The sequence below is a fragment of the Myiozetetes cayanensis genome, unplaced genomic scaffold (assembly GCF_022539395.1).
Source record: "Myiozetetes cayanensis isolate MyiCay16 unplaced genomic scaffold, myiCay2020 scf38, whole genome shotgun sequence".
In the NCBI taxonomy this organism is placed as follows: Eukaryota; Metazoa; Chordata; class Aves; order Passeriformes; family Tyrannidae; genus Myiozetetes; species Myiozetetes cayanensis.
This window is the reverse complement of record NW_026087609.1, coordinates 459,275-603,453: the sequence shown is the minus strand read 5'-3', so window position 1 is coordinate 603,453 and position 144,179 is coordinate 459,275. Positions and strand designations below refer to the sequence as shown.

At 41.2% G+C, this 144,179-nt stretch overlaps 1 protein-coding gene across 4 annotated transcripts; it reads left to right on the top strand.

Moving 5' to 3' along the window:
* Window positions 1-32,410: 32,410 nt before the first annotated feature.
* On the top strand, window positions 32,411-113,910 carry CDH11 (cadherin 11). 4 transcript variants are annotated; one of them, XM_050328195.1, is made up of 13 exons: window positions 32,411-32,743; window positions 72,999-73,128; window positions 94,009-94,404; window positions 96,278-96,572; window positions 97,360-97,479; window positions 97,819-97,986; window positions 101,039-101,226; window positions 102,653-102,906; window positions 104,069-104,205; window positions 104,400-104,521; window positions 105,384-105,501; window positions 111,035-111,286; window positions 112,600-113,910. In XM_050328195.1, the coding sequence occupies exons 3-13, from the start codon at window positions 94,177-94,179 to the stop codon at window positions 113,094-113,096; spliced, it is 2,379 nt and encodes a 792-aa protein (XP_050184152.1). In that variant the 5' UTR covers window positions 32,411-32,743; window positions 72,999-73,128; window positions 94,009-94,176; the 3' UTR covers window positions 113,097-113,910. The 4 variants fall into 4 exon arrangements, with proteins under 4 accessions (XP_050184152.1, XP_050184155.1, XP_050184153.1 ...); XM_050328196.1 differs by lacking the exon at window positions 32,411-32,743 and adding an exon at window positions 43,922-44,142; XM_050328197.1 differs by lacking the exon at window positions 32,411-32,743 and adding an exon at window positions 52,244-52,304.
* Window positions 113,911-144,179: the final 30,269 nt, after the last annotated feature.

Here is a 144,179-nt window from a genome sequence, read left to right as displayed (position 1 = left end):
CTCCCTCCCTTCCATGTTGTGAAATCATAAGGGAGTTCTGCTGCATCCCAAATGAGTGCTAATGAAACCTTTATTCCAGGCACCATCATGTATTCTGCATATGCTACATATGACGTGGGAAAAACTCAAACTAAAATTGAGGGAGAGGGGGAATATGCCATAGAGTGGCATAAAGGTTTTATCAGCATGAAGCTGGGAGGGGGTGCCTTACTCAAAAGCAAAGCTGAATTTATTAGTTCCCATTTTTTCCTCTCCCTCTGAGCCCTCAGTCTTGGCACTCACTGTGGAACAGGGGCTTATGGGCACAGGCTGCAAAAATAGTCTCAATAATCTATTTTAAAACTCCTTTTCATCTTTCAATAAATACTTTTTTTTGACAGAATATATGAGATGGTTCAGGATACAAAAGTCTTACCAGCACTTCTTTGGAATGTTCTGCATTTTGCAGTCTTTTGAGTGCTTTCAAACTCTCCTGTCTGAGCTTCAGCCTTTGATCTGGCCAACGGAAACAAAAACTTCCTTCTAAGGAATATTGCTTCCTCCTTGGCCACAAAATGCTATTTTCTTCCTCCCCAGGTGGATCAGATGCTCATCCCTTCCAAACCCTGAGTGTCTGGACTCTTCTGGAATAGCGAGTTTGCTGCTGTGTCTCAAGGGTGACCAAAGGCTGGGCTGTGAGTGGCCTTTCCAAGTGTCTCATCTCAGGGATGTGATGCTCCTGGAGCTGTTGGAGCTCATTTGGTAAAAATGTGAAGAATTCTGCCTTCTCAGCCTTTCCAAGGTCAGCACAATTTCGAGTCATGCTGCCTTTACAAATCAATAAACATTTAAAATACCTTAAAAAATGACTGAGGTCTGTAATTATGAATCATTTGGCTTGTAGTAATGATAGAGTTGTATGTGCTGGGAAGGGTTTGTGCCATCATGAAGCACCTTCCTGTCCTCACCTTTGGGTTCTGAGATATTATCTCTCACCTCTCTCTCTCCCCATGTCATTTTGTTTGACCTGTCTGTAACAGCACAATCAGTAGCAGGAGGATTTTTTAATGTGGTGGCTGAATTCCGATTTTCAAACTCGAAATAGGCAGAAACAGTCTTTAATAAAGGTGACCTTTCGTTACACTGCAAGATAAGCAGTGGGAGAAGGAGGGAAAGTACCAAAGCAGGAGGATTTTGTGGTACAGATTAGTGATAGGGAAAATAGCCCAGGTATTTCATTTCTCATTAAGGTCCATGTGGTCATTCTGTTCTTGAATTTCTTGACTTCGAGTCATGGAAGATGAAAACCTTTCAGCTTTTAGAAGAGCTAAGGTAACATGTAGGAGAATTTTTTCTTGTCCTCTTTCTGACCTGATGCTTTCTCTCAGCAGGAGAAATTCCTCACCCCACTTTTTCCTGTTTGCCCAAAACATGTGCTCTAATTACACCCTCCTGTCCCTCCCAAAGTTATAATTTTTCTACGAAAAAAAAAAAAAAAAGAAAAAGAAAAAGCAGATAGTAGGCCCAGGAGATTTGTTCCTACATCCGATAAAGGTTCACCTCTCTTTTTTTTTTTTTTATTATTATGGTTGCTTTACTTGAATATATTCTCTCTGATATGTGGATAACAGGGAGAAAAAAAATCAAATCATGGAGAAAGAAATGGAAACTATTCTTGCCATAAATCTTCCCTTTTCCTCTATTACTGGAACAGAAAATTGGCTGGGAGTTTAAATGCAGTGTGTATATGTGTGTGAGAGCCTCTGGACCCCTGTTACAATGTAAAAAGTGACATTTTCCTAATTTCAGTTTATATAAAAAAGGCTTTGCATGACTTTGATTTTCATAACATGAAGGTCAACCAATTCAGAATAGAAACAATAATATTCTTCAGAAATTGACCCATGAAAATGTATTTTAAGTTGTTTCTGGAAAACTGCCCTTCAAAGCTCCTTCCCAAGTAAACTTGCAATGACATTTCCAAACCAGAACGTGGGGGCCAGTGACTATGGGGAATTTTTAGATTGTTTCTGCTAATTTGGTAACCACACACAAAATACCTGTTACACAAATCAAACTGCAGTAATTTACTGTCCAGGTGCCTGAGCTTGTAACAGCCAACCTGCTGAGAAAACATTTGGGGATATTCAGCTCAGTTTTATAGACATTCTGTATTGCTTTTTCTATTACTTTGATTGCCCATCTCACTTCCCAAGGCCTTTAACATTGAGAGAGATAAAGCTGCTGCCCTGTTAAGGCACAAGGAATTGAAATATCACAGTAATTTGATGTCAAAGGGATCATTCAGTTAAGAATTAAGGTTTCATCATGGGTTTATATTTATTTTTTTTGTTTGTTCTTTTTCATAAAGAAACAAACTGTGGTGTTGCCTGGCTGGGCTGTGTTTGGGTAAGATAAATGTACTGACTGTGTAGATATAACAGCCCCATGCCTTTAGTAATAACACGGACAGGAAGGACTGTAGAAGTGGAAAATCACGGGGCTGGAGTGTCCAGGGATCTGCTTTGTCTTTCCATCTCTGTCAGACCTCATAAATGAAGCTTTGCAAGGACTGTGAGGCAAGGGCAGCTCATCCCCCTGCTCAGGAGGGGAGGCTGAGCAGCAGAGGGATGGCAGGAGCTTGCAGGCTCTGCATCCCACCTGCACACACTGACACAGCCTGGCAGGGGGGGCAGCTGGCTCAGGAACCCTCCTGAGGTTTGGTACAGAGCACTTGTGTGGCAAGTTCACCCTCAGCTTTCTTTGAATGTAGGAGTCAAGTGAGGAGGCTCTGCTTTTATCAGAGTCATTGCAAACGGCTGAGGGGGAAGGGGTTTGACAGAAAATGAGCAAGAAATAAGTCTTTTTTTGAACTTCTGTGGATGTTCTCTGACCTTTGTCTTGAGTTTGCTCTCCTTTGCTGCAGAATGTTTTCTGATACTTAAGTTCTATATGAATATAAATAATATTTATGAATATGTTGAATAATGTATTGGAAAACATGTAAGTCACCACAGTGATGAATATGTGGTGAGGGATAAAAACCCCCATCTCTGACAAACTCTTCATGGTTGTGGAGGAGTTCACAGCCACAGAAAGCTCTGCCTGGGTCCCCTGCCTTGAGCTGAGAGCACAAAAGGCTGATTCCTGGGGGAGATTGCTCTTCATGGTAAAGTGGCTTTGCCTTCCTGCGTGTAGGACGGTACTGGCCTAGTGATTCTGCTCCTGTAACACCTGAATCCTGGAAAGGAATTACTTTCATTAGTATTAATCTTCCTACTGTATGGTGGGTAAAAGAAGCTCTACAGAATATCTGCAGCATTGTTACTTAAAAAGATATATCTTTTTAAAGGCTACGTGTAGCTGTGGATGAATCTGAGTCCACTGGCCCTACAAAGACATACCCATGTCCATGACATATCACAGTTTTCCATGTTTCATTTTTATCATTTTGGTAGTGATTTCACCATGAATCTCTTCTTTTTGTTGCCTTCTGGTTTGGATTTTTTAAATGTAGACCTGACAAAGTTTTCTTTGTTTTTTCATTTTTTCCTCTGCATCTTTAAACGAGCAAAAAATATTTTCAGACTGAAAACCTTATGACATGACTTCTAAAGGAAATACCATGTATTGATCCATAGTCATGTGGTCTCTTGTGGTTGACATTGTTTTATTGCCTGGGTTTAATGGTTTTTATTGGTTAAAGCTTTTAGTCTCAAGTCACAGCAGCTGCAAGGGAGCAGTGTGAGTGTCTTGTGGATGTAAGTAGGGTATTAACCTGTCTGGTTTAACTGCAAACTCATTCCTCTGGAGGCATCATGTTTGTCAGATCATTTTTCAACTGTGCCACACAGGCCTGTGTGTGATATCTATTCTCTCTGTAACAAGTTCTTTAATTAATTTGTAGATGGGACACTGAGGAGTTCCATGTTGTTACTTACTATCATTACTTTGAAAATGATTGTTGGATAAGTCGTCATTTTACCAGGGTTTGGTTTTTGATTAAAGGGTTCATTCTGCTGGGTAATCTTCTTGTGATTGTGCACAGAGAGTCGTGTGGTTCTGCTCTGGCTTGGGTATGAGCCCAGCAGGACCACATGGATGGTGTAATTTCAGTGTAATTTCTTTTATTGCTACTGACTTTCAGCTCAGCTTCCTGTAGAACTCCAGGTACTTTCCAAAGCTCCTTGGAGTGGTTGGAATCCCAGGGTCATCCCATGGCTCGTGTGAAGCTGGACTGTGAGATTGCTCAAACCTTCCAAGTTCCAAAGTTCCAAGTTCCCCAAGAGAGCTGGGGCTGTCCAGCCTGGAGGAGAGAAGCTGTGTGGAGACCTCACAGCACCTTCCAGAACGGATCCGCAAGGAAGCTGGGGAAGGACTGTTCATCAGGAACTGGAGTGACAGGACAGGGGGAATGGCTTCACATTGACAGAAGGTGGGTTTAGATCCAATATGGGAAGGAATTGTTCCCTCTGAGGGTGGGCAGGCCCTGGCACAGGGTGCCCAGAGAAGCTGTGGTTGCCCCATCCCTGGAAGTGTCCAAGGCCAGGTTGGACGGGGTTTGGAGCAACCTGGGCTGGTGGAAGGTGTCCCTGCCCATGGCAGGGGGTGGAATGAGATGAGCTTTAAGATCCTTCCAACGCAAAGCAGTCGATGATTCAGTTAATTTTACATCTCCAGGTGAAGTTGCTGATTCTTGGCCCGACCTCGGAGCCGTGTCCCATTCACAGACACGGACAGTGGGAACCCCGCCGTGTCAGAGTGTGGTGAACAGGCCCCAGGGCAGGCTCTGTGTCTGAAAAGCACAGTTCTCAGCTGGAGAACAGGAAAAGCTTTTTTCATCTTGAAGTCGTTTTCTGCTTCCCGTTTGCTCCTGTCCCCTTTATCAACAGCGGTTGCTCCACAGGTCCCGATCGCTCTGGGACTGGAATGACACGGCCCCCTGTGCAAGAGTTCAGATAAAACAACTCTGTGCTGTCACTGACACACTGCAGAGTGTCTTCAGGTGGGGACTCACTTGGGAGGGCGAGTACATCCCACAGCGTTTAACTACTAATACATAAACTCCATTGTAAATATTTATACTCTACAGCACAGCACAGGGCTTTGGCACGCTGTCCATAAAATCTTGATATTTTGAGACTAGCAGAATTTAATTTTCATATATTTCATGCAGCTATATTTTTAATCAGTTTTCCACAGAACTGTGTGCTGAACTGCAGCAGGAGTAAAGTAAATATTAATGGAAATACATTTGAAAAAGTATTTTAATAATTAAGATATGCTGGGTAACACCAGAATATTATATATACAGAAATATTCATGGCTAAATGTTGAAGTAATACTGCAAGAGGAGTTTCCAGAGCCCCAATTAGGAGATGAGCAAGGGAGGACTGATAGGTTTAGGGCAGTAAATGTTTTCTTATCGGTATGAAGGATGATTGGTAGAAGCATTTTGCAGAATGTTGCTTGGGTATCCCTAAAATGTTACTTTCTGTAGCAGTAAAATTCAGCATTAGAATTCCGTTTTCCTTTTGTACTTAGCTTGAATTACAGGGAGAAGTATTTCAGTTTACTTCTAATTAAATACCTGAAAATCATTTTACTGGAAATCAGAACTATTCAGAAAACAGAGGTTGCTTTAAGAGGAATACAGTATGGGCAGGAAGGAGTAAATTAAAGAACTCTTAACACATTCTTTAAAACCATCTAAATGTGTGTGTTTGAACAAGAGGATCTGGCTCACAGCCCTCAATTGTACTCAAAACTATTGTTCCCAGAGATGTTGAACTCTGGATTGATGTATCTGTATTGAATATAAATTAAAAGCTAGATGCAATTTACTTAGTTAAAATCTAGGAATTAAGGAAAGGGAAAACAAGTCAGAAATTACCTGGGTTTGCTGTTATTAGGAAAGAAAAAGTTGTGGAGCTGGGGGGAGGTTTTTTGTTGTTTACACTGAGTCCATTTAGATGTTCAGGTGTTCTGCAGGGAAAAACACTACGAATCTCTGAGAGAGTTTCCATTTATCCCATCTCATGAGCTTTAAATCTGAAAAGGTGACAAAAATGGCTCTTTCAATGAGTTCTTTCACAGTGTCATGCCAGACCTGAAACCTAGAGTATGTGCACTGTGCTTCAAGCAAGTAGGAACCCTGTTCTGTTTCTAAAAAAAGTTCAATATTTTTCATCTGGAGTTGGTTTTCTGCTGTCAGTAAAAAAAAAAAAAAAAAAAGACCATGGATGCAGTTGTGTATTTATGAGCAAGTTTTATCTCTAAACAGATTTGTAACTAAAAACAGAAATATCTTTTTATGGGAGACAGCTGGTTGGGAGATTAAAGAAACACAGCAAGGGAGGGGAGTTCAAATTAACAAACATTCCTAGACAAGGAATGCCTGTAAGCATTAGCAAGCTTTTAGCTTGCGACCTAAAAACATATCTAATCTCATCCATGGTCTGCACTGATGGGTTTCACTTGGTTATTTGCTGACAAAGAAATCTTTGAAAAGCCCAGAGTGGAGCTGGAACTCTGGGATGTCTCTGAGCATCAGACAGACCTTATAAATCTGGCTTGGCCTCAAAATTTCCAGTTATGCCACGGGTGTTTAAACAGTTAAATCTAAGAGGCCTTGTGCTGGTAGAGCTTTTTGGGACACAGTGTTCTGAGTCTTCAGCAGCTTCCCAGGAAGCTTCAGGATCCTGGATGATCTTGTGGAGAGTTTTCACCACAGCAGATGTTTTGTTCTAGAGAAAGTAAAATTTGCTCCCTGATGAGCAAAATATCTGACAGTGGGCAGGCAGGAACCAGCTTGTCCACAGCCTGTGGAAAGTCATAGTGTTACATCAGCCATCTAAGCCCCTTTTTGTCCCAAGAACTGTGCAGGCAAACGTGTGTGATGTTCTGCTGGTACCAAGATGGGAGCCCTCAGACTGGAGCTTCTCAGCACACTCCAATGAAACACAGAGAGTGAGCTCTCAAAAAACCAGTCAATTGTTCTGTGCACTGAGGATTTGAATAGCCAGACCTTGAGTTATTTGACAAATCTCGTTGAACTTTTCTCATAAACTGTACAGTTATATGTCAGTTAAAAATACTTGGACTATGCCTGTGCATATTGTATTCTGTCTTTGCTTCTTTAAATATTATTATTGGGAATGCTGCCAATTTCTAACAGAACTATTGTTTGTTTTCGAGTCAGTATAGTTACATTTGGAATTGTGTTCATCCCTCAGACTGTGTTCATTTTTATATGATTTTTCAAGTTTGTCTTATAAGGGCACATCTTCTGCTGGAGGAAGCCAGCTCAGATTTACTGTCTTTCAATTGCCCCAGAACAGAATCTTATCTATGCTAGAAAATTCCCAGAAATATTTAGGCCAAAGAGAGAAAAGAAAAAATAACAGCATTCTTAATATCAATTGCTTTGAAGCCACTTTTTTCTTCTTTTTAAGCTCTACCCAATGCATGATTGTGTTTTTGTGCCGTGTCTCACACATATCCCCTAAAAAATTGAAGGGTGGAAAATCCTGTCCTCAGTGGAGTTACTTAAATCCAAGTTTCCCAGTATCCATATTTTCACCACTTCTGCTTTACTTGTTTAATAACCCCAGCTTTGCTCTGAAAGAAGGAAGGGAATAAGGGAGACTAAAATTATTTGTTCTGATAATTAATATATGTGTGAAAGGAGAAGAATGGCGAGGATGTGAATTTCTTTATGTCACGGGGGAGAACTTGGAGCAAGATTTGGAAGAATTTTGCCTGGTAGAAAGCAAGTGCTTGCACAGCTTTGTTTTTGACCCCACCAGCCCCAAGGAGCTCCTGAGTGCTGATATTTGGCCATAAGTTATGGCTTAAAGGAGAGGATGTAAGTGGATGTAAACTCGAGATACTTTGGTTCCCTGATTTCTTGCCTCCATTTCACTGCTGTGACATTGTTTGTCCTGTTCCGCTCAAGATTCCAGGTACTACTGCAAGATAATTTATCCCACCTGTGTCTGACATTGAGATTTCTTGGAAAACTTGCAAAATGAAACTTCCCAAAAAATATCAGAGCTAATCTGGATGTTGTACCCACCACAAACAGGCTCTGGGACATTTCTGGTTACTGAGTTTTACATAGAAAAACAAAGTACCTCACTGGTGAAAAGCATGCAAATTAAATTTTTAAAGGGAAGAATTATAAAATCCTTAAACTGTGTTTCATAGTATCAGAGATCCAGTGGAGATTTATTTTATGTGTTTGGCTTTTGGTTTTTTACATTCTTTCTTAAGCAAGATATTAAAAATTATTTAGCTGCTTAGATATATTTTAAGGATATTTTTTTTTTCCTGAAGGGAACTTAAACATTCTAGGGGTTAAATATGGAATTTTAGATCTGTTCTATTTGCTTTTTAAAGTGGATTGAGTGCAGGTGCCTGTAGCAATTTATGCTTTCACCTTCAGAGTTGCAATTATGTACATATATTACAAAATCAGAACCCAGCCTCTGAAAAATCTGCTTCTTTCACTACTCTGTGAGAGCATCATCAGTTCAGATCTTTCTCACACATGTTCTTGATTATGTTCTAACAAGGAAACATTTTTCAAATTCATAAGTTTAAAAAAAAGAGAAACTGTATCTGATTCCTCAACCCAAGAACATAACGTGAGATTGGCTTTATTTTGATTGGAATTCTTTCTCCATTATGTGCAACTCTAATCTAGAACACATTTTTATTGCCCTCAAACTGACATTCTTTCAGTGTGTGCTTGGATGGAGAGCTACAAAAAGGCTGAAATACATCGTGGAAGCACAAGTTATTGAATATAAAAATAGTATTGGTGATTGTCTATTCAGTGCATTTATGCTGGGAATATTGTCCACCTCCTGCTCCTTTCTGTCAGTTTTGCAGTCATAAAAATTGGGGTGGAAGGGTCCACATATTGGTGTATTTGTCTGCTTTGCCAAGATATTCACTAGATACTTCAAAATGAGATTTATTGTTTGGTGGTGGTTTGTTGGTTTGGTTTTTGGTTTTGGTTTGGTGGGTGGGGTTTTTTTCAAAATCAATCAATTAATTAATTTCTCTCTTCTATTTTCATTTATGCCACATTAACTAATCTTGATAAGTCACATCTTAGAGATTTCTGTAGATAGCACTTAAATCTTAGTTTTACTAATTCTAAGAACTTACCCTGAATGCATCCTGTTAGATTCTCTTGTTCAGAAATAAATACGATTTGGATGCAAAAAAGTCAAAATGGGGTATCTTCCATAAAAAAGTACAAACTAGATTTTTCATTTGACTAGTGATCCATTTTTCAGTGTGAATAACCTTTTAGTCCTGTAGAACATTCCCACCCTTTGTTGGTGAGGAATACTAATATTAAAAATTTCAGCCATAAAACCATAAGGGAACTAATTCTATAACCTGCATTCAAATAAATAATTTTTTTAAAAAGCGAATAGTCCTTTTACTGCCCTTTTTCTTCTCCATAAAAAAAAAAAAAAAAAGAAAACAATGTGGAGAAAAATAACAAAAATAACAACAGCAATTAAAGGAGCACATGAAGGAAATTCCTCTATAAAGATGTGCATATGTATAGAGCTTAGAGAACAAGTAATCAAAAAATGGTTTTCATTTCAGGATTGAATGGAACCATTAGATTATCTGGTTTGACCTTTTTGTGCAATAAATCTTGCCCTTTTACTTCACTGTTCTGGGCCCCTCGATACAAATGAGGCAACAGCATTTGAGCAAGGGCAGCTCCTGGATTGGAAAAGATGAAAGAGCCATTCCTTAATTATTACTGAGTTCAATTGTCCATCACAGACCTATGCTCAGTTTGGATTTGTCTGATTTCAACATGGCTTATGCCAGGTATGGTCAGGATTTCCCCAGGTAAGTTTTATGTCTGTTAAAGTCACTGTAATTCATCAGAGAATTTAATACTATTCCCCTGTAAAAAACCAGCTTTTGGTCTGGCACATCCCCCATTTGTCACTGGAAGTTCCCATTGTCACTGTGACATTACTGAGACAAAGTAACAGTTTGTTGGTGCAGTTCAAGCTACAAATCAAGCCCTTAAATTCTGGTCTTGCTTGTGTGTTTCCCTGTCTTTGATGTGGTGAGAATAAAGTTTCCTAAGTCACCTCTTTGTGCTGTCTCCTCTTCTGGAGCACACACCATTTTCAGCATGCACAGTCAGCTGAAATTAATTTCCTAATAGCATTTCTGTGACAGAAATTCATGTATTTCCTTAAAATGAAGAGCCAGCAGAAAGATTCTTATTTAATTTCGCAGTTTCATTTATATGCAGCTTGTTTTAAATGCTAATGTTAATATCTTTAATGCTTTACAGCATTTTTGCAAGTACTTTCTTCGCAGCCATAATACTTATTAATTCCTTTAAGATGATGTTTATACTCTGCAGAACTGAAATCATAAAAGTCCCTGGTAATAGGTAATATAATAGGATATCCAGAGGTACAACAAAACTGAAAATAGGTGTGTTACTTTTTAATTTAAGCTTGTACTTGTTCCCCTGTTGTCAGAGCTGCATCAGCAACAGAACCTTCCTGTCACCTTATCTGTGAGAAGTCCAAGGACTTTTAAGCAATTTTTATTTATATGTTGAAGGATACAATGAACTGAAGAGCTGCTGTCATGTAACCAGGTCCAGAGTTCTGCACAGATCCAAAATAAGTCATTGGTAGGAAGATGGGATTAAGCTGAGGGTCTTAGTGCCTGGCAATGAAGTAGTTTTTCAAATTTTGGGAAATAATAAGTACAGTTGCAGTAACAATTGAAAGCACTGCAAGTAGCAGAAAAAACATTCTTATCATACTGGAGGCATTAAAAAGAGTGATGTTAAAAAAAAGAAAACCTCCTGGCATCAATGCAAAAAGCAAGATTATAGACCACACTATAAAATTATTACTGCTGCTCAATGGTTACTTTAATGGTTGGCTGAAGGTCAAATAAGAGTAGTAATACAGTAGAAAGAAAGAAGGAAAAGAAGTAGAGGCAGAGAAAAAAAGACAGAGTGGAATTACTGATGGCATGGATCAATTATTTTTTTCCCAGGAGACTTTATGTGATGTCCTGTCATTGTCCATAATTATCTCCTGCTACTGCAAGAGCTTTTTCTCTCCTCTCACAGCCAGGCAGTTCTGCATCTACAACGTAGAATCCAATTTATTTCTATGTTGTACTCTTCATTCAAGGCATAAAGCAATGCTTTTCAACTAGAGGAAGTGTGATATTCGTTGATAGCATTTCCCCTGCTGCTTCCCCAGTGAGTTTTCCCAGGTGGAAGCACCGTTGGCCCAGCAGTGTCCAAGGTGTGGAACCTGCAGGTGGGTTTGGGTTGGATTAGTCAATACTTCTATATTGCAGTGAGCAAGTCAATACCAACAGGTCACAGATGGAGTTCAGACTATCAGGAGATTTTTGTCTAAACCAAACATTTCTTCACTGGATGTTTAATATGTTCTAGTGGATATTTTTGTCCATATAAATCCCTTAGTGCTGTCAAAGTTTGAGGATTTCTTTGGCTTCTTCTAGGGAATCTGTAAGTGCTAAGATTTTTATGACTACCAATCCTCAAGATGATATAGAAGGCTTCAATCATGACTTGTGGGGCATGTGGGGCTGTTTTATTCTCACACTAATAAATGAGAGATTTTATGCAAGAGAATTCAGAGGAATAACTTGGCCCTGGCACAGCTTTTCTAGTTCCACAGGTTGCGTAAAACTCAGGTCCTGGCATGACCTGTACCAAAAGGACTGATGGAAAATGGAGTTCAGTAACCCTGGATAAATGACTAAAGCTGAAATAAATATTTCAGGTGAAATGGATTGAGATTTCAAGGTGAAGACAAGTTCCTTCAGTATCCCTGAAACAGGAAGAATTCACGTAGATCATGCAATTGTGTAGGTCATGAAAGCAAGACAGAATCAGCTTTCCAATACATTTTTTTTTTTTGCAACAGAGAGCACAGTGAAGGTTGGAAACAGGAGGAGTAATGGCTCTGTAAGAATTTATCCCAAAATCCTGTGAAACACAAACCAACAAAATGTGATAGAAGGTGATGGTGTTTATTTCTGCATTCCATGCCATTCCATACCACATTCTTTTTATTGTCTTCATAGAGGGAAAAAAAGCACAGACGTGATTCTGTGATTTACTGCTGTAGATCATTAATTCTACTGCCCTTGATCTATTGGAATGTTTTACTTTAAACATTACCTTAACAGATGTGTTTCCACGTTCAAAGTGCTGAAAAACAGAGACAGTTCTGCTGTCAGACACTGGAGTGTATGAACACCCTGAAGAGTGTGGTGGGTTGAAGGCCCTCCCCAGTGTAGAGTCTGAGTGCCTCCCAAAAACTTCCCCAAGCAACCACCAAGAAAGAGTCTAGGTAGTGTTTTCTGAGACTAAGAAGTAATTTCAGCCACTCAGTGAGGGCTCGAGGGGTGTAGAAAGAGCTCTAAGGCTTCCTATGCTCCATATTTCCATGACTGGAACCTGTAGAGCTGGCAGTATATTTTCCTGCAAATTTCTGCTAAGTGAGAATGATATCTAAAAATCAAGAAGAAAGTGCATTCTTATGTATTCACTTAACAGCAAATACAAAAAGTGGTTTAAAAGCAAACTTTTCTGTTTTAAAGGGAGAGCTTAAGCTGAACTGTGACAGGCATCATAACAGAACAGGCCCAAGGACTTCTAAAATAATTCTTTGTGTACCTCCAAATGGTTATGCTAATGATACAAATAGTCTCTTTAACCTACTTGCTAAGTCCTGATTAAAGACTGAACAAAGTTCTTGTGGTTTGCTTTCACAAACCCAATGAGTTTTAGTGCAATTTGCTTTGAATATTCTGGGGTGATTATTTTCCTACTTGAGATGTGGGGAGCTTTTTTCCCTTTGTATTTGAAGTGTTCTCTACCTGAAATATTATTCTTCCATACTAACAGGAAGACTATGGCTGGTTACAGTGCCTTGGAAAATTGCCTACTTTTAAGATGAATGGCAATTAGCACCTTTTTATTTTAGGATTTTTGTAATATCTCTCTTCTTTCACCTTTGTGCATTGCCTTGTAGCTATTATCCTCTACTGTTTTCTACTGTATTTGATGTCTTACCTAGTTTTTTTCTCTGTCTTCTGATTCAAAACATCAAGTGTTTATGATTTCTGTAGGTCACTTCAATGTTATATTCACACTGGATTCTTTCAGGCAGCCTGTGCTTTGAACAGAAGCTGCAGTTTCCTTTTATACCTTTCCCTTCACTTTATATTGTTTTCTTGGGCTTCCTGAACAGAGTTTCAGATGTGTCTAAGTTTTATTGGAGGATCAGCACTCAACATTTTATAATCATGTTGTGAACTGGAGAGGGACAAGGATCAACATTGCAAAGAAACAGAATATTACTCTTTGCCAGTGGCAAAAAATGTAAATGAGTTGAGTGGTGACTTGAAGAACAGCAGCATGAGAAGAGAAATTGTGTTCTGGATTAGAGGAATGATAGAAATAAGTAGTCAGGGAGTGCAAATGGTGCTTTAGCAACCTTATTTTTCCCTGTGTCCCCTGTGGCCTTTCCACAGAGATCTTCTGGTCTGTAGGCCAAGAGCCAGAGGACTTCTTGGATCTTGTAGTCTGCCCAAGGGTTGGGAACTACAAGCAGTTGTCGAGTGGACACTTCAGTCAGAGCTTCCCAAAAGTGGTGTTTTGGTCTCCTCTGACTCCTGAGCTGTTGAGTATGTCCCAGTGCTGTGCACTGCTCTTGTGGATGGGCAGTAGGGTTTGTATGGCTGCAGGGTTGGGGGATTTGTTCCCTTCTTTGTCCTGATTTGAGGAAGGCAGAGAATAGATCGATTTGACAAGTTTTTAGATTTTTGAGTTGTCTTTGGAAATCACATTTTGCAAAGCATCAGTCTAGTGTTTTTCTGTACTTCAGGAAGCAAACAGGTCTGGCCAGGTTGTGGCAGACAGACAGATGCATGTCTGTGGGGTGGAGATGTGATACTGGACGACCCCTGGAACAAATCCTTGATTTCCTCAGTCTGCAGGATTTAGCACTGTGATCACCACTTAGCAGACAAGATTAGCACTATGCTAATCATTCCTCTGAACCCTGAGCATCTCTGTCCAGTTTGCTCTGGTGGCTGGGCAGGGTCAGGATGAACAGCAGTGTCATCTGCCATCACCCTTTGTGCAGGGCTTATGTGCCCCTTAATTACCCCAAACTGTTCTGTCCCAAGAGCTCAAAACCCTGATAATTATTTTCCAAGACAACAGAAAAAAGCAAAAGTAAAAGAAACTGCTCCTAAACTAATCTATTATTCTATTAAAAGCAGCAAACATGTTAGTTCCCAGTGCACTTGAATCGAAACCTTCTCTGTATATCTGATATGTTGTTTCCAAAAGGAATTACTGCCACCTTGAACATTATCAAGGCAAAATGAACCCATCATTCCTTAGACGAATTTGCATAAAAATAAAGCTATTCCACCCCCATATTGTAAGTAATACAGTAATCTCCTCTTTATACTCCCTTCACTTTTTAAGTCTTTTCTAAAGTGTTGCAAAATACAATCCACTTGATTTAAATAAACTGTTTCTTGATAAAAACAAGGAGACTGGTAGAGCTCTTCTGTAATTGTATGATGTCAGAAATAACGGGCAGGATATTCTGTACATGAAAACTGGCACAGCTCCATTGACTTCAAAAGAGTTTTGTGAATTAACACCAGAATTTAAGAGCTGCAGGTGTAAGTTGGGTCAGGCCCAGTATGTGACTGGTCAGCACTGTTGAAATTCAGACTAGTTTAGGTTTAACTGGAGACAGACAACAAGAGCTTGATCCTCCCCAAGCTGGAACAAATTACCGCAAGTGCAATCAATAAAAGTTACTTTTTCCCAGGAGAGGATGTCCAAAATCTTTAATAGACATACTTCTCTGTGCTCCAGAACTGTAACAAGCTAATGCAAAACAATTCAAGAGAGAAACTAAACAGAAAGGAGTAGTTAATTATGATTTATAAATGTATTCACTTGCTGAATATTCTAATGAACCAAAGCAGGAATTTAATTTCAGTGCTCCTCAGCTGAGGTGTGTTGCCAAAAACAGCACCTATGGAAAGCAAGTAACACCTGTCAGATCATGGTTTAAGATCAATAAAAAATGTAACCTTTTAAACATTGATTCCATTTGTTTACTTATGGATAAATGAGTAAAAGTGACATATCAGCAGCATGGAATAGCTGAGCTTTGTACAGAATCATTGATACTTACTAGGAAACAAAAGGCACAAGTTTTGTGGCACAAGGGTTTTATCAGAGCTCTGGGGCTGCTGGGGGCACTTGCAAGGCCTCCCCCAGAATTCCTCTGCATATGCAGATGCTGACTGTAGCAATTCTGCTGCTGTAGCACGGTGGATGAGATGGTGTTGACATTTGGAATCAGAATCTCTCCTTCAATAATGACACAGCCCTGTTGTTTTAACGACAGATCTCAAATCCAGTCTGTGTTGCTCCCTAGAATAGCAAAAAACTTCTCAATTTTCAGCTGATACTGTTGAAATTTTGGAGTTATTCAGTGTATCTGGGAAGTTGAACTACTTGCTGTATTTAAGGGGATGTAAACATACAGAGGACAAGACTAATTTCTAAAAAACTGTATTTTCCCCTTTTTTGTTATGTGCATCCACATATACTTTTGTTTTGGCACTCTCTGTGTAATATTCTTTAGAACAGCAGTTGCAGGAGCTCAAAAGAGACAATCTACCCCGAGTCCTGGGAAAGAGAAGCTCTGGAGCTGCCTCTGCTGCCCGTGGAGGGGGAAGCTGAACTGGCAAACACGGGCTCGGTGTCCCTGCACCATCCTCAGCTGCAATTCAGATGCAATTCTCTGCATGGCAATGACATCTTGGGCTGGAAGTGCAAGAATATAGTTATATATCCTGGTAGTCTCACTGCCTGGATCCAGGTTGGGATCTGATAGTAACAGAAGTTGGAATAAGTGAGCTATTAAAATCACAAATGAATTCCTGTGGAAAAATGCCCTTTCCTAAGGCACTGTGTTTGATGACAATGATAACACCACTTTGTATTGTGATGGTAATACTTTGCATGCCTTTGCCATCTTTCATCTCAGGATTTCAAAGCTCTTTACAAAGGTAATGAGTCATTCCTCAGACACCCCGGTGAAGGGGATGAGTGACAGGTCTCGTTATAATTACCTTGTTATGGAGGCAGATTTTTAGCATTTATGTTTGTGGAGTTATGGTATTTTGTTTGTTGAGGAGGAAGTGCATAGATTTTAAATATATTTGAAAGTCTGTAAATTGATTAGACAAAATTCAATTTAAATCAGCTATTCTTCCCTTTCCTTGATGTTCATCTTTCTGTAGATTAACATGATTGGGAATCTGATTAGATTTGCAAGATTTCTTTCCACCTACCATTGCTAATATTTCAAAATATTTCAGAAAATGCATAGGAAGGTCTTCATCTTTGGAAAAAGGCACGTGACTCTTGGAATCACAGAATGCTTTGAGTTGGAAGGGACCTTAAAGCTCAACTCCTTCCAACCCCCTGCCATGGGCAGGGACACCTTCCACCAGCCCAGGATGCTCCAAGCCCCGTCCAATCTGGTCTTGGACACTTCCAGGGATCCAGGGGCAGCCACAGCTTCTCTGGGCAACCTGTGCCAGGGCCTCACCTCCCTCCCAGGGAAGGATTTTTTTCTGTACATCTCACCTAAATTTTCCCTCTTTCCGTTTCTCTTCTATGCCCTGAGATGAAGCCTCTTGCCAGATCTCAGCCCCACCAGCCAGCACCACTCATCAGTGTATTCCATGGCTTTCCTGGGCTTTTCCCAGGCAAGTGTTGTCAGGGCAAAGGCCTATTTTTCACATAGGGATCAAATATTTATTTTTTCTGCATACATCTCATCAATATTACAACCCAATACGATGCTTTTATTTTCCTTGCAAGAACTACAACACCTAAGACACAAATTTTTCTCTTATTTTTATACATTTCTATAATTTTCTTGCTACATAGCAGTTAATAAAAATGGATTATCTAATCCTCTCTCTTTGCCCTTTTGATACACAGGTTCTCAAATATGTGCTTTCAAAGCCTTTGACTGCAATACAATATTTTGACCATCAATGGGGCTTTGCTGTTAATTCCTTCCAGAAAGTGCCTAATGGTGTGATAACCTTGTTATCTGGAACATGACACTGCTTTTAATAGAACCTCACCACCTTTATCAATTACGAGATGTCGTGGAACTGCACCATGAGGAGGTTGACATTTGTGCTCAGATGAGATTATATCATTATAAATGGTTGGGTTTGCACATTTTTACTGCTGCCTTCTCACATTTCATTGCCTTTTACTTATATAATATGTATGGAGATTGGTAAAAATTGGCTATTTTTTTTTCTGGGAATGTTTAAATTATAAAAACACATTTATACTGGGTGCATCACTATGAGAACCCAGGGAACAAGGTCATTGCAGTACTTTATTATCAAACCAGTGAACTTCATACATTGAAAGTTCAGCAGAAGGTTTCTGTGCATGTCCTTATCATAACACTTGATACAAACACTCAGAGGTGTTCTCATAAACTTTATTTAAACTGAGAATTGATTGTTTCCATTTTTTTAGCTGAATGAAACAATTTAAACACCTTTTTCTGCTTGAAATGAAATTCACAAAATATATCAACAATTGAACAAATACTCTACTCTGATCAAGAATTTAGATTTGAAAAAAATAATTTTAGCTACGTTTCATTTGTGTTTACATTTATAACATTTTACATTTTACATAATACATTTATTAACACTTTCACATGTTTTATTTAAAATACATGAAAACAATGTATTGCTTCTACAACATTTCTAAAATGTTTCACATCTCCATTCCTCTCAGTCAAATCTGCACTCTGGATTTAATGTCAATTTACCAATAGTTTGTTGTTAAAACTTCAGTTTAATATTTTGACTAGTAACAAATAAAGCTTCAAGTAAATCTGTTATGGAGATGAACATTCTAAATGGTAGCTGTTAAAAAGACATGCAAATTCAGGCCCAAATTACACAAGGCACTGAATCTTTTGTGCTGAAAAGAAATATTCTTGTTGTTAATTGGGTTTTTAATTGGAAAAGCTGAAGTGCCAAACGCTTTGAAAGGTGAGGAATTGAGTGCCACGAGGGCTCTTTGATTTAGGACAGGGAGGTGAAATGCTTGGAGGCCATGGATGGAACTACAAGTAACGCAGAAATTATCTTATTTAATGAACTACTCAGGAGTGTCTTGTGGGACATTATGCTTCAGTACCTGGTATACACCTGGTGGGATTTTTATTATTATTATTATTAAAAAATACCCGTTTGTCTTTCCTATGGCAGATTTGTTTCTAGAGAATGAAGTTGTATTGACATTTGAATATTTTATTTGCTCTTTTATAACAAGCTCTGGAGCCTTTATGTCTGATTTCAGGCTGTGGTTGCTCTGGGCAATAAAATTAAACTGTTTTACTTGTATGTGCATTTTGGTTCCATTTTATTTTAAAAAGTGCTACATAATTGTATAAAATGTGAACTAGATCATCGTTTCATCAAATCACCCAAACAATAAAAAAATCACTTTGAATTAGAGAAGTGATTTCCTTAAGGATTTTCCTCAGCCAGATTTAAGGGCAGTAGAATTTGGAGCCTTCTTCAAATTAGCCCATTATATAATGCTTCATGTTTAATGTATAAAGTCTGTATGTCGTTTAGATTATTTAAAATTATTCTCTTGGTATCTTTAAAATCTGCATACTTTAGTTACTACAGCACATCCCTGAAGAGGATGATTTACAGTGCTTGATTTTCAGGGTTAAAGGTACAAAAAAAATTGTATGTCTGCTTTGTGTGTGTTTTGTTCAATTCTTTGGTGTACAGAAGAATGTTGGTTGTGCTCAAAACACAGCTGTAGGTCTGCCCAACTTCAGGGCTACTCAGTTTGGTCCTCTGTGAAAAAGCAAATTGAAAGGACACAATACTCAAAATTGCACATGTGGTTTGCAGCACTAATCTCTTCTCAGTATCTCTTACCCATAGATCAGCACCAAACCAGAATTCCCTGTTTGTTCAGCGCTTTGGAATTCTCATTTATTCCGGAAAATTCATCAACTGAGCCTATGACTTTCCGAGCACCAGAAGATGGATATTGTGTCCTCTTATGCCAGATGAGAAATTAATTTGAGTGAAATGCAATGAAAGTCATCCTCTGTTTCAAGAATTACAGAACAGATCGTTGCGCTCACCTCGCTGGTGCTCTGAGAGTGTCCTGCAAACAGAAGCTGCAGGGATCCAAGAGCACAGGCCTCCAGAAAAAACAAGATTTTCCATTATATTCAGTAGAAATACTGTTTAATGAATGAAGGACAGCGAGATGAGGCATTAGAATCAATATTAAATGTGAAAATGTTGAATATTAGTCTTGTGCCTGGGAAAAAGCAAAATAAATCAGACTGTCGTGGTTTTGCCCTGGCTCAATTTACTTTTATACCCCCCATACAATTACTATCAGTTGAGAGAAGGTTTATGCAGACAAAAAGAGACTGAATTAAAAAAAAGTATGAGTATTTATTATTAACAAACTAAAACTAAAGAATTATATTTACTTAAGTAAAAGGTATTATGTATTTACAAAAGATACTTCTCCCCCCCACTTCCCTTTATATCAGTCCAAGGAGGAGAAGCAGTCCTTTTCTGTTCTCAGAATTCCAGCTCTCTCTCTCTCCAGTAACTCTGCAGCACTTTCGTCGCAGTTGGAACTTCTTTATCTCTCTCTTATTCTGTGTTGGCCTCCAGGGCTGGGCCTACCCCCCTCCTGGGTTAAAACCGAAGGCTGAGGGTTACCCAGGTCCTGAAGGGTTTCCTTCCATAGGCTTGCAAGGGGACACTTGCTTACTATGGATCTTCTTCCACAGGGTTACAGGGGATGATGGTTTAAGAGTTCACCCCTGTTTCCCTATGGAGGTCCCTCCCCATGGGAGAACAGTCCTTGATTGACTTCTCGGCATGGGTCTAGTCTGGATCCCTTACTTGGATCCCAATATCCCACCTGAGCCATTTTCTGCTCCAGCGTAGGTTCTCTCTAGCACCAGCAGCACGGATCCCACACATGGATCCCAACATCCCTACCTGAACCGTTTTGTGTTCCAGCGTAGGTTCTAATACCCGTCAGGGTCATAAATCTTCAACAGCAGCAGCATGGATCTTTCACTGAGATCCCAAGCTTATCTGAGCCGTCTCGCTCCAGCATAAGCATCGATCCCTTCGAGGGTCACAAAGTCTTTAACAGGACTCTGCCTCATCTGAGCCGCTTTTACTCCAGCATAAGGCTTTCTCTCTGTTAAAATCACAAATCTCTGGTGCATCCACAAGCTCCTCTGTGAGCCGCATGGGGGTCTCTTCACTCCAGTAAACTTTTACAGGTGGCAGGGATTTTATTTTTCAGTCTTTATCCTGCTGAAGGGAGGGAGAGCGGAAGGGAGAAAAAGCAGCTCTCCCCCCTTCGAACTTTTCTTCTTTCTCTTCTGCGACTGCAGCTTTGACCTTGAAAATCCTGTTATCTCATGGCTGGAATTCTTCGGTAGCAGTTTCTCGTCTAAGCAGTTTGTCTTTTAAACTTTTTTTCTTCACTCTCTCACAAGAGAGAAGGGAGGCTTCAGTACTACACCTGCCCCCCCCCCGGCCCAAGCCGGGGAGGAGGGGGCCTTGGCCCTCCTCGGACCCGTTACCCTTCTACATGGCTGCTGCTCCTAATTTCAACTGCGCCACAACCTTCTCTTCCGTTTTCTTAAAGATGTAATTAGCAAAGGCGTCACTGAACTTTTTGATTGGTTTTTTGTCCGGAAATCACCTGGACAAAACCATCCTCAGCCCCAGGGACGGGCTGGTGGGCAAAACCACGACACAGACCAAGATATTGAAAAGTCTTCTGAGTTGATCTGACTGTGAGTCTACCGTGAACTGGAGTTTGATAGCCAAATGTGGACCTTGATATCAAAATATATCTATGCTTTAAGCCCAGGCTGAAAGTTTCACTGAATGAGTGACCAGAAGGAATATCATAAACCTATCCAATATCTGAAATGAGAGCAGTAATGCCCCTGTGCTCCCAGAAATGCTCTCAGAGCTCCTGCCAGTTGCTCACTGCCTGTTCTGTGACACTATTCTGTGATGTTCCATTTCTCTGCCAGCTTCAGGTCCTTAAAACAGGTTCTTTTGGCAGCTGCAAATGCTCTTACCAGACCTTGCATTTGAAATTTATCCAGCTCTCAGACAGTTGTAAAATCTTGCAAATTGAAAATCCTTGGATCTCCTGGGAAATTGCTGTTTAAGATCATGTTTAATCTGCTTTTAATATCCTCTCAGCAGTTTGATCCTGATCCTACAGTGATGTAAATTCAAAGTAACTCTCCTGAAGTCGATGTAAAATCTAAGTAAGCTAATGGTGTTATTTGGATTTATGGCATGAGAACAGAATCTGGCATGGCATCCTCATGTTTTAGCTCATTGAAATAGCAAGTGTGACAGTTTCTGAATCATGGCTCTTTCTTCTTCCTCCTTACTAACCAAAAGGTTTGTTTGCTTTCTTTGAGCTTGATCTGAAGACTCATGACATTAATAATTAATTAATTATGTTCTGTAACTTCTTTACCTCCTTTATTTGCCTCTTCATTTTGCAATTCTCCTGTAGAGCCTTTGGCAGCTAACTTTTGAACAGAAGAGGTACTGACATGGTACTCCAGGAACAATATTAATTTAATTGCCTGAATCACTACAATGAATGGAAAAACCCTCTCATTTCTCTGTGTGATAAGGAGCTTCAAACATTTGGACTTATTTTTTAAATCTTGGTTTTGTTGGACTCTTGTGACCATCACTATTATTAATTTTAATATTACAATTAGAAGTCTAAAAGGTCCATGTATCCAGTCTTTAAATGTATAAGCATGTGTAACTCTTGAGGGCATGAGGGTGTTGTCTACAAATATAATTACTAAATTCTCTGTTTCTGATGTTCTTGAATAAAAGTTTTCAAACACTATAATCTACCACAAGCAAACTAAAATTTCAAAATAATGCCAAGCTGCATTATCAATCCAAACCAAGAAAACATCTAGACCTATAATAGACTATCTTGTATTTTACAAAAATAGGGCACCATAAAAAGGATAGAATCACAGAATGATTTGGATTGGAAAGGACTGGAAGACACCTTAAAGACCATCCTGTTCAAACACTCTGCCATGGGCAGGGACACCTTCCACCAGCCCAGGTTGCTCCAAGCCCCGTCCAACCCAGCCTTGGACACTTCCAGGGATCCAGGGGCAGCCACAGCTTCTCTGGGCAACCTGTGCCAGGGCCTCACCTCCCTCACAGCCAGGAATTCCTTCCCAACATCCCACCTACCCCTACCCTCTGTCAATGGGAAGCCATTCCCCCTGTCCTGTCACTCCATCCCTTGTCAATGGTCTCTCTCCATCTTTCTTGCAGGCCCCTTCAGGCTCTGCAAGGCCACAGTCAGGTCACCCCAAAGCTTCTCCTCTCCAGGCTGAACAATCCCAGCTCTCTCCCCTTTCCTCCCAGCAGAGCTGCTCCATCCTCTGATCCCCTTGGTGCCTCCTCTGGACTCTCTGCAGCAGCTCCATGTCCTTGCTGGGCTGTTCCCAGGGCTGGGGGCAGCTCTGCAGGGGGGTCTGCTCCTGAGAGGCAGAGGGGCAGAATCCCCCCTGTCCTGCTGCCCACGCTGGGGGATCAGCCCAGGGCACACTGCCAGACCCATGGCTGTATTTGCAGAGGTCTAGATGAGACTCCACTGAAATAACTGATTTTAAAATCTGAGGAAATGATGAGCTGGCTCGCTGTAACATGTTGTGGGTGTGCTCTTGGAAGTGACACCAGTGCTTTGGTCCTTTTGGGTCAGGTCTCAGTGCCCGGAGTGGAAACCAGGGCAGGTAGAAGGGGAAAGGGAGTATCCACTTTATTCTGAAATCCTGCAGAAGACAACCCCTTTCCAAGAAGATGCTTAGAAAAACTAAGGAGAGTCAGAACAATAAATACATCCCTAAAAGCAGAAAGCAACTACAGAGAACCTCTCAGAGGTTACTACACCAGAGAGCATTGCAGGTACTGCTTTTCATGGAAATGAGTTCATCTAGATGCTAAACAGTTTAGTGAGGGCTCCTTGCACATTCCTACACTGCAGTAGTGGAAAATGGAGAAAGATGAGGCTTTCTCTGAGTAGGTCTTATGGAAATGAAAGCATTTTCCATGGATTAAGGGCTCTGCAGATCCAGAACATATGTAATTTTCTCCAATGCTCCCAGGAAAGAGCCATTCAGCTGTGTTAAATTGTATGAAATGCCTCTGTGAAGCACTGCTTTGTGTTGTATAACCTGAGCAGAGGCTGAGGAGGCCCAGTCCATGTGGAAACTCACATTCCATTCTTTTTTAAACACGTGTGTTTTCTTCCTTTGTTGATTGAATTAAGGGGAATGGTGCATTGGATTTGCAGATGGAATATGTTTTCCTCCTGGTTGTATTTGACAGTGTGGCAGCACAGTTTGAGCGTGTTTTTCATGATTTTTTAGCACCCACAATATTTCACTGGGAAAAAAACCTGACATGGTTTGATGCATTAAGCATCTGTGGTAATCTACCTCCTGATTCTGAGAAATGGAAGGCAAACAGTAACACAGCTCCTCTATGGAATCAACACAAGATTTGTGTGTGGGGGGGGTTGTCTAAAAACTAAAAAACATCACCAAATATAAGAACAAATAACCAAAACCACCAAATGACCAAGCAACAGAAATGAATTTTAAAAAGCTGCATTTCTCACCAGTGTCATATAATACAGTAGGGACAGAAATTGTGGTTTTTAAAAAGGGAAATATAAAAAATTAAACAGGCATCCAAAATATAAGTCAAAATAAGAATTGTTTGCATAGTTTCCATGATTGTTGCTGTGACATTATGCTTGTAACAGTGGTAGTGTTTTTAGCTTGTTAGATCATTTAACTAGAAGCAAATTAAAGATAAATATACACCTGATCTTCCTGAGGTAAAGCCTATCATTTTCAGGCATCACTTATCTGAGTGGGATTCATAACCCTTGGCCTGATTGTATGTCAATACAAGAAATTCTCAAATACAGAGAGAAATATCACCAGACTCTTCAAATAATTATCTGGACTAAACCAAAATGATACCATATTATACACAGGATTTTAAAGAAACTGTACATAGTGATCAATGACATTTTAAACCCTGTGGCAGATTTACAGTAAAGAGGTGCCATTTCATTTTTTTCAACAAGTTTAATAACTGAGATTGTTTTGGTGCTTTGTGATTGATTATTGTGTGAATCATCTAATGTTTTTGTTGTGACTCATCTGACAGACTCTAAAGTCTGTTATATTTTTATCTTCTGATAAAAGCAAAAGAATGGACTTGAAATAGTGAACGTATTTCTTTTCATAACTTTTTTACTCCAGTTCATTAGAGTCACTTAGTGGTTTTTTTCAGTAGCAGATGGATGTGAATGCAGCAATATAATATCACTTGATTCAGTGTTATGTAATTTATGCCTAAAGATTTATAATTTGATCATTATTTTGCTAGTCTATCTACAACAGCTCAATTTATTACTGCTTAGCAAACTTGTGGAATCGTGATAGTGGTGGATGTCCTGGATGGGTGTGTCTCCATATCCTGATGTAAAAATGCCTTTGATTACTGCCTTGTATGGATAGATAAGTAGCTACCAACTCCTAGTAGCTGGAATAGCAGAGGGACACACGCTACAATCACAAATAACAATCTGAAATACTTGAGGCACATGCTGGGCAAGATTGACTATCTCAAGCTGTGGGCATTAAATGAAGAAAGATCTTTGTGCTAGATAAGCATGACTGCCTGGTGTTCATCAGCACAGGAGGGTTAGCAGCTGAGATTGCAGGAACATCATTCTCCTTTAAATCTTCTTGGGCACAGTCAGGGCTATTCGCAGGCTGATGGGATAGGTACCCAACATACACGTCAAGAATATTCCTGCAGAAGGACAGCCTAACAAATCAGATGTGATTTCTTTAAACAAAACATGGGACAACGGAATAAAAAATGAAAAATTGTTAAGACAATGCAGTTTTTCTTAGATTTTGGAAGAAGTACAATCGTTAATTGTACAGCATATCCTGTACAAGAGAACTGGCATTCAGAAATGCAATTAAAGACATAATTATTACCAGCTCTTTAGCTCTGCTATATCTTACTGTCAAATAGTGTGTACAAGCTGTGCATGATCTTTAGTAAGATGCAGTGATTCTTTTTGAACTTGTTTTCTAATCAAATAAATTAATAAGCTATCAGTGGAATACATTAGAGGAATATGTTTGGAGGTGCCATCCTGCCTGGCAGCCTATGCAGACAGTGCCCTACACTGTTAGATCACGGAATCACAGAATATCCACAGTTGGAAGGGACCCACAAGGATCATCCAGTCCAACTCCTGGCCCTGCACAGGCCCATCCCCAAGAGTCACCCCCTGTGCCCCAGAGCATCATCCCAACCCTCCTGCAGCTCTGGCAGCCTTGGGGCTGTGCCCACTGCCCTGGGGAGCCTGTTCAGTGCCAACCACCCTCTGGGGGAAGAACCTTTCCCTGAGATCCACCCTGAGCCTGCCCTGACACAGCTCCAGCCATTCCCTGGGGGCTGTCCCTGGTCCCCCCAGAGCAGAGCTCAGTCCTGCCCCTCCTCTGCCCCTGCCCAGGCAGTTGGAGCTGCAGGGAGGTCTCCCCTCAGTCTCCTCTGCTCCAGCTGAACACACCAAGTGCCCTCAGTGTCCTCCCACGGCTCCAAATCCAGGCCCTCCCCCATCTTTGTTGCCTCCTTTGGACATTCTCTAATGACTTCATACCTTTTTTATATTGTGGTGCCCAAAAGTGCCCCAATATTGCGGGAGAGGTGGCCCCAGGTCAGAGCAGAGCAGGACAATCCCCTCCCTGCCCTGACCTGGTCCCCCAGGGCCCCCTCCGTGGTGCTGCTCTCAGCCCCTCAGTCCCAGTGTGCCCATTGCTGCCTGCCCATGCACATATGTACAAACATGCATTTCTTTCTTTTAATGCACAGCGTCAGAAATAAATGAGCCTCAAGTTCCAAACTAAATAATACCTTGTCTGGATAAAAAATTTAATTTTCTGATCTGCATTTCTAAAAAACCCATTAGTAAAAGACGTTGATACATTATAAAGTTTATGGGGTCTGTCTAACTCACCTATTTAGACCTTTTTTTTTCCTCTGAATCCTTCATACTGTCATTTTTGGATACTAGGTTGAAGCTATAAATAGAGAAGTCTATAGCTGTGAATCTACATTGGTCAGCAGACCCTATGTATACAGTATTTTTCAATCAATGTCCTTATGAATAATGTTCTCTGGGATAATCTACTTCAGTGTTCTAAAAACCTCCCAGCTGGGGCTTGATCCCTGATTGGGCCAAGTGAGTAGCTTGAGGCAACCAAAAGTCTGTCTCAGTGCTTCTGGAGGCTTCCCAGGCTTGAGAGAACCCTTCAGGACATAAAATCTGCCTAGTCCAGCCCTGCCTGCTCTTCAGTGCATCACAGTTGAGCTGTGGAAATGGGATGATGACCAGGATGCTGCTGCATCCCAACAGTTTTTAAAACTGAATAAAATAGACCCAAAATATTCTGAGAACTGTATGGTCTCAAAGCTCAGTGTCAGAAATGCCTAAATGTCCACATTCAATACATGCTAAACATCCTTAGATTTTATAACACAGGGTGACGAGAGAAGCTCCCTCATCAAAGTCTGAATGAAAACAGCCCTAACTTTAAAAGACCTCTGAAAATTGGAGAAAAATAGGCTTCCCTTCTACTGTAACCTAAATGAAATTGGACTACATTCTGCTATGTTTTATGGGAAGGAAGGTGCTTTTTCTGTGGCCTGAGTCTGGACACCTGGGTTTGACTGAAGATGAGGATTTTCATCTTCCTCACAAAATCGAGTTAAAATATGAAATGTCCTCGTGGCCAGGGTCCCTCAGCAGGTGAATGAACAGGGAAAAGACAAAACCAAGCCCAAAACATTTGTTCCTCCTTGATATATCAGGCATATCTGCCCTGTACTGAAAGTACCACCCTGGGCACCACTTGGAACAGGTGATTCAAGCTGATGATTTATCAGTGCAGTTACTGCCCTTACAAAAAGCTCCATTTGCACACCTGAAATTTAAAACCCAACCCCCCCAAGCCACTCCAAACCCCTGTCTACAATTGCAGTACTTCCATAGTTCAGTTTGTTTTTTACTGTAAATCCTCTTCCTGCTTCAAAATTTCCTCTTCTCTCCAGGTTTCAATGTATAACTCCAGGAAAATTTTTGCATCGATACCTTTGTGGGAATAGCTTCTGTATCAGTTGTTTTGTGTATATTTTCTGACCTTTGTGTTTTTGCCTTTGTTTTAACCTTTCTCAAGTAAACACAGGTTGTTATGTTCTTGTATTTCTACAAGGAAGACATTTGTTATTTGAAGAAATGGTTTAGGTACTAGCTGCTTTGAGCTGTTCATTCTTTACTGTGCAAAAGCCTGGCTTCCTTGCCACAAGATAAACACTTTTGTTAGTTATACTCTTCTGACACACTTGTCTCCTCACTGTGCTGGCATTGTGGCTTTAATTAGTTTGGTTTTTTTTTAAATCATTAAGAACAAAGTTTTTTCTCTCCTTCAATCCTACTCACGCTTTATGTGTTTACACTGGAATCAAATTTTACTTTGATTCATCAGCAAAATAACACTGAAATTAAAGGGTGTTTGGGACAAAAAATGTTGTTCTGACTATGTGGAATATCCTTTACTATAAATCTCTGCTTCTCTTTCACTCTTTGCTTCTTCCTGAACTCCCAGCTCCTGCAGACAGCAATATGCTATTCATGTGCCTTTTAAATCTCTAATATTTTCCAGGTGAGAAGAAAAGTGCAGGAAATTGCAGGTCTGTTAAGGGTATCTGAGAGGGGAGGTGTCTGTGTGAAAAGGACTGGTGGGGCCTGCAGAAAACACGGTCAAAAGATGGAAAGGAGTTTCTTCTATCATACTGATTGTGCAGATGTTCCCAAGCTGCTGAGTAAATGGGATATTGATAAACCCTTTTGAATTCCTAAAGACTTTCTGGAGTTCAGTTTCTGAAGTTCTCAGTTCAAGGTTTTTCATGCACCTTACAACAAAGGTCCAATTTCAACTCGTAATGTACTTTCTTACCCTGACTTCATGAACTCAGACGCAATGTTTCCTAGAACAATGATTCAGTTCAGTGCATGTACCTCTTCAGATGCTTAGAAAACAAATCAGCCAGTTGATTTTCAAATGACAAATGGGTTAACTTACCCAGCAATGAGCAGAATTTTTAAAAACTTCAGACTCTGTTAAACCCACAGTAGAAAAGAAACCTTTTTTTAGGTTTCACAGATTTGTTATCACAGATGTTCTTAACCTAAATATATGGGTATGCAAAAACAAATACAAAATATGTATAAACTTCCTTTATTTATGTCTGACACTGATTTCATTCTGAGTCCAGGTTTCAAGCAGCTGTAAATGATAAATCCAGAGCTCAATGTCCTCCCCTGCTGCTCTTCATGGCAGCAGAATAATGAGGGCCTGGTTTTTCAGTGTGCATCTAACACTGGCAACTGTATTTAGGAAGATTTCCCACTAGTGAACCTGACACTGTTTGAATTTACGTCGGCTTCAACCATTCCTAAAGCCACCGCCAGCTCAAGGCTTCAGAGGGGAAGAATCACCAACCAGTAGACAAAGGCAGAAATTCAGTAGCATTTCCTCTTCTCCTTGTCTTTGTGTGTGGTGGGAATATCCAGCTCTGGTGTGGGCAAGCAGTGCAAGTGTCCCTGCGTTGTGCTGTGAACTGTGCTGTGAGCACTGGGTGAGTCAGGGGAGCAGCTCTGCAGCCAGCCCAGGGTCCCCTCCTCCCTGCCCACTCCATTTCCCATGCCAGGGCTGTGCAAGAGCCCTCCTGAGATGATGGAGGATGGTTGGGAACTGCTGGAATGTGAACTGCAATGGCTAAAGGGAATGTAGCAAATGTCGTCATTTATCAGCATCACACACTGGGGTTGGTTTGACCACTTCTTTTTTCCTGTATCTAACGTAAAAAATAGGTCTTGTCTCATCTCATCTGATGTGCAGATGATTGTGGTAGATTTCTACTGTGAGCAAATTGTCTTTGGGATATAGAGAGGCATTTCCAGCTAGTGGACTGTCCCATTTAGAGTGACTTTTTTAATGACATTAAATAAAGTTTTACCATAGACAGCCTGTTAGATACTCAATTTTAAAATGGCTTAAGGTAGGTGAAATTAATTCTATGGTGGTTATTAAAGTAATCAGACTTGAGACTTAGCCAGAGGTGCAAACACAGGGATTCCAGCAGGAGTTTTGCTTCAATTTTGTTTTCAGATAAGGACCTTCTATCTGTAGATTCTATGGAAAGATGAACAAATGAGAGAAAAAGAATAGCAGAATCTGATTAGTTTACACTGAGATTTCAATGCAGAAGGAAGGGAGGAAACAAGGCACTCACCAGATCAGATGTTACTGCACCCATTTGTTAATGTGCGTCCTTGAATGGAATTAATGAAACCTTTCATTATAGATCAATATGCTCTTTGACTAGAGAATATTATGGGTACCTATTGTATATGCTTAATTAGATTGAAATTGCTTTCACATTTCCTTTATATTCAAAAATATCTGATCTCAGCAGTTTAAAAAAGGGAATTACAAAAGTCAACCTCTCCACTGTGCTGCTAAAGTCAGCAAGAGAAGGGAAAAGGGGAACAAATCCTCAGCCACTGCCCAGCTCTGGGTCTCAGCTCGGTGGCAGTTTTGGCAGAGCTGCACTAGCAGTCACTGCAGTGTATCCAGAACAAAGAGAAATGGTGAATCTTCTACTATTGTCACAGGAGACTGACAGGTATCCATTAAGGGCAATAGGTCTGGGTCCATGTGAACTATCTTGAGGCATATTTATCTTTCTTATTTTCTGCCAAAACCCGATTTCTTGACAAAAGTGTTCCAAATTAATGTGCATCACCCTCCTTCCTCATCTTTGTCTCCCCAAAAAACATTTTCAAACGACATGTTTGATTTCTTGGTGGCCTTTATCACTCCTTGAATTCCCTATCAAAAACCACACCTCAGCACCACAGCCCTATTCCTATGAAAATAAAGCCCCTAGTGCTTAAATCAATCAGTGAGTTGCCTTGTGGCCTCATGCTTGCAGCTCAGTCCCCGGGTGGCGCTGGGTTTGTTCCCCTGTCTGTCCCACGGCTGCTCCCCTTGCCTGTCACCTGCACCATGTTGAGACCCCTGGGTCCCCAGGTGAGGCCCTGGGTGCTGTGTCTGTGCTCAGGCAGCCTCAAACCCTCCCTCCTGGTACACACAGAGCTGTTCCCGGTGTGTTTCTGAACAAAATGTGAACTCTCAACACCTCTCTGAAACAATTTTTATCCTCCAAGCCCCAGCTCTGCAGCCAGGAGGCTCCTGCTCTTTCCCTGTGGCTGACATAGGGCAGGATTGGGGTTGTTTAGCCTGGAGAAAAGGAGGCTCAGGGGGAGCAAATCGTTCTTTACAATTATCTGGAAGGAGGGGTATCCAGGAGAGGGTCAGTCTCTTCTCCCAAGTAACAAGCGACAGGACAAGGGAAGATGGCGCAGGTTGCACCAGGGGAGGTTTATATTGGATACGTGAGAAAATTTCTTCACTGAAAGGCTTGTCAAGGGCTTGTCCAGGGAAGTGGTGACTTAATCACTTAAAGACATGTGGATGTGGCACTTGGGGACATGGGCTGGTGGTGGACTTGGCAGTGCTGGAGAAATGATAGGACTTGATGATCTTAGAGGGCTTTTCCAACCTAAACAATTCCATGGCTTGCTGCTCCACTGTGCTGTGTTCAGTGTCCCTCAGCCTCCTTAGGATGCATTGTTTATCAGCTTTCTTCCTTCCAAATTCTTTGTTTGTACAGTGGCAGCTTTAGTGCCAACTTTTTTCCTTTGCCTGGAGTTATTGGCAGAGCTAATTAAGCACAGAATATAAAGGCCTTGTTCTCCAGGGCTGGGTGGGGTGGTCAGGGCAGTGAGTGCAGCCTGGGGGGCTGGGGATTGGGCCCTCCGGGTGGGTTGCCCAGAGATGGGCAGATTATCTTCACAAAGAGGTACCAGGGTATTTCCAACAGCGAATGCAATCCTTATTCTGGAGGGGCCACGTGTTCTGTCCTTCCTTGCCCTGCTTTGTGCTGCTCCAGGGCCGCACAGATGGCACTGGGTGTGCTCAGAGCCCTCCGGGAGCACGCAGGTCCTGGGCACTGATGGGTGAGAGGGGGTTTGCAGGCTCCCCTGTGCCTGTGCGGGATGGCAGGAGGGACTGCGTGCTGCCTCTGGGTTTGAATGGGTGCATCAGCTCGGGGTGCTTCCCCCGGGCTCCCAGAGCTCATCTCCACCTGGGAACCGTGCCTGGGGGTTTCACTGTAGGTAAGAAAAACAGAAAGGGTGAGGGGGTAGCTCCTGGGTCAGGCGTGTTTGAGAAGGAAAGTGCCCCCTCCGCCTCCAGCGGGAGAGCAGAGGCCTGACCTCACCTCTGGCTGTGAGCTGTGACAGACCGAGACTCTTCCACAGCCAGAAACGCTCGGGGAACTTTGTCTTTTTTTTTTCCCTTTCTTTTTTTTTTTTTTTTTTTCCTCCCCCTTTTTTTATTCCTGGACAAATGTCTGATCCTGACAGGAAACATGACTGGATTCCATATAAAACGCTCCTGCTGTCTGTCCAGCCCGGACGACTCCTCTCTGGGTGCCATGAGTCGGGGGTAGCCCCCCCGCAGGTATTTCCACGGGGCTCTGCCGGGGGTCTCAGCCCACCGGCGGCGCCGCCGCTGCCCTGGGGGGGTCCTGGGCATCTGCAGAGAGGCGGCGGGGCAGGGACAGGGCAGGGATAGGGCAGGGACAGGGCAGGGACAGGGCAGGGATAGGGCAGGGATAGGGCAGGGACAGCGCAGGGACAGCGCAGGGACAGCGCATCCCTCCCGGTGCCCGCTGGCACAGGATGGGGGTCCGCGGCCCCCCCGCAGCCGTGCCCGTGGGTGTCTGGGTGACTGAGAGGGTGCAGAACAGACGCGTGGGGAGCCTGCCCCTGACTGAGCACAGGGAGAGGGTGCCCTGGGCTCCTTCCGCCTCTCGCTTTGCCCCTTCAACCCCAACTTCTCCCCGTGGGCATCAGAGGAGCCCCAGGAGCGGGGCCCGGGGAGGGCAGGGCCGGGGGCTGCGCTCCCCCCGGGCTGGGGGGAAGGGAGAGGGAAATCGAGACGAAGCAACAGCCTCCAGCTTTTCTCTTCCTCTAATCTCGCTTCACTCCCCTTGCTCCCTCTCCCTCCCTCTCCCCTTTCCCCTCCCTCCCTCTTTCTAATTCCTGCCGCTAGCTCGGAGCCTCATTCAGCCGCCGCTGCCGCTGGAGTGTTACAGGCTGAAGATGCCGCCGTGCCCGCTCCGCGGCGAGTTGTGAATGGGACCTGCTCCTCTCCCTGCTCGGAGAGGCCAAGGGACGCCGTCAGCCCCGCTGGACCCGCGGGCGAGCGGGGGGAGCCCGGGGGGAGCCGCGGGAGGACCACTCCGGGTGAGCGGGGAGCGCTGCGGGCGCGGGCACAGGAGCGGGGAAGGGAAGGGAAGGGAAGGAGCGGGGGATGAGCCGCTCCGGCAGCTCGGGAAGCGAGGATGCGACGGGGGATGCGAGCGGAGACACCCGAAACTTGCCAGTGGCGGGGCCAGGCAGGTGTGCGGGGTGCGGGATGAGGGGAGCGGGATGCGGGGCCGTGCGGTGCGGGCTCTGCGGCGGCGGCCGCGGGTCCCCGAGGGCTCGATCGTCTCTCCAAAGGGAGAAAGGAAACGCTGTGGCAGACGGTGGTTTTTATTTTTTTCCCCTCAGTTCTTGCCCGGGGGCGGGGAGGGGGAGGGCGAGCGTTTGGCCGATTTGAAATGTTCCTCCGAAGAAGCAGATGCCGAAAGCCCCGAACTGAAAATCTTTTAGTTGCGCTGTAGCTCCCAGGCACGAAATGGATATGCAGAAATTGGGAGTGCATGAAATGAAGGATACTCTATCCAGAATGAAAAAAAGGAAGGCTTTGATTTACATCCTTCCTTTCCTCCTTTTTTTTTTTTTTTTTTTTTTTTTTTATTTTTGCTGGCTTTCAAAGGCATTACTATTCACAAGGTACCAAAATGGTATCTGTCTCTAACACGGGCTAGTCCAACAAGCATTAGGCTCCTGGGTGATGCATACATAAGCACATCCCCAAGACAGGTAAAATAGATCAGCTTGTGGGTGCCCATAAATACCATTAACTTTTATTCTAAAAGTGCTTCCTGTGCAACCCTTTGGGAGCACATATAGCAGTCTGACATCATGATACAAATGCCTTTACCTTCTATAGAAGTCCCCCTTTATTGTCTACTCTTTTAAATATTCATTTGGTGAGGAGAGAACCAGTATATGCTGGGAGACCTTCTTTGTACCATTGCTACAAAGGACAGAGTGGCTGTGTAACACAGTATTTACCTACCAAGATATCTGTGACAAAGGAACCTCTTTAGCAAATGAGGTCACTAATTCAGAAATTGGCCCTTTATAAGGAGAATGCTCATTTCTTTTTCACGTTCCAGTTACCAGGAACTCCCTGGGAAAGACTTTCTTCCCGTTGATTTGTGATACGATAAGATTTTCACAGACTCCGTGCCCCTCTATTAAGGAATTAAATGTTTTTAATTATTTAATAATGGAACAGTTGAATGGAAGCTCTAACAGACTCAGGATCAGGGAAGCACGAACCCAGGCACTGCTGAATGTCTGTCCCTTTTCCCCCTCCCTTGCTCTTCCATTGCTTCAATGTTTCCGAAGTCGGGTTATCCTCCAGGTAAATACTTTGTTCTCTTTCTCTGCACTGGCTAAAGGATACCCGTAAATAAATAGGCTTTCAGTGTAGAAGTTCTGCAATAATTAATCTGACATGTGCCTCAGCCAGGTCTGTCTGCTGAGATTTGGAACACAAATCGATGCCTGTGCTCAGTCCTTTGGATGATTTTATAAGGAGAGATATTACAAGTCTGTGGAAGTGGAATTGCAGATGTTTGCTCATGAGCAGCAGTTTCATGGCAGAGCAGCTCAGTTCGTGTCTGGGAGATGGGCAGCAAGAACAGGGGGGAAATTGGGAGCAGAAGGTCTGGTTTGAGCTTCATACTTTAACACACAAGGCATTCTTTCAACACATTTCTCAGTCTACTACGCTCTAGAAACAGAAGTTTCACTCTGTACTTCAAAGGCAGTTCTCCTTCCTCTTACAGGAGAACAAAATAAAGTTGCAGAACTAAGAACAAGAGCTTCAATAAAAGAATTGGCAATTCTTTAGGAAAATTTTACCTAAAGGATGTCTTTCTTCTGCTGTTCTTAGGCCCTGGAATAGAATATTTATATTTTATTTTTTTTTTCCATCTCAGCCTTTCACTAGAGCATCAGAAAATGAGCATGGGCAGAGAATGCTATTTATAGGTTTCTCTACATCAGCTTTAACTTTGTTACAATTGTAAGTGTTGCCTGTCCAAAAAAATCAGTAGGAACTAGATTACTTCATTACCAGAAACGCTCCTGCAATAGGACATGTCAGGAGATAAGTCATTGAGATTTAGCAACAGCAGTTTCAGAAGAAAATCTGTATGGAAATGGTTGATTGAGAGATAGGGCAACTAAATTAATTTTTCTTTTGCATAACAATATGGGGAAACTACAGAGATTGGAATGATTTCAGTGATTTAACAGATAAAATGCTTTAAAGTATATGATGTGATTTCAGCTTCAATTAATAAGCTATTCTGACAACATCTGATGTATTTAATTTAGTGTGAGAAACATATGTGAAGTTCAGAGTTACAATAGACTGAGACTAACATTTTTGTTTTCTGCAAATGCCACAATCCAACAAAGCATAACTTGACAAACAAATGTTTTATTGCTGGAATTCCACAATAGAAACTATTTCTAGCTCAGACATCATAGAAATTTAAAAGTAATTTCAAACTTAAAAGAAATGTCTCTTCTTTTTGGTGAACTCCCTAAACCAATCTTGAATCCATTTTGTGAGCTGGATGTTTAGTGAAATATCTTCAGTGCATGAGGAACAGAGGTCTCATCTGGAATCAGTTAATGTGGAACAGCTTAACAACATTCTTCCTAGACTTTTGTGTGTGTGTGTGTGTGTGTCTGAGTTTTCCTAGCAGCATTTTAAGCTAAAAATCTGTGTATAATTTCCTATGCCATACCCATTTTTATTTTTTTAATGGCACTTCAGTTTTAATTGTTTCTTTGTTGGGGCCAACCTAAAGCTTAGGGAAAGAAATTACAAGATGGCCATTGATTTAAAAGGAGGTTGGATCGGGCGCTTTGTCTGTGTGAATCAGGAGGACTTTACACTTCACCGTGGTCATTTCATGCAATAAATATATTTTTGTCATATATATCAGTTAAGGAACGTTGTAGTCATATGCTTTGGTATATACTAAAGACTAAAACTCCTACAGTATTTTGGGAGAAATGCAGCAGAGCTGTGTTTGGGTTTTGATGCTGAAGGCTCTTAGACTGGGGAATTATCGATCCCTCCGAGTGCAGGCGGCGAATAATCAACCCCCTTCGTCTGGGGGAGGAGGGACTTGGGGTCGCTCCGTTACTGCGGGAGGGGAGCGGAGCTGCCCGCGGGGCGATGCGGGACGGGGGCGATGCGGGCCCTGGAGACGGGTGGACCTGTGGGGATGCGGACCTGGGGCGATGCGGGACGGGGGCGATGCGGGACGGGGGCGATGCGGGACGGGGGCGATGCGGAGCGCTGCGGGACGGTGCGGGGCGGTGCGGGCCTGCGGGGCACCGTGCGGGCACTAGAGGGCAGCGCTGCTCCGCGCAGCCCGCCCCGTGAATGCCGTTTTGTTCCTGGCGGAGCATCCCGGGGGATGCGGGAGAGGCCCCGCCGCGCACCGGGCTGGTGCTCCGGCACTCGGCCGGGATTAGCGGCTCCCGAGCCGCTGGATCGCGTTACCGCCTGGCGAAGTTTTGGGATCCTTGTCTGGAGACAGGCTGACTCCACAGCTGGAGCGTGGGTGTAAAATAGCAGCTCTTTGAGGGGTTGGCTCTCCCTTTCTTCCCTTTTCTAAGGCAGTGTCACGTTTCCTGCAACGCCAAGTGTTTAAAGACGAAAAAAAATAATACAGCGAAACAAAATATATCCCTTTCAAATATGTTATCATGTTTGAGAGATCTTATAAAGACATCCTTGATAGAAAAAGAAAGAAGATAAATTAGGTCATATTGGTCTAGTTTTATCTGTACACAACCAGGTCAGTGGAGCTTACAGCTGAAGAACTGAGAAAAGGACACTGGGCCAAATCATTTCAGTATATCCTGCAGCACCTTGGGATACAAAAGATGTTACAACTCATGATTGCAAATCATAGTATCACAGAATTGTTTGGGTTGAAGGTTCCAACTTCTGCCTGGTCTTCTTCCGCTAGACCACGTTGCTCCAAACCCTGTCCAGCCTGGCCTGGATCCTGACCAGTAAGGACAGACAGGATAATTTAGATTTGGAGTGGTTACAGGCATGGAAGGAGGTTCATTCAACCTGCCCTCTTCTGATGTTCTTCCCTTGAAATCACTTTGAGTGTTGCTAAAGGCAGGATTTTGGGCTGCACAGATCTTTGATTTGACTCACAGACCAACCAAACTCCTGTGCATAAGAATTCTATACCATGACTAATGAGTGCAGAACTCTATAAATTGCATTATTATATGGCTAATTTTGCCTGACAAAGGCACAAGGGCTCCTTCCACAGCTGCTGTGGTGCCATGGTGGCTCTCAAGGATCCCGGTCCCACCGAGCTCTGCTGGCTCTGGGAGCCATAATTTAGCTCCTCAATTTTAAAGTGCTGCCTTAGGCAAATTCTAAGGGGTTTTTGTGTGGCTTTTTTTTTTCCTCCAAAGTCTGGCAATGAGTAAGAGCCCTCTCCCTTCTGAATCAGCAAGAGTTCATCAGAATTCTTAATTGTAATGCAATGGCAGGCAGAGTTGGAGTAGCAGAAATCAATGTAAATGGATTAAAAGAAAAAGACCAAGTAACTGAATGTAAAAGAGGAGCCAGGATTTTCTGGAGTGATTGGTGAACAGTGTAGCAAGAGGTTTCCAAATATAATTCATTATTATAATGACCATTTAATAGTTCATCAAGAGGTAAACTGTAGCCCCATTACAGATACACTGACACCAAACACAGTTGTGGGTCCTGGAGTTTTATAAAGCAGACAAAACTGAACAGAGCTTTGGTACATGACTGCCAGCTGTAGGAAATGCCCATCTAGACAGCAATTACAATTAAGGTTTCATTTGATGGTGTTGATACAGCCTGACACTGTTCCAGCGAGACCCCACAGGTTGAAACTGGAGTGATGAGCAGAAGGAATTATATTCCACAATCCTTTAGGAATTCTATTCAATAACCCTTTAAAACACCTTATACACACAGTCTCTCTGTTTGGGAGCTGCACATTTAGCTTCTTACCTTTGCATGATGCACTAGACATCAAATTCCTGGTGTGCCCTCTTGCACTCACCATCCCTTTCCGTGTGAGCTCCTACTCACACTGTCTGTGCCAGCTCAGGGAGCCAAAAAGTGCCTTAACTTGATGCCAACCCCACAAGAGCTGCTTCTTCTGCCCCACATTTTAGTGCTCTTTATTTTACACAGTGCAATCATCAGACAGTCCAAGGGAAAGAGTTACATTCAAAGTTAAACTGCTGCCATATAAACTCTGGTTCAACATAATTTTCATCCCAGCGAGGCTGCTGATATATATTTTTAAATAAAATAAAACTTCAGAAACATATTAATTGGTCTCAGTGGTTAAGTTAAATAGTTAAATACATGCATACATATCATTCTGCCAAGGATAAGTCATTAGTTCAGTATAAAGCAGAAATGATGGCTCTATTTGAGTCAGGAGACCAAAGCCTATTTCCATTAATGCTAACTGTTTCATTAATACATGCATGTGTCGGCATTAAGTCATAAATTTAACCGGTCTGTCCCTTCTTGATTTAAAGTAATTATCTCAAAGATCTCAGCTGCTGAGTGAATGACTGTGTTACTCCTTTCATCTTTTATCAACTAAGTTTTTATTATTTTTTTTGCATGTAGACATTGTAAGGCAAACAAAAGAAACAGAGTTTGTGTAGACTTGGCTGGCATTTGAACCAAAAATGAATGTATTTTCAAAAATACCTGTAACTATACCAGCCCTTAGATGAGGATTCTCAGACATTTTTAGATACAACATTATGTACCTGCCTAAAACTTATGTGTACTATGTGAACATTTATGTATATTTTCATTCAAATAGATTGTGGAAAAATTTTAGTTGAAGCAACATTGCAATCTTTAAACTGTTGGGGAAAAAAAATGGCATTACAAAATTTATCCCTGATTTTTGGGAATAATTTAATTTTATCTGAGAGAAATCCTGAGGTAGATACAGGACTTCGAATAGCATTTACAAAACAAAAGACTGGTCTCACTGGAAGTAGAAAACACACCTGAAGTTTTAGGATCCAGTTTTAGGTGCAATATTGTGCTTTTCAGAGCAGGGCCCCTGACAGTCTGTCCTCTCCTGCAGCAGACCTGGCATTTAAGTGCTGCCAGGATAATTCAGTTTGTACAGAGCAGTGACACCCCCCCCCCCCCATTTCACTTTGCATGAACCCCAGAGATCACCAGGCTGGTGGAACTGAGATCACTCAAACATTTATCCCCTGCACACACTGCACAGCTATTTTTCATTTTAACATCCCCTTCCCATGCTCTTTCAGTATATTTTTCTTGCAATTGAAATTCCAGTGAAGATCTTCAATATTTCACATTAGTGAAAGTCACTGTTCATTCACAGTTTCAAACCCAATTTCTCCAGACACAGGGAGCTCCAAAATTTTGAAAAGCAATTGAGTAAGAATGTTACTTGGGGCTCTGATTCAAATAGAAAATTTTGTCCGGTGCTGATTGTTGCCTTTTTATTTGTTACTGTTCCAAATATAGCTGGTATAGCTGGGAGAATATGACTGATTAGTATGCATTTCAATTCTTTTAGCACGGTGGCAATTTCCATAGCATTCCTTTTTTCTACAGCAAGAAGAAAACATAGCAGGCAGGAGCATTTGAATGTAAACAATTTATCATTTACATGCAAAAGGGCTGATTAGGTACCAACACATGTGACTGTGGGTCAGACAGAGAGGTCATAACAGTTCTTTCTGTCCTTAAAATTGTGAATTTTGTAATATTTGTATGAAAAAAATTATGTTCATAGATTAATTATGCTCGTTTCAAGCACCAAGTTTACAAATTCTCTAAGAAATCTCAGTAAGTGGTTTTCTTTGGTGCTCTAGTTATATTTGTGCAAGTGAAACTAGTTTGAGATGATCCCTTCCTCAATGATTCCCAATCCTGCATTGCACTTCACAGCCCACTGCCCTGTACAAACAAGGCTGATTTGGAAACTTCTGAGCTAATTGGGGAATCTGCATGATGTGGGTTAGAATAACCCACGTGCAATAGTTAAGGTCTGTCTCTGTGCCCTTGAGCCTTTCCTGTGCTCCAAACTTGGTCCTTGGCCTCTCAGGTTCCTGCCTCATCTCTTGGGGTTCACTGCACTTGCCTGTGTGTGATGAGCTTTCCTGCCCCTCAGTTCACCGGATCCTGCTCTCCCTCTACAGCACAAAATCTAATATTTAATGAATGTTTCCCCTCCTAAGTCTCCCACTTTTCAAAGTAAACTCTGACCTGTCCTCCCATAACCTCACCTTTATAAGGTACAGTGGATCTTGTGGCCTCCCTTTTTGTTTTCGTATTTCTGCTTTACTCAGCCATCACCACCCACCCTCCACTGTGAGACATTTGTCTGGGATTCATTGGGTCAGGCTGATCCAACACTTGCCTTCTCCTTTGACCTGAATTAAACAAGGCTTTCCCATTCCCAGCCTGCAGCGTAATCACACCCCTAACTACAAGCTTGTAGCTGATGCCCAGTGACCTTCTACACACGTTAATTAATTTTCTGGATTAGCAAAAGCCTTATTTTCTGTGTATTTGTCTCAGTATATGTCAAAGTGCTGGGAGCAGTTAAATATGATAAAATTAATTCTCAGTATGTTCAATGACTTCAATAATTCTTCACTTCCCAACAAAGAAAACTCCACATTTATACAAGGCAACAGTGGTGTGATCTGAGAAATACTTGAGCCCTCTCCTGAAAGGGGAAATGCAAACCAGCCCTACAGCCTCACCAGACTATTTACATACAATATGCACATGTCATATGGAACTGGGACATGCTGAACTCCATAGAAAAAGGCAGCACAAGGATTTACCCTATGCTGCAGTGACGTGCTGTCATTCTAGAGCATCACAGATTAGTGAGTGGTCTCTGATTTGGGCTTTAAAGGAGCAGTCAGAACACATGAGGAAAATCAAAAGTCAAAAGTCAAATTGTTAATTTGTTTTGCCTGGCAGGGACTTGACATTGAATTCCACCTTACTGTGCCCTTCAGTGTGTGTTTGTACTTTTGGAAGGCCAGGGCAATGTCCACTTTATTTAATATAAGCTCTGAACGTTATTATTGTCATTAGCAGTCTTTTTCAATGAGTTCTGTGAGCAGGAGAGTTTTAACTATTTCTCTGATGTTTGCACTTTACTGGGTAAAATTCAGACTGGTGAACCTGATATAAACCAGAGAAAGTGTATTGGAGTGCAGGGGGTTGTTCACTGACACTGGGATTTTTGATCAGCACCCCTGATGTGGGAATTTCCAGTGGTGTTGGTGGTTCCGTCAATGCCTGTGTGCAGCTGCAGTGTAGATGGAGCTGTGTATTCCAGGGCTAAGCCAGGGTTTGGTCCTGCCACAGTCAGGAATGCTCTCAATGCACCATCATATGTACGAAATTGCACTAATATTTGTTTAATTATCCAGTCAAATTGAACAAGAAATGAGCTGGGCTGAAATAATGAAGTCTGGAGAGAAAGTGCCAGCTCTGATCGTACCAGGATCTGACAGTTGCTCATTGCTGTGACCTTGGCTTTTTTCTGATCAGCTGCAGGTCAGGAAGTGAGCTCCTGTAATTGCTGCCGTCATGAGGTTCTGAGGGCCATCCTCTGCAGCAGACTTGGACCAGACTGTCCACATGTAGCAGATTACTGATGGACTGGGGGCAGTTCTGCATTTCAGTCACGTAGCTGTAAAATCCTGCTCCTTCCTTTATGATATTTCCCTCCAAAAACAAAGGACCAGCAAGTTATCTCTTGAAAGTCATACACAATGTGAGAGCTACCAAACATGGCACTTTTAACTTCTATTTAGTTTTTTCTTTGTAAAAAAATTACAGAAGGTCTTTAATACTTTATTAAGAAAATAATGTAAATTAAATTAATAATGTGTACAAAAGACTTTTCCGTTGGTATTAAATCATTTTGCCCACTGGAGAAGACTGTTTTGCCTAGAGGTGTACCCCATCTGGAAATGGAAATTACATCTATTTTTACTAGAAATGAAATCATTCAAAATAACTGCAGAAAAGCTTGTGTTTTAACTGTTTCTCTGTGCTTTAAAGTAGACTGTTTAACCCATCAATGCCTTGGGCAGCTTATTGCTTTGAGTTAATGAATGCTAATTGCCTCTTGAATTTGAGATCAGCAGTTCCTCCTCTAACACTTTTCAGGAATGTTTCAAGGAGTGTTTACTCAAATGTGAAGGTTTCTTGGTTCACATGTTATATGTGCAGCTCCTGTGACTTAACAGAAAAAGCATACAATAGTATACACACTAACTTAATTTCTCATTCTTACTGATTCATTATACACATTTCCCCTTTGGACTTCATAAAAGGCCCCAAGTTTTATTTTCCAATGGAACAGAAACAAACCAACTTTTTAATAACATATCAAGCATTTAAAATAAATACATGGATTTCTCTCTACATCCTCATGTCCCCAAATAATTCCTCTGTTATCCAGGGGAATCCAGGCATATTCGTTGTGCTTTTTCAAGCCTGCATCCATGTGAATTGAGATGTCAGTGCACGACAGGAATCCTTTGCACAGCTGTGCCTTGAAGGACAGATGCCTTTCTGCCATGAAGGATACCAGAAAAAGTCCTGTTGCAAAACTGCCTTTCCCACTTCTCAGCAGTCTGGTGAGGTCATTTCCATAACCCAGGGAACTGCTAAAATTAGGGGTACGTGTATGGCTGTGTTGTTGGAGCTGTGTAGGGAACTAAGAGATTGCTATATATTAATTATGTGTTCTAATTATGTCCTTTTAGTAACCTCCTCATGTCCCAAAAGAATCACGGAATGAATGAAGAGGAGCATAATTCCTCATTTATGGAGAGGAATTCTTTCAGTAATCACATTCAGAATGGCAAATCAGTTGAGAGTAGAGAGTCTATGTTGAATCCTGGTTTGTGTACTGTCCTGCAGGCTTTGGCTGGTCATGGCAAGGATGACTTCACCAGGTGCTTGCATTTGATGGGAGAGGAAAGGTTTTAATCAATTTATTCTTCCTATTTTAAGGGTGTTCTTTCAGCTGACTAGAGGAGAATGTGCCCACTCACATTTCTTTGGGGGAAATAGTTGGAAAGCACAGACGTGATGAAAATTCTTGTATTGTGAGGACAAAACCCCTTACTTCTCAGAAGTGTTTTTAACACGTTTCAGAGTCATGTCATCTAAAGAGCAGCTTCCAAAGCATGGCTTTAAAACCAGTTAAATTGACCGGAAAATTATTTCCCTTTGTTTGGGAGGGGGAGTTTCAGCCTTGCAATAAACACCCCATCAAGTCTGTGGTGTAGGGATCCTATTGGATCTAAGACACCTACTGTGCTCCTACTGGAGCAGCATCCCCAAAGGATTGCTGTGGTGCTCCCTTTGGAATGCCAGAACGTGCCATGAAATCCGCTCCTGGTGACAGAAGGGTTAAAGCCCATATGGGCTGGTTATCTCTCTGGAGCTTCAAACAGCCACGTTCGACATCAAAAAGGGACTGCAGCGACTCCCTGATCAAAGCTCAGGTAATTTAATTATTTGCCTTCGTGAATCAAGGGGTCCTTGAGCAAGCTCGGGATGGCTGGATATTAGAATATGGGAAATTCATTGTTTCACTCCTTCTGCTATTCCAACATCAAAGAGAGCCTTTTCCTATAAACAAAGCAGTCTGAAGCCAAAGAATTCAAGCAAAAGGTAGTGTGGAGAGATTCAGTTTTGTAGGAGTTTTGTGAGCTGGAAATTAAGCTGACTCCTGTGGGGTGAGATATTTACCTCTGTGATTCTTTGTGTCTATTCTATGTAAGAAAACATCTGTACCAAATCCTGCAAACTGAAATGCTTAACTCCTACTCTTTGACGTTCTCTTAGTTAACTTTGGTTTTCCTGTTTCTCAGTTTTAGGTGATGTTTCCTATTTTGGTTTGCAAATCTCTTGTTTGCCAAGCCCTAAGTGGCTCTTTGACCACGTCACGCTTTGAGATTCTAATTAGGGTGGTGCAATTAGGCTATGCCCCCCTGGCGAGGGAGGGAGCCCAGCGCTCGTTCCTCCAGCAGCCCCAGCCATAAATAATTTCGGGCAGCGAGGGCAGCCCGTGGTCAGTCCCGCTCTGTGCCATCGGCAGCAGCTCCGTTAGCTCAGAATTAATGACCCAAAAACGGATTGGCATTTTTCAAACCATAGCAGAGGAGAGTGTGCTGATACCAGAATGCATCCTCAGCCTGCAAAATACATGTTGCTCCATTTCTAGGAAAGATTAATTCCTTTGCATCTTTCCCTTTTAGTTTTATTCTTGCATTCTTCTTTTTTCGGGCTGCCAAATTTTCTCTCACAGCTGGGGCCTGGACCCTTCTTTTTTCCCTGTTCATGGATCAAACATAATATACTAGGATTTCCTGTGGTAAGTGCCAGTCTCGATGTGTGTGTTGTGCGTTTATCTGCGACGTCATTTCTGCAGAAAAGCTCTCATTGCCTGTGCTGTGCTGATTTTGTGTGTTGTGTTCACAACCTGCACCAGTCCCGGGTGTGAAGCTGCTGCTGAAGGCAGTGAGATGTCTCTATGCCGAGTGCTTCCTCACATTTGGCAGGAACCAAAAAAAATCGGTGGGAGACAAGTCAGGAGAGAGAGGAAACAAATGCAGTCACTGCATGTGGCGACAAATGTTTCCGAGAACGATTTAAAAGTTATGTAAATAGAAAGAAAATAAAGCAGGTTGGCTCATCCCACCTGCTCAGATTTGCCTGGGAAATAAGTGTCACAAATTTCTGATGCTGCAGATCCTTTCGCAAGTGAAAATTTTTGTTTAAAAAGGGGATGGAAATTCTTAGAGAATAAATGGGCTGCAAAATGCAAAGTTGGGACAAAAAATCATTTTACATAGCAGTAAATAGTTAAGATTGCAGGTTTTTGCAACTCACTGGTGGGGAGCTCTACAAAGTATTGTGTTTCAAATGGTGGTAGGATGCTTGGAGAGACATGTTCCTCTGTTCATAAAGAAGGTATAATGTTCATGTATTAACTGACTGTAGAACTCTATCAGCTCTGTGCACTGAAGTTCTTACGGAAAGGTTACAGAATTAAATCAACTAAACTCAGTTTTAAAGACATTCCAAATTCCTACCATAAAAGCCAGGTAACTGTTACTGAAGAACACGCTGTTCATGTGAAACTTTTGAAACCACTGAGTCTGATTTTTCAGTTTCTTTAATTTGAGCTTGAAACTTTTAAGCTCGAGAGACCTTGCTTTTAATATCAATGAACTAAACACGATCACTTCATTACCGTGAGATAAACTCATTCTGGATTGTCCAAGAAGTCAGCCAGCACAAAGGGGATTATTTAACTCAAAGGGAAGTTTCTTGGTATTTACAGCAGCATTCAAGGCAGACAGGCAGTGTTGCTGAAAGGTTTTCTAGATGTGTGTGTGTGTTTATTTCTATATCTGTATATATACATAAGGACACACGTATTGTCTGTGTGTGTATAGAGAGATTAGATATGTGGAAGAAATCCTTCCCTGTGAGGGTGGGGAGGCCCTGGCACAGGTTGTCCGGAGAAGCTGTGTCTGCCCCATCCCTGGAAGTGTCCAAGGCCAGGTTGGATGGGCTTGGAGCAGCCTGGGCTGGTGGAAGGTGTCCCTGCCCATGGCAGGGGGTGGCACTGGATGGGCTTTAAGGTCCCTTCCAACCCAACCCATTCTGTCATTCTGTGGTTCTATATGAGATATGATTCCATATGAATCCTTCCCTCCTGAATGTGTGTTCCAGTTTCCCTGTGAGTTCTCTGATGTGAAGGGGAGTTTCTGGAGCCATCCCAGCTCTGAGGCTGTGAAGGTTCATGGGCAGTGGGTGATGCAGTGACAGTGCCCCTGCCATTACCAGAGGAGGAGGAATTGATTAGCAATAACACACTTCATTAACATTGCACTTTTTCAATCATTGTAATTGTGGCTCTTCCCCTAAAACATTAAGTGGAACAGGTTTTGTTTCAACCAAATCAATCTAATGTGTTAAAATTTACATAATTTCCTCTCATTTCGTTTATAAAGCAGCAGGAATTTTAATTTGCATTGTCTGTATAGTCTATAATCAAAGTGTTAAGAACACAAGGTTTATTCATTATGTATGGCATGTGGTGACAAATTTACATAATGGGCTGCATCTTGCTGAAATATTCCTTCTTTCCCCACGCCCACCTTTGCAACTTTGGCTATAACTGATTTTCTATAAACCTGTTAATTCAGATACTCAAGCCTTTGGGTTCCATAGAATATTTACCAGGAGAACTATCTTCATAAAAATTAAAAAGTGGATAAAATGTCATACTGAAAGACGAGAAGGGCTGAGGGAAGACACTGATAACTGGACTATGTTTCCTGATTTCAGGAGTAAACCCACTGAGGTATGTGCTGTTGCTGTATAGGGAGAGATTGGATGAAAAGGTGCCTTATATTTGTTTAGTGGCAATTAATATATGGAGCCTATTCTATTAAAAATTTCAGAACTAATTTAGAGATTGAAAAGCCATTAAGCAGTGGGGATGCTGTAAATGCAAACCTCCATCATTCACTGTTGTCAGCCAAGGCCAGCCTTTTCTTTATGAAAATAAAGTGCTTAGCATGATTCTTTTTTAATAGAAAATTATTATATTTTAGTAAATAGAGAAAAAAACCCGAGAATTTTGATAACATTCATAGCAGATAAAATTCTATCTAAGTGAGGAATGTAAAGCATCCACTAGTTTAGATACACAAGTCATATGGAGCATTCCCTGAACATCAGATTTATCATCTAGATCTTTGATTGCTGAATTTCAGATATGGCACCTAACAGTTTCCCTCTCCCTTTTGCTGCCCAAGTAAGGATATTCGGACTAAAATGTAGGAATGTACATGTACTTTTGTTATATCAAACTGTCTTGTAATCCAGCTGTATAAACAACTATATTCCATGTGCTGGCATGTACAGAAATCCAGGTAGTGCAAGATTTATTTACCTTTGATCAAAGAGAAGCTCGTGACAGAAGTACCGAATATATTTAGGTGTTGACAGTAACACTCTTTGTGAGAGATTATGTGGACAGGGATTTCTACAGAAACGTTCCAGTGAATAAATTTATTATTTACATACTTTAATCCCTAATCTGATGTTAAGAGTTTAAAACTGTCAAAGTGTATTGTATTTAAATTGTCTTTTAGCCCCTGCTAAGAGAAGGGGGCGTGGGTGTATTACAGGCATGATGACTTCTGTTTTCAAGTTATATAAGTACAAGAGCAGACACAAATCTGCCATTTGTGAACATTTCAATCTCTACAGAATTGAAATGAAACCTTGGTTCATACAGTAACTGTCGACATCCAGTGTGTGCCAAAAGGCTTTTAAATGTGTTACATCTGTGTAGATGCAACAACTGCACCTCAAAAATGAGACTGAACACTATGATTGAGTTCACATCGCCAAAGTTTAAAGATTAATACCGAGAGAGAAGGATGCTCAGTTGGTTTACAGGTGCAAAAGACAAATGTAAAGCCACTTAATCTTTGAGAGAGAGAAAATCCAAGGAACGGGGATACTCATTTGAGCCCACCACTAAAGGGGCCTATTAAAGTGATAATGAAGCTCTAACACTGCCACTTCTTTCCCCAGCTTTTCAGAGCAGTTACTGTATGAGTTGCACAGTCCTTGGAAATGCCGCCTCATTCTGCTCTTCAGCTCCCCTGGCAAGGAGTGTCCTGCCTGCCTTCCCTCTCTTCTCTCCCTTATCTATTTTCCCATCATTGCTCCACATCCATTAAACCTTGGTTGAAAATCTGCAAGGAACTGCCAAGGTTTACAGAGAAGCGACCCACAGCAAGGGCAGGTCATGTAATCCTGGCTGTCTGTTTGCCCAGCCAGAGATAAACAACGGGTGTGCTCTCTGTTCATGCTCTTAGAGTGGTCCCATTCCAGCTGTAGGAGCTGTGGAGCAGGGGGTGAAGGAAGGTGCTCCAGTTTCTAAATTACTTCCCTTCTATACACAGCTGTATGAACCCCAAACTGATCTTGTGAGCTTTGCAGGATATTCTTGGTAAATTGAAATCTCACTTGAACCGCACCTGGGTTTGGATTCTGATCAAGCAGCAGCAGATCTTGATGTTGATTAAGCATCAGCTGAACAAATGCCAGTTGGAAATGTCCCCACAGCTCTTTGTAGAGCTCCCCCTGGCCATCTGCAGGGAGCCAGGAGGCTGTGAGGGGAGAATGGCTGCTCCCAAAAACCCCAGAAGAAACAGGGAAAGGTGAAAATATATAAAGATATATCAGGTGCAGTGCCAGTTTGTACTGTCTGAGGATGTGCCCTCTCTGGGGAATTGCACCTGGAGGTTGGGTGGATCACAAAAAGCTCTGTATTTTCTTCTAACACGGGTGAATTAAACCAGCGAGTTGAGTTTGGGAGATCTCTCTTTCTGCAGCAGCACCTCAGAGTGGCTTTGTCCTGCTGCTCTGAGCTGTCGAGGGGAATAAGACCTGCTGGATCCAAACAGTCCACTCAATCTGCTATTGCCATGAGAATAAAATCCAAGAGTCAGGGCAATATATCTTCACCAGAGTGGCTGAGCAGTGCCCTGACTGCTGCAGGTGCCATCGCTCATATCCCGCTCCGTGCAGGCTGAGATACAGCCTTTCTTGTCCCTGGCTTCAGCAGCTGTCATGTAGATCAGGCTTCAGCCCAAATCTGTGTTTGTGGCACTCTCTGTGAATAAGAAAAATGTGGTTTACAACTCAGTGTGAGAGATGAAAGAGAAATCAGATAAAGTTAGAATGTTTTACAAGTTTAGCAAGTTGTCTCTTGAAATGGCTACAGAACTTGGACAGCCAGGAAAAATGAAATGTACATTAATCAGTTGAAATGGCAGATATTTATTGTAAATGCTATTATGTACAATTAAACAGGAACACTTTTATTCTTGTGAAAGGCTAGAGCTAATCCAATTAGAGAACTGCCTAAGATTACAGTAATTAAAAGACCAACCACACCTCCTTTGCAACCTCCAGAGGGATAGCTTGGCATCCAGGCAGGAGGACGAGGGAATGGTTTGTCTTTGTCTCAGATGTTGTCATTGGGCTGGCTTGGGTCACTCACTGGGATTGCTTTTTAATTTTACTTCTGTAACGTGGAATGTGATTTTTAATTTTTTTTTTCTAATATCATCTGGGGCTTTTCTGTTGCAAACGTGTTCCTCTGCCACGACCTGGCTTGATTTCTCAAGCTCTCTTCTTACTGCACCTCACAGCTCTAGGGTTCTTGTCTTGTATTGCATATCCAAAGTTCCTATAGCATGCACTCAACCCTGAGTGCTGCATTCATGTGATGGTGCTTTAGTGGCTGCACCTTTCTAATGTGCTTCTACTTTGCCTGCCTGAGGTCCTGGGGTTGGAACATAAAAGTTGGTGCTCATTTATCTAACACTACAACACCAGGTGAAGAGATTATCTTTGATAATTTGCATGATAACACAGAAGTGAGAGCAGATACCCCTCTTTTAAAACACTAATATTTACAAGGTGCTTTAAAAGTGTTAAAAATGTTGACAGCTTTCAAAGGGAATAGATCTGCTGCAAATAGACAAAATATTCCACTAATTTAGTTGCTCTTTCTCTCCTTGATCCTGTTTCAGTTCAAGGACTACACAAAAATTCTGTAGATTTAGACCTATTAAAACCTATTTAATAGCTTTTTGGGAAACTTCATTTTAAATCAGGGAAAGATCAGCAATATGACATTGCTGGCTGGAGAGGAAAAATGAAATGTCACATCACTGAAAGAAGTGGTACAACTGCTGGTGAGGCAATGGCCGTAGGTTTTTTCCCTGCATGATTAGATTTTATAAATACCCTGTCGTGTACAGGTATGTTCTCATCTGCCCATCCACCAGCGAGGCTGACGGGCTCGTCCTCACTCGGGGTGATGAGCAGCAGTTAATGACAGCACCGGGATTTTTGGCACCTTTTCTCCACTGCACTGCCTCGGTGCTCACAGGATAATTATCTCTCAGCTCTGCTCCGTGGCTCGGAGTACAGGATGTGCATCACTGCTCCTTTCCCAGCAATCCATCAGTGAAACTATGATTTTTAAGTTATTGTGGGGAATAGTACCCTTGAGTCCAAAACTGATTCCTGCAGGGGAATCACCAGCACCAGCTTCTTGTTTCTCTTTTCTGATGTGCTTTCAGTGAATTCTGGGCACATTAGAGCCTTGTGAGAGGGGAAGATAAGCAACTTCATATGTTCTTGGATAGAGAAGGAATCCTGGTGCACATTTGTGTAGAAGGCATCAGAGCTTTTGAGGTTGGGTTAATAATCCTGGAGGTGCTGTATTTATAATCCTTGTTCCCTGTTAAGTTTTATGCTGCAGGAAGCTGTTTGTGGGCTCCATCAGGAGAACTGAAATAAAAGATGGAATAAGCAGTGCCAGAGATGGAAAGAACACAGATCTTCTTTGCTCCATATGCACTCTGTGGAATAAAATTTCTTCTCATTCCTCTTGTGTTAAAGAAGAAAAATATAAAATTAGTTCTTATTCAGGAATTTTCACCCTAATATTGCTTGGTGTTTCATCTCCTTAGTGCCTGGATCCCTCTTTTCACCTGTGTCTCTATTGCCTATTTTGTAATATTCTAATAGCCCAGGTTACTCTTCCACATTCTTCATCTCCTTCAGCTCCATGAGATTTTACTGCTGAGCTTTAATGGGTCAGGCCTAAGGGTTCAGAGTGGATTCCCAAACTCAGTTCAAGTTTTCCAGACACTTACTACAGGAATCTACAGGATCCCCCTTTTTCTCTCCTTTTATTATTAATTTTGGATTTGTTTTTCTTTTTTCTCCCCCCCCCCTCCGTTTTTTAAAACTGTAATTATAATTATTTCAAGCATAATTACATACTTGAAAATTTTGAGAGCACTAAATGTTGTGTAAAACACTAAACCAGGCAGCTAATATGCATCTTCTCCTCCTCAGAAGCAAACAGTGTTGGAAGGCTTTTGAAGAGGCCATAGATTGCTGCAAGGCAGCTGAGTGAAGAGGATTGGATTACTTATGCCACAATATTCACGTGGCACTGAGCCTAAATGGCTGTCAGAAGAGTTTGTCCTGTTGAATGATCAAGATAAAGCTGCTGCAGCCCTTCCAGCTCTTCAGCTGCACCAGCTTTAATTACCCAAACCTGGACTAACCCTCTAACTCAGTCTGGCTCTCCTGAGCTGCAGTCCTGAAACGCCTCACCCCAAATAACATCCTGGTGTGAATGGTTACTTCCAAAGGCATTTGGAAGAAACACTATTGAAATAGGGATCTCTGAGCAAGGGAATACCAATGCTTTTCTTAAATGATTCTGATAATAAGAAAGTAAAGAGTGGAATTTGTTACAATTACCTTTTTCACATTTATTTGCCGTCTTTTGGCTCAGAGAAGACAAACTCTATTTTCAGTGGGTTTTCTGTATAAAATATCTCTTGTAATCTTTCAAATGAAATATTATGTGTTTGTTGTATTCTCATAGAGCCTGAGAAAACCAAGGGGTTTAATGGGCCTCCACTGAAATCCATACTTTTATCCTTACTACTGAAAAATAAATTTCGTGAAAATTTCCTAAAGTGTATCGAATCACAAGATGTTCACTGATTTCATGTGCTCTTTTCCAACTAGTTCAGTACAACTATTTCAGTTCAAATTATTTGTTTCCTTAGGTTTAAAACTGAGGAAACGTAAATATTCTATTTCTGTAGCAAACTGTTCCTCGAGGAGGTGTGAGAGTACCTCAGAATTAGACAAAATTCAGATAAAACTGGCTGTAATATTATCCCAAGGAACTGTTAAGGTTTTCAAAAGAAAGAACATTAAATTAATACAGGATAGTAATTCCTTTCAAGTATTTTCTCCAGATACTATTGGTCAGAATTTTAATTTTTTTTTCTTATTCTTGAACTGTTATTATTTTCTCCAGCTTCTTTTAGAATAATGTTGCTCAGTATCTATTTCACTCCTAAATCAAATTGTTGCAATTCTTTATGTAGAAAAGAAAGTGCATTTTCTACCTTGAAGTTATGGTTTCTCAGCTGCTAAAATAGGCAAAAATCATAAAGCGACAGACTTGCTGTAATTTTAGACACTTATTTCCTGGAAGAAAAAAATCCTGAATTTTTAATTCAGAAGAAAATTAATTCCATCCCTTAGTATTCTTAGGAAATGACTCATGGAACAGTTTTCACTCACCAGCAAATCTTTCTTCGGGTGAGATGTGAGACTGAACTGAGGAGGAACTGCTCCCGCCCACATCGTGTCAGTTGGACTCGACTGACTCTGCTTTCCAAATTTATTTCTTTGTCTGCCTCTTCTTTCACTATAGGACAGAACATAGGGATGCATTGGAAGGCATGTGGGAACATGGAAATGTAGGTACAGTTGGTGGGAGGTTTTCATTTTCTGTAGCATCAGTAGTGGCTGTTTCTGTTCAGCGTGATGGGAACAGGGAAGACCCACTAGAGTAGACTCGGAGAGCTGCGGGATATAGAGGGAACCTTTCAGGTAAGGGGGCTGAAATTACCCCTGTTTTCATTAAACTTTATTCAGATTTGTGATTAGTTGTAAGTCAGGATAGTAGCAGAAAACAAAATTTGCTTCAGAATAGATATTACCTCTTAAAGAAATGTGTTCTCTCCAAACCTTCTGCTCCAAGTTTGAAGGTGTGTGTTTTTTTGGTTTTTTTTTTATGGTTCAAAATTTAAAAAGGAAAAAGAAAAGTCTTGTGAAGGAGATGATTTTGGTCTTGTTCTGCAGTAGAAAGTGTCTGCTAATATAGTTATGCCAGGATATCTGTATCAGCAAGGATCCTTATTTTAAGCACAGTATGTGTTGGCAAAGGAATGCTTTTATCAGTTCGTGGATAAAACCCATAGAGCAGAAATGACTTGTTTTTTGCCAGCTGAAAAACTTGTCATGTTTTTGTCTTACTCCGTTTTCAATGAGGAGGGGCTGAAACTTCTCTGATGTGGGCTGGACCCATATTTTCAGGGAGCCAAAGGGAGAAAGTGAGACATTGCTAATTTAGACAACTCTGAAGTTTCCGCTATTCTTCTAAAAATAATTTCTGCAATCAAAATTTTAAAGAAACACTGATACCACCAGCAGAAAATGTTTCAGTGAAAAGAGATTTAAGGTCTTGTAAAAACTGACAGAAATGATTGATTGAGTCTATGGGTTAATGTCACATTTTCTAATCTAGAGAGATCTTATTAAAAAGGTGAGTTCTCCTGCCATTGTGGATTTTTTTAATAACTTGTTTTATGGTCTTAACCAGGTCATTCATCTCTTTACACCTTCCCAAATAACTGTGCCCATCTCTTATAATGTTTGCACATGGTTTTAGAAATCAGGAGCCTGTAGGAAAACAGGTCCTACTGTCAAACCAGGAATAGTTTCCAATGTAAGTAATCTAAAATGGATGAGGACTTTTCTTACATAAAACCCTCGTGCAGGAAACTAAAAACCCATGGATGTAAGAGTCACCAACAGCGACCTTTAGTTCAGAACCTGCAGGAGTTACAGTTCACTATGTGCATCAACATTAAATTAGCAAAGCAAAACACTTCTTAGCTTGGAAATGTCACTGCCAGATCACTGGTGGAACAATGTGTCATCCATAGGCAGCACGATAAAATCCTCAGTGCAGAGCATTTGTCTCTGTATAAACTTGTAAGTGCAAAATGTATTTACTCCAGCCTGGGGTGTTTTCTGTGTCTGAAGGTAGGATTGTTTAAGGAGAGGTAGCACAAAAAATAAATAAAAAAACTCTCAAATGCCTGTCACAGATCAGTTCTTGGATATGCCAAGAGCAGTTACAGGGGGATAAAACTACAGCTCTTTTGCTTCTTGCCCGCCAAGAAATATTAGTGCAGCACTCGGGGCTCTCCAGCTTTCTTCAGCTGCGTAAGAAGCACTTCATTATTGCTGGTAATTGAGAAACTGCCAGTGCCAAGTTCTTGTTCTTCCAGAATCAGCTGCCTGGGGTGTCCTTAGGGCAGGGCTGTGATGGGTGTCTTGGGCTGAGATGGGCTCGAACTGCTGAGCAGAGATGAGACACTGAGGGACATATTCAAGTAGAGAAAAGGTGCAAGTGATGGGAGATACAGATGGCAGGAGCATTCCTTTGCATGGAAGCCTTTCTGGGGTTATTTCCTCCTCAGCATTATTGGTTTGTGTGCAATGCTTCTGTGAGTTTATCCCGTGGGGATGTAGTACCAATACAGACTGAGAATGAGCTGGCATTGGATCTGTTTGTTATTGGTAGGTTGAAAAAAGTGCTTAATAAACATATACTTTTTTGGTAGTATTGTCCTGTACCATTATTCTCTGTTCTGTTTGTCTGTTTTTCTTTCTCTAAAAATTAGATCTATTGAGAATGGCATGCAGTTTTGGTTTCTTCTTTGTGAGAAAGGATAGAGAACTCTCAAATGAGAGTTCTGACAATGTTTTAGGTTCCATAATTATTTACTGCTCTGTATTTCATAGACTGCTTTGCATTTTATTAGTCTCTTCATTTTTTCTACATACAAAAATCATCTAAATGAGGAAAACATGTGTTCTTTGCTTTAGAGATTCGGGAATAAGAAGTGGAGTTAGGCCAAAAAAGGAAAAGAGTTACCAATGCAGATGCCAGAAAGATACTTCAGGCTGCTAAAATGACAAATTAAAAGAACATGCAAATTCTAAGGCATATAAAACTTGCTCTGCTTGGGGTGAAAGGCAGGTGACATACTGTCACAGCAGCTAGACTGTAGAGATCCCGGCAATGACATTTTGGCTGTCCAGAAAAAGCTGTGCTGTTCCTGAAGACACTGTCAGCTTCATCTTGCCTTCCTCCTAGCTGGAGCTGCTGAATTCTTAACAGTTACAAGATGTTTTGTCTCCAGCTAAAAACTACCTGAGAAAAATCTGACCTGAAACTGGTACTGAAAACATGTGAGTATATAATGCAAGATAGTAACAAGGTTAATATGGGTTTATTGAATTGGAGTTCTTCCTTCCCAAGAACAGGAAGAATTTACTCTCAAACTGTAGCAGTTTATTTAGGGTGGTACTGAAGAATAATGAAGGAGGATGAAGTGTCTGCTAAACACAGCAGAGATGCTCCAAGTGTTTGCTTCTGCTCAGATCTTACCAGGGTTATGGAGTAATAATACACGAGGATGGCTTATCTCTTAAGAACTCTACTAATCAGCTGAACCTGCGCTTGGCTTATCTCTTTTTTTTCTAATCTGCAGGACTACAACCTGAGTATAAATCACATGTCACCTGATTCAGTCATCATGTTTGTTGTCAGTGCAGCAAAATCATTTATATCACTGGTAATAAAAATAGCAGTTTGAGCTGATACATTTTATTAGGCTTCCTATCAATGGAAATTATCTTGACCAAATCTGTATTTCAGCCCAAGTGGTAGGAAGTACAAAACCTCACTGTGATGTTTTTGATTGAAGGAGCCATCAAGTTTGACAATTGTAGCTAATTATTGCTGAAAATTGGCCTGCAGTTTGTTTGGATTTGGGCATTCCACTGGACGTAGCTAATGAGAAATTCTAACTGTGATTATGAGGGTTTATCCGAACAGGTGCTTGCCATTAAGTCATGGTCTTGTATTTTCCTTTCCTCAGAATTTATGTTAAAATTAAACAAGTGAATGTAACATTTGACCTCACATGAAATGGCACTTTATGTTTTGGGGGAGTTTTGATGATGACATTTCTCAGTAGCTGCATATCTGCACAGTGCCTGGCTCTGAGCGTGTATCAGCCAAGGAATGAAAGGCTGAAAGAAGTAAGAACATCTTGTGCCACCAAGAGTCTGCCTTAAAAAAGCTCTTGGGACATTTATTACAAATAGTTGAAATGAAACCCATCAGCTAAGGAGGCTTTACAAAGTCTCAGACCAGCCAGGTCTGTGTAATCTCAGCAGGTTTAACAGAGCCAAGTGCTGGTGCTGCCCCTGGGTCAGGGCAGCCCCCAGGATCAATCCAGGCTGGGGATGAGCAGTTGGAGCAGCCCTGGGAGAAGGACCTGGGGGGCTGGTGGGGGAGAGGTTGGACATGGCCCAGCCCAGAACCCCCCGTGCCCTGGGCTGATCCCCCAGCGTGGGCAGCAGGGCAGGGGGGATTCTGCCCCTCTGCCCCTCAGGGGAGACCCCCCTGCAGAGCTGCCCCCAGCCCTGGGAACAGCACAGCAAGGACATGGAGCTGCTGCAGAGAGTCCAGAGGAGGCACCAAGAGGATCAGAGGATGGAGCAGCTCTGCTGGGAGAAAAGGGGAGAGAGCTGGGATTGTTCAGCCTGGAGAGGAGAAGCTTTGGGGTGACCTGACTGTGGCCTTGCAGAGCCTGAAGGGACCTGCAAGAAAGATGGAGAGAGACCATTGACAAGGGATGGAGTGACAGGACAGGGGGAATGGCTTCCCACTGACAGAGGGCAGGGTTGGGTGGGATATTGGGAAGGAATTGTTCCCTGTGAGGGTGGGCAGGCCCTGGCACAGGTAACCCAGAGAAGCTGTGGCTGCCCCATCCCTGGAAGTGTCCAAGGCCAGGTTGGACGGGGCTTGGAGCAATCTGGGCTGGTGGAAAATGACCTCTAAGGTCCCTTCCAACCCAAACCATCTTATGATTCTAACAAAATGTGTTGATTTGTTGCAATTAAGAACTTACAGTCAATTTTTTCCTGCCTCTGTGTTTGTGCAGAAGACAGTATACATTTCATGACTTTCAGACACAGCTACAGTGTTTTAAAAGTGAAAAAAAAAATCATTACTAAACATTGATTTCATCAAAAGAATGGCTAATATGTAAGGCACAAACAAGTAGCTGCCAACAGAATTTATTCAACAGTCTTGCATTGATTTCAGCTGGAGGTACATCAGGTCTATATTAAACCACATCAACTTAATTTTCAGTAATTTATTCTGGAATTGTATCTTTTAATAATGCACTATGGATATGTTTAATATAAAAGTATTTTTGTATATATGTATAGTTGATTTTTTAAGGTATTTTTTAATAGGATTAGTTAACTTTTTTACAAGGATTCATTCAATGAGGGTCATCCTGATTTGGCATTTGCAGTTATGTTCATGTGATAGTTAAACACCAATATATTAATTGAAAATTAGTTAATTTTGCCAAAATACTCGCTAAACACCTGTGTATGTTGTCAGCTTTCCTCACTTCAGTAGCTTGCACAAGGTCACTAACATGCATTGTTAGTGCAATTGTATTTATTCTGGGATTTTCTGAGAGCTGTTCAATGCATTTTGAGCTGTGTTAATCTGATGTACAAGTAATGTGATAACCTTCAGTTTCCTAAATGGATGTGCAATTCTTTGAGGAGCTTTCTGACAGGAATATTAACAATGATAAGTCTGCTGTGAATAGTTATACAAAATATGCTGTTTCAGCAAATGCACTTGATAATCTGAATTCAAGGAAATATTTGCAGATATAGTATCTGAAAAGTGCATGAATGTGATCAAAATGTTTTAATATGAAATGAATGTTTAAAGATACACTGGCAATATTTGCAAAGCTTTTATAATTGCTCACGGGTGTATCAGGCTATCTTCAATTTCTTGTCATGTGAAAGAGGAATGAATTAGTTAGGAAGAAGAAGATGAATGCAGAAACAAATCAGAGGATTGGAGTTAAGTTCCCCTCGATGAAACCAATTGCTGGAGTTGTATCCAAGAGTCCAAAGCACAACTGCTCATCTCTGTGAGACAGGCATGGAGCAGTGAAATCCTCGATTCTGCAGCACAATCACAGGGTCATTAAGGGTGGAAAAGATCCCTGAGACAGTCCTGTCCAACCCTCACCCCAGCACCACCATCATGTTCATCAGTTTCCCACCTGGCACACTCTGAGCTGAGACCCTTCAGAAAACCCTCAGCATCCAACAAGGATTCCCCCACAAACAGAGCCTTGCTGTTCCACACTCAGACTGTTATCTTTCCACTTGTTTATACTCTCTCCAGATGCAGAACTGAATTCATTTTTTTCGTTCTACTTGAGAAATCGATTTGTCAACTCAAGAGTTTAATAGGTCTGTTTTATTCACACCGGGGTACTTGAAATATTTGCATTGTTTGCCCTACTCAGAGATAAAAATGGACTCGTGTGTCTTGCCCCCTATCAAGATGTGAATTTCATTATAAAATTTCTTTGCAGTTCCCAGCTTTAATCCCTGTCCACCCTTGCCACTGAAGGCACCAGAAAGTTTGCAGCTGAGTCTTCCTGACGCTCTTTGAATATATAAAACTTATCTTAACCTTTTAGTTATTGTTACAAGCTGATGGCTTCAGCTCTCTAATTGCATTTTCTTACTGACATCTGGATGAGTCACACAGTCCCTTTTATTCACTGTTTTGTTATTTTTCCTGTGCTACTGATATATCTTTTGATCCACCTGGTTCACATATTCTTGAGCTCAGAATTCAGCTTCAAAGTTGGGCACTACTGCATTAGACTGTTTGTTTTCAGCTTCTAATTTCTATTTACTGCATCATATGAGCATCTGACTAATATCTTTGCAGCTATTTCCATCAAGGACACAAGATTCTTTATACTGAGCAATGTGTCTTCCATAGTCAGGACCTTTCATCATTGTCCAATTCAGCTTTTAAGCACGATTCTTCCCATCCCTAAGTGCTAAGATTTGTTATGTGGAGACTGAAAGTCAGTGTGGTTTTTGATTAGGTTTTCTCTGAAGTCACAGGCACTTTCTCATAGTGATCTGTGTTTGCCTGGCTGTGATCGTTGCTGAGAACTGGATTCTGAAATTCAGATTTTACCTGCCCTGAATGCCTCGTGCATTTTATTAGCAAAGAGTTCAGAATAAAAGGTAATTTTGGATAAAGGTTAAACATAAGTGGGCAACTTTCAGGAAATGTCAACTTAATTTTAGTAAAATTATAGAAACTTTTTTTACAAAGCTTTATGGGATGGAACGTGCTCTGTTTCTTAAGGGCTACACAGTTTGCAACATCTGGTTAGAGAGTGACCTCTGTAACCAGACTTGGATGTCATTTTGGTTGAGAGTATGAAAGTTGGATAAAAGTGACTTGACCTTGAAGTTTTAGTCACGTCATTTATATGTCCACAAAATTCATAATGACAAAAGTTTGACTCTTTTTAAATTTCAGAATGTTTGATGCTTTTCCAGACTATAATTGGGTTAAAATAAACTTTTATTCATCTGGTTTAGGTCACAGGTAATGACCTAACCTTGCCTTCTGCCAGCTGATGAATCCCTAAGGAAGTTCATATCAAAGTGTGCTGCCTCTGTCTTTTAAACTTCCTCATCCAGATGTTGTGTTTATTTGTGCCACACACTTGTTAAATTTAGATGGTTTTGTTTTTTCCTCAGATTTTCTATAAAATTCCTCTATCCATCTCAGTCATTCATGCATGAATTTCTTACAGTTATTTTCAGTAAAATAATCTTGGGTTCCCTCCAAGGCTTCACAATGTTGTTTAAAAGCAGAGGGATAGCTTGTTTGACCACTCCTGGTTCATATTGGTTCATGTGTTGGATTAGATATTAGTTAACAAAATATCTAGGAATGGCATAATTTCTGGATTAGGTCTTACTTTTAAAAACATGTCTACTCTGTAGTTTGAGGAAAAAATATTTTTTAACAAAGAAGGGCTCTTGTATCTTTGTTTTCTGTGCAAGATCTTCTATTTCAGCTGCTTAAATTACTCATTTTAAATGCTCTGCTATACAATGAATAGACAAGATTGTGATGTATTTAATAGCATGGAAGGGGAAAGAGAGGCAGGAGCTCCTTTGTTTGTGGGCTGTAATCAGAATCACAGAATGGTTTGGGTTGGGACCTTAAAGCCCATCCAGCTCCACCCCCTGCCATGGGCAGGGACACCTTCCACCAGCCCAGGTTGCTCCAAACCCAGTCCAACCTGGTCTTGGACACTTCCAAGGATGGGGCAGCCACAGCTTCTCTGGGCACCCTGAGCCAGGGCCTGCCCACCCTCCCAGGGAAGGATTCCTTCCTTATATCTCACCTAAACCTTCTCTCCTTTAGTTGATGTTGGAGGAAACAAGCAGTGAAGGAAAAGGGGCTGCCCAGGCCTTTCCTCCCTTTGGTCCATCCCTGCTGCTGCAGCTCAGTCCAGCTGTTCCCAGAGAGGTTTTGGGGAAGTTTAACATTGTGCTGCCCTTTGTTCATGGCTTGAGACAAACCTCAGCTCACCTCTCGGTGTGCAGTGTATTTTTTTCAACAGAGAGACATAAGGAGGGGCAGTAAGTGAGGCACTGAGCCTTTGCTGGGAGCTGACTAGAACAGTGTTAGCTGAATAACAAGGAAAAGCCTTGGAAATCCCATTTTTCTGCTTTGCAAATGCACACATGCTGCTATTGAAACATGTGAGAACCCAATTAATTTAATCTCGTGGCTCAAAATGCCAAAGGTTCTGTGTCCTTTAGCAAGTTTGAGAAATAACCTTCATTTCACTACTCAAATGATATCTTCTGTTTCGTCCCTTTTTCAAATCTGAACAGGCATCAAATCTGTTGGATCTGCAACCCCAGATCAGGATATTATTTGTGTGGAGGACAGTAGAAAATATTGTGAAGTATTTCCCACAAACCAGCTCGGTGGATAAGCTGCTGTTGCCTTAAAAATATAATGTGAAAACTATAATGAGAAAAGTTTGGACTTGGGCCAAAAAATTTAAAACCTTTATGGTGGATTAAACTGTTTTGCAACTAAATATCACTTTTCTCTGAAACAACCCATTCCCTCATGCAACTAAATACTGCCATATGCTTAAATTCTTGCAGGCCTCCTAAGGCTGACCCAGAAGAAATGTCAACAAATGTTTGCGAGTCCTTGTGGCCTTGTAACATTTTCTTTAAAAAGCGAAGAATGGAACAGCAGGAGCTGTAACACTCCCACAGAACAGACATATGAAGGCATATGGCTAACATGGGAGCCTGCTGGCTCTTCAAAGCTTCCTGGCTTCATTCTTAAGGCTCCTTTTTCTTTCTTTTTTCTTTTCTTTTCCTCAAGACAGCTAACCTTGTATTTCTGTTTCACAAGTTGCTCTGTTCTACTCAGAGCTGAGTTAGGAAGCCCGGGGTCCCACTCATCCCCCGCTGGGCCACGGGAGAGGTGGCAGAGGGTTCCCAAAGGTGGCAGGGGGGACACCTGGGTGGCCCCTGGGACTGCTCCTGAGTGGGGCATGTCCCTACAGCATCTTTAGGCAGCCATTCACCCGAGCTGGGCAGGCCCCTGGAGGGTGTGCAGACAGCCCTTCACCCCAGACACTCAGGAGGATGGAGAGCAGCCTCCTCCCGACCTGCAGAGCTCTGGGAAACTTTTCCTTATAGCATAAATCTAATGCTGGCTCTCATTTTGGAAGTTACAATAAATTATATTTGCTGAAACGAACCAAGCAGTTGCAATTAAGTTTCAATGCAGATAGGAATTTATTGCATTTAACTATGAGGTTTGAGTTTGCTGTTATGGGGGAAGGTCAAATGCACAGGATCACAAGTTTTTTCAAAGTCAATGTGATTTAATCACAAACACTTCAGAATTCTGATAGAATTTATGCTCCAAAATACCTTGGATGTTTTGGATTATTTTTCATCCCCCCTGTAAGTGTCCTCTCCATCCATGATTATTTTTAATTGACTCAGTCACTCAGTGCTCACGTACGATGGAGAGACATCTCACAGCGCCTGCTTTGCCCTGATGCTGTGCAGATGTCTGGGCTTCTCTGCTCCCATCTAGATTTATTCCTTTGATGCAGCTCCAGATTTTGCTCTGAAACTTGTGACTCTTGTTCATTTTTGTTTCAGTCCATTGTACAGTGCTTTAAAGCACGAAATCTTGACCTCTTGAGTTACAGCCATGTGTATTTCTCAATACCACAAGATATTTCTCCACAAAGTATTTGGAAGATAATTTATGTAACTGCTCATAAAATTATACTGTCTTGATGTGGGGGATTGTTGAGGTTTATTTTCCCATATGTGGCTGGGGAAGATCCTGTGCCTTGAAAAATAGAAGCATAAAACTAGGATTTGAATAAAATACAAAATACAAAAGGAAAAATCCAACATTTAGTGTGGTTTCTGTGGTTTATTCCTCATGCTCTTTCTCTGGGCACTGTAGTTACAGTAAAAAGAAAACAATAATGTAAAAACAATGAACATTTGCATGAGATTGACAGAATGAATAATTAGATTTCTTTTTTTAAAAGGGAGTGGGGAAGCTTATTATTGCCATTTGAAATGTCTCAAATGAATTTTCTGAAGTGTTCAGCCATAATTTAGCATGCAGAATGCTGTCTGTTAGAAAGGGCTGCATTGTAATTACCATTGTTGTGAATACCGACTGGAGAATCAGCAAGGTGTTGAAGCCAAGTTGTCCACACTCTCAGGTAAACTCATCAGGTGGTTTGTTTCCATACAGCTCAGGCTGACACTTTCTGAAAACAAAATAACAGGTTTGTTTAGGTATGTTGAGTTGTCAAGTGCTCACAAGTCTCATGAACTTGAAGATGAATCCACAGACATGAGTATCTGTTTATGTTGTACAAAGCGAGAGCTCAGCAATTGCACATTGAATGTGTAACAGCCTTACTGTGGCTCAGTTCCTTGGCATACAAATGGAAAAGGGCTGTTCTCTGAAGTAACAACTGTATGGCTACATCATTCCAGTGTCAGGGTGTCCAAAGATGGGGAAGGGCCTGGATTTGGAGCCGTGTGAGGACACTGAGGGCACTTGGTGTGTTCAGCTGGAGCAGAGGAGACTGAGGGGAGACCTCCCTGCAGCTCCAACTGCCTGGGCAGGGGCAGAGGAGGGGCAGGACTGAGCTCTGCTCTGGGGGGACCAGGGACAGCCCCCAGGGAATGGCTGGAGCTGTGTCAGGGCAGGCTCAGGGTGGATCTCAGGAAAGGTTCTTCCCCCAGAGGGTGGTTGGCACTGAACAGGCTCCCCAGGGCAGTGGGCACAGCCCCAAGGCTGCCAGAGCTGCAGGAGGGTTGGGATGATGCTCTGGGGCACAGGGGGTGACTCTTGGGGATGGGGCTGTGCAGGGCTAAGGGTTGGACTGGATGATCCTGGTGGGTCCCTTCCAGCTCAGCATATTCTGGGATTCTGTGATTGTGAGAGTAAATTACTTACCTTCCCAGTGCCATTTTCAGATGCAGGCGTTAATTATTCTCTCCAGCTCAGTGGTGGAGCTGAGAGCACAGGGCATGTCCACAAAGCCTATTGTTGGCAGATGGAATCTCAGCCCACCGGAGCTCCACAAACATGTTTATCACGGTGCCAAATCTGAATTAGCAGCTCTGATCACAAGCTCCTGTGCCTCTGCTCACAGTAGGACGTGGTGGGTTGGGCAGAGTGTGCTGTTCTAACCACATTTATTCAGATTCAACTCAGCTTGGAACTTGGGCGGAAAAGGCTCACATCTGCCAGCAATACACTGTGTAGATACTCCCAGCAAATCTGCCCAAGGCCACCCAGGAGGCCTAAGTTATGGCCTAGAATATTCTTCCATCCCTGTCCAACTCAGCTGAAAAGGAAAAATGTTACTGCTGTGTGAAAATTATTCCCCTTATATTTTTTAGATAAGTTCTTGGCAAACAGACCTGTCCATGCTTCTGTGGAGAGTCACAATCCTGCACAATCGGCAGAGTGGCTCCTTTCATGATTATAAAGTTATCTTTGATTTTTATTAGGCCTTTTTTTTATTAGAATCATGGAATCATAGAATCATTACTGTTGGAAAAGCCCTCCCAGCCCATGGATCCCCCTGTCCCCAGCCCCACCCTGTCCCCAGCCCAGAGCACTGAGTGCCACGGCCAGGCCTGCCTTGGGCACCTCCAGGGCTGGGCACTCCAAACCTCCCTGAGCAGCCCCTGCCAAGGCCTGACCACCCTTGCCAGGGAGAAATTCCTCCTGATGTCCCACCTGCCCCTCCCCTGGCACAGCCTGAGGCCGTTCCCTCTCCTCCTGTCCCTGTTCCCTGGGAGCAGAGCCCGACCCCCCCTGGCTCCCCCCTCCTGTCAGGGATTGCAGAGCCAGAAGGTCCCCCCTGAGCCTCCTTTTCTCCAGGCTGAGCCCCCCCAGCTCCCAGTGAGGTTATTGCCATGTGCAATCTTCCTTTTTGACTGGATATGTTAACACTGGGCATTCCTGGCTGAGTCAAAAAAGAAAAACACTGAAACTTAGGGAGTAGCTGCATTTTTGAAATCATTTTAAATGGTGGAGAGAGGTTCTCAGCTTTCAGCCAATGTGGGCTTGTTTGTTTATTTGTGGTGGTTTTTTTTTTACTTTTATATCATCCTTATATTTTTGTAAATATATCCTTTGTGTTGGTTGAATATGAGTTTGCCAGATGATTGGTGGTGGTACTCTGGAGCTCATTTGCTGTTATTTAAAGCCACTGTATAGCACCTAGGACTATCTCCATCAGGCAAAACCCATGGATATAGTAATCCTTTTCCTAATTATGCAGTTCCTCTAGAAGATTCAGAGCACTTGCTCTGTTATTATTTGGTTATGTGTATTTCTACTTCACAATCATTGTTTCGAAGAAACCTCATAATGCACTCACTTGTAGCTCATAATAATTACACTACAGAAAATTAAAGCCTTGGTGGTATTTGGGAGGCATAATGAAGAGCATAAAAATGTTAAATAATAATATCATTGACTATCCTGGTTAATTTTGGCTGTGATGTTCAGTGTTACAAGCACTTCATTACCTGATGCAGCTGAAATATGGATCTGTTTGTGTTTCAGTTCTCAAGAAAAAACTGAGAGGCTTGTTACCAAAACCAAAATAACTCCACAAAAAATAGAAATAAATTGTAATTTCTGGAGTGGAATACCCTGAAATGTAGGTAATGGAAAATCATATCATCCTTGCTAAAAATATTACTGAAATTCTGGAAAGCTGTATTAGTTGTGAGTTGAAAACACACCCAGCATCGTGAGATGCTCCTGGTCCTTCCTCATCTTCCAAGTTCTTTGCTTACTCAGTGATATTTAGCTATATCTCTAATTACCATTTCTTAAAAATTACATGCTGTTGAGGACTTAGCAAAACACCAGTTGGTCAGTGTTGCTCAGTCCTGAAAACTGAAATGTACCACTCGAAGAGGCTTTATTTTTTGAATCATCAATGTTTAGCCTGTCCCTCTGCATTTTTAAGCTTTCTTTTGTCAACACCTAGAGACTGTTTCATGGACAAATTAATGTGTTTGGCATTGCCTTGTCCTTGATTGAGAAGCCAACTGTGTAATGTCCTTTGAGGAAACACAAAAGGAAATGAGGAAAAGACAGCTAGGGAAGACAGAGACAGAATGCCTTTTGGTTGACCTAAAATGAATTTACTATCCATTTTCCCTTCCTTCCACCCTCCCTAGATCTAGACAAGCCATGACCTCTGCAAGTCTGGGAGGAGAATGGAATAGGAATAGGCAAAGAGATGTATTTGGTCCAGAAATAAAACTGAATTAAAACTTTTTTTAAAAGCTTTCCCAATGTTTGAAGAGTCATTGCTGGGTTTGCAATAGGCTCCCCAGAATGAATCATGTATCTTCCTGGGATGACAGGGATTTCAGTGAGTTGAATGAGGCACACAGAAATTCAGAAACGTCAGATCTCTGTGGTGACTTTGAACAACTCTTCTTTTCTTTATTTATTAATAAAAGGAAGAAGGTAGGAAAAAAATGTCCCTGAGACCAAAGAGTTCTGTCTCTCTTGAGTCTCTTGGACAGATTCTGAGCTATTCTTCTTTATGGTACCTCTGATGTCTCAGAATTGTTCTTTCTTAGGTGTCTCCAGTGGACTTGGAACCAGCAGGATGATTTTGTAGAACATTTATATAAAGATTTTTCGAAAGGTTAGTTGAATTTATTTTCTGTGCTGAGTGTCCCCTACAGCTTGACTAATGGGGGCATTCAGCTTATACTTGAGTGGCTCTCAATTTTCAGATTTCTTTTTAGGTCACTAGAAGAGATTGATAAAAGAGAGCAGAAGAAAACCAGAGGAAAGAAATAGAGAACAACCTACTAAAATTGGTAGCAGAGAAAGATAATATAAACAGAGCCCCAAATGCTAGTGAAGACAGTCTGCTCTGGCTTTGCTCTGGAGGAAGGATCTGGCCATTTGTGTTTACAGAATCACAAAATATGCTGAGTTGGGAGAGACCCACAGGGATCACTGAGTTCAGTGGAAGAAAAACACCAAAGAATAGGAAAAGTGCAAGGGGGAAAACAAACTAGAAAAAAAACAAACAAACAACTCTAAGGAAAATTCGCCATAAAACTCTTTCTCTGATGACAAGCTCCAGTCCATAGTGTCTGACATCTGCTGCTGGTGGAAGCTGAGTTCCAACATGACTTAGAAGGCATTGGAGCAATTCTGTGTTTCTCCTGCAATGAGTGACTGATTTGGGTTGCTTTGCATGTGTAACACGTTTTTTCAAGAGAGGATATATATGTGCCTTTTACTGGTGGTGGTTCAAGAACATATGTTTGAGATTATCTGCTAGACAACAAATAGGAAAAGTCAAGTTTTGGAGTACAAATGAAGTACTTTTCTCACATGTAGGGAATTCAAATTATATACAGTGTGGTATACACAGAAATATTTTTTAAGCATGAAAAAACTGTATACTTTTTAATTCATAGTAATTTTTGTGCATGTATATCTATATAGGCATATATGTACAAAAACTATGTAGCTACTTGCTGTGGGTCCTCTTCTTCTAAATTTAGAATTTATAAGAAACTCAGAGAAGTTGGAAACATTGAAACAGAGGGCTTGATGTATGATATTTAAAATGACAGAACATACCTGCCTCCAGGCCTCCCGATCCATTTGTATTCTTAGTACCTGGATAGGATGGGACTGGAGCAGCATGAAGCTAATTAATACAGACTTTATCCTCAAGGGCCTGGTGTTTGCCTCCAGGCCCTTGTGACCCAAAAGCAAGAAAAAGTTGATAAAGTCATATTGTATTGGGGGAGCACAGGACCTGGGTGCTCATGTGATTTGTAGGGGCTAATTTGTTCCTTGTGAGCCCACATGAGCCTTTTCTGTGCTGATGTTTAATTTGGCCTCAGATGGATGAGATGGGGGCTCTAGTCTGCAGTCTGTTAACATTCTGCAAAGCATTAGGATGTAGTTTTGTATCTCATGGGAGCACACAGCTATTCTGTTTCTAGTTAAATTTCTGCCAAGATTTGTGGCCTTCAGGTCTCAGAGTTCAGGATGCTCCTCGGCTTTTCCACGCGCTGTGCTCGGCACAGGCCGTGTCTCCTCTCCCTGCTTGTGGCTCTGCAACCTCAGCACTCAGCAGTGTGGAGAAGGGATGGGAACACCAAGGGGGAATGTTTTGGGAGAGCATAATGTAAAATCAGATTAGTTCATAAGAAAGAGAAACAGGCTGTTCAAAACCTGCTTGAACAGAACCTTGGTCGTGTGAAACCTTCTCTGCAGCTCTTGTGCTTTGTCCTTTTCTTGGGTGTCCTGCCTTCCACAAGTCATCCTTCTGAGTGGCAAGGTCCTTTCCTTCTGGAGGAAGGGACAAGATAGTACAACTATTCGATTCAAAATCTGTTTTCAAGCCTCATTTTATGTCAGGCTTCTTATGTAAATCGTGTTGAAAACTTCGCTTCTCCAGGACTGAACTCAGAGCTGTCGGAAAGAGACATTAACACTTTCCTGCCTCAGAACCACGAGGAGATAAAAATAACCTCAAGTGTTCAAGTGTTGCAGGGGTGAAAGGCAGAAAGAGAGGACCTCTTGCCTTGTCCCAGCATGAGGGACATCTTTGGAAGCTGCAAATGTTCCAAAGTGAACACAGCACGGTGCAAACACCCCCCAGGCTCTGAAGTGTGGTCAGTCAGAGTTATTTACCTCGACCTGCTGAAAGACCCTGTAATTGCATTTGTATTTATAAGGTAGATTATACAAGATTGCCTTTTTATTCTTTCTGATGCAGTTCTTGTCCTTTGTTTCGTTCTACTCCTTTGCACCATCTTTCAGAATTACATGGTCATCCTCAAAGTGTCCATAGAGACCTTGGTCTTGCTCTAATTCCAGCTATGGACACTGATGAAGTGACAGCCTTAGTAACCTAAATTAACTTTGAATTTGATGCTGCTTTCAGTGGTGGAGTTGGACCAGGTGACCTCCAGAGGTCCCTTCCCACCTGAATCATTCTAGGCTGCTGTGTTGGTTGCTGCATGTGGGATTCACATTCCTTGGCTTAGCTGCCTCTATAAGTGGAAAAAGATTCTCCTGGAAAGTGATTCCCAGCCTAAGCTTATTTAGATGCCAAGATAAAAACTTGCAGGAACAAATTATATATACCAAAGACACTGTTCTCTGGTCAAGGCACCCAGATCCACGTTCTCTATCAGGGCTAAATGCCCCTTGTACACTAAGAGACTTAAACTTCAGTGCAGATCCCTTTTTTTTATACCTGAGCAGAGACAACCCACTATATAAAAATATGGTGTGCTTGTGTGCCTTGTAGTAGGAACTAGAATAAAACTCTGAGAGCTAGCAGGAAACAGATTTTGTTGAAGCTGTGTTCCTGAATTGCAAACTGCCAAAATGATCAGAATAACTTCATGCAAATGATATTTGTGCAGATGATACAGCTTCAGGAGAGAGGGGAGTTTGGGCACTGCACTGCACAGAATAGCAAACATCAAAACATGGCATATGGGAAGTCAAGTTTAAACTTCGTGGTAAATCAGAACTTGTGCCTACATCTTTAGAACAGTTAATTATTCACTGAGGAGAGAAGGTGACAGAAAAAATGGTGAAGCTCTGCACCCAAATAGTAGAGATCCTCAGCTGTCACGTGGGAGCTCTGAATTCAGGCCTCTTTCCTCTGGTTTTTATACTGATTTGTACATTTTTCATGGGTGGAATGTTTTGCAGTGTGTCCTTGCTTACTTTTAGAAATGGCTCCAAGGTTAAGTGGAAGGGTCAGATGAAAAATTTGTGGTAGAACCATGGAAAGCTCACATATTCCTAAATCTTGGGTTCTGCCTTGTGAACTTAAACTCGCATTATTTGTATTTTAATTAATGTTAGGTGCTTCCTTTTTGCATTCTACCAGTATTGTTGTTTATTGTGTACATTCTGAACATTTGAGTATCTGCTTAATATGCAGGTTATAAATACCTGCATTTTTGTAGGCTGGGAAAAAAAACCTCATTCAGCCACTTAGTCCATTTGTCTGGGCTGCATAAAAATGTTGTTTCCATACTGGATTTGAATAAGTTTGAACCTCTTCAGGTTTTAATTCAGCTGTACAGATGACTCTGGAACTTTGAACATAGTCAAGTACCAGTACCCTTTGCTTGAGCAATAATTTAGATTGGTGAGGTTTTCCTTCAATAATAACTGGGCATGGTGTCAGTTGTCTTTCCATAAGCACTTCTCTAGTAAATTATAACTAAATAACTCTTTGTGTGGAAACTTGAGACAACGGAATTCTGACTATGTTAGAAATGCTTTCTGAAGTGTCATATATACAGGATATTTTAGGGTCACTTCTGTGATAGCTACCAGAATTTTCACTGGGCTTGAATCAACAAAGTTACAATAATCTGGCACTTTTTCATTTCAACAACTCATCCCTGATGCTTTTGCATCTCTCAGTAACTGGGACCTAAACATACGTGGTTATAAATCCACAGTTTAAATCCTTTGATGACTGTGAGTAATTTGTCTCTATTTCGTTACACTCTCAGATATGTTTTCAGGTTTATTTCTGTAATTGCTCTTCTGGAAATACTTAATTTTAGAAGCACATTGGATATGATTTTGCTCCAATCTGAGATCTTTGCAGATTTCTAATATTTTTCATCTCTTTTAGTGATAATGTTCCTGGGTCTTTTTTATAGAGACAAATGTGTAAGCAGTGCAATTCCCTGCAATCAGGAAAAGGGAAAATGAAAATAAATAGTGGCTCGGGCTTGTTTTGGGTTTCCTTGATATAAATCTCATATTTTGCATGCTCTGTGATTGTATTAGTTTATTCACTTTGCCAAACAGCCCGCAAAGCTGTGAATATTTATTTAGTGCTGTTCCTAATAGTTTTTCTAATAGGGAATTATTTTGCTACAAAGAAAGACATTTGTAAATGAAGCAGATAAGCCCTTTGGCAGACAAGGAGTGTTTTGTTCAACACAAGAATTCTATTGTCCACTGCTTTAGTTGTCAAGTGCCTGGGGAGCCCAGGATTTATGATGATGTTACAATGGCCCTTTCAGAGGGGACTCTAAGAAGCTGTGAGATTCCGTTCCTCTGCTTTTCAGACTTTCAAATCTTTTTATCATGCAAGGACAATGCAGGATTCAGCTGCTGCTTGGGCCCAGCACTGCCCATTTCACATCAGGCATTGTGCAGTAATTACCATAGTGACAATGCTTGGGGGGCCTTTCCCCCTCCAACCAGCAACATTTCCAAATTGTTCGAGTTGTCACTTTGCATAAACCAGCTCTGTGGCCACGGCTTCTTTTACCCCCCAAAAAATCTTGTTGGGCGCGGTTTGATTCAAAGCGCCACTGTGGCAAATCTATTTGGGGCACTGGAACTGTTTAATGGAGGGGTTTGTGAGTTTTCTTGTAATTTTAATTGGACTTTGAAACAGCCTTCTGTAAATACAGAACTTGGGGTTTTTTTGGCTTTTCTCCCTTTTGTAAAGGTTATAGAGTTATTAGAACCACACTGTTGAAGGCATGTTCAGCTGCATCAGAAAATAAGAAAATAAAATTATAATATTCAGTAAATAATGGGCATCTGATAAATAAAGTAACAATAGTAAATAAATAGGTATCTGATACCTATATATCAATGAATCAGCTAAACAGTTTTGCCTGCTATAGTAATCATTCAGCAGTCGTAAACCATGTTTTTCATGAAAATTGATATCTGGAGGAGTTTCTCATTGCTAGAGGTTAATATGAAGATTTATCTACTTCAAATAATGGTTAGTGCTACAAAAAATATTGATTTGTAACCCCTGATATCTGTTGAAATGCAGTGGAACCGAAGAATGGAGCCTGTACTTGAGAGTAAACTTATTATTTATTATTTGGGACTTGGAACAAGGTCCCTTCTAACCCAACCCACCCTGTGATTTACATGGTCACTTCACTGGTGGTCAGGTGTTTGCACAGGGAAAAACTTAATAATGTAGAAGGTCAGGTTGAGGACTGGCAGGATTTTTTACCAACTATTTGCTGCTTTTAAGAGCAAAAACTGAGCTCATAAAATTCCACCATAGGGATATGTAAGAGATATCTTAGAAATACTTATCCAAGCAACTTCAAATGTCTTGGGCATAAAGGAACCTTGAGCTCCAAAGTCATCCATAAAGATGTTGTTGTCTGGAAAGATACTGAACAACTTATCAAAATGAGAGAGCTTATTCAGTTTTAGTTCTTTCTTTTCATTCATTCATCTGAATTGTGAATTAGTTAAAAAGAGTCCTTTTTGGAAGAAAACAAACAAACTTGCTTGCAAAATGAGCAAATTTTAAATTGCCACACGTACTTCATAGCAAATTGCATAAATGTGTTGCATGTGTGGAGTCTTTTTATAAACCAACGGCTTGTGTATTAGTGACTCAGTCATCACACAAATGATTATTTCATAGACCAAAATCCACTTTCTAGGAATGTGTTCTTTTATAGAACATGACCCCAAATCTTTAAAATAATAAGTCAACATATCTGCAACCACGAGTGGCCAGAGAAGCCACGTGATTTTATTTCTTTCCTTGGTGGAATAAGTATGAAATATGTTTTTGCAATATTGAATATTACATATTCAATCAACGCCTATTTTGTTTCTCTACACTTTTGCTGGAACTTTGAAGTTTGGCCTGTGCTGCTGAACTGGTTTTTTGCAACTAAAGCTTGATTGGGGATGAAAAGTGAGTATGAAATGAGGGATTGGTATAGACGAGACAACAGTGAAACACTGAAGAAAATTAATTACTTGGGTGTATCAACTCAAGTTACAGAGGTTACTTTTCAATAATTCTTCATAGAAATTTTCAGTTATTAAATCTGAAAGTGCTGGGGAAACCACCCTGATTTCCTTGGTGAGAATGAGTCTTAGTCCTAGAATTCATTTAGGGCCATTTAAGAATCTATCAAGGTCTCGGAATAGGCATCATAAATACAGTGTCTACACCAGAACTTAACAACAGATCACACTGAGTATTTCCATGGCATTCAGTCACATTAAATATATTTTATTTATATTTTACTTGTATAGGAACATATTTTCAGGAACATAAGGGGTGATGAGACTGCTCTGGGAAACTGAGCATGCTTGACTTACTAATTTAAATTCAAGAAAAGACTTACCTCACCTCCTAAGAAATGACTCAGCAGGTTTCCTTTTGTGTCTGCACCCTTTTTACAGCCTGGTTCAAATTCTTGACCCTTTTAGGAAAGAATTTTAAACACTGAAACAACTAGAGATGAACTTCTTACAGGCAGAGCCACCTCTTGCTTGTTTCCTTGCTTAAAATACTTTATCCTAGATATTTTTTTTCCCTACTGTAGTACAGTTCTACTTCCTACAATAATTGACTCCCTTCTCCATCATGATGGTAAAAACACTAATTTTTTAATAATATGCCTTCAGAGCACTTAGAAATGTTCGAAGCACACCTTGTTGGTTGATGGCATCTGCAGCTGTTATTTTTTTTCACTACAATGTGTCTTGTCTTGGATAATGTTCCCAGAACAGACTTTTCCCCTAGAACTCAGGGGTTTTTTTCAAGAGATAACAAAAAAGATGTGAAAGAATTTTGATATGAGCTCAAAAATTTTAGTTATGGGAACATTTTGGCAATATTCTGTTAAACCTTGAAAGGTTGGATGGGGCTTGGAACAAGCTGTAGTAGAAGGTGTCCCTGCCCATGGCAGGGGGTGGAACTGGATGAGCTTTAAGGTCCCTTCCAGCCCAAACCATTCTGTGATTCTGTAACTCTAAGGTAAAGACTATTTACTAATTTTCTCCTTGAAATGATAGGTAGTATTTAGTTTCTTGTCTTTAGACTCTTTTTAGGCTACTGTGGTAGTTCATAGGGTAGACTTTTGTTTCCTGTTATTGTGGTACCACCATTGCATCGCATTTCTAACAGATTTCCTTGTCTGCAGCCAGAGCTGAAGTAGTGGATCCGTGGCAGCAGAGACCTGACACCTGCACCATCTCCCAGCCTCGTTAAGTGGCATTTCAAATGTGTGGAATATGCTACATCAACTGGCAACAAGTTTCCAGTGGGTGAAGGTAAGCCCTGCATCCAACCCGGTGATCTCCTAGGGGGGTCCAGCCGTCCGTGGCTGTTGTTTCTGTGCTGTCTGCAGTGTTTGTGCGACAGAGGGAACACCGATCCTCTCTCAGGGTGTGCTGTCAACCGGGTTTCTCCTGCCTCAGAGGGTTTATCCAGTGCTCTTTGTGTCACTCAGGAGAGCTGATGCTGTAGGACACAGATTTCTGTGTCTGCAAAGCACTGTTTGAGAAGGTGTGTTTTTTTGGTTCGTTTGTTTAATTTCTTGTTTAAAGCTCTGAAGAACAGAAATTTCAGAATTTTTCTGATATTTAGGTCTGCAGCTTGAATTTATCAGTCAAAAAGATTCATACTTTTCTTATTCTAGTAAGATTAATTCCGTATTTGGGTTATTTCTCTGATATTTTGTGCAATAGCACTGAGCTTAATAGAACTGTTCAGACTTGTGTTGGGAAAAGAATGTAGTGGGTGTCAGCTTCAAAGAAGGTGGAAAGTGTGGAAATAGAGCAGTACAGGAAACTGTAGAGTTAAAAATAGTTGTATCTGCTGCTCTGATACCTTTCATTTTTCAAATCCTCGGTATGCTAATCCTCATTTGTGCTATTACTGCGATTCCACAGAGGTGAGAATTACCCACTTACAGGAGTGCCCGTGTTTGTTTTTTTTTTAAATTAACACAGAAACAGATTAGGTGAAATAGATAATAAATATAGAAACACTACCATTTTTATGGAATCAAAGGCATGATCCCGTCTGAATTGTCGAGGAAAAGCAGGTTGTTAAAAATCTCTGCGCAGCTGACTCACAGGTTTTGCATTCAATGCACTCAAGTCCTGCTTGACAGATGCTTCATTTCTGTGGAAATGTCCTTGAATGACAATAATCTCATTTCCGGCAGCCGAACGGGCCGTACACTCAAACACCCTCGTGAGCAGCTCTGTGGGTGTGTTTGTGGCATCCTCGCTGAGGCAAACGCAGCCCTGGGGCTGATGTGACAATGACACCACCAGCAGCCAGGTTAGCTCAGCTCCTCCGCTCCCGAGGAAGGGCTCAGCATGGGGGATTCTTATCCTGTCTGAACACAAAGGCCACGTTTTGCAAACGAAGCTCAGCCCTTGTTCAGATACAGCTTTTCAACAGAAGGCTTCTAAAGAGGGTGTGGTTTGAGGACTTCCTGACTAGGTTTCAAATTCATTTATGGGTATCAGGAAGACACAGCAAAAATACCTGAAATTCGTTCTGCATTCAGTTTCTCTGGGTCTCTGCTCCATGCACAGTTACAGGAATTTTCTCACCGCTGTTTCAGTTTGCCTCTTTTGGCATTTTTTTGTGTCTCAGTTCATGGTTTTATTCAGGCCTCTTTCTCAGGCCTCTACTTCAGAGCTACACTTCCAACTAAACTAAATTTTTACAAATTAAAGGACTGTGAGGGATAAACTTAAAGGAAAACATGAAGGCCCATCCCTGTCACCCGTGTATGAGATAAGTGAATTTAACAATCCAGGGTCCCTACTCCACTTTTTTTCATGCCTGATCTGCAAACCTGATGCGTCTTTTCTCACTGACTTTTTTACATATCAGAGTTAAAGCAAATAATTTCTGAAAGAAAGCTTCCTGCAGAGTAACTGTGGGATGTTCCCTCTGCTTGGGGTGTGAAGTGTCTCCCTGCAAAAGAGGAGGAACAAGAGCTGCTTTTGTTGATTATCATGTAAACCTGTGCATCCATATGCTTCCTGAATTCTCTTCCCTTCTTTTGAAGGATCTTTCTTAAATTACTTCCAGCTGTGCCTGTTCAGGAATGTAAATTTCCTGTTACAGTATCTGGATAATCAAAGGGCTGAGAAGGTAAAATATTCATGTTTAGCTATTGTTCGTGGGACAAGGAGCAGCAGGGCAGACAGCAAGCCCTGCTGAGCTCTCTGGCAGCTGGAACACAGACCAGCAGCCTCGGGAAGTGGGAATATCCTGACTAGAGATTCCTTCCTGCACTGCTTGGATTTTTTATACAGAAGTTCAAGAGAGACTGGGAGTAGGCAACAGCAGGTACATTTCCTTCCAATTATGTGATTCTGAAAGCAATCTGTGAATGAAGGGTCTGCAGGGCCCAAAAAAGAACAATCTCATGGAAACACGAAATGGTTTGGGTTGGAAGGACCTTAAAGCTCATTTCATCCCACCCCCCGCCATGGGCAGGGACACCTTCCACCAGCCCAGGGTGCTCCAAGTCCCTTCCAACCTGGCCTTGGATACTTCCAGGGATGGGGCAGCCACAGCTTCTCTGGGTAACCTGTGCCAGGGCCTGCCCACCCTCACAGGGAACAATTTCCTCCATATGTCCACCTGAATTTCTCTGTGTCAGTGTAAAGCCATTCCCTGTGTCCTGTCACTGCAATTCCTGATGAACAGTCCCTCTCCAGCTTCCCTGTAGCCCCTTCAGGTACTGGAAGGCTGTGATGAGTTCACCATATAGGAAGAAAAACTAAAGTTCACTTACTGGCCATAAAAATCAGTGTTGTATGATGTATACTTTATCTCTTTCTTATCCAACATCCTTTTTATTATTTGTTTTTAATGGAAAGGCTATGGTAGGAAAACCATTGTATTTCTGGCATACAGTGCAGATCTTGGAAGGCAATTGCTGTATAATTTTGCTTCTGCACAAATGCCACGTGGAAAAAAGGTTGATTTCCACCCACAGAATTACATCACAGGGCAGACACCTCATGTACCTGCAGGATCAGCTTATTACATGTTTTTTAGGATGGATATTAGTAATCTCAATAAAATAGGCTCATATATGAGGGCAAAAGCTTTGATTTTAGTAAGATGACACTCCAAAGTAAATTGAATCTTTAAGTGGTTCTTAAAGAAAGGCCTGAGAGTGAACTGTTAAGAGGAAGTCATTTCACACAGTCTGTGTAATAAGATGCAGTCTGAATTTATTACTTTTGCTTTTTCGTGCTCTTCAAGACTTGCTTGAGCTAAAACTCCTTTGGAAATATTGTTAGAATAATTATAAGACAGATATCCTGGTCTAACAGATACCAAAGAAGAATGATTATTTTGTTATAAATTACATAGACTTAAAAGACATCAAGTGGGAAATATGTTCACAGTCCTGTCTCTTCTGGTCTCAATACCTCCTAGCATGAACATTTTAGATTTCCTATCTGCTTTTAATAGAAAATTATTTCTATGAAGTACTATTGCCTTGAAAGAACCTTGACTTTGTTGAAATGTGTAATTTGTTTTTGGAAGCAATTAACTTGTACCTGAACTGAAATTCAGGTCTTGGTGGCAAAAGGTTTATTCCAGCTCAAATGCTGAAACCACTGAGCCATCAAACACTCATCTCTGCATTTTGCCAGCTTTCTGGGAAATCCCAACCCTGTTTGGGCTGGGTGTGCTCTGCTCTGGAGCATTAAGGGCTTGATACATTGACTAAAAAACTCGCCAGAACTCCAAACACTCGTGAGTCAAAATAACCTTGAGAAATCTGTGTTGTCATAAAATTAATTTCTAACAAAATGCCCATAATTACTTTAAAGGTGAGAAGTGTGAACCAAAAGCTAAATCAAAGTCTTCCAGAAACAATTTTGATCAGAAATTGTTAAGAAAACTTACCAACTTACACTATAAATCCTCTGTATAGTTGCTCACTTTGGGCTTCAATAATGATGATGATAGTAATAATAGCATGTTTAAAACATTCACCATAGGGTCTCCAAGAAAAAAGATGCACACATTCAGGGCTAGAAAAAATAAACACAAGAGAAAACTAAATAGCCTGTCTTGCACATTTCTATTACATATAAAAATTGGTTGCTGTGCACTCAGCCATTCAAGTTTCATATGCAACAAAAACTGTCTTGAATTCTACTCAAATGTTAGTTTACTGTTTCAAAAGTGGATGTATTCTGTATGCTATTAAATAAATCATAATTTAATGTATTTAATTCTTTTGAGGTATTTAACCAAGCCAATTCATGCACTCTTAGTCACAGCTGAAGAAAAACTTCTTGAAAATTGCTTCAGTATCTTTCAGGAATATTTGGAGATATAACCATGCTACACATGCAATTTATGTGACTCTACTCATCTGTATAAACACTAATAAAGTCACACAGGTTGTGATTGGTAAAATCTAATATAATGCAATGGTTTTCCCCCTTCTATTCCTGACAACCTGCATTTGCAACCACTCAGTTACTGTATTTTAAAATGGCTTTTCAATTACATTCTACTGCTCTAGGGGAAAGTGTTTTGACAAAGGCATGACATAAACCATTTCTATGGCGGCTCCATCATAGTTCCCATAGCTAAACTAGAGTGGACAGTTCATTAAAAAGAAAAATTAATAGTCCAGGGTTGTAGGGAAACAATAACAGATTATGACTGGCCTGTGGCAGCCCACTGAATTCATGTAGTGGAATAAAAATGGTTCCCTTGTCTCAGAAATGAAGGTTTGTTTCGAGGTTTTGGGTGAAGTCACCACTTCTGTCCCTTTACAGGAGAAATAAAAATAAAGCACATATTGGATAATCATTGAATTCATAAAAATAAACATTAGAATAGAATAGAATAGAATAGAATAGAATAGAATAGAATAGAATAGAATAGAATAGAATAGAATAGAATAGAATAGAATAGAATAGAATAGAATAGAATAGAATAGAATAGAATAGACTAAACAGCTACATCAAAGCAAAAAACGAACCTTTTCGGGGCAGTGCAGGGTATGGAGGGGCAAGGCGAGGGTGGAGTCAGGAATAAGTCCTGTCTTTTCTTATCTGAGGTAGTAACTGCTCTAAACCAGACTAAATGTGCTATACTCAGTGTGCCAAAGCCAAAGTATTTGTGATTCAATGGCAGTTCTTTTAGGTCTGTTTCTGCTACCTGTGTAACAACATATGTGATTTATCTCTTGCTTAAGGCTGTTCTTAAAGGTGTAACCAAGTCCTAATGGCCTCTTTCTAGATGTTGCTGCATATTTTTCTGAATTTCCTCAGGGTTTCATGGTTCAAATTTCCTGTATAATTCTGGTATGTGTGGCAAGCACACAGACTTATACTTTAATGTCGAAATCTGAGTTTTATTATACCAATGCTATAAATTCCTGTCTCAGAAGATATTTCAAAGAATATGGGCTCTGGGATGCATTAACTGTTTCTTTTGGCCAGTAGCCACAACCTTCTAATGAATTCAATGGGATAACAAGAGAGGCCAGAAAAGGGGGAGTCTGAGCCAATATAAGTTTTGGAATCAAATGCAGGACTGACCCCGCAGGGTATTTTCTAATTCTGTTTATGAACACAATCTTCTTTTAGAAACAGCACCTAAAATACTGAAAATTCGTGGTTCTGGGGTCTGATCCCGTTGTACTTTTACAGGTTTATACCTACTTTTACAAGAGAACTTGGGCATTTGGCCTCCAATTCTCCCTTCTCTCCCTCCAAAATAGAAAAGCAGATTATGTAATCTCCAAAGTCTGGTCACTCAGAGAGGCCTCCTGGCTCTCTTGGCTTGGTTTCATGCTCTAAGCTATATTTTGTGAACTGAGGCTGCACTGAAGCAAAAATAACCAACCAACCAAAAGACTCTCCTTGACCTCCCGAGCTGTTTTCATGCTTGCACTTCAGGCAACATGTGTGAGTTGCAGCACGTTGGAGAGAGGGGATCTCTCTTCATTTTTCCAGGGAATGTGCTCACACAAACATTTAGCTCTCACTAATGAGCTATTCACTCCAAGGCTGGGGACTTACTGCAGACTTCACTGCTATGTTGTGTTCACGAGTCCAGAGGTACCACTCGTGTCCTCTCCCCCTCTGTGCCGGGTATCAGACCCAGGAGAGAACAGCCCCACACAGGGAACAGCCTTTCAGTGAGCCACAGTGACTCACTCCAAGGAAAGCTCAACAAAGACCCTGTTGTGCTGTCTCACAGGAAATCCAGTGACCCACTGGTTGCTGCTGCTCTGCTGCTCACAGGACCAACACAATAACACAGTGGCTGTGTATTCACATGAATACAATTCTCCTTGTAGGTCTGTAGTGATTTGATTTGCTTTATATTTAACAAATAAAAAGATCAATTAACTGTTTAAGTGGGAGAACTTCCCAGCAAAGAATAGAATGGTAATGGCTTTTTTGATAATTGTCAAACCTACTCTCCTAAGCAGAAGCTGGTGCTCTGTTGACCCTGTCATTATCCAGGTTCCTTCTGCTCCCCATGTGATGTTCTCTCCTTTCATCACACTCTGTGTCCTTCAACGAGAGCTCACACATGGCTCACATACTGTCTGTTGTGTGACTGAGCTGCTCTACCTGTGTCACACTGAGCTTTCAGACCAGGTTACTTGGAGCCTCCATCAGTTCATTATGCTACAGCTTGTCAAGATCATTTAGGCCGAAAGAACAGAAGTTAAAAGCTAAGAATGTACTTTTAAACTAAAGTCTTAACAGTTAATCAAAGAATTATTAGTTCAACTATGTTGAGCTTTTATACAAGTTACATGCAGTTAACAGTGATGCCCACAACCTTCCCTTTCTCTGGTGTCACACTCACCAGGTGTGTCACCTCTCAGGCAGATGTCTTGAAGTGGGGATGGGGAGGAGGGTCCTTGTGTTCCAGAGCAATAGAGGGATGGATCCTTCTTCCTCCACCCAGAGTAATTTTTATGTTTCCTGACATGCTCCACATCTTGCTTGCTCTGTGGCTCCACATTACATCCTGGTTTGCTGTGAAAGGTGTATTTTCTGTACACTGAAGGTAGCTCCCAAGCTCCCAAGGTTGTGTCTGTTCCATGGCCAGTAGCTGACTCCTGGTCAGCAGTTTACAGCTTGTACCTGGACTTTCAAAACTTCTCATATCATCCCATACCTGTCTCTGCTGCATTTTATTTGGGGTTCATGGATAGTTTGTTCTATAAGGAAAGCTGTGTTGTTATTTTTATCTATTCACTTCAAACATGTACACAAACCACCCGTGTTACAGCACACACTCATCCTGAGCTAAACCAAAAGCCACCTGGTCCTTAGAGAACCTGTTACAACCAGATAAGTTAACCAAAACCAAGGCCCAGGCAGGCCAAAATAAGCCCTGATGATGCCTGAAGGTCCAAATGGGTCCTGCTGTCTGTGCTAGCAGCCTCACACATGGCCCTTGGCATGTCGCAGGCAATGGGAACACCATCCTATGGCCTTACCAGGCTCTGAAATTTTACCAAGTTCATGTTAACACATGGAAAATTATTTTTATGCTATTTATTTAAACCCCATGATGAAATAGGCATTTAGTAAACATTCATTTTAATAATCTTATTCTTACATAATCATTTCTGTCACGTATTATAGTTGGGTTCAGTTAAAGCTGTGTTTACAAACACAATATAAGTGGCTGTGTGTGACCTTCATAATGATTCTTCCTGCTTATAATATATATTCACCATTCCTTGGGTCTGATTTTAAGCTCACTTACTGAAGCTTAAGCCAGAAGGGGTTCACAAAATTTGCACAAAGAGTTTTAAAAAATAAAGATCATGTTAAGTTTTTTATAGCAATGTTTACCCTGTCAACCATTACACTGGAACAAGAAATATGTCTGTTCAGAAAGATGTTCCCTGTTCTTGGATGAATCCCCAGATCCAGTTTCTCCAGCTGGTGCCCGTCTGGTGCTTTATTCTCTCTGACCACTGGATTTCCAGGAAGCTGTTTTTTTATTGTCCTTTTGCTCACTCTTGCAAGTTTTGGAGTTGAATCCCCTGTCTTTGGGTCTTCAAAGTGATGAGAAGAGAGAGGGTTATCTTTGTAGACAAGCGCTGTATCACTGCCCTTGGATGTGACATTGTGAAGGCTCCATAAAGAAATTCAGATCCTAATCCATGTGGGTTACTCTTATTGCAGCCTTTTCTTATTTACCAAAGAGATTTAGAGGAGAAGGAGGATGGGAGTGTTCAGCATCATACCCAAAGACACACGCCTGCTGAATGAAAATGCTTTTAAATTAACAACTCTAGATTCTTGTGATGTGGACAAAACCTGCAAGTGTCAGTACTTAAATCCTGGGAAGTCTGAGATGCCAGAGTGCACCAGGGAACAGGGCAGAGGTTTGCTCAGCCTGTTCTGAAGGTTAAACCAGTGGGTGCTGCAGATTGCTTATCAGGCATATGTCAAATTTCTACAAATAATAGGGGAGTCCTTAACAAAGTTAAAACAACTTAATCTGGGAAAAAAACCTGAACAAAACTCACAGGACACTCAACACACTGCAGCTAACAATTTTAACCTGACTCAGAAACGAGGGAAAGTACAGATGAAACATAAAGTTACATATTTGGCAATGACTTGGAACTGTGAAAGCTGCTTCCCTCCAACTGTTTCCCTCCATCAGGGGTGATAAAATTCCCGAACAGAGATGGGAGGAATTTAATCTGATGCATTGCCACACACAGACCCTTCTCAGCTCTAGTAACCCAGTCTCCAAAGCCTCGTGCTCTTGCAAACATGATGTATTTATGGAGAGCTCCATTTTATACAACACACTTGATCATTAGTCTTGCACTTTCAGTCACCTTCATCTTGTCCACCAGCTCCTTGCTTCTAACATCATAATTTGGGCTTCTAGCTCACACCGGCTCTCCTGGGCTTAATACACAGTCTTTAAAAGGTTTTTATTGACACAGCTTCCATTTTCCTTCTCTATGCACTCCCAGGACTGTCAGCAGTCATTTCAGTTTGGTTCTTATTTCAGGTGTGAAGACGACATTTCCTTTTAGAAAACTAAAAAGGTCCACAGATTCTAAGTATTCCATCCTTCTTCCAATAAATGTAGCAAGTACCAGTGTATTTAGAAAGATTATGTTTGGTGACAGACTCTCTCATCTCTCCTTAACCTAATAGTTCCTTTTCCAGAATAAAGCATAATTACTCCAAGAGCAATTTATTTAATTACTGTTATGGGAGACTTCAAAGGAAATTGGTTGGATTGAAATAGTGATATCACCCTGGCAACATTTTGAAAAGAACATTTTGGTAGAAAATATGCTGGATGCAAGGGCATATTTAATGTGGAAAAAAAAAAGCCTAATCCTGCTCTTTTGAATGCAACTTTCAGTCTTTTATATATATATATATATATATATATATATATATGTATGTATGTGTGTGTGTGTGTATGTACATATATGGGGGGGGTTATCATTGAGGCTTGGATCTACCTTTCTACTATGAATATTAATTCATTCCCCTCTACTTATCTCGTTTTAAGGTCATTCAATCAAAAAATGTAGCTGTTCTTAATGCAGCCATTCTACCAAATGTTGGGTTATTTTCCTTTTTCTTTTTCACAAACTCATTCTCAAGTAACACTTCCCTTCATTAGGGAGAAAACTATTATTGGTTTGGAAGTTAAAGCTGTGCCTGACTGGACACACATTCACTCACACTCAGGTATTTTTATAACTGTCCTGTTGGTTAAAAAAGCCACTGGAGATCTGAAATGAAGAACTCTTGTTGGTGATCTAGGATGCAGATATACCTCACAAGACCTGATTATTGCATCTCTTAAGGTCAAGACTTGCCCTTGGCATCAAAGAAATGGTGGCAAAAGGTATTTATATCCTCCAGACATATTATGCTCTTCCAAAATACAGCTAATTATAGTTGATTCATAGCTTCAGCTATGAATAACACTAATCTAATTTTGAAATGCCCATTTTTGGCCAATTTTCCATGACTGTAGAACATCAGTTTCTGAAACTTTTCTGCAAGACCTGGCTCAAGGTATTTAAATTTTGCCTTTTCAGGATGATAGCCTGATAACAAACATCCTTCCAACTGTAGCAAGGCACTGCCTTAAAACTCTTGTTAATGGCTCTGTCAGAAGAATAGAAATGAAATGTTTTGTTGCAATCCTCTGTGATTGCAGGTCAGAAACAGTGCCAAGCCATAGTCTCTGGGATGTGTTAGTGTTGATATGATCAGCTAGAAATAAGAACAGCTTTAACTCAAAGCAAGTTCTGCTCGTGAAAGATGTCCTGAATAATTTGCCCTTTTTTAAAATGTATCATTTGAATGAAAAACAAATTTTAATTGCAAGCTGACATGAGCCTGTCTTTGTGCTATTTATATGCTTAGCATCTAATTGTATCACTTTAACACCTCTTGCTGCATTTTTAGTTTTGTAACATAATGTTGGGAATTATATCTTAGTCCTTATAGCTTTTGAACACTGAAAATACAGATAATTCCTCTGATTTGTGCTCAAAGAAGATCAGCAAGCCAAAGGGAAAGTTGTGGGAATGGAGGTGGTGTTTTCTTTGTGTTTGTGTATTTGTTTTTTAGGTTAAATGAAAATATTCTGTGGTGATTAATTACAACAAGATATCTCAGAAGATACTTACGCAATTATTGTTTGAATGATAATCTTATGATTTAATGGTTTGCAAATAATAATATAAATCTGCAGGTTTGGTCTTTTCAGGTGGAGCCTCCCCTTAGGTATTTAAACAGTGATGGTCTCCGTTATTAGTGCTATTGAGGCTGTTTTAGGAATGTGTTGGAATATTCTGGGGTTGTTATCTTATGCTGTCAAGCCAAAATAGGCCTCTTTACAGGCAATCTCTGCCTAGGCAAAAATTAATTATTGATTTACTTTTTCATTCAGAAATCTCGAAGTGGCTTTATGGAAGAAATTTGCACTAAACTAGAGTAGTTAAGCAAACTATCAAGAAGAGAACCTTCAAGGGCATGACTGAAAGGTCTGAGCTCTTCCTTCTGCAGCTCCAAGAAAGCTGAGAAAAGGAGAATGCTCTTTGATGAGTAATTTAGCTCTCACCTTTCTCTCTTTAGCAAATCTATTTGTAAAAGGGACTTGTAGTAGTTCACTAATTCGTCAGGTTTTATACAGATAAATGTTCCAGAGAATGTAGTTTGAACCCCTAATAGAGAGTCAGCACGATCGCTACACTTAACCAAGGTGCTGCTGAGGTGGTTTCCATGTCCTTCCATGGGAGAAGTTTTTTATCAGGAACTTTCCTAATCGAGGGAGACCAAATGGAAGGGCACCAGAGGGGGGAGGAGTCTTGGAGAATTTTATCCAAAGTAGAAGAGTTTCATAGAGGAGCACATCAGTCGTAAAAAGACCACCCAGGATGCTTCAACAATTTGACATTTCAGGAGCACTGCTGAAGCTGCCTCTAGAAATGAAGCTGTAAGTGCAGTACCACAGACTGACTTCAGATTTCTGATAGTGTGGAGACTGTCAGCCCTTCAGCAGGAGATCAGAGACCACCACAGAAATGGATTGCTTGGTGCAGTTCTTTCTGGCTTGGTTTGGTAGCTGAATAGACCTGCCTGCAGTCATTAGTTTTTGATGGGTTTTCACTCTTTAACCTTGACTTTCTGCCTCATTTCTGGCATAAACCAGAAAGCCCGTCAGTCACAGCACAAGTGTTATTTAGACATTCATACTTATACATTCTTAAGGAAAAAAATATTCAGGGTTGGCTTAGCATGTAATTACAGCATTAGTAGCTGGGAGTGAGTTCACTTTAGTTATCACTTGTTTCCTCCTCGGGGTGTCATTTATAGCCACTTCCATCACACTGTACTGAAATGAGGATGGACCAGGCCGGAGCTGTATTGGCCTTGGAGTACACAGGAAATTAGGAGAATTCTAGTTTGTCTGAGATGCACCAGAACACAATTACTATTTAAAATAAACTCTACCAAGAGCTTAGTCATTACTTGAAATTACTCTATCAGTCACCATGTTCCTTAATAAGACCTTTCTTATGCTGGTTGTTTTGCTGTAGAGTTTGTGCTCAAAACCAGTCAGCCTCTGTCACATTTGTCTTAAGTGGATCTCCCTAGGGCAGCAAGTAAATGTAAAACTGTTTACAGCCATTTTTCATTTCCCAAGCCTTTTAATATCACTCTCTCAGGCTTATTTCTGTGTCATTCACTTCATAATATACTAAGTTGTCTTCCTGCTCCCTCCTGCTTTGCATGAGGCTCACCAGTGGCAATCCCACTCTCCTCGAACGAGTACAAAGTAAATCAAAGCCTGGCGAAAGTGCTTTCCTTCCATGATGAATTCAGAGGTGGATACTCACAGATATATCACATCATACTATTCAGGAGGTTATTTTTCTTCCTCTTCCCTGCATAGTGACTTCTGTTTTCAAAGAGCCATCACTTTCTGGGTTTGTCTATGGTTTTGTAATGCTGAGTCCCAAAGCTGCTCCAGGAAACCGTGGCTACGTTTCAAAAACTGTTCTTTGAAGCAGCTGGGGATTATTGGCTTTAAACATCTCAGTAATCCAATACAGTGCTATAAACATAATTTAAAATTGCAAAGGATTAAGATTTCCTTTCATAGGATTCTACAGACTCAGAATAGGATTCTATAAAACTTACTTAGCATTTTTGAAGCAACTTCTATTGTAAAGATGAAAATCGGCAGTTCTGTAAAGATTTTATTTCTGTATTTAGTACATACAAATCTTGCCATGACCTAGAATCCCTCTGTAGTAGGATACCTCTGGAGTCTTGGCTGTTTGCACACCATATATAAAGTTATATATAAAGTTATATATATACTTAACTCTGCAGAACTGAAATCTCAGGCTCTAATCCCTTCCATTGCATTGTGCTCCTGTGCAGAACTGCAGAACATGAACTGGAGGAAGGAGTGTGAGGTTCTTCTTCTTCAGAGGAATAACTAAGAGAATTTTTTTCCCAAGTATCTTTAAATATGAAAAATATCTTTTCCTGGACTAAATACTTTTGTCTCATAAGACTAATTATGTTTTATGAATGACTCAGAGGACTTCATATCAATTTGCATTCAGATGAGGGTTATTTGCTGTTGGATCCAGTGAGACCCAGAATATGTTTCAGCATGAAGAGGGATTCAGTGGTGCAGAAGGACCCACAGGGAGTTAGTTGCTGGTGGTCTGTTTTAGAATCACACATTGGGAAAAATGAGATTTACCAGTTATATATACAACAGGAGAATCTTTTCCTCTGCCAGAAATTGTCATTTAAGCAAAACATTTTACGTGAGACTAACGCATATTAGCCTTTAATCATAGAACAACAGAATAGTTTGGGTTGGAAGGGACATTAAAACCCATCCAGTCCCACCCCCTGCCATGGGCAGGGACACCTTCCACCAGCCCAGGTGGCTCCAAGCCCCATCCAACCTGGCCTTGGACACTTCCAGGGATGGGGCAGCCACAGCTTCTCTGGGTGACCTGTGCCAGGGCCTCCCCACTCTCACAGGGAGGAATTTCTTGCCTATATCCAATCTAACCCTGCTCTGTCAGTTGTTCTGTCACTCTGTGCCCCTGGTGCTCGATTCCCAGGAGATACATACCCATGACCATTCTCTGGGGTTAGTCCTAAAGTCAGTGTGCGGGGTATGGAGTCCTGAAGTTTCTAATTTTCCTATTTTGTATGTGCTGAGTCAGGGCCATGTCCTGGCACTTGGAGAGGGAACTCTGCTGGTGTATGAACAAAACTCCGTGTCCCAGTGCTGCCCTGGGAGAAGGGGTTCATGTGAGGAGCAAAATTCCATCTCCTAACAGGCTGATTTCCTGACTGGAATCATGTTTAAAGTCCTTCACTGCTGGGCTCCCTGAAAGTTAAAAGGCTAGTATTGTCTCACCCTCCCGTTCAGCTCATTCCATTTAATGTAGACCATTTAATGATGACGCACCAGTGTTGCACCTTTGTTAATTCTGCATGTCATAGAGGTAGCTCTAGCAAGGACAAATCAGTCTTAGTCTAGTTCCAGTGGAAAAACAAGATAATGCTAATTCGAGTCTTCAGAGTACCTAAAGTTTGGCATTTTTCAGGACTTTGCTATATGTGTCATGCAAACTAGATATACAGAACTTGATATGTTGCATAACATTATTTCATGTAAATAAAAGGAGAGACCTTATTTCCACAAGTATGTTGTGAAGTCTAGGCTAAAAACTATTCAAAGATTGCTCTGATAATGCAGAACATTTTAAAATCAAAGAGTAGCTGGGAGAATTAAATTAAAAGTGCAAGGTACTGATCCTTGTTGGTTTATCTTGTTTCATAAACCAAAGGGAACAGGTTGTTTGTTTACTTTTTTATGCGTCATTTTCTTGAAGTGAGTCAAGGAAAAGAACAATGTTTTGTTAAACAGGGAAAAACCAAATCAACCCCAACTGTTCAGTTACCAAGATGTGTGAGACTGAGTGGTCAGGGCTGAATAGCTTCCTGCACCAAGAACTAATATCCTTCAAAAATATTTTTGTATTATTGTGCACAGCATTTCTTGACAATAGGTAGGCCTCAGGTGTTTGAATGCAGCAATGCACAAGAGGATGGAGGTACCTGCCAGGCTGAGCTGCACACACATTCATCAGTGCACAGAGTAACGAGTGGTTGTGCACAAAGCTGCTCCACAGATCTCTATTCGATTTGATTAAAATTATTTATTATTTTATTAAAAACTCCCAAAGCAGGTAAATTCATGATATGCTCTAAAGATTAACCACTATGGGCTCATCGGATTATCTGATCTGGAAATCTGATTTCTACCTTCTTTCCATGGGAACTGCTCATTTTCATGATCCTGATTGCCCAAAACTCAGACACTCTCAACTCCAGAACTAATATGATCCAATATTTATTCTGTCATTAAAAAACTATTCATTTCCTTGTCTGATGATAAAATTACTGTAAAATTAATCATTCATCTTCTCAGTTAATTTTAATTACAGCTAAAATCACGTTTGGACTGGGAGTTTGCTATATTTACTTGATACTTCTGCAACACATTTCAGAACATAATCATCCATTATTATATTGCTACACTGTGGTCTTGGCTGCTGTCTGCCAAGTGTATTCCTGAGAACAATTGCTATTTTAATGTATCATCCAGGACTTAGAGCCTAGACAAATCAGAAAGATTGTTTAGTCTATTATAACTTGGCATATGGTCATTTAATAGCATGCAGGAAATCATCAGGAATGTTTGGGATTATTTGTGCTATAAATGCAATGAAAGGAATTTAATATTGGCCAGACTTCACTTCCGCCACCGGTCTTGTCATTAAAATAATCTTTGCTGGCTCTTTAGTTTTTGCTGTTGGTCATCTCTGAGCAGCCATTCAGGTTAGTGGGAAGCTGTGTAGAGCAGACTGACTTTGTAGAGTATGTTTTCCACGTGGACCTGGATATATTATTTTTCAGGTTTATGATAGATGTGTTCTTAATTGAATTCTTACACAAATAGTGTATTTCCAGTAGGAATATCGATGGATATTATTTTCTAAGAGTAGAAGAACTGACTTTTCTTATGTTAACATTGAAACTTATGAGCTTTGCATTTCCAGAACTAAGTAATAACTACAAGTACACAGCACAGACATACTATCTGTGTATCTAGAAATGCCCAGACAGCATGTTCTCCCAAGGATTTAGGGACATATTTTATTTCCTTGCAAACATTTCTGTATGCACCCCTTGTTGTATGTTGTTTCTCAGAGTGTGGACTAGATTTTTTTGGACATTTCTCAGTCCTGCATGGCTCAACTGATCAACTTACATGGGCAGCATGTGGGAATTTCACTGCTCTCATGGGCCCTGCTGATGTGATTGGATCCTGTGTGGTGGCTGTTAACTCTTGTTCTCCCTTTATCCTTGATAAAGCTATTATCCAATACCAAAACTGCCAACATTTGTTTGTATGCAATTAAAATGTGTTCATGGAATTCTTCCTTTTGAGATCAAATCAATCTTAGTGCAAGAATAGTCTGTAGCTTCTCACAAGGGGCAGAGGAGGGGCAGGACTGAGCTCTGCTCTGGGGGGACCAGGGACAGCCCCCAGGGAATGGCTGGAGCTGTGTCAGGGCAGGCTCAGGGTGGATCTCAGGGAAAGGTTCTTCCCCCAGAGGGTGGTTGGCACTGAACAGGCTCCCCAGGGCAGTGGGCACAGCCCCAAGGCTGCCAGAGCTGCAGGAGGGTTTGGACAGCACTCTGAGGGACAGGGTGGGATTGCTGGGATGTCTGTGCAGGGCCAGGGGTTGGACTCCATGGTCCTGATGAGTCTCATCCAATCATTCTATGATTCTGTGAAACCTGGCATCCACTATGCTTAAGGAAATGGGAAGTAGCTTTTTTACAGATTTCTTAGGAAAACTTGGCATTTCAAAATTACATGTTGTGCGATTCCAAACAATAATGGATGTTTGCTGTGGATTAACCCCAGCCAGCAACTCAGCACCACACAGGCACTTGCTCAGTCCCCCTCTCATCCCCTGGGATGGGGAGAGTTCTGGAAGAGTAAAAGTCAGAAAACTCATAACTTGAGATAAAGACACCTTATAGGGACAGAAAAGGAAGGAAAGAATGATAACAATAATGACAAAATAATTAGAACATACAAAACAATCAGTGCACAGTGCAATTGTTCACCAGTCACAGACATATGCCCAGCCAGTTCCTGAGCAGCAGCCCCCAGTTTATGTGCTGAGCCTGATGTTGTAATGGTTTGGGAGATCCTTTTGGCCAGTTTGGGTGAGTTGTCCAGCTGTGTCCACTCCCAGCTTCTTGTGCCTCCTGGAGGGAGGACATGAGAAGCTGAAAGGTCCCTGACTCAGTGTAAACATTACTCAGCAACAACTAAAACATCAGTATGTTATCAACATAATTCTCTTACTAAATCCAAAACACAGCACTGGACCAGCTACCAGGAAGAAAACTAACTCTATCCCAGCCCAAACCAGCACAATGTTGGGTCAACTGCCCTCTGAGATTTGTTTGCTGTAGTTGAGGAATATGATCTATGAGCAGAAATAACAATAATTTTGAGCATATATAAATACTGTGATTTTTAAAATAAAATATTACAAACATTCCCAGCAAATGAGTGTGACAGGTCACTCTCTGTCCAGTGCCTGATTACAAGTGCTGCACACAGAAGTTTGGGATGCTCACTCGAGCAGCAGCCCAGGCAGCTGCAGCAATTGCTATTCTCACATCTCTATTCCATGCTTGCAGGATTATGAGGTATTTTTCCACTAGAGAGAAGGACTTGCTTTATAAATTTTAGCTCTAACCTGAGAGGATCTTGTGCACCTTGCCTTTTAGAATAATTTGTAAAAAGACAAACTGCAACTGTTTTGAATTTGAGTAATTCCATAGACTTCAGTGGAACCCTGTGGATTTATTCTCCCAGTTTTCCTGCTGTGGGAGTCAGAGGGCTCCCTGCTTTGGCAACCATGGCATGAGTGAGCAGAGCAGGACCTACAGGAGGGGCATGAGGAGCCAGGCAGACCTTCTTGGCCTTCAGCTCCAGCTTGAATTGGAGCCTAAAGAACCAGCTTGGCATTGCTACTCGAATAGAGTCCTTTGACTTTATAACTCAAAACAGAAGCAATTACTATAAAGGGGCTTAGGGATTTTTTTTAGCCCAAGTAGGACATTCCCTGGATGTGTGTGCTGGGAGTCACAGGGACTGGGAGCCAGCACCCCCCGTGCCCTGGGCTGATCCCCCAGTGTGGGCAGCAGGGCAGGGGGGATTCTGCCCCTCTGCCCCTCAGGGGAGACCCCCCTGCAGAGCTGCCCCCAGCCCTGGGAACAGCACAGCAAGGACATGGAGCTGCTGCAGAGAGTCCAGATGAGGCACCAAGAGGATCAGAGGATGGAGCAGCTCTGCTGGGAGGAAAGGGGAGAGAGCTGGGATTGTTCAGCTGGAGAGGAGAAGCTTTGGGGTGACCTGACTGTGGCCTTGCAGAGCCTGAAGAGGCTCCAGGAAAGATGGAGAGAGACCATTGACAAGGGATGGAGTGACAGGACACGGGGAATGGCTTCCCACTGACAGAGGGCAGGGTTAGATGGAATATGTTCCCTGGGAGGGGGGGGAGGCCCTGGCACAGGTTACCCAGAGAAGCTGTGGCTGTCCCATCCCTGGAAGTGTCCAAGACCAGGTTGGAGGGGGCTTGGAGCAACCTGGGCTGGTGGAAGGTGTCCCTGCCCATGGCAGGGGGTGGAACAGGATGAGCTTTAAGGTCCCTTCCAAACCAAACCAATCTGGGATTCTATGAAGTAGTGGATGAGAGATAATAATTTTCTTTAGCTTAAAGACATGTATCCATACATGTACTTACAGAGGATAAAACAAAAGATAGCAAATATTTTTTGCTTTAATCCTTATTAATAAATTAGGCATGGATCTGGGATTACCAGTTTGTTTCCAGCACTTCACACTTGAATAGCTGATATCAAACACCTATGTATCAGCTTGGCTTTTCCATTACTGGTAAGCAGCTTTATAAAGTGTTTACTGGTTTACATAACAGTATTGAGAACTTTGGGAGTAGTGGGGGTATTTGTTTACTTATTTTCATAGTTGAGTTCATTATGTGATGTTAATGGTGAATGATTATCAGTGAGTTTAATTTTCAAACGCATCCAAAGTCTATTAGCATAAGCAGTTTACTTTCAGGGGATTTTCACATCAGGTTTAAAAATGCACAACTGTCAAGGAATATCTTCCTATTCCAGTTCTGTCTGGAGCATGGAGGCTCCTTTTAGCATTCCAGGAGCCCAAACTCCTCTAACTGCTGCACAGGAGTGATCCCTGTAGACAGATCCCTGGAGCAGTGTCCCTTCCCAGTAATCAGCTGCACTGGCCTGGCACTAAGGGCTGTTCACTCAAAGGACACCCCAGAGCAAGCTGTGTCTGAAACAGCAGCACTACTGGTTAGCTGGATACATTTATGAACCAGACTGACCTGGTCTTAAGATGCAGGATTTGGTTACATCAATAAATCTCCGTAGACAAAGCAGCCAAAGGGGGTTACCTCAGGTGCTGGGAATCACATTTCCACAAGGATGTAAAACAGAAGGTGTTTATGCACAGGACAGAGTAACTCAGTTTACACCTGTGGGATGAGCAGAGAATTTGATGGGTTGTGTTTATAAAGATGTACTATGTTTAATAAAGTTCAGTGCTGGGGAAGCTTGGTAAGTAAATGCTGCATACCTGGGGCTTCAATTTGATTTTTTCTGTGCAAATCTGTGTGGGAAAAGGAGTGTCCTTTCCTCTCAGAATTAACCATTATCATTGAAAGACACTATAATCACTAGTGTTGAAAGACTTAATCTTTAAGACACCGCAAAAATAGTTGAAATCTCAGTTTCTCAGGCCCTTTAAGTCTTAAATTGTTTTTACCTCTCAACAAAATGGAGATGATACAAAATAAACCCCACAGATCTAATGCTCCAAATTTCACACACATGTATCATGTGAAAATAAAAACATTTTCCTGGGCAAAATAATAGAGATTGTTTTCTTTTTCGTGTCTTCCATGCTACTATGAGTAATCTGTAATGTGCCATCATATAACAATAGTAAAAAATTAAATGGACACAACAAATATACTTAATAAATATGCTTCTGAAAGCCAGAGTATGTTCTCACCTCTCTGGGTGAATGTCATTGAATTCATTATGCTGGAGCCACTGTGGTCTTGTAATTGAGGTTATTTCAGTTTTCAATGACATAAAATTGAAAACTTGTCTTTTTTGAGGAAATAAATCCAGATATTTAATCTCTTACTTCTGACCCCCTTTTTGGGTCTTTTTATGTAACTGTGCAAAGGGATGTGGGCAGGAGGGCACGACTGCTCAGGAGGTGGGACAGACCTCACCCCAGTTGATGGGTTTGGTGCCAGTGAGATGGTTTTCTGTTGCTGGAGTTATAGATTGGGGTGTAGGTTCAAGCTTTTCCCTCTATTCACATTTTCACTGCTGCAAATACCACGTGTATGATCTTATTTCTTGTTAAAAAATAGTTCTCTTTTAAAGCTGATGGTAGCACGTGTTTATACATTTGCCTGTACGAATATAACATCAAATGTTTTGTTAGTATTTTGCGGAAGAACAAAGTGAATTACACTGGAAGCTGAAAGAAACATCATAGGGAGCTTGTAAAATTGGTTGTTCCATAAATATTCAAGGAGAATATATTGGAAACCCCAGGGATAAGTCAAAGTGGCCTTTGTGATGGATTGGGAGCTGCTGGAGGTTTAGACCTTAGTTCAGGTTTCACTGTATTATGCAATTTCTCCTTCAAATATTAATTCTGCCCTAGTGTTTTAAGAAGCATTAGAAAGGAAGACATTAATATAGTACTAGAAATAAATAGTTAAATCAATTGTTACATTATCAAAAATATCTTATTAAGTTTTTATTGGTTTGTGGCACTTACTCTCACCAGCCCAAAGCCGGCAGACTTGGCAATCAGTGCTGCTTCTCCCCTCTGATGGCTCGAACCTTAGAGGTGCATCAGGGCTCTAAATCCAAACTGTAGGTCCTCGGAGCTCTGTCAGCCGCTGCTCCTGCCTGGGGAAAAACAGGGGGTGCCTGGAAAAATCATGGCAATCTGTAGATCATGCAGAGATCTTGCATCCTTGATAAGTCTCGGTATCTCCCTTAAATCCAGACCTGTGGCTTAACAGCTGATATCTCAGGCTTATATCTAAGCTCCAAAGAGGGATTAGACATAAATTAGGTATTTCTACAGTTACCTTGCATCTTGGGTTAAATCTATTTGAAAGGATCATGAGAGAATATGATTCCCTATCTTTCGACTTCCAGCCAGTGACTGTCCAAACCAGCCAGTCAGGAGATTCTACAAGGTGGTAGTTCCATGTAACAAAGCGCCAAATATGCTCATTACTCCATATTTCATAATTATTGATTTATTTTAGTCTTCTTATCTTGACATTTACTAAGGAAGTGCTAGTTTTATTTCGCTTAATAAAAAAACTACTGCATCCTCAAAGACTTCTCTAAAGAAGTGACAATCTTCTCCATTTTGCTTTCTTTCAGGAATTAAATTGGGAAGCTGCAGAGCACTAAAGTGATGTGTTTAATGTGTGGTGGCATCCCATGTGCACAACAATCTGTGTGACACTTTTCAGCAGCCTCAAACTTCTTGAGTTGCAAGGTAGAAGGGGTAGATTCTTGGATACTCCTGTGCCTACAGAATAACCAAAAATGAAGGAGGACAGTTGTTTACAGGCTGCTCTGCTGTGCCTGGGCATGTTGTGGTACAGCCATGCCCTGAGCACGGGGCCCCTGATGCAGTCCCGGCCCTCGCTCCACGGGCACCGCGAGAAAGGCAAGGAGGGGCAAGTCCTGCACCGCTCCAAGAGAGGCTGGGTGTGGAACCAGTTCTTTGTGATAGAAGAGTACACAGGACCAGATCCTGTGCTCGTGGGAAGGGTAAGAAAGAATTTCTTTCTCTGTCGTCAATTAATATTATTAATTTATATTGTTATTTTGTGTGTTGTGGGTTTTTTCTTGCTGTTGTTTCTTCTTGCTTTTACCTTTGTGTTGTCTTAGCTGCTTCTTCATCAGCTACTTATTCACCTAGACTCGCTTTCTTATAGCTCAGTATAGGTATTAAGAAAAATGCTCCCTAAGTCAATACAAATATTTCCATTGACCTCAGCAGTCCTTGCATGAAGGTGTGCGAGCTGTTACTTGGCAAACCAGCAAGAACAATATGTCCCAACAATATGTCCCAAGAGTACCTGTTATCATTCTTGGGACTTTAAAAGTAGGAATGAAACATGTAATGTCCAACCCAGCAGCTCAGTAAAAGTGTCCTGCTCAATAGGTATCCTCTCACCATTTCGTTTTCAAGTTATCATCAGTAAAATCAAACATATGGAGGGGTGTGTATAGAGCGAGATATATCTTGTGCACATGTGTATGTACACACATCCTGCACTAATTTTTTATTCTGCTACTGTCTAACACTAGCACAATATGAATAGCTAAATAAACCAGTATATTTGCCAGTCTTTAAATAGTCAGCAGAACTCTGTTGACTTAACACTAGCACAAAAAGAGTGGGGAAACAGGATCAGTGTCAGCAAATACCATTCTGATAGCCTGGTTTAAAAGGTGGTTAGTGTTAGTAATTTGTGGATGTCAATATAAAATCAATAAATCTGTAATTTGGCTCAATGTTTCCCTCATCCATCAAAGTGAAGTGTGCATTGGTTGCAGAAGAAAGAGTGCTAGTAAGAATTTGCAGCTTCTTTTATATTAAAGAGGCTGTAATTAAAAACTAGTTGGCAATCACAGAATTAGAGAATCATTAATGTTGGAAAAGCCCTCCCAGCCCATGGATCCCCCCTGTCCCCATCCCCACCCTGTCCCCAGCCCAGAGCACTGAGTGCCACGGCCAGGCCTGCCTTGGGCACCTCCAGGGCTGGGCACTCCAAACCTCCCTGAGCAGCCCCTGCCAGTGCCTGACCACCCTTTCCATGAGAAATTCCTCCTGATGTCCCCCCTGCCCCTCCCCTGGCACAGCCTGAGGCCGTTCCCTCTCCTCCTGTCCCTGTTCCCTGGGAGCAGAGCCCGACACCCCCCCCGGCTCCCCCCTCCTGTCAGGGATTGCAGAGCCAGAAGGTCCCCCCTGAGCCTCCTTTTCTCCAGGTTGAGCCCCCCCAGCTCCCTCAGCCCCTCCTGCTGCTCCAGCCCCTTCCCAGCTCCGTTCCCTTCCCTGCCCATGCTCCAGCCCCTCAGTGTCCTTATTGTTGTGAGGGCTCTGAACTGGGCACAGCACTCGAGGGCCTCAGCAGTGCCAGCACAGGGGACAATCACTGCCTGCTGGTCACACTATTCTTGATAGAAGCCAGGACCCCTTTGCCCACCTGGGCACACTGCTGAGCTCACTGGTTGCATCCCATTTATCACTTAACAGCTTTTCACATGCAACCCAGTAGAATATGATTTGTATGAAGTATACAAAAAAGTTTGTAAAAATGACTCTTTCCTCCAACTGGGTTTGAAAAAAGAACCTGCCATAATTATCTTCTCGTGTATTCTCTTCTTTAAATCTTAAATCTGAAGGCTTGGGTCTCAGCAGCAGTCTGTGTGTCAGGATGCAGGTCTGGGCTGGCAGCTACCCCTAGTGCAGGGTAGATGAGGTCACAGCATGTGCCCCAGTGTGGATTATTGCCTGGTGCTAGACAAGGTTTTTAAAAACTCTGAAATGATAGTATTTTCCTGAACCTTTTTGTTTCATAAGCACATCCATGAAATGTGGCACTCTGTTAAGGTATGTCTGTTTCTCATTTTGTAGCTTCATTCAGATATTGATTCTGGAGATGGAAACATTAAATACATTCTCTCAGGTGAAGGAGCAGGAATCATTTTTGTTATTGATGACAAATCAGGGAACATCCATGCAACAAAGACACTGGACCGGGAGGAGAGAGCTCAGTACACCCTCACGGCACAGGCTGTGGACAGGAACACCAACAGACCCTTGGAACCACCCTCTGAATTCATTGTCAAAGTGCAAGATATAAATGACAACCCACCCGAGTTTCTTCATGAAAACTACCATGCCAATGTGCCAGAGAGATCAAATGTAGGTGAGTACTCAGAACTGCACTGCAGTTCCTGGCCTTATGGAAAGTGTTGCAATGTCAGGATGTCTTGACTTTATTTAATTTTTTTTGTCAAGAATTTTGGGAAGTAAAATTTACTTCATGCTCAGCCAGTGACTCAGTCAAAGTCTCCGATTTGCTGACAAAATCAAACCCTGCACAGCTCCCAACTATCAGAATTGAAGTGTCTCTGGATGGTTCCTAGAACAGGACTGTCTCCTCCTAGGAGGGAGCATGAGAGTCCCTGGAATTTATGGGGTGTGAATCCTCTGGGGTAAACATCAAGATCATTCCCCTGGTAGAACTGTGTAATAAAGCTAAGGAGTTACTGCCACGCTCTCTATTCCATTTTCATCTTCTCTTTGAGCTTGTGTTTGTCTCAGACATTTCTACAGGAATGATTTCTCTGAAAACTTACTGAGTAAAACATAAAAAGAAAACTCTATTGCTTGGCTCTCTAACGACAAAAGCAATATACAGCTTAAACTACTGAGGAAAGAAACCATAATGGTACAGAGTGACTGCTGACTTTTATACCCTTCACTGTTCAGAACATTAATCCACATCACAGCTGGTGACAAATCTGTTTGGATTGTATGAGTCTATTTTGCCATATAGAAATTGTCAAGAAATTTTCTTTTTCATTTCCCAAATGTGGAAATAAAAAAGTTCAGCCGTAGTTATGCTGAACGACTGAAAGCATCTCTGCACAGCTCTTACAGACAAGTTTGCTTCTGACTGGACTCCTCCTGTGTTTGCTTTCCCCTTTTAGGTACATCAGTTATTCAGGTAACAGCTTCAGATGCTGATGATCCTACCTATGGGAACAGTGCCAAACTGGTTTACAGCATCCTGGAAGGGCAGCCGTACTTCTCAGTGGAAGCTCAGACAGGTATTATTGAGCAGTTTATTTGAGTAGGACCTCGTAAGCAGAATGCCTCAAAATGAGCTAAATGTATTGACTGAGGCAGCACAGCTGGGTATATCTGCTATTTCTTTGGGGTATGAGATGGTGTGACAGAAATGGCTGTTTCTGTGCTGAACTGTAATTCTCCAGGGTTGCCCTGTGTCAAATATTTGGGCTACTTTCCTTACACAGTAAAATGCACAGTGTAGGGAAAACCAAATCTGCACCATCACTGCAAATATTGCTGTGTTTTATGCAGCATCCAGTTTTTCATGAGTGAACCTGTGAAAACTTGCATGTGCCGCACTTTCTCTGTATTTCCAGGAATTATCCGAACTGCCCTTCCCAATATGGACAGAGAAGCCAAGGAAGAGTATCACGTCGTAATACAGGCGAAAGACATGGGAGGACACATGGGAGGCCTCTCAGGGACAACCAAAGTGACAATTACACTTACAGATGTCAATGACAACCCACCAAAGTTCCCACAAAGTAAGAACAAGATCCTTGCTCACATTTTATATTGTTCCCCCATTTGTGTAGTATCAGACATATGCAAAGCTTGAGCAAACAGTGACTGCTGGATTATTGCAGCACACATGAATAAAGAAGCATTAGTTACACATTTTTTACTAGGAATTATATGGATCTTTAGTGTCTGGATTATTTTTGTCTGGATTATTTGCTTTGTGTTGCAAAGTGAAGACATTTTTAAGGTCAGGATTAGATGACAAAGATTCCTAACCCTCCACTTCATTTTTGGAACTACTGGACATTGTGATGTAACTGTTATATTAGCAAGGAGACATAGTGTGGACTTCTCTGTTAATGAAGGAAGAAGCCCCATTTCTTGAGGTCTCTCTTGTGCATTAAACCAAATCAGTCCAAAATATGGAACATGTACCTGCCCTTCAGCAGTGCTGGGATAAGCAGGTTTACTTCCTTTCCCATTTTCATATTTACAGCATGGATGTAAAAGGCACTTTAAAAAAAGCAAGTGGTGTTTATTGCTCTGTTCAGACCACAGGAACTTCAAGGAATCTTTGCACAGAAATAGGAGGAAGTTAAAACAAAAGCCCTGCAGGTGTTGTGCAGGAACAGATCCTCCTGAGCTGGGGGTGCAGGACGCAGCAGTCACACTGTGTCTGCAGAAAGCTCTCCTCCTAGACTGGCAGTGTCTGAAAGGAGTCTGCAAGTGGCCCCACATTGTGCCTTTCACTGCTCCAAGTTACCAGATATTTGCCTTCAGAGTTTGGATGGTCATTTTCAGTGAATGAATCCACTTTGCGGTTTGATGAAGATGCCAAAGGAAAGCAGATCTACTTTAGCTTCTTACAGCTGTATTCACAGGCTTGGAGGCTCCTATTTTCTTACTCCTTGATGATAATGTTGCATGATCTGCCAACAGCTCCTGATTGTGCCCTTTCAGGTCTTTGACAAACCTGGAAGTGAATGTGTGGCATTGTTTTTATTTCACTAGCTTTGCATTTTAAGTGTGGATGCATCATCCTTTACTTCTGTAAACACTCCTGGTGAATAGGGAATGTCCTCAAGGATAAAAGACTGGATATTCCTCAAGGCTTCTATTTACCATGGCAAAGCAAACTAAACTTGGCACAATTACATTTTTAAATCATTGGAATCCATTTCCGGTGGTCAAATTAAGTAATTTTTTTATACCTGTGCTATTTATTTTTCACCCATAAAATTAACCAGGGCTGACATTAACAGATTCAGTCTGCACAGCTGGGAGGAAGCACATTAATGGACTCACACATCTGTTCTCCATCTCATCTCTGCGTGACTGTAGGGATTTTTTGGAGTGCATTGTAAGCACCAACCCAGCCCACCCCGATTCTGCTCTGAGCAACAGTTATGATACGCTCTGGACATGATCAACTCTGCAACTTCTCGTCCTCCAATGCTGCAGCTTCCTGGACCTTCATACGAGAGCTGAAGTGACATAGGTGGTTCCTAAATGAAAAATCTGTGTCAGAATTATCTACCATTCTCAGAGAAACATATTAAATCCAAAAATGTCAGGTTTCACATACCTTACAGATGTGTCTTTTCACTCCAGGTCATGATCTGGGACCCCAGTGGATGGCCTTTTGTTAACTCCATCAAATGATGGATTTTTTTCTGCAAATTCAAGCCACTTTAGTGGGTATTTTGGAAGAACATTTAAAATTATCAGAAATGCCTAATAAAAGTTATTCTACTTAATAATTCTCCCCCAAATTAAAACCTGGATTGGGAATGTGTTTTGAGTGAAAACCAGGATTTTACCTGTCTGTACAAGCAAAAAAGTGACTGATTTTTTTATTCTTATTTTCTTTTTTTCTTTTTTTTTTTTTTTTTTTTTTTTTTTTTTTTTTTAATGCTCATTGCTCAAACCATTAATGAGTTATTGAGTGCTTGAATTTTGGGTTTTTTGTGACTGGAGTTAATGACCTATTTCAATGACATGCCAATTGTTTTCATGGGTAATAAGCCAAGTCCCTGCCTGGTGTAAGTCTCCTGATGTTCCAAGGGTGCTCATGTAGCAAAAAACCAGCAATTATGGAGGGGAATAAATTAGATCATTTTGTTTTCTCATGCTTTTTTCTTTTTTTTTTCCCTCCCCAGTTTATTAATGCTGATGAGGTGGCTGAAAATGCTAACACAGATTTGTACACTTAGGATCAGGTTCTGTTATTTGAACTCTGGAGGGGATTTCCAGGTCTTGGAATCAAAGCTGTTTAAAGGAAAACTGTTGGAGAGAGATTTATCCAGGAACAGTGTTGCTCTCCTCTGGTGTCCCTGAATACCCAGAGAAACATCTGTAAGGTGACACATCTGTGTGATGTTTGTGGGTGGTTTTCCTACTGGAGTTTGATGTGGGAAAGTAATTTTTGGTTTGGTTTGGAACCCCATAGAAATCAGTAGATTTTGTCTGTGGTGTTGAGTTTTAATAATCATTGTTACTGTACATTCACACTCCAAAGTAAAGCCAGAGAGAGCAGCAGATTTGTTCTTTAGCCAGCACAGCAGAGAGATCTTATCCAACTCACTGTGTGTAATTTATGGCTCCTGGATGAATGGGCAGAAATGCTTCTGGACTCGACAGAGTTGAAGGTCAGATCATGAGCATATGAAAGAGAGTTCTCCTTCCATTTCTCTAATAACATTCTGATATAAATGATAACCTTGATGTCACAATTTCTGCATTCTGAATGTCCTTTTAGCCCCTCTGAACAGAAAGGGACAAAGATGGGGTGTAAAACACCAGGGAGGAGGTCGTGTTACATAGACTAGCCATGTGCTTTAGGATTTCACAGATGACTTGCTTCTCAGAGCTCTTTTTAACATAACAAACATAACGTAAATACAACATAACAAACATAACATAACATAAACATAACATAACAAAACAAATGTTCTTTTGGGGGGTTGAAAAGGTAAAAGAAATACTGTGTTTATTTGGGACTTACCAGTTCAGTGAGTTCAGTACAGCTGGAGAACAGAGTGCACACTTGAGGAAATGCTGGTTTTCCTCCCCCAGGTGTGTACCAGATGTCAGTGTCAGAAGCAGCTATCCCAGGAGAGGAAGTAGGAAGAGTGAAGGCCAAAGATCCTGACATTGGGGAAAATGGCTTGGTAGCCTACAGCATCATAGATGGAGATGGCATGGACATGTTTGAAATTACAACAGACTACGAGACTCAGGAAGGGGTCATAAAGCTAAAGAAGGTGGGTAGTACCTGCTAATGTGCAGTATTCTTTGTTGCTGACAGAATATTTGGTAATAATGGATTACCACCTAAGCTGAAATATTAGTAAATGCAAATTCACTTAATTTCTAAAGGTGTGATTAACTCTTAATATTCCATTTCCCCATTAGCTGAATTGGAATGGAAGAAAATAACCAAGAAGAGTTACATAAATACTGTACAGTGGATTAATTGCACAAACTAAATGAATTCATAATAAAAAGTCACGGTAAAATATGATACCATCAGCTTCATTGTTAATGAAGTTTTGCCTAGTGCTGATAAGTAGCAGACATTCACTGTTGCTTTATGTTCAGTCTGAACAGCCTCATGCCCTATAGTTTGAATTCTTCAGCTGTGCATTGTCCACAACAGTGTTCTGAAGGAGTCACAGGCTATGCAAAAAGCAGCAGAGGGGATTTCATGCACAACCCATCAGTGTGAGCTTTGAAAGCGTTATTAAATTAATTTAGAATTACAAATTATGAATCATAATTTTTTCATTATTTAAGCATTATTATTTTCCCCTTTGTATCTTCAGAGCTATTTATCTCTCTTGGAGATGGTCAGAACTTAGAGGAGAAGGCCTGGGCAACTTAACTTCATAGTTAGCCCTGCCCTTCTCACTGGGGCAGGTCCTCAGAAAGACACCCAGAGGCCTCCTCTACTCAAAACTGTGCCCTGGTTCAGTTTCTGTACCTGTTCTAGAGGTGGAAGTGGAATTTTTGTGTGTTTTAAAATGTAAAACACTCAAGCTGTGTGTGGTGGGGCAAACTGTCCCACCACTCAGTCTATGGTGTTATCAGACTTTGGGAATTGTGGTTGGCACCTACATGGTGAATTCGAGGCCACCAGAGCTGCAACTCTGGAGCCACTTAAGCCAGTCAGAGTGAAGATGTGCTGTGACTTTGATCAGGCTCCCAAAAGGACTTATCTCCATAGTTTCCCCACTACTTATTAATTTAACTTTTCTGTGTCCTATCTCTTGGGACACCCAGTAGCAATCCTAACCACATCCATGTAGAATCCTGCCAGCTTGGGATAGATGAAGCCTGGCCTCTTGTGGGATCCCCTTTCCTGTCCCTTGCCCTTTTGTGCCACCTGAAAGGTTTCACAAATAAAAGGGTAATTTTCCCAGTACAGATGATTTCCTCAGTGATACAGCAAGCAAAGAGCAAGGCAAGGACTCTGCTGTGATACTTTGAGTGCCTTCCTATGCTGCTCCATACATAGAATGTAGCTCCTTCCGATTGAGTCTTTATGTTTTTAAATACACACATTTCAGTCCAAGCTTGTTGACAGATGCTCACATTTGTTTTATGTCACTGAATACAAGGGCACTGCTTGCTTCTTTTACACTCTGGTTTTCCTAATTGTGCAATGCAATGTCTTCTTGTTTCTCACAGACCTTAGATTATGAAACCAAAAAGTCCTACAGCCTGAAGGTGGAGGCAGCCAATGTCCACATTGACCCCAAGTTCATCAGCAATGGGCCCTTCAAGGACACGGTGACAGTGAAAATAGCGGTGGAAGATGCTGATGAGCCACCCGTGTTTTTGAAGCCAGGTTACATTTTTGAAGTACAAGAAAATGCAGCATCTGGTACTGTGGTGGGAAAAGTACATGCCAAAGACCCTGATGCTGCCAACAGTGCTATAAGGTACAGGGCATTCTTTCTGTTTGCTGCCAAGCATTTGCTTTGAAATTGTTATGCAGGTTATTAAGATAGTGTGAGAGAGCTACACACACACTGAATATTAATAACTTTAACTATCCAGCATTGGGTTTATGCTTTGTTGCAGTTTCTCAAAGCCTGTAGCATACCACAGCTGTGTCTAATTGAAATATACTGTAAGGCGTCTTTGTTAAATCTAATCTATATTATAATTTCCACAAATATCTTGCACTGTTATTGTAATGTGTTTTTTCCTGAAAATATAGAAGTCTGAGCAGTAGATTAGAGATTGTGTTGTGTTAAGTGTTAATTGCTAAAGACAAGCACATATAGACACAAACTTTCTGCAGTTATGTTGGATTGTCTTGGAATCATGGAATGGTTTGGGATGGAAAGCACCTTAAAGTTCATCTCATGCCACCCCCTGCCATGGGCAGACCTTCCACCAGCCCAGGTTGCTCCAAGCCCCGTCCAACCTGGCCTTGGACACTTCCAGGGATGGGGCAGCCACAGCTTCTCTGGGCAACCTGTGCCAGGGCCTGCCCACCCTCACAGGGTTGAATTCTTACAACAGTTTTTATTAGTTTATTTTTGTTTTTCGTGTTCTCAGTGTAAATTAAATTATAAAGCTCTCTTTAGTGGGTATACTTAACATTTCAAAGAATTACAATGTGAAGATATGAAAGTTAGAGCTGTCTGAAGCTGTATGAATGTGCAGATAAGGGACAATATTTAATAAACTGGAATGATCAATTAATATTCTGAGTAAAGCAAAGATCAGAAGACTTAAAAGATGGTCATGATTAATATGAAACAAGAAAACACAAACATCTCAGTAGATATTTTTATCATGTTTTATAAGAGAAAAAAATAAAGAATATTTTAGGGCTTTAATACAGAGACTTCAAAGACCAGCAATTTCACTTATTACAAACATTCTGATGTATTATTTTTCTAAATGTAGAAACCAACCAGGTGATGCTCCTCTTAAAAGAACATATATCATCCCTTTGACAATGATATTGAGGGCAACAATAAGTGTGCTACTCACAGTTATTCAGAAATCATAATTATAAAGAAGAAATCTTGATGCACAAAACTTGTAAGTCCTTCTTTTCTCTAATTACTGACTTTCAATCTTCTTTAGATATTCAATTGATCGTCACACTGACCTTGAAAGATATTTTGTTATCAATGCAGAAGATGGCAATATCAAGACAATAAAAGCTTTGGATAGGGAAGAAATTCCTTGGCATAATATCTCTGTCTTTGCAGTTGAAGTCCGTAAGTATTTCCCTGAGGTAGTTTATGGTCAATGGCAGAAATTTTGTACCCTTCCAGTTGGCTCAGTTTGATAAGCTGCAGTAAATCCCAACAGAAATTCCTCACCTATTTCATTTTTCCCTGGATGCAGGTGGGATTTTGTTTGTTTTGAGGTGTTTTCCTGCTTCTCATTTTGGTTTTGCTTCCTCCCACAGACAAACAACACCAGGAAGCCAAAGTCCCAGTGTCCATCAGGGTGGTTGATGTCAACGACAACGCCCCCAAGTTTGCAGCAGCCTATGAGGCCTTTGTGTGTGAGAATGCCCGGAGCAACCAGGTATGAGCTGCTCTCCTCCTTCCTCTGCTCTCCTCCTTCTCTGCTCCCTTCCTTCCCTCTGCCCACCTCCATCCCCACCCACCTGCTTCCCTCTGCCCACCTCCATCCCTACCCCCTACCCTCCCTGCCCACACGGTTCTTTCTGCAGTGTCAGCCCAGTTTTGTCCTGTCAGCTCCAATGAGTGGCAGTAAATGAACACTTGTTTTGAAACTTTGGCCAAAATGCCTGGAGCACAGAGAAAGGCACTGCCCTGTGTTTGTGTTTGTGAGCTGCTATCAATAGTCACACACTGCTTTGTGCATTAGATATGATTGGTGTTGGCTGTGAGTACCCACCAGCAGCAGCAAAGCTGGTTTGCTGCAGCTTTCCCAGTTGTGAGCCTGGTTTGGATGTTACAGAAGTGTTCAGGGAATCCCAGTGCAGTGCTTGTGGAGCTCAGCTGACAGATTTATTCCTGGCAATCTGAGGAAGAGGGGTCAGTATCGTACGGGAACACAGCTCTGCACACAGTCTGTGCCTTTGCAGTTAGTGTGGCAGTCTGAAAACAACTCTCAGCTGCTGAGTTTTCTGCAGGATTTTATTTAGTCTGTTGTGTTATCATTAGCACATTTTTGTACGTAAGAATGCAGAAGGTATATATTTTTACAGCTGTGGTTCTGTGTTGGTTAAATTTAATGGCAAACAAAGATTGCCTGTTGTAGTTTGGCATCTGCTCTGTGTTTATAATCACAGACATTTGTATCTGAGGAGGGGTCTGCTATTTCACAGTTCCTTATATTCAAGAGCAGTCTTGGAATGCTGTTGGTATGTGATGTACCCAGAGAAGGAGCTGTTTGTTTACAGAGTGCTTTTCTTTTACAGCAATTTATTACAATTAGTGCTGATGACAAGGATGACTCGGCCAATGGACCAAGATTTATCTTCAGTTTACCACCTGAAATTATTCACAATCCCAATTTTACACTCAGAGACAACAGAGGTTTGTGTGACGATTCCCTCTATACCAGAGTCTAAAGAAATGACAAAGCAAAACTAATGGCCAACCTAATGTCATGCAACAGCATTGCCATTAACTGTACCAGAGTGTCTGTTCCCCAGAGATTTAGGGGAGGAAGGCAAAAAACTACAGCTGGAATGCAAGGATGTTCTTGGAACAGCATGATGCCTGTTAACTCATTTTTCTTGAATGTATATTTTGAATTGCATAATAATACCCTACACGAAAAATCCACTGCCATTTTATCTCTCAGGAAGAGGGTAAAAACCACTGCCAAACATTCACTAAATGTAATTGGGAGATCTTCTTGATTTAGAGAAACCTGACTTGCCAAGATGAAATTAGCTGAGACAGTAGAAATTGTTAGGTCTGTATTTGTTCACCTTACTCTGCTTGCTAGTTTTTGTAAATTATGGAACACAGGAGACATGGACTAGATTCCCAATGGAACCAAATCACTGCCTTGTGCAGGAAATCAAGACAGGGATTCCCATTGTGGAACTCACGTGGATTGGGTCTGTGTCAGGATATGGTGTCCTGGCCCCCTGGCCAATTTGCTGTTCATGAAGGAGAGCAGAGCTTTGCATTCAGATTGATGGCAAAATGTAAGAAATCTGTAGGCAAAGACCTCAGGCAGAGGTGAGTGTCAAAACTTAACTGATCATCTAACATAAAGCGCCACTGACCCTGCCAAGGCTGAGAGAGGCAGAGGAGGGGGGAAAAAGAAAAAACCCACAGGATCAGCCATTATACATATTTATTCTATTTATTTCATTATAATCAATATGGTATTCTCATTCAATGTTCATTTTTCATTTTCCTGCACAGGGCAAAAACTGTTTCAGCTTCTAAGGAATTGGTTTTGATTAGCAAGCTTTAATGTCTGAAGGAAACTTGAGTGTTTTCTGAAAAGTAAAACTCTGTTGAGCTGGTTTAAATAACAAATCCAAGAGTACCAAAAGTACAAAAGGCAGCACAATCCACATACATGATTTCAGTACAAACTCTTGTGCTGTGGCACAGCTTATATCTCTATCCACATCTGAAGGGAGGATAATTTCATCAGAGTTCCCAAACAAAATGTCTGTTATTGCTGACTGATCAAAGCAATGCTCTTGCCTGGTGCTTGACACTCGTTCATACATAAGCAATTCATAAAGGAGCCAGTGCAGGGATATATTTATTCTCTTTAAGGCAGTAAAACACAAGTTCTGAAAAATTCATGGACATATTTTTAGAGAGAAGTAAATAAGAATGTGTTCTTTGCTTGAGACCCTGAGGCCAAGTTTCGCTTTAAAATATATTTTATGGTCACCACATCAAACTGAAAATAGATTAGATTTTATAAGTGTAGGTCAGAGTTGAGATGCTCTGATACAGCTGAAGGCAAGTGGTATTATGGTTCCTGACTCCAACCAATTACATTAATCCTTCATTTCCATATGCAGCAAATTCATTGCTGACAAAATTAAGCCAGATATAAATGTTTTGTAGTTGAAATTATCATGTCAGTTTAATGTAGTGTCTGTACCTGACGAACCAAGGCAGTATTTAAGGATCAAATCTCCCCATATAATTTTGGTTTTGGGAAATGAATAGCATAATGAAATTCATCCCTTCCAATCCTTTCTTTCCTTCATTTTGTACAATCCTCAGTGCAATGATGTTGGTAATTTCACTGCTTCTGTGGAGTTTTTTGTAAGTATGTTATGCTAAAGAGCCAAGTAAAAAAGTTAAAATTTTATGTACTTCCACATTAAAAAAACTTCTCAGGGAGAGTGTGTTACCATTTGCAAGTCAAATAATTTACATGATCATTCAAAGTTGATTTTTTTCAGCTGTAAATCTTGAGTATTTTATATGCCATGCCACTGCTTTCAGAGGGAATTGGTAGTTTCAAAGAAAAATGGCTTTATTAACTGTGGAGAACAGTTAATGAAAACTCCAGTGTTTGGGCCTATTACTGAACTTTATAGTGAATACAGTCCTATAATTATCATTTAATAGAGTTTCTTTTTACCAACTCCTGAAAGTAATCACATATTGCAGTAATCCGAAAAACATAATCACGTTCTACATCCTATTAACAGCCCACTGTGTTGCCAAGTCCTCAGCTGAGACTGTTTGCCACAGAAAACATGAGATAATGGCTCAGCCCACGCTGGGATAAAACACTGAATTACTTTTGCACTGTTTCCTCATAACGTACCCCACAAATAAACAGCGCCGTGTTTGCTCCACTCAGTTTTGTTCCCGTTGAAGTCAGAGCTTTAGAAGAGCAGTGGAGGCTTGTGACACTGCACAGGTTTTTAGGGAATTCATTTCCTGCCTTTCACCCTGCTGGGCCCTAAACTGAGCTGCCCTTTGGCTGGGCTCACTCACCCTGGAAGGTTGTGACCACCTCAGGATTGGGCTTTACAGAGCCTGGAATTAAATCTGGAAGCTCACTAAAATCGGTGACTTAAAATCCACTTTTTAAATACAAACATGTCCTCTGGCTTGCAATTTCTTTAAATCAAGAAATTTTGAAACACACAAACAATATATTTACAGGATTTTGCCTTGGATTATCCACAGCAATTGCTGCTGCCTGGGAATGGTTTTAGGCAGCTGGACCCCTGAAATTGTTTATTTTATAGCTGAATCAGCGCTCACACGCTTACACAGGCAATAATGTTCACACTGCAGCCACCTCCATTCATCTAGAATCCTCCTTACACAATATGGATGTTAACAAACCCCCCAAAGCTGAGCTACATTTGCCTGTATGTAGAAGAAAAATTGGAAAGCCATCAATAAGATCACCAGAGAAAAAGACAAAAAACAAAGGTCAGGGAGATAAGTGTAAAGATCACCTTGAAGTAATTTAATTTTAACTTCCAATTGTGAAGATTTTATGGACAGTACAGGTAATCTTCACTTACAACACCTTTGGATACTGGATATCCTGGGCAATGATAGCTGGGAAAGTGAGAGCTTGTGTATGGCTTGGAATGGTGATAAGATGGCTGTTTTCTTCCCTCTGCCTTGTGCTGACCCCCCCTGTGTTCATTAGGACTGTCAGTCAAGTCACTCCCACATGTGCTAAGTAATAGTTTTAAGATGGTATTGACATTTAACTTGTGTTGGCTTAAAAAATGCCATTTTACCTGGATTATAGTTAGACTCCTAGGACTTGAAAATAATCAAAAGGTGAGGATGAGAATATTAGCTAGGATTATATGATATCTTTTATCTAGGTAAAAGAAGGGTTTTACCTCTTATGGATATTGTGTTTCTTCTAAATGTGAGAAGTGAACATAAACAGTAAAAAAAAAAAGTTTAAAAAATGACCTTTAAGGCTTGATGTATGGTAGTCCTTTTTAAACTTTAGCCAGGCATTTTGATTGCATTTTTCTTTTTAAAAATTTATGTTACACTAGAAATCACATTAAACAGATAAAGCACCTATTAGATCAAATTCAGCTTTTGTGTGATGTAATCAGTCTAACCTTTGTGCAATGTAATGTAGCCAGCCTGTAAAATAACTGAATAATTTGCCATCTTTTTCTTATTTCTAACTGGAAATATTATTTAAGCTGCCAAAATGCAAGGAAAAAAATAAAATATGTAATAAAAAATGCGTAACCAACAGACTAGATATGCTAATATATGATACTGCCTGTGTTTCCTTCCACTCTGCCTTTGCAGCCTCGAGGCAGCTGTAGTTCAGCCCACTATTAATGTTCACATTTTTTGCCACAAGAATAATCTGTCCTATTGTGATTTTTCATTTAATAGAACAGATCTTGGTTCTCATACTGAGGAAATGAATTATTAATCTCATTTTAGAGGACTCTGCGGAATAGTTTTATTCTGTATCAATATATATTAGTTCAAATTAATTGATAGATTAATAGATGTTAGATGTTATATTTCTATTTATACACAATTCTTACAAGACCATAAATTTAAAGTCCTAAAAAAAGGCTCCTGATATCAGTACGATCCTTTAAAAAGTTGTGCTACAAAGTTTACAAGTTGCATGTAAACATTTAGGAGATTAGAAAGCTTCTGGAGGAAACAAAGGGCACCTCCAAAAGCCACAAGTGAGAAACAATCAGATCTTTATCAGCTTCTCTGTCCTTAGCAAGTGTGACCATCACATAACGGAGAAGTTAACAAGCTGTTTTCTACCCAGTGTTATTTTTGTGAGACTTCAGCACCAAAACCACCACAGCTGTGTCGCTCAGGTGCCCACTCGGGGCATCAGGAGTGGTGGGTCTGGCAGGAGAGGGGTAGATTTGGGGGATGAATTAATCTAGGATATAGCAAGCAGATCCCACTCAAAAATACTCATGCTTTCTGGTGTGATCTGCAGAAGTTACTAGAGGGAGAGTTACTAGAGATAAGCAGTGCAAACATCCCTCTCCCATAAATTGACCTGTGCCCACCAAATCTGGGGACATTTTCAGACCTTGCCCTGCATCAGGGGCAATGCTTGTAAGGTTGGTTAATGCAAGGCAAGAATACTTCTCTTTGGGTATAATTTATTCACAAGCTTCCATGGAAATAGCAGTGATTAGATCATTAGGAGATGTTTTATGATTTGCATTATTAAATTCTGGAATTTACGCTGACTCTTCAGCAGGAAAATGATTAATCTTCTGCAGTACCCTGAGGCAGCAGTAAAGTGGGTACCACCAGAGGTGAATAGCCCTCCCTTCATGGATAAAAGGACTGCTCTTTTTTTTCCTTTCTTTATATAGTGAAAAATAAAGAGCATGGCAAACCCGAAAAGCTTGTGTGAAGTAAATCCCCAACCTAAACTAGTTTCTGAAGGTCTGAAAACCACAGATATGGTTGTTTTATTTACTTCAGGATGTTTACAATTGTTATAAACTTTGGTTCAGTCTGAGTTGAGAAACAAAGAGCACAATAAAGAAGCCCCCTTTGTGTTTCCCAGGCTCTATCCGGCGTGATGGGAGTGGGAAGCACTGGCTGCCTCAGCCCCAATCTCCCAACTCACACCAAAGGCTGGCTTTTGCTTTGGTGGGAGTCTCATCAACACAGCCCGTTGGGGTACAGATTTCTGTCCACCATGCCTGTAGGTGTGTCTCCAGGAACAACACATCAGGGACATTTGTTTTTTTCCACTCCACTGAAGGAGATTAAAACCAGCAATCAAACAGCAATAGGAAGGCCCAGTCATTCTGGTAGTTGAAGAAATATAGAGTTTCTCAGAGAGTTAGTTGGGTGCTCACAGGAGGTACTAACAGAGATCATCTGTGTTCCTTGTGTTGCCCTCATCATTGTACAAGAATTAAAACTGAGTGTGGTGCTGTATGAATTAAATATAACAGTGTAATTACTCCTGGATCATTAGGAAGATGACACTTTGTACTGGTTTATTGTAGAAATAATACTAAAGCACTTGAAAATCGAGAGCCATCGTAGCAAGATACATTTTTTATTAATATTGACTGAGAGGATGTCTTTGTGGAAAAAATAACGATACTCTCTCTTCTTCAAACAGATAACACGGCGAGCGTTCTTGTCAGGCGGGAAGGGTTCAGTCGCCAAAAGCAGGATTTGTATCTGCTCCCCATAGTGATCAGTGATGGGGGGCTGCCCCCCCTGAGCAGCACCAACACGCTGACCATCCGGGTGTGTGGCTGTGACAGCGGTGGCTCCCTGCTGTCCTGCAACGCCGAGGCCTTCGTGCTCAACGCGGGGCTCAGCACCGGCGCCCTCATCGCCATCCTGGCCTGCATCGTCATCCTCTTGGGTAAGGCCCTGCCTCACTGCTCTTCCCTGCTGTTTGTGGGAAAAAGTTAACCTTGCCTCAGCCCCAGGATGGTTAAATGGCTCCTAATTTCTTAGCTGTTGTTTTTGCAGGGGGTACTGATCTGCCTGGCTGTGAGGAGGTTTCGGGGTGAGCGAATCACAGCCTTCCAGAGCCTGGAGGGAGCCTGCAGGAAGGATGGAGACAGGCTGTTTACAGGGGCCTGGAGTGGCAGGGAATGACTTCAAACTGAGAGAACAAGTTTAGATGGGATATTGGGAATAAATCCTTCCCTGTGAGGGTGGGCAGGCCCTGGCACAGGTTGCCCAGAGAAGCTGTGGCTACCCCTGGATCCCTGGAAGTGTCCAAGGCCAGGTTGGAGGGGGCTTGGAGGGATCTGGGCTGGTGGAAGGTGTCCCTGCCCATGGCAGGGGGTGGAACGAGATGAGCTTTAAAGTTTCTTGCAACAACACAGTCTATGGCTCTGTGATAAGTGCAATAGCAAACACCAGTGAATTTGTCTTGGTGTGCTTGGAGAATGTCCTTTTGTGGCCTAATATCAGTTAATCAGGGATGCTGTTTAAAGGAGGTCATGACATAGAGTTCTAAGTTTTGTGATCTTCCCTGGATGGCAAGTTCCTTATTGAGGTCAGCCAGGATTAATGGCTCCTGCCAGCTATTCCTCTCACACCCTCTTGTGTTGAAGATAGATGAATGGCTCAGAAGACTGGCTTTTAAGAAAGTGGTGTGAAGTGTTTCCTGATGATCTGAAAATATTTATATTATATTTTTTTTTCAATTTGCCCACAGTAATTTATAGTCTTTCTTTTCCTGCATATTTTAAAGTTATTTTATAGAAATTAAAGTGAGAACAACAAAGATGTGTTTGGAGGTGTTGCTTAAGAAAAATTCCATTTAAATGGAAATGACTAGTGGAGTTGAGATTTGGGCATACAGGAGAAAGTAAAGATTCATGCTTACTTTATTGCAGATATTCATGTGATTTGGCTGCTCAAAGGCAGTGTCAGAGTGTTCCTGCAGCACTGGGGGCCCACAAATGCTTTCCTTGAATTAGTCTTGCAGTAATAAGCAATTAGTAAGGGCAGTGGCATGCAGCCCAAACAGGAAGCCTCAGATCAGTGTGTTCAGTTCTGTGTACAAACATCTCTGCTTTTACCTAGGGTGTGCTGAAAATGCACATGTAGGCAACCACCTATGATGAACAAAACCGAGGATTCAGTGAGGACAACAATCTATTTATAAAGGAGCTGCTGTTTGAGAGTGCTGGCTAACTTCCTGCTTTTTTTTGTCTCTAGTCATTGTGGTGTTGTTTGTGACACTGAAAAGGCAGAAAAAGGAACCTCTGATCGTTTTTGAAGAGGAAGACGTGCGGGAGAACATCATTACCTACGATGACGAGGGTGGAGGGGAGGAGGACACGGAGGCCTTTGACATTGCCACGCTGCAGAACCCCGATGGCATCAATGGGTTCATCCCCCGCAAGGACATCAAGCCCGAGTACCAGTACATGCCCCGGCCGGGCCTGCGGCCGGCGCCCAACAGCGTGGACGTTGATGATTTCATCAACACGAGAATACAGGAGGCTGACAATGACCCAACTGCTCCTCCTTATGACTCTATCCAGATCTATGGCTACGAGGGCAGAGGCTCAGTGGCTGGGTCACTCAGCTCCTTAGAGTCAGCGACCACAGATTCTGATTTGGACTACGACTATCTACAAAACTGGGGACCTCGATTTAAGAAACTTGCAGACTTGTATGGCTCCAAAGACACTTTCGATGATGATTCTTAACAATAAAATTTAAGATTTGGCCTTAAGAACTGTGTCCGATGTTCTGAAGAATCCAGAAGAAATGTTAGCAGGTATTTTTTTAAAAATCAAGAAAAATCTCATTTAAACATTTAACTTTGACAGAGAGGATTCCTTTGATAGAAAAGGACATAAAAGTGGTAAATACTGTGAAGTACCTTTTCCTACAAAAGGCAAATCTAGAAGTTGGCTGCCAGCTTCACTAAAGGAAAAAACCCACTTAAGAAATACAAAATATTTAAATGAAGGAAAATGCTAAAAGTGAACCTACAAACAAGGGAAATCTTTTATGTATTATGAACATCTAAATCTTTTACATCAAAGAAGCTTCCACAAATTAGAAAAGATAACAGTTCTGAGCTGTAATTTCGCCTTAAACTATGGACACTCTATATGGTAGTGCATTTTTAAACTTGAAATATATAATATTCAGCCAGCTTAAACCCATATGATATATGTACAGTACAATGTACAATTATTATGTCTCTTGAGCATCAAACTTGTTACTGCTGATTCTTGTAAATCTTTTTGCTTATACTTTCATCTTGAACTAATACGTGCCAGATATAAAAACTCTGTCTTGTTGCAGTGGGAGGAGCCCTATTTCTATGTCATTTTTAATGTATCTATTTGTACAATTTTAAAATTCTTATTTTAGTATACATACAAATATCAGTATTCTGACATGTAAGAAATGTTACAGCATCACACTTATATTTTATGAACATTGTACTGTTGCTTTAATATGTGCTTCAATATAAGAAGCAGACTTTGAAATAAACTGATTCTTTTTTAATTCTTGTTCTGGTTATTAAGCATATAAGGAAAAACATAGTGTTTCTAATGTCCCATTTATAGTTCTGACTAATTTACTACAGTTGTGACCTTTTAATAGCCTTATTTATTATGTGTTTGTAGTTGGTTTGTTGCCTTGTTAAGTGATTATTTAAAAATCAAGTACATTTTTCAAATGTTTTTTAGATTAAAAAAATGTAACGTCTGGTGAACATTTTGTACCCTCTCTATCTCCAGCTTGTGGCTGCTCCCAGAACACAGGAAGAACAGTCATATAAGACTACTGTGTCTTCTGGATTAAATTAAGTGTAATATTTTTCAATATTCCCCATGTAATATGCATTTATCTTATATCTTAGGAATTCCAGAGGTCTCAGAAGTGACTCTGTAGGTGGACAGGAGTGCCCTGTACTTACAGTGTACTCCAGGCTTGTGAGCTCCCCTACCTGTGCTAAGCTTCTGCAGGTTCCAGAGACTTAAACCTGACCCACTTTAGCTGTAAGTTCCCTAAAGACTGTTCTGCCTGACAATTACCTTACCCCAGTAGTAATTAAGATTCCAGCACTTACTTATTTTTTTTCTTTTGATTTTTTTTCCTTTTTATTTTTTTTCAGTAGCATCTGCGGACAGGAACACATTTACCTTGTGACCACAGAAATGCAGAAACACAGAGAGCTTTTGGGACTGGGCTTTGTAAGGGATGTTTTTAATCGAAAAAGTGGTCTATAACTTTTTTTTCTTAGTACAGAAGGAACAAGGGATTGGAATATGTTCTGTGCATTGACATTTTCTGCATCTGTGTACTGCTGGCCTTCTGCTGCATTTAATTCAGTTGGCTGTTTAGGGTCGGAGATCAGCAATATGGGAAGAGGCAATAAGAATATCTGATACACATTTTCCTACTGTTCATGTTACACACCCTGTCCTTCATTTGCAATCAGGTACCAAACAGCTCGATCTGAGAGGAAACCTGATTTGTTGGTGTATTACTTTTCTGAAGACCCCCACTTATGTACTTAGATTAAAATTTAACTCCTTAAAATAATGACTGGTGTTTCAGCTCTATATCCATAACATATTCACTTGTCCCATTATATCCCCATCTTTTATAAGGCAGAGTTTGCTAAATCAGCAGATTTGTTCTACAATGTTTATTGTAATATTTCACCTTTTTATAGCTGTATGCATTCTATATAATTCTATAGTTTATTATTAACTCGGTTCGAATTTCTTTGGTGGTTGTTTTTTCTCTGTTTATAATCCAAAGAATATTTTGCTAGATTTGCACATTTCTCCATTATAAAATTAAATAAACATTAAAAAAAAAGAAGAAATTAGTAACAATTTACAAATTAACAAATTGAAATAAATTTAAAAAAAAAATTTGTAGGACTCCATCCTCATTGATGCTATCTGGGTTTATTTCACTTTTGAGCAAGTTTTAGAATTAATAACTGAATTTTCTACATTTTTATGTTTAATTTTTAAGAAGGACGTTGTCAACTACATTTTTTTAAATAGTTTTAAATGCTTTGAGTTTTAGTCTCTCTTGTTTGTAGCCCTCTCATACATGCTTGGAAATAAATTTTCTTTCCCTGCTGGTTTTGTCCTTTTTCATTTGATTATTTTTCCCCCCTTACCAGTGAATATGCAATTTTCATATTGTTTTATGAAGTTAGGCTTGCTAATCTCAGCCAACACCACCTCTGAAATGCTGGGAATTACCCTCATGACATGTCGTCTGCAGCACCTCAGCCCACCAGCGTGTCTTGGCACAAGAACAGGACGTTTATTTGTGTTAAACTCCACAGCAGCACTCGGGGAGTGTCAGGTTTATACTCTGAGAGTGCAAAGCCAGCCCAGCAGTCCCGGGTCAGTCCCGGCTGCCGAGGCCGTGGGCTGGGCCGGGGTTCGCCTCAGCATTCCCGAGGATCTGAGCAACCCGGGAAGGACTTGAGTCACACCAGTTGGTTTAGCACAGTCTGTGTCTTCCCACCTGGGCTCAGGGAAGGACTGAGCCTCAAACCCGTGGAAGGAACTGGAGGCTAATTACAACGAAGAAAACCCTAATAAAGGAGGATCATCACGGCCGAGCCAGGTAAGGCAAGGACAGCAAGTGCAGGTGGGGTACTGGCCATTTTCCCCCTCTTAGAAGCATTGCCTGAGACATCATTTAGGGGGATACAACAAAACCTCTCCAAATACCGTCAGTGGGGTGTTATCAGGAGTGATTTTTTGTGAGCTGAGTGCATGTGTGAGCAAAAATCCTCAGTTCCCTGTCTGTCTGGGTATCCCCAGGACTGGCAGCTGAGCGGAGCTGAGGAGCTGCTGCCTCCCGAGCATCTGCAGTGCATCTGAGCACCAGCCCTCACTGAGCACCATCCTCATCCCTGGCAAGAAGCAATTAGCTATGCAAATGCAGGGCCTGTTGCTAAGGGAACTCTGCAAACTTACACTGATAGGGCAGGGGAGGGGTTGTTTGGGAATTCTTACAATGGCCTCTGTCGCGTTCTTGCCATGATGTCAAGCAGTATTTGATACCATGTCAAGGGGTACGAGCCTGCAAGCTCACCACCAACACTGATGTGATCTTGTGTGAGTCCTGCCACAGAGACTGCTACACCAGAAAAGCTTCTCAAGAGCTTGCATGTTTTCTTGCTCCGTACTGTTGACTGACTGACAAAATGCTGAATTTTACCACGTTGCTGCTGATAAACTCACAGAGAAAGTATGAAGGAATTTAAATAAGGCTCACAAAGAGGCAGCCTTAGCTTTCTGGGACCCAAAAACCTGCAATTATTCCATGTCTTCCCCATCCAGCAGCATTCTTGCAATAACATGTTTTTATTAAAAGGGTCAGTACACAAAAATCTACAAAGGCCCTCTGTAGGTTTCTCCTTTAGCCACTGATTTAAATGCTGAGCTACTGTGGAGTTGAACAATTGGCACCAGAGTCATACTTTGTATTTAAAAATAAAATTAAAGCAAAAAGAGAGAGAAGAAAAAGGAATGGCTTGGGAAAGGAAATGAGTGAACTTGTCAGAGTGAATTAGCTGAAGGTCTCTGGACCTCTGCTATTGTTTTCAATCATTTGGGCTGAGACTGGGCCTCAGCCAGTTTGACCCAGTTCCATTCTCAGCATATTAGTGCACAAGGTTTCCATTATTTAATATCACTGACCTCTGCATCTGATACTTTCAAATTTGCATCTTTTCAATCCAACTGAGCTTGTCTGGCTACAATTACCAAAATCACATGAGTAATTTTAGCCAACTCCAGTTTATGGATTCATAGTCATTCGAAAAATTGTTTCTCGTGTTTCTGCACAAAGTCCTGGGCCTTGCCTGTTCACCAACTTGAGCTCAGTGGTTTTCCCTCCCTCCCTTAATTAACTGCAAACCCCACTTTCAAAGTCAGGTCTCCAGTCTCACCACAGCAGAGGATGGGGAGAAGCTGCCCCGTCACTCCCAGGCAGAGCTTTGCCCTGTCCGACACAGTAACTTCATGTGTGTGCACCCACAGTGGACTTTGCTGAGGTCCCAGATCTCCAGCCTCCTGGAAGGGGAGGGTTTTACATGACAGGGGCAACTCCTTCCCCACGTGGGGGTTTCTGCAGAGTACACTGAGTATTTCATGTTTCGCTGTGGAAAGAAAACCCAGAACACAAAGAGGGAGAGATGTGCTTGGACTGTGTGTGACACTCAGACTTCTTTCCAGGTCAGAGAAAGGTCCATCTCAAGAGTCTTTCAGACTTTCGGGTGAAGTCAATGTTGTGTTCTATAAATAATTAAATATTAACCCAAGCAGTGATTTTCAAAGTCCTTGTGAGTTCTCTAACTGCCAAACTCAAAACCTGGTAGATTTTTTTTCTTTTCTTTTTTTTTAATTGTTTAGTCCATTTGCAGTAGCTCATAACTGCATCAAGAACACCAACAGCTGAAACACCAGCCATGGCTGAGGGGGAAATCTGCTTTGGAGGGACAAATTTATAGTGGTGATGGGGATAATTGGCTACTACCCCATCCTGCCAGGAGGTGAGAAGGAATAGACACATCTCTTATCTGCACTTCTTTTTCCTTTTATGTTTGTAAAATCAGGACCAATACTTAATCACTCAGCTGTCTAAGTCTAGGAGAAGATTTTGAGTCCTCTTGTCCAGGCTGTTTGTCAGACTCTTGATTATGGTGGTGCTCTTTTAAAATAAATCAAAACTAAAGCTTAAAAGTTTGAACTTCAGCAGCTTTAAAAACTAGAAAAAGGAAAAACCCTTACTCTGTAGGTTTTTTTAAGCTATCCCTTAGCTAATTGTAAGACATGCCTTGCATTTTTGGTGGTTAGTGAAAGAGGCTTAGACTTTGTGACCGCTTTGGACTGAGGTTACTGATTGCTTTCCTTTTTTTTTTTTTTAATTTCAAACAGGGGAAAAGCATGTTTATTTTAATTGAACAAATCCATATACTGTTCCTCAGGCCTTTCTGCAAGTGGAGGTTTTGTTTTGCTGTTGTTGTCTTTTTTTCCAACCTAAATCATTCCATGAGTCCGTGACTCACTGCGTTGGCTGCCAAGGCAAATTTCCTCCAGCTCCATCACCAGCAAGGCTTGCAGACACACCACTCCAGTCCCTTGTTAAGTACTAAGCACTTCTGTATTGTTCTTTCTGATATTTGGAGGCTGAAAAGGGCTGGGGGTGGATTTTTTGGTTGTTCTCTGTGATATTTAGAGGGTTCAAGAGGACCCGGGGCAGAATTTTCTGTTGGTGTTTGGAAGCTACGATGTTTTCACTTCCACAACTACAAAACTGGCTCTCCCTGTTCACATGCTGTGCTCAGTGCCCTCTCCCTGGGTGGTGAGGAGCAATTTTTCAGGGAGTAATAAATTCCCTGGTACTTGGCAGGGCGTCTCTAGGAAGCCCCATTGTTCCCCTGCTGCCAACACTGCCCTTCCTCCCAGGAGCCTTTGCTCCCTGCTGCAGCCCCAGCTCAGATTTTTCCTTCTTCTTATTAGAGCACTGAAGAAAGTGATCATTAATCAAATGCAAGCACATTTAGCAAAGTTCAATGTGTATGAAAAATTTATGTCAACCTTTAGGCTCTATGACAGTCCCAAGGCTTCACTTAATAAGTTCTATAATGGCTTACTGTTAATGGCCGATTCACATTATCTTCTTGAGGTCTATTGGGCCTTTCAGTAACATTTTCTATTATTGATTGTGGAGCTGCTGCACATTACCCAGACATTGAAGCAAAACTGTTGTTTACATTCTTTGCTTTCTAAAATAAAAAGTTGGATGTGGTAAACTATAAAAACTCACAGAACAAGATTTTCTCTCCTGTTATGTGGATCCAGCATAGTACAGTGGTGAATGAAAGAGTAGCTGTTTGTGGGGGCTGGCAGAGGCCCTTGCAAATGAGTAGAAATTTGGCATACCTTGTCCATTGATTTAGCAGAAATCTCCACTTCAGAAGCTGTCATCACCCAGCCATCTATCACCCTCTAACAGCCCCAGAGGAGTCAGACAGGATGGCTGACTGCCCTGGGTTCTGCAGGTTTGTTCTCTAATGAATCATATTTAATCTCAGACATCTAATTTCTTTCGGAATTTTATCTGGGGAAGAAGGGTTCGGGAAGGTTTCTGACAACACCAAGAACTGCCCATTTCTGCAGCTTCACACAAAGCTCCAGCAAAGGCTTTTCACTAAACACACTCTCCCAAGATTGCTCAGTTCTCATAATTGTATCGTTTTCTGAAGTCTAGATCCTGTGTACACTATTTAGCACAATGTTTACTACTGTGAATAAATGGCAGCACTCATAATAGTGAGTCTAATGAGGTAACACTGCTGGAATCCAAGTGCTCCCACACTCCTGGAAGCTGCTACGTCACACTGTGTTTAAACATCGTTCAGTGAAGGAACATGAACACTCTGTGTGCCTACATACCCTGCCACTGAACTGCAGACTGCTCTGAAGTGTGTGGTGTCAGGTATGGTTCCTCTCATGGAGAAAAACTCCCCCAATAACACCTCAGAGCCTCACAGAATTGCTGAAAAGGAGTCTTTTCTTGTCATGGCCACTCAAAAGGAACACACTGTTCCATTCATGTAAGTAACAATATGCAACTGTAGTAAGGATGAAAAAAAATAGAAAAATAAAGACAGACATTGGAGTTGCTTAGCAGTATTTTTAAAAAGAAAGAAGAAAACAGCATAAATTCATTGTATTGAGAGACACCATGAATCACCAGCAAGGTCAACACCTACTATTGTGCCACTATATCATAGAATCGTAGGATGATTTGGGTTGGAAAGGACATTTAAAGATCATCCAGTTCCACCTTCTGCCATGGGCAGGGACGCCTTCCACTAGACCAGGTTGCTCAGAGCTCCATCCACCCTACCTTGAACATTTCCAGCATGCAGAGCAAAAAACAGAAGTTGTTTTTCTGTCTTGCTATGCCCTCCTCCCTTTCCTGTCCCACCTGCGAGACTGAAGTTGCTCCGAGTGCAGAGCAGCAAGTCCAGCAGGAACCCTACAGGACATACAGCCCCAGCAGCACTGAGAAGGTGCACACAGGGTTTGTGATGTACCCAGGGGTGCATTTTAAAGCCCCCTAATACTGACACGGCTTTTGCATCACCAGCTTCACCTTCCTGATGCTGGACCAGCACGTTGGTGGTGGGAGAAGTGGACATGCACATTCAGAAATCTGTTGGCTGCTTTTCAAATGAGATCATAGGATACACAAGCTATTTATTGCCAAACTCTTTAAAGAATTAAAAGCTGTGCATAACCCTGAATATTCCAAGGAGACTACTGCTGGTAAAGTGCTCTCAGCCATAGCAGATAATCAGAAACTTTAGCAAAAAAGCTTTGCTGTTAAGTCTGCTTCAAAATAAAAAGGGCATCTGTACTTGACTGCAATAAAAAACTAGTGCAAAGTGTCTACGTGATAATAACAGAGAGCAATTTTAATGAGAGTTGGGGAAAAAGAAAGACTAGAATTTCTGACTGTTTATTTGCCCTTGGTGGGTTATGAGACAAAATGAAAGTCCCTGCTTTTTTTAGCACAGAGGTCAGCATGGAGTCGTGCTAATAAAGGAGCTCTACACTCCCTCTGCACCCATGAAGCTGAGAACCCAAACTAACCCTTGCAGTGCAGTGATGGAGCCATATGCACTGCAGACACAGCCCCTTCCCATCACACGTCCCAGAGGTAAGCCAAGGCTGTGACCTTTCCTGTGACCTCCCTTGGAAGCCACAGACTTTATCTTCTTTGCTCCCAGTTTGTTTTGGCTGCAAAATTTGTGAGATATTCCTGGGAGTCACAAACTGGAATAGTCACTGGTGGCTGAGAGGTTCAGGGCTCCCTGCCTGGTGGACAGGACAGTTGGGCTGCCCTGGCAGCAGTGTAGGTGCCAACCACAGAGCTTGCACCTGTCAAGAGAACAATGTGCTGTGACCACACCATCAAAACCCACCACACCTCTGGCCAGAAAACATTTTTCACTTTGGGGAGTTAGGAAATGGAGAGACAGAAGCATTTCTAGGAAGGATACCTGTGTATGAAGGGCAGGCAGCAGGGGAAAGGGAGGAGATCACCTTAAACTATCCTGGTCTCCCTGTGCTTACTACTATTTGTCTTGAAAACTGTTTCAGGTAAGAGTGGGGGGAGAAAAGATTCAGGCAAACTTCTTTTTGTCTGATTGGTACAATGTCCTTTAGGAAAAGAAGTAGAACCTGCAAGACAAGCAAGGTAATCTGTGTGTGTGAGGGTGTAAGAGGGACTCAGCCCTCAGTGCTCACTCAGCCACCACTCTGACTGCATTGCCGTGGTGGAGATCCAACACCAAAGCACAGCCAGGACAGGCAGGTCAATGTGGGGAGAAGGTTTTCTCCATGGTAGGAGAAAAGGTTGCTCTGTGTCCTGGCAGGTGGGAACAGCTCCATTCACAGGCCCTGCAGGTCTGTTGAGGGTGCAACATTTGAAAACATCTAAACCCCCACTGACTTCAAATATAGTCTCACAGCTCTAAAACCCCTTTCTCTCATGAGCCCATTCATCTTGAAGAAGAGTGACAGACTCCTAGAAAACTTTATCTGTTCTCTACTGGGTTCTTTTCCAACCCTGCTGTGCTCCAGGGCCCCCTGTGGGTTCAGTGTCTCGGTGCTGTCCGAGCAGTGAGTCTGTCACATCAGAGCATTGCTATAAAACATCATCTATCCTCCAAATCATGAAAGCTTCCCTGTTCACAGTGCAATGGCAGGGAAGTGGAGTGTTCACCAGATAAAAGACTCTTGCTCTTAATGGGCCAAATTCAGAGTTACTTGTCTGGCAAAGAGTTTCCCCTGTCTCAGAAACTTCAGGTTGAATCCCATCACCATTTAAACTCAGAAGACTGAAATGTTTGCAGGCTTCATTAGCCCTGATTTCTGACACAAGAGCTGCTCCTCTCCTCGAGGTTGTCCAAGCAGAATTCAGTGTGCTCTTTTTACTCTACCTGTGCTACCCCCAGCAAAGGTTACAGGCTTGATTTGTCTCTGGGGTTTTTGTTGTTGTTCTCCCTGAATGATGATATTTTCTTTCTTGATCTCTTTTAGATTCTATTTAAAACATGTTCTGTTTGTCACCCTGAGTACTCTATTAATATCCTTGCCACAAGCATCCACAACTCAGTGTATTACTCTCCGTTAGGAAAATTTATGGTATGGGTTTAATTTGTTTCAGTTAAAGATCAGTGTTGTCATGGAGGAGCATAATATCACTCTCACCAGTTTAATGAATAAATAAGGTAAATACTAAATCATTGCTCACTTCTGCAGGTCCTTCTGGTTCACTTGCAGGAGCTGTAAGGAGCATGGAGAATGCCTGTGAAGGCAAAGTTCCTAAAGTTTAGGGCACATGTTCCCCAGAAATATGGTCAGATGAATCACTGGAGTTACTCTAGGGAGAAAGGTGGCCACATGCAAATTCAGTGCAGAATGGTCTCACTCTGCCAAGGAAAAGAGAAAGAAAACCACAGAGGTTTTTAGGGGCTGCCAGTGCATATTATTCAACTTTCATTAACTCTTCTAAGAACAAGCCAGAGAATTGAATTTGGAGTCTTGCTGCAAAGCTAAACTGCAGTCCATCTGTTTTCCATCCCTAGCAATGGATAGACCAAAATTTACGCAAAAAAAAAAAAAAAAAAAAAAAAAAGGGATTTGAAGTTTGAAATAGCAGTTACCTCTAAATTTGGTGTCTCTTCCCTCTTTCAGAGATGTATTTTGGAGGAGCTTTTTGTGTTCAGGTTTCTCATGGCTGTGTTTGAACACCGCTTGAAATGATTCGAGAGTTTTGCTTGACAAACGGTTGCTGTGATCCAGGGCCCATATGGCTTGTTTTGGAGTGTGTAAAGGTCACTGCTTCTGTTAATACAACTAGCACAAATACTTCCCTGCCATCTGACAATGTTCCTCCTCATTCAGATTGGCAGCCATTTCCCCCCCACAATCTGGAATTTCCTTTCAACGTGGGCTGTTGAAGTGGAGATGTAACAGTTTCAGAATCAAAGGTTGAACGCTTCTGTTGAGTTATACTTGGAACCGACCATGTTCTATACAGTGAGAACATCCCATATGGAAAGGACATATGTGTTGGATACAATAACACATAAATAGTGGATACAATTTTATATAACCCTATATTCTTGTAGCTGTTACATATAATCCTCTAATGAGACAGGTGAAATAGATGATTTCAGATGACTGATATTTAAGTCCATATGTTGAAAGCTTACACAATAAAGAGGGAGTTTTAAAGACATATTTAGTTGTACATAATTTTTCAGACATTTGCATTGACATAAGACACTCTTGAACACCCCGTTGAACTGTCTTTAAACAATAAAACTGGAACTTCACATTGAAGGTCCACTCTAGATGGACACACACACAAACACTCATAAATTGTCCAAGATAAACTGTTTAGACTCATTTTTTCCCGGTTTAGTTAGGGAAAAAAAAAAAAAAAGTTTTTGTAGGAATGAGGTAAGTGAGAAATTCCAGTGAAATCATTCGAGCTCAGATGAAAAAAATCCCGACAATTGCTTTTGTTATGAAATCTCATCATTGCCAAGATGTGGAGCTTGGCTGTGGCAACTGGCAGGAGGAGAAATAACCACGTCATCACTGAGCTCTCCCAAAGAAAACCCGTGCAAATGCAGAAGATGTCTGAGATTCGAGCAGGAGGAGGGGAATAAATCTCAGTTTGCAGATGGGCAGTGAAGACTTGTTATTACTCGGCAGCTAAATTCTCTACAGAGTCTGGGCAGAAAATCTTCCTATCCTGCCCTTGTCCTCTCCAGGCTCAGCACGAGCGCCCCCAGAGGAGCTTGAGCACTGAGCTGCCTGTAGAGATGGTTAAAACAGGGTGTGGGAGAGGTCCATGTAATGCCATTTCTGTTGATTTTAAAGGAGATTAGATAATTTTTTCTATTGCTAAGAAACTATAGTCATTTTATGAACCTGCATTATTCAGCTTCAGAAGTCAGGGAATAGCAATGATGCATTTCATGCTCACAAATGAGTTAGCTGCAATATTTTTTCTTCAAAACCATTTTACAGAACTTTCCAGAAATTAGGAAAATACTTGTTTTCCCTCTGTTGATTGAAACACTGGAACTAGTTTTGCTGGAATAATTTTTTAAACCTTTTTCTTCTGACCTTTTTTCTCTGTTTTTTCATTTCGCTGTCAGTAAACACAAGGCATTGACATTGCTTTGTGAGAACCTTTTGGGGAGGAGGTCTGGGGAAATATTTTATTCTCTTGACATATGTTCCCTGGAAATTAATCATCTATCAGATGAAGAACCTAATGGCTTGTGGTCATGCAGTTATTAAGGCACATTAAGCACTGAAATGGAGCTGCCTTTTTTTCAGCAGTACTCTGATAGCCAACAAGCCTTGGAAAAGAACTCCACATGCTTATTCTGTGCTTTATCATATATCTGATTAAAAATTAGTTGAGTGTTTTAACTGAGCTCTGTGCCAATGGTATATAAAAGAAACATTCGAAAGACTTCAAAGCTCTGCTGGTGCCTCATGCAGGCTTCAAAAGAACCCTGAATCTTGTGTCCTTTTTTACCAAAACATTTCCCAAGATTCTCCTTGTAAAAGGGACTGTGCTCCATGGACCTTTTTGAAGGTTTTCATTTTCTTGTGAAACAATGAGCAATTTTTTATTTGCTTATTTTTTTGCTTTCTATCTAAATAATTGAAAATACTGTGAAATAAACTGGGTGGAAAAAAATCCTGCTGTGAATTTCAATGGGCAGAGCCAGGATGTTAAAGAGGAGACTAACTAAGAATGGGAATATTTTAATGAGCACGACTGCACACTGAACTCTGCTCAGGAATGCGGGTGCTGCTTCTCTCCCAAAAAGTGATTTCTTTTTTCCCAACAATTTTTTCCTGATTCCAATTCCCAACAAAATTCCCAAAAATTTTGCAGCTTTACAGCCCTAAGAAATCAAAAACCTGACTTCTTCAAGTTGAGTTACCTAGAAAACCCTTCATTTATTTTTAGAACAACTGTATTATAACCATTATTGGCATGGTCAGGCCTTTACACTAATTTTGTGGGGATTCTCACATCATCCAAAAATTCAAGAGGAAATTTCCATATGTTCCCTCTCCAAACCATTAGGAATGTTATGGGGGAGCTGCAAAGAGCCTTCTTTCACCCTCCTCCACACTCTCAGTGTACCATCTCTGGTGCTCATCCAACTTTCTTCTGCATCACTGAACTGGCAGAAATATTTATTTATTTATAAATTGAGTTCAATTCTGGCTGCTCTAATGAGCTGAAATGATAAAGCAGTAGGAAAATGAGCTAAATAACAAAATTTTCTGGCAGCCACCCAAGGTGCATGCATGTTTTACTCACTGTGGCAAAGACGCTTCATTCTCACCACGTCTCCTGATCCCTGCAGGGAGGTGCCACCACTCACTGCTGCAAAACAGCCCTGCAGCCCTTTGAGCAGGGCATGGCTGGATCTCCAACTCATCCTGGGCATTATCTTTTATGTCTGTCCCTTTAAAAATATCCAGAGATACTGTGAAGCTTGTTCCACATGTCGTTTCCAAATAAAAATGTGCTCCTACTTATTTTTTCTTTTTCCAAGAAAATTGACTCACATTGACACGTGCAGGTAACTTCAGAGTTCCCACAGATTACTGGCATTCTTCAGTTAAATGCAATTAAATTACTTGTGTTTTTATAGGACTGAGTAATGGTATTGATACCCCTTAAACATTGCTCTTATAGCAACTGCTGAATTTGGGGGGCTTCGAAGAACCAGAAATTTAAACAGCAACACTGAGAATTAATGCATTATTTGAATTAGTGTGTAGAGAAAAAAAGGGGGGGAGGAAGGAAAGAAGGAAGGAACGACGGAAGGAAAATTGGTATTTGGAGGATCTGTTATGACAGTCATGATAAACAAAACTTTAGATGTGAGGTTTTTGGTAAGTTCCTTCCTCCCTCCTTCTCTCCCTTCCTCCCTTCCTTCCCTTCCTTCCCTTCCTGCCCTTCCTTCCTTCCACAGAGAAATGGAAATATGACTGTAAATGTCCAAAAGATCTTAAAAAAAAAAAAAAAAAAAAAAGAAGAAGAAAAAAACACCCCACATTGATTATTTTTTAAGTCTCAGGGTTTTCAGCTCATCTGACTCACTTGTTTCATCTCTTGGGGGTTGGCAGTTTGGGAAGCAGATTTCATTACAATAAAAGAACAGGTGCCATTCATATTCTTAACATTTTTTTTTACATCACTGTATACCATACATCTGTCTTACTGCTACAACACAAAACAGAAGCCTTGAGCACTGTTTACTGATTATTCCACACCATTTTTCTTAAGAGCAGGACTTGTCCCCTGTTATGGTCAAACTCTAATTAACAGAGTGATAGCATCACTGTAACACTGTGGAATTCCTATTTTAAATAATGTTTAGTGTGTACTGCTGCCCTTTTCTGTCAAAGTATTACTGTGTGTTTTGGCACAAAGATATCTGCATTTCTATATCTTCTACCAATTTTACAAAGGTTTTATAAGGCTTAATGAATGGAAAACACTTTGAAAAGCTGTAGATAAAAGGCAATTTTGAAGGCAGTCATTAGTAGTAAATACCCTCATCAAAATTTCTCCTACTAATCCTTTCTGCTCTGGCTGTGCAGGCTGTGCTGACAGACCGTTCCTCCAAGGTTATTCTAATGCCAACTTACAGAGTCACTCACATTCACAACCTTGCTGGCATCAATGTCACCCTCTTCCCAGCTCTGATCAGTTTAAAATGTGCCACCTCCCCCCTACGGATCAATAGCAAAGAGAAATCCAGAGACTTTCTAAGAGTCTCACCATTAAAACTAATATTGTGTAACTGGAAATCAACTGCTTCAATTAAAGGGAATATATGGCTTCATTTTGTAGGCACAACCTTTGCATTTGAAAGTTGGCTGACAGATGGGTTCCCACTGGTGCTATAATAACACTGTACCTAAAAGTCATCATTAGTTTAAAATGTGGAGGTAGGGTTTTTTTGGTTTCTTTTTTTTTATTTTTCTTTTTTTTTTAATTGTTGATATTGTTTCTTTCTTTTTGTGTGTGTGTTTTTTGGTTTTTTGTTTTGTTTTGTTTTTGGGGGGTTTTTTTGGTGTGTGGTTTGTTTCTTGTTTGTTTGGTTTTTTGTTTTGGTTTGGTTTTGTTTTGTTTTTTGTTAATAATGAACAGTCTTGTGCTGGTTATGAGTCTTTTCTTTTAGCACCAGTTTCAATGGAACTCATTCATTTAGTTCACAGTTCCTCCAGTGGCAGCTACATCCCCCTTGGCATCAGCGTGGGAATTCCAGGCTGACAGCTGTACCTGGGAATTGCAGGCTTTCAGTGCTCCTCTTAAAATGGTCTGTAATTGCCAGACAATGGTGTTTTGTTGTTCACCGGATTCGGGGTAATGTCCTTTCCAGCGCTGCAATTAAAACTCTGCTCCCCAATAGTCCTCTCCTGCAAGAAGGTAACAGGGACAGGAATGCTTAACTCGGGTTAAGGCTAATTGAGACTTGCAAAAATGTGCAGTGAGACACTGATGGTAACCTGGGGAGGGTGACCATAAGAGAAGAGAGAGAAAAATCCCCTCTGAGTGCCTGACTGCAGTTAGTTACCAAAATGTGCAACACAAAGGTCGTTTTTAATTACCATTCCAGTGTGAGATGCTTGTACAGAATTGTGGCACCACGAGTGTCTGGCTGTGTTTGATCCAGAGGCTGCCCTTGTTACCTCCAGATTAAGTTTTTCCTCCCTTATTGAAAAAAATGTTAATTTGTCAGAACATTGTTTTTCAAGTTTGGGGAATGGACAGGAATGTATTTGAAACTTACTGGAGGATGAAAGCATTTACTTTGATCTGCAATGAACACTTCATTTTGGATTTCAGTATTTCAAGAATGCTTTTGTATAGTTCAGAGGGGAAGTTTACCTGAATTTGGAATAAACTTCCAAATGAAAACTTATGCAAATGGCAACAGGGAGATGTGTTTAAAATCTGTCAAAACTAAATGCTTTGATTTTTGTAAGGCATTGTGTTTGTCTTTTTTTGGGGCATGAATATTTCAATGAAAGTAATATGTGATTTGAAAGTGCCCATCAATGTCAAGTGTTTACATTTGTCACACAGTTCTCATATACTGGGTTTTGGTTGTGCATCTTGATAGCTGTGGGTCTTGTGGATCCTTAAACCATTTGGTTTCCTCAGACAACCACTTTAACTGAATTAAAAACCCCACGCCCAGACACATTTCCAAAAAGGCAGCAGAGAGGCAATAACCTTGCTTAAATCAGAGAAATGGAATTGGGTGCATTTATTTGCCCTCACCTGTGAAAGACCTGGAGATCTTCTTAAAAACGTCTGAGCCTCAGGTCAGTGGGGAGGGAAAAGCATTTTTTAATTGAGCTATATGCAATATTATGAATCAATTGTCTCCTATTATGTATTAGATGATTTGTGCCAGTCATTTTCTCTCTCCTCCTCAGGCAAATACATTTGGTCAACAAAGCACCTGAGGGAGGGTGTCCCTGTGGTACAAGTGAGCCCTGCTGGTGTGATTGGTTGGTGAAGGTCAAGGCTCGGCTGTAGACTGAAATTCTGAATAATTTTCGAGTTTGGAAAGCTGCACGAGGGCCATGACAGGATTTTTGCTCACACTGTCTGTCTCTCAAGGTGTGTATGATGCTCTTCTTAAGTGGGCTTGAAGCAGCTCAGTCTCTGGTCCTTTCCTATTCTCTTTGCTGTTAATTATTTCTTGAATCCACTTGACTATTATTCTTCATTTCATATGTGTCTCAGGAAGATTAAAGCAGGCAGGCTGGAGGAAGGAAATGTTCCTGCAGTGAGGAAGGGCAGGCAGGGAAGTGCTGTGCTGTAGGAAGATGTCACAGCCAGGCCCAGGCACCAGCACAGGCTCAGCATGTGCTCCCACAGGAGCTCGGCTGAGCTTACCCTGCAAGGACCTGTAGGAAGGGAAGCGTTTCTGACTCATCCTGACTGTGTGAAATATTTCTGTGCTCAGTCTGTACCTCCAGTTACCTCAGTCTGTGAGGCTGCCCTGAGCTGTGGGAGCCTCAGGGATCCTCCTCCTCTATTTCCTAGAGATTTCTTTTCAATTAAGCAACGCTGCCGGTTGCTTTGGTGCACAGCTCTCTAACCCCTTGCAAGCCTCACCCAGCTCCCTCCCTGCTCCTGGGAGTGTTTCCCCAGCCCACACACACTTCCCTGCCATTATCCCAGACTGCTCAGCCTTCCAGCACACTAACCTACATCTCCTCCCAGCCCCCCACCTTCCCTGCTCACAGTCTGCCTCAGCTGGGAACTGGGAATGCTCTCTCTCCAGGAAAGCAGGATAGATATCCATCTGACCAGATTTCACCCGGTATATTCAAGTAAAATCCCTGAGGCCACTCATTAGGAATTGTTAATTATGGCAGTCAGCCTACCCAGTCTGACCTAATTATAAATAATTAGCTTATCCCTTTATTTCCAAACCTCTTCCCTAGTGAGACGGTACTTTTAAGATTTTTAAACTGGTAAAACTCCTCTCACAGATTCATTTGTAGCAACCTTGACATTAAAGGCCCACGTTTGTGAGAAAGGCATGGCCAACATCTCACAGACCTGGGGAAGAAGGTGCCCTTCCTTCCTTAAGGAATTACAAACCCTAATTCTTAAGCTCCTTCATTAATTAGGGTACCTAGTTGAATTTTTTTTTTTTTAATAGCTATAGGCACCAAAATGCCACTAGATGCCTATTTGCCTAATAAAAATATTTTTAAATGCCTTTTTTTTTTTTTTTAAATCTCATGCTTGTGCATTGTAGTGATGTGTCTCAGAGCTATTGCAGCAAAGAGTGAGTATGGCACAAATTGTTGTTTGCATTCATGCCCAGTAGCAAACAAGACCATTGCTCACAGTACCCTTTCACCTTAATTTAACACCAATGTGTTAAAAATAATTTTCTTTCAGTGAAAGAATGCAATGTTTTTAATTTTGCTGCTTCAAGCAGCACAGACTTTTCCCTTTGTCTCTTGTCTCTAATTAAACATTAACTAATCCTGACCAGTTGTGGAAAGACCCACTCCATATGAAACCAGGTTGTTTTCTAAGTTTTCCTGCTTTCCTGTGTGTTTTGGAAACCAGTGCTGCACTGTGAGATCCCTTAGGAGCAATGCACCTGATGTAGGTGAATGGTGTATCCTTGCAGTCTCAAAACATCTCTCCAAATGACTCTTGCAATGAAAGCTCCTTGAGGAACTTTCTAAATCTTCCTTCCAGGCTCAAGGAAATACTTTTTCTTGAGTTCCTGTAGGTGATTTTCACTTATTTCCATTCCTCCAAGCCAAGCAGGATGTACCTGACATTTCACCTTTTTCCTGCAGCTCTCTCTCTCCAAAGCCCCCAGTTAATACAGATTCCTGTGTAACAGAGCACCTGTGGGATTAGGAGCTTCCAGCCACTTCCAGCCTCTAGGCTTTGCCCTCCCGCATCTGGGAGATGCTGTAGTGTTCCCCCTTTTCAGATGCCACGCCAAGCACAAGTTCATATTGTCATGCACTGTTGAACCTTTCCCCCTTCCCTTTCCCACTGAAAACGATGCAGTTAAACCCAGTCAGCGACGTTAGCCTGGGATCATTATGAAATAATTCCCATTCCAAGGACTTGTGCTCCTGGCTCATTTGTGCTAATGCAAAGTACTCCCAGATGTGTCCAAATTTCCTACTTTGAATACTAAGTCAAAGCTCATTAAAGCCAATTTATTTTTTCCCCCCAATTATTCCCAGGTTCTCGGAATCAAACTCTGTTTATGGAATTCTCCCAAGGCTGTCTCGTGCCTCTCTTTGAAGCAACATTTGGAAAGTTTAAAGCCCCCTTATTTCCACGCACGACATTTACCAATAGTTAGATCTGTAAATAACAAAACTCTACTTGGTCAGGAAGGCAACCTGTGAGATGACATTTTACTCAAGAAAAATATTCCAATGATTTCAAGTAGAAACTGCAGAAAGACTACTTGCTCTGTCCCATGAATGCCAAGCACAGTCTGGGGAGAAGAGCAAGTTACCTAAAATGCAATTTTTCAATTTTGTGAAATGTGATTCTGGACTCTTCCAAAGGCACAATGCTGGGATAAATGGATACTGATCGTTGCAAATTCCTACGTTCCTTACTGTTTTACGTGAAAGAAATGTTCTTGGGTCATGGAAACTGCCTTGTTACAATAGATGTTTTGTGCCAATTATCACAAATAACACACATTTGCAGACCAAACTACTCTAACCAATCTATCAGCATTTTCCTTATGCCACTATAATGTGAGCATTATTTTAACTAAATGGGGACTGGACTGTTAAAAGTATTGGTTATACTACTGTAATGAAGAAGTTCACTTAGTTCAGCATGGCAAATTACAGAATCATAGAATGGTGTGAGGTGGAAGGGACATTAAAGCTCATCCAGTCCCTGTCATGGGCAGGGACACCTTCCACCAGCCCAGGTTGCTCCAAGTCCCCTCCAACCTGGCCTTGGACACTTCCAGGGATGGGGCAGCCACAGCTTCTCTGGGTAACCTGTGCCAGGGCCTGCCCACCCTCACAGGGAACAATTTCTGCTGTATATCTCACCTAAATTTCCCTTTTGTCAGTGCAAAGCCATTCCCTGTGTCCTGTCACTCCAGTTCCTGATGAACAGTCAGCACCTGGAAGGTGCTGTGAGGTCTCTGCACAACCTTCTCCTCTCCAGGCTGAACAGCCCCAGCTCTCCCCTCCTGTCTCCACAGGGAAGGTGCTCCAGTCCCTTTATCAACTTTGTGGCCTCCTCTGGACTTGCTCCCACAGTTCCATGTCCTTCCTATGCTGGGGCACCAGAACTGAGCACAGAGCTCCAGGTGGGGTGTCAGGAGAGCAGAGTAGAGGGGGAGAATCCCCTCCCTCAACCTGCTGGCAGAGGTTTGATATTCTTCAATGGCATAAAAGAATGAATAAACAAAACCCTCATGACAAAAGCCCTGTGTTATGGATGATAAATAAAACCTATACTTAAAAGAAAACAACAAAAAACCCCAAAACGCTCACAAACAACACACAGCCAAACCCAACACACTTTAAACTTTATTTCTCTGTCGATTCTTATTCTTGCTTTTATTCTGACCCTTTAACACCGTGTGTCTTGTCTCTTGTTTTTGCCTGAGTACTACAAAATGCTCCTTCCCTCTCTTCCTCCACTTTGCAGCCCATTATGCTGCCCCCGAGGAAGCTGCTGCCTCTCTCCCATTCCTGCAGGAATTCCTGCCCGCTGCTCCCCTTTGCCTCCCGTACAAAGCGCTGCTCTCTGGCTCTTATCTCGGATCCAGGCAGAGGTGTCAGAGTGTCCCAGGGAGCCATTAATCAGCGACCCCTCTGCCATCAGCTCCTTAGAAGGTCTCTGGGAAACTGGAGTGCTTTTGGAGAGCTGGAGCAAACTATTCGAGAAGCTTTTACCACCAATACCTTTCCTACATCATCTGAGCTGATTGATGATAATACTGAGAATTAAATATTTATGGGTTAGAAGCAGGGGAAGGTTTTGAAATATATATTTTAAATCTATATGAGAGGAGCAATGTCAAAGCATGTAAGAGGCTTTAGGCAGTGCATTGGCAAAGAGGCTCTGTCCTGCTCTAACTGCTGTGTTCGTTCTTTTTTCATTTCTTCTCGTTTCCTTCATTATTTTATATAAAGCACACAGTCATGAAGTTAAAGTGTGAAAGATAAAAGTCACAAAAAGGTGAAATAAAAGACAGAAGTTGTCTCAGGATTTTTGCCTGTTTAACTACGAGAAACAAAGCAACAGCCTGTCGTGTTTCACATTGCAGAAGTACCTCTTAAGGCAGATCCTATATCTATTTATATGCATCACAACAATGAATAATTTACTAAGACCATATTATCCAGGGCTATGATCTCATACTCTCCTCCTCTTCCCACAACAAGTGTATGTACCCACCATGTCTGAGAGCTTGTGGCTGGAAGATCCATAGATACAAAGGAAGAAGAGATGGAGAAACCTCTATTAGCCAATCAATCCTTCCATCAAAAGGTATCCTCTACTCACAGAGATGTCAAACATGCTGGAGGAAGATTCAGCCTCATACCTTTCTAAAAAATCTCCTGACTTCCTCCCAGCATTTGGGATGTTAATACACTCAAAGGATTCCTAGCCAAGTAGGCCAATTTCAGTGTGATGAACTGCATTTTGGTACAGGCACTGCCTTCCATCCTAAACAGGCCAAACACTGCTATTAGTATTCATTCTATTTACCTTAATGACAGCAAAGAACTACTTGTGCAAGGTTAAACTGTGTTTTATTCCCTGGATGATTAGTGACATTTCTATAATCTAAAATGTAAAGTCCTACATATCCTAGATATGAAACCTGACAGAATAATCTTTTATTCCCATGCTAAGCAACAATTTGCAAGAGTGAACATTCTCAGGATTAGTTGCATAGTTCAAAAATGTTCAGGGCTTGTTTAGGATTAACAGACTGAAAAAACAAGACATTTTTAAATTAAACTGCTGGGGTTTAAGGAATGTTTCCTTAATGGGTCATCACAACCTTTTTTCCTGACTGAATGGATTTTTCTAAACCACATTATATTGAGAAAGTCTTTTCATGTCAGCTAAAAATACAAAGTATTCAGTCAGCTACATGATCTACATAAATCAAACAAAGAAACACTATATAAGAATTTTCTTCTGTGCAGGCCAGCATAAAGTCTATGCCCTACATAAATGTTCCTGGCAGCTGTTCAGAAAGGCTGATTTCACCTACAGTTATGAGTTTAGACCTGAAATACTGTGCATGAACTAATTGTTTCCATAGGTACCATTAGTTTTCTTGTCCACACCTTTTTGATCTGAGATTAAACTTCAAAAAGTGACTCCAGGAAACAAAACACTAGCCTGAGGTTTGGTGGCATCTGGGATCTCTGGGATGTCTGAAAATGTGATGTATAACTCAGCCATACACTAAGGCCCCCTCAGCTGGGAGCTTTGCTGCTTTGAGCACAGCGCAGTCCTTTCTATTTTGGTTCAAATTACATTTCCCTCCACAATGTTTGATCTTCTTCTAAAAGGGCTTTGAATGGGCTTTCTGCATAACCCACAAATAATTTTTCAGTTCTAAATGAGTTCTCCAGCTCCAATGGCCCTGCTGTGTGTAATTCCCAGTCCACGTGCAGGTCTCCTTTTCCAGCATTCCAGACGTTGTTTTGGTAGGAGGCTTCCAGCACCCATTATCTACACAGAAAGATCTGCCCATCTGGCATCAACAACAGCTCGTTGTGAGATCCCTATCTTTTAAGGAATGGCAAATAGTAGGATCAGCTTAATTGGACAAGTAAAGCAGAACATTCTCTCTGTTCGTCCTGACTTCGATGAGCTCATTTTTTAACATCAGCACTCCACCAGGGAAGTCTGGTTTTAATACAGGCAGATAGACAGTGTGATAAACTTAACAATGTTATGAAGAGGAGACCAGGCCCAGATTTATCTTCATGTGAACACAGTTCATGTATTCCACGTTCAGTCTTTCAGCAAAGTATTTATAACTGGGATTTGAGAAAGCATCACGAGTAATGGTTTTATGGGCCTGGGTGTGAGACTAGACAATTCTGACCCACCATCTCCCTGGAAGCCAAATTCCAGGAGCTGGACAACCCTTGTGGGTTGAGGGATCAGCCAGATCCATAAAGGAGCTGATTTTCAGAGTGGAACCAGAGCAAAATGGAGACAAGAGGGAATGCAGGAATTGGACTGGCTTAGGAGTACTGAGGTCCAGAGATCACATATCAGGTGACAAGGTCAGGCTAAAACATTTGGGCTCCTCCATCTTACTATTCCAGCTCTGCAAATAAGTTCTATTAAAATATTCATTTGCAGATCAATAATTCTCGTGCCAATGGGATCGTGTTGAGGTCTATTGATCTCAGCATTTAGCTAAAGCAGATAGACCTGTATATACATCTCTCTCTCTTTTTTTCTTTTTTTGCTATTTCCTACTACAATCAATCAATTTTTCAAAATCAAGATCAAGCCAAAAGTTTTAGTCAGAGACTTTTTGATTTGTGGTGATCAGGTATCACTACTGAAATCTAGGTCTTACAAATAAAAAATACATTGCCAACTAAGTGAATTCTTGAATCAGAAATAGTAAGAAATATGCTTATCTAGAGCAATTAAAGGTTTGAATAGGATATCTGATGTCAGGTTACTCTAGAAAAAAATTCCATCTAAAACTTCCCTTCAGGTTAAAATATTCTTACACAATATTATTATCATAAAAATATCTATATATTTACTACAATAGTCATAAATTCAGACATGTGCCTTAAGTATGTCTAATAGAAAATTCTGGGTTTCTACATGGTTAGATTTCCTATAAAACCCAATTAGAGTTTAGATTAAGGGTATTTCAATAACCTCTGAAGCTCACTGACAAGTCCTATTTCAAACCAGCCAGTGTCAGGATTGTAGTCAGAAACATCAGCCTTGTCACTGGTGAGCGACTTGGATCAAGTCAAGTCATCTTAAACCAGTGGGAATTAAGATGATCTGGATTTAACCCACATGTTTACTAAGAACATCAAGCTGTATATTAAGCTTTTAGTTGAGAGTTGTGATACTCCCTCTGCATCCTAAATCAGCAAGTGGATTCTTCAGAGAGGCAAGTGATGTGGTCCTGTCATGGAGTTCAGAGCAAGGCTGGGCTTAGATCACTGAATGATCCCAGTCTTTAGCACTTTCAACCTCCAAAAGAAAACAGGGGAGATGAAATCCAACCTTAACTCTGCTATCAGCTTTACCTTCTAATCTAACTACAGATGACTTGGGGTTAATACTCAGATCTATTTCTGAATGGATTTGCCTCAGTTCATGTTTATATTACAGCTCTGCAACCTTTACTACACAACTCCAGGGAGCTGAACAGAGAGTAATGCAAGCAAGACTGGAGTGAGTTGTCTTCAGTCCTGTACCACATTGTAACTACAACCAGACCGTGTGTGCACACAAAACTTACTGAATTCTGCAACGTTTGGAAGACAATCCTATGATTTTGGCCAACACAGTCAGAAAATATCATGGCTTCATGACTGTTGCTATTATATAAAGCCAAATGATTAGCAGTTATTTTTAGGTACAGAGAACATGAGGATATTTTCTTGAAAAAGAACAATGTGCACTTTCCCCCATAAGTAAGTCTGTTTCTTCTACTGACTGAAAAATCCAAGAGGAAAAGTCTTGCAGCACTGTGGCTATGATGTTTGCTATGACTTCATGTCAACTGTATTGAAATCTGCTTCAAAAATCACAGTTAGTTTGCATATACTGTAGCATTATTTGAATTTCTGTTGATTGGAGAGAAGTGCCTCCAAAATCCTCAATAGATGTTCAAAGCTGATAAACACGTTCCACAAACTACATTTCCTCAGCAATACCCTTTCTTTTAATTGCACTATTTCTTTTTATTGCACTGATATTTTCCATTAGTTTCTAAATGGAGCAGATGTTTTTTCCATCAGTTTGGGATTTTTCCTACCAAAATATTAACTTCTTTTTCAGTCTTAGATGTAATGGTTATGGCTGGTAAAACTTAATGAAACAACTATTCCTTCCTCATGGCAATGATGTTCTTCCAGCCGGATGCTTTGGTTCATTCCCAGAAAAATCTGTCACTGTAGAATTGCAAAGGGATTTGATAATTAAAGTTAAAACTGGTTTTCTTTCAAAAAATGTATGATTTCTGTGGTTTAGACCTTAAGAGATATAAATCAGCATTACAGATTTCAAGAGAGAGATATTAACACTTGCTAAGGCTTTGCCTTCTTCAGGTTTTGTTTTTTTCTTTTTGAAAATGCTTTTGTTGTAGGCAGCAGGAGCTGAATATTCATGATACTGACAGATAAAATTGGTTAAAAGAATTTTATATTAAGTCTTTTCATGGACAAATATCAGAGATTAATCCCAAAAATACTTCTTTTTACCTCTCTGAAATCCAATCCCAACCCAAATCTCAGATTTCTATTTTTTTATCACTGTTCTCCATTTATTTACAGGAACTGCACTAGACATATCCTTACATCAGCTACTGACAGACAAAATGCAATGAAATGCTGATAAACTGCTCCAAGTTAAATATTCTTTTGCTTGAGTCAGACAGAGTCAAGCCTTAAATTTTCTATAGAAAAGTAGAAACTGTAGTGTACTTAAAAACATTCAGAATCATTTAAAACTGAGCATATATTCTCTTTTCAAAGGATTTCTTTCAAAATGACTATTCTGAATCTGCTACCAGTTGCTTTGAGAACCTATTTTTCCTTTACAATTGACAAGTAATTTTAAAATAAAATATTAAAAATACATCATTGAAAAAACATGGAGCTACATGATACAAACAAGACTGTTAGAACAGAGCAAGACTAAATCCAGATGGAATTATCAGTCTTCTTTATGAAAGATAATGACATGATTCTGCAAATGCTCTCAATATTCCCACAAATCACTGTGTTATTGAGAGCTTATATTTGGTTTAGAGACACTTATAACTAAAGAGGCTTGAAATACTTTATTTTCTTTCTTGACTCTTTACCATTCCTTTACAATATGTTAATCAGAACTGCTTTTCTACATAATAATTTTCAATTATGCTTCAATTTTCTAAATGCATAAAGAGTTATGGTCTAATGTGAAACTCCAAAGGTGTGTGAAAATGCTGGATCAGAAAATTGCATCATAATTAATTGTTTTATAAAATATCTTCTCTTTCATTATAGATATAATGTATTTAGATACTTGAGGTGAACAGTAGGTCAGGTCATGAAAAACTGCCTAAACAGTCTTTTCAAAAGTCAATGCATTCTGATAAGTGATGAGAATACCAGAGTATTCCAAGATGCTGCTCACAGCTGTTGAACCCAAGAGATAAAACTCCTGTGTTTTATTTAATGTTGCCAATGACTCATTAGCCACATGAAAAAAATAAAATATGAGGCAGAGATGGGAAGAGGAACAAAGTTTACTTTAGATTTTTAATGTTCTAAATATGTTATTGACATGAGCAAAGATGAACATTTTTCTACAAACATGAACTCAATTTCACCCAAATACATAAAGTCTTTTCTACTGAATATTTTGTGGCCTGCTTTTCCTATTATTGACTTTTGATTTTTGTATGTTAAACTTCAGCCTTTCACAGCTCTTCAGAGTTCAGTATTTTATACATGCAGACAAAAGTTAATGAGAGTGTAATTTTAGATATTTGTGTACAATAAACACATACAGACATATGGTGGTTTTGAGTGCAAGACCTGTCATAAAGGTTGTACAAAAGTTGTGAAGGTGAACTTTATGGAGCTGTTCATTAAAATACCTTGTTTATGTATATTCAGAAGATTCTGATAATTGAACTGGAACAGAGGAGTGTCCTGAGCTCACATCAATAAATCTTGATGGAGACTGAGGCCTGGAGAGCACCTTGTGGTTCAAATTGAGAGGGAAGGAAACAAAGGAGGAACTTGGCAAGGAAAGCAGAAGAGAGGTGTTTAACAGCCAATCTGGATGGATCATCAGCTAAGATAATCTTCTCAGTATTCAAATGTGATAAAGCAACCAGATGTTTGGGCAGCAAGAGGAGTTGAAGGTTCTGTGTGCAGAGAGATTTACAGGGTTTTTTCCTCCCAGTGCTGTAAGAATGTAACAATGCATATAGTTAATATTCTCTTGCATTCTCAACGGCAAAGCCTCAGCCTGAACTGTGGTATTTCAGTAGGGAATGGAGTTTAAGCCTTACCCAAACCACAGTTTTTTCAAAAAAACCCCACATCCACAGTAAAGGATTATGTTGCCAAAAGCCGACCTGTATGAGTGGTAATTTCTAAGCACATCAGGGATATTCAGTCCCAACAAAGCTCAGTAGAGGAATAACAAGTGATTGATTTGATTTCCTAAGATAATAAAATGATTCGTTCTTTAAATTTTGAAGATAATAATTAGACAAACGTATCTGAACCCGGTGATGTAAGGGTGCACATGATGAAATCCTTATCTTGGCAAAAGAGTTTGGGTATTTCCCCCCGAGCCCTTCTCCTTAAATTCTCTGCTTGAGACACCCAGAGCCAAAGGATTCACTGGACTCCAGCACTTGTGTTCTGCACATAAACTTCTGTTTCAAAGCTGTCCCCAGTATCTTCAGACTGTCTGTGCTCTAATCCTTTCCACACTTTTCTTTCAAGATGAGTGTCTCAAAGTGAAGAGAGCCTTGGAATGATGTGAGCAGTTCTATTTGTGCAAGAGCTGAAGCTATGAGAAGAGTCCTGCACAGAAAGTATTTTCATTTTAATTCCAAATTTCCCCTTGGCTCCTTGATATAGATATATATTGTTTATCGTAGTTAGACTATTGATACATTCATCTTTCTTTCCTCTTGCCAATATTAGGTTACTGTATTGATTTAAATGAATACTACATCTCGTTGATTAGTCTGTGTACCGAGATAAATCAATAAACCTCTCATCTGCAAAACTTAATAAGATGGTGGAAAGAATTAATGTTAGCTGAACTCTTTTGAATAATAAGTTATGCACTGCCATAAAAATTTCCATCTTTGAGCAAACAATCTTGATTCCAGGGTGGGCAAGGCTTCCTACCAGCTATAATTATATGTAGGCCAACCAGTTTTATGTATATAGGACAACCAAAAGGAAGGTGGGTTGCAGACACTTAATTTGAAGGGTATTATTTTTAGTCCCACTAAGGACCAGTGGCATGAAAACAATTAGGATCTTTTGTCAAGTTAATTAAATTTTAGTAAGTGTAGTAGTCTCGGTGGGTTTAGTACACCAGAGGAAATGCTAATTAAAACTTAAATTCTTCCTGGTATAATAAGGAGCTCTAACTCTACTAGCAAATGAATGTTTTGCATACTGATAGATATTCAAACACTGATTTTTAAGTAGATGAGGGTGAGCCCTTAAATGATTCAGATCTGCTGAAGGCTCACTTGAGAGCACCAACAACTGTGTTACATCTTGGAGAAATCCACCTAAGGAACATTAGACAATCTGGAAAACTTCCCTCATTCTCAATAGAAGTGGTGTCAACTTTGCAGGGTCCAAACAAACAAAAAGAAATTCAAACACAAGAGAAATGTGAATGTTCAAAAATCCAGGGCAAAAGAAAGAAAATCATTCTACCAACCACACTTCCCAGCGTGCTTTTTCTGGTGTCCTACTAAGCAAAGGAGATTTATTGAGGTGTGTTGGTCTGTGGCAGGTACAAGGAGACTGACTGCATTTTTTTGTTCATGTCATTTGATTTGCAATGGTCAGTCAACCATTTGGTATCTTCTTACACCACCTTTTTCATCATAAGCTTCTTGAAAGAAGACTCCTCTGATAGCCTAAGGGCTAAACAGACATACAAGAAAGAGGGAGATGGGATTTTTTACAAGAGCATGTTGTGACAGGACAAGGGGGAATGGGTTCCCGCTGACAGAGAGGAGAGTTAGATTGGATATTGGGAAGAAATTGTTCCTTGTCAGGGAGGTGAGGCCCTGGCACAGGTTGCCCAGAGAAGCTGTGTCTGCCCCATCCCTGGAAGTGTTCAAGGCCAGGTTGCAGCAGCCTGGGCTGGTGGAAGGTGTCCCTGCCCACGGCAGGGGGTGGAATGGGATGACCTTAAAGGTTCCTTCCAACCTAAGCCGATCTATGATTCCAATTATATAATAATTCTAATTCTGGATCTGAAGCCAACTACACCCCTATGGAAAAGGGAATCCTAGGAGCATATGAAGGCATACAAGCAGTCTCAGAGGTGGTTGGCACTGAAGCACAGCTCTTCCTGGCACCCCAACTACCAGTGATGAGTTGGATGTTCTAGGGAAAAGTGCCTGCTGTGCATCACGCTACTGATGCCACTTGGAGCAAGTGGATGGCTTTGATTATGCAGTATGTCAGAATGGGAAGTTCAAATCCCCCTGGAATTTTAGAAATTATAACCAATTGGCCTGAAGGTGGGAACTTCAGTCTGGCGGATGAAGAAGAAGAGCCAGTGAGTCAAGCTGAAGAAGCTCCGCCATACAATCAACTGCCAGATGAAGAGACACGTTATGCCCTCTTCACTGACGGTGCTTGCCGCCTTGTAGGAAGGAGCCTGAAGTGGAAAGCAGCCGTTTGGAGTCCCAGCTGACAGGTGGGTGAAGCCACTGAAGGTGAAGGCGAATGGAGTCAGTTTGCAGAACTCAAAGCTGTCCAATTGGCCCTAAACATTGCAGAAAGAGAAGGATGGCCAAGACTCTACCTCTACACTGATTCGTGGATGATAGCCAATGCCCCATGGGGATGGCTAGACAGGTGGAAGAAGATTAACTGGACACGTAGAGGAAAACCCATCTGGGCTGCTCATTTGTGGCAGGACATCACTGCCAGAGTGAAAAAACTGAATGTGAGAGTCCACCATGTAGATGCCCATGTGCCCAAGGGTTGAGCTAATGAGGAACAAGCTCATAACAGACAGGCAGACCGTGCTGCACAAGTCGAGGTGTCACAGGTGGACCTAGACTGGCAGCAAAAGGGTGAGTTATTCCTAGCTCGATGGGCCCATGATGCTTCAGGCCATCAAGGCCACGATGCTACCTATAGATGGGCACGAAACCGAGGGGTGGATTTGACCATGGACTCTATTTCCCAGGTTATCCATGACTGTGAAACCTGTGCTGCCACTAAACAGGCCAAAAGGTTGAAGCCCCTGTGGGTATGGTGGATGTTGGGACAAGTATAGATACGGAGAAGCATGGCAGGTTGACTACATCACATTGCCACAAACCCACCAAGGTAAACACTATGTGCTTACCATGGTGGAAGCGACTACTGGATGGTTAGAGACATATTCGGTACCACATGCAACAGCCCGGAATACCATTCTAGGTCTCGAGAAGCAGGTCCTGTGACACTCCAGAGTGAATTGAGTCAGAAAATGGGACTCATTTCAAGAATAATCTGGTGGCCACTTGGGCATGGGAGCATGGTATGGAATGGGTATATCACATTCCATATCATGCACCAGATGCTGGGAAGGTTGAATGATGTAACGGACTGTTAAAAACAACTGACAGCACTAGGTGGGGGAACTTTCAAAAACTGGAATAAGCACATAGCCAAGACCACCTGGCTAGTTAACACTAGAGGCTCTGTCAACCTTCCTGGCCCTGCCCAAGCAGAATCTATGCACACTGTAAATGGAGACAAAGTTCCAGCCAGCCATCTGAGAGGTATGTTAGGGAAGGCTGTCTGGGTTACTCCTCCTACAAAAACCCATTTGTGGGGTTGTCTTCGCTCAAGGGCCAAGATACACCTGATGGATAATGAGGAAGGATGGAGAGATTCAATGTGTGCCTCAAGGAAATTTAACCTTAGGGAAAAGCTAATTCTGTTCTTTGAGTTGTGTTTTGCAGGAAACCAGTCACCAGATGAGAAAGACCTGAACAAAACTGATGCTGGTATCCAATGATGAGACAGACCAGACCAGAGAACCAGCCCTGAAACCAGAACTGTGATTGTGACCAAAGGGCCAAGGATCCAAACTGATGTTGGTGTTAATCTTCTAGAACAAAACGACTGCTCCAAAAGACAGACAAGAACTATGTATATGTAGGCGAACGTGAGATAAAAGTAAGCGTTATGTAAAAATAGTATAGAATAAGGGGTGGAGAATGTGATGGTTTTAGTCTAGGCCTTCCTGGTAACCAGCTCATTACCAAGGAAGTGGCCATGTACCCAGTATTCCACACAATTTTTAAGTAAACCAGGGTATAAATAAGTTGGAGATTAGAGACCTCGCTGTCTTCTCTTCTGGTGAGATTCAGGAGCAGTGGGTCCTTGTGTTGGTCTCACTTACCTGTGCATCCCTATCCTGGAGCAGAAAGTGTGGCTGAAGGGTCCTCTCTTCTGAAGGGTGTGTGCTCATCTCTGCCTGAATAAGTACAGGATCACATTGCAAATCTGCTCTGTTGCACTCCAAGGACTGGGAATGAAAATCTGTTTGACTGCTTAAATTCATCTGATAGTCTGAGTTTGAAGTCATTTGGGCAATTAATGTTCATCTTTGCAATCACTCCAAGAAAGGGTCAAACCTGGCACAGAGTGATCTGTAAATTATAGGAGACCTTCCTGACAGGGACACAGAGCTGGGAAAAAGCAGCTGTGAGGAGGAGTGTGCACCTGGGTCTGCCCTCAGCACCATGCTGCCTCTTTCACATCTTGCTTCTCTTATCCTTGTGCCCCTGGGATACTGGAATAAAGAGTAGTTACTTTTCAGTAAGGAACAACTGCTCATCCCATCATGGATTACTTGGGAGCCTTGTGAGGTAAAAACAGAATAGTCAGTTTGGGGAAAAAGACTTAAAAAAAAAAAAAAAGAAAGGAAGAAGAAAAGAGAAAAAGAGAGGACTTGCAGCCTGTGTTGTTTGTGTGTTTGATGATAAACCAGAGTGGTTTCTATAGCCTGGAAATGCACAGAACACAACTGGAGGGTAAGAAACAGAAAAAAGCTGAGATTGCCTTTGTAGCTACTGCTCAGGAGTCTCTCTAAGCTCCCTCTGCTAAACCATTGCAGGCTCAAGTGCATAAGTCAGATGGTAGCCTTTTGATATGTCT

Coding starts and splice junctions, on each gene's coding strand:
- CDH11 (XM_050328195.1), top strand. CDS start 94,177: ATGAAGGAGGACAGTTGTTTACAGGCTGCTCTGCTGTGCCTGGGCATG. Junction 97,987..101,038: donor CCCACCAAAGTTCCCACAAA/GTAAGAACAAGA, acceptor TTCCTCCCCCAG/GTGTGTACCAGATGTCAGTG. Junction 102,907..104,068: donor GCTGCCAACAGTGCTATAAG/GTACAGGGCATT, acceptor AATCTTCTTTAG/ATATTCAATTGATCGTCACA.